Source organism: Camarhynchus parvulus, chromosome 1, assembly GCF_901933205.1.
Source record: "Camarhynchus parvulus chromosome 1, STF_HiC, whole genome shotgun sequence".
Taxonomy (NCBI): domain Eukaryota; kingdom Metazoa; phylum Chordata; class Aves; order Passeriformes; family Thraupidae; genus Camarhynchus; species Camarhynchus parvulus.
Genome location: NC_044571.1, coordinates 33,169,475 through 33,308,740, shown reverse-complemented (window position 1 = coordinate 33,308,740; position 139,266 = coordinate 33,169,475). Strand labels below are relative to the sequence as shown.

The 139,266-nt window shown below is 38.4% G+C and overlaps 1 protein-coding gene across 3 annotated transcripts; it reads left to right on the top strand.

Annotated features, from left to right (window-relative positions):
* Window positions 1-18,819: 18,819 nt before the first annotated feature.
* On the top strand, window positions 18,820-119,679 carry HERC2 (HECT and RLD domain containing E3 ubiquitin protein ligase 2). 3 transcript variants are annotated; one of them, XM_030962099.1, is made up of 93 exons: window positions 18,820-18,935; window positions 19,658-19,777; window positions 30,073-30,187; window positions 37,401-37,538; window positions 45,611-45,830; window positions 47,550-47,650; window positions 48,395-48,536; window positions 49,360-49,470; window positions 49,777-49,948; window positions 50,518-50,691; window positions 51,300-51,488; window positions 52,103-52,254; window positions 53,072-53,229; window positions 53,671-53,784; window positions 55,134-55,385; window positions 56,262-56,455; window positions 56,984-57,184; window positions 57,807-58,035; window positions 58,110-58,234; window positions 58,631-58,809; window positions 59,735-59,919; window positions 60,297-60,452; window positions 60,709-60,894; window positions 61,722-61,892; window positions 61,999-62,102; window positions 62,213-62,363; window positions 62,968-63,182; window positions 64,051-64,183; window positions 64,280-64,407; window positions 64,530-64,725; window positions 65,317-65,453; window positions 65,960-66,133; window positions 66,223-66,359; window positions 66,441-66,592; window positions 67,021-67,212; window positions 68,104-68,291; window positions 69,569-69,761; window positions 70,358-70,540; window positions 71,088-71,272; window positions 72,838-72,985; window positions 73,078-73,274; window positions 73,508-73,738; window positions 74,408-74,543; window positions 75,086-75,229; window positions 76,618-76,760; window positions 76,965-77,232; window positions 77,395-77,537; window positions 78,931-79,029; window positions 79,125-79,293; window positions 79,394-79,519; window positions 80,136-80,244; window positions 80,380-80,519; window positions 81,956-82,146; window positions 83,246-83,351; window positions 83,502-83,593; window positions 84,142-84,317; window positions 84,759-84,870; window positions 85,660-85,741; window positions 85,840-85,983; window positions 86,561-86,651; window positions 88,050-88,227; window positions 88,658-88,739; window positions 88,822-88,993; window positions 90,915-91,059; window positions 91,710-91,935; window positions 92,673-92,844; window positions 93,393-93,579; window positions 94,329-94,469; window positions 94,625-94,816; window positions 96,091-96,244; window positions 97,310-97,417; window positions 98,381-98,512; window positions 99,033-99,191; window positions 99,283-99,401; window positions 99,784-99,909; window positions 100,828-100,983; window positions 101,131-101,246; window positions 101,366-101,564; window positions 102,716-102,930; window positions 103,169-103,346; window positions 104,155-104,316; window positions 105,397-105,488; window positions 106,199-106,338; window positions 107,405-107,592; window positions 108,240-108,437; window positions 108,747-108,830; window positions 113,063-113,204; window positions 113,981-114,175; window positions 114,276-114,388; window positions 115,274-115,464; window positions 117,177-117,282; window positions 117,824-118,036; window positions 118,675-119,679. In XM_030962099.1, exons 2-93 carry the CDS (start codon window positions 19,706-19,708, stop codon window positions 118,945-118,947), a joined length of 14,505 nt encoding a protein of 4,834 aa, XP_030817959.1. In that variant the 5' UTR covers window positions 18,820-18,935; window positions 19,658-19,705; the 3' UTR covers window positions 118,948-119,679. The 3 variants fall into 3 exon arrangements, with proteins under 3 accessions (XP_030817959.1, XP_030817940.1, XP_030817950.1); XM_030962080.1 differs by having other exon boundaries at window positions 48,395-48,551; XM_030962090.1 differs by having other exon boundaries at window positions 18,868-18,935; window positions 19,661-19,777; window positions 48,395-48,551.
* The last annotated feature ends 19,587 nt before the right edge of the window (window positions 119,680-139,266 follow it).

Sequence of the window (139,266 nt, the reverse complement as noted above, 5' to 3'; positions counted from 1 at the left end):
AAGGGCTTCGGGAGGAAGAGGGATCCTCACCAGGCAAGAAGCAAGAGGGTTCTCTGCTGCTTTGGAATCCAGGCATATGTGATCTTGGCCGAGGGAACGTGCTAGCAACTTCCAGATGTTTTCTTTGGGCTGGGGAACAATCCATGGAGTGGCAGATAGAAGGCAGGCTCCAAGGATCACCAGGGTGCAAAGCAGATGTGGATGTTGGAACCTCGCAAATGGAGTGCTTGTGTCGTCTGCAACCTGAAAGGAGAACTGCAAAAAAAAGTTGTTAAAGCGGGTTCTAGTGGAAGCCCCGGATCTAGAGAGGAAAGACTAGTCACATCCACATCATTTGTCACAATCAGGTATTTGTCAAGTCCGGCAATATGAAAGTCATTGAGCTCTGGTGTGTTGAGGTCTGCTGGCGGCAGGCTGGGCTTGAGCTCCCTCCCTCTGCGTTTTGGTCTTAATTTCCCGCCTTGATTTGTATCTTGGCACAGGGGAGAACTACGCTCTGTCTCTGTTTTTTTTGTGGATGTCCTCCCATGGGACGCTTAGACTGCCGCTCCCGCTTAAAAGCGTAAAATTCTTGTCGGAGCGGGCAGTCAGGCATCCAATGATCCTCCTGTCCGCATAGATAGCAGGCGGACTGATTGCGGCGATTTGATTTTGGGGCACTGGATCCCGGTTGTGGATGGTGAGATGACAGCGTGGCTGCAGCAGGGGCGGCTTCTTCCCCCGTCTCCGTTTCTGGAAGGTCTACGGCGGCGACCCGGCATGAAGATGGTGCGTTCTTCAGATCGCCGCTCCTCTGAAGGGTTGGCACTTTGAGGGCGCAGACCTCCAGCAAGTCCCCGAGGGAGGGGCGCGGGTGCAGGGGCAGACTGAGGATGGCGGCTCGGCACGCCGCGTTGGCATTTGATATGGCAATGATCCTGACCAACTGCCCCCTAGCACTCTCATCCATCTCTTCAAATTCTGCTGCAGCAAGCAGGCGGACTACGAAATCGTCAAAGGACTCCGCAGGGCCCTGGAAGACATGAGAAACCGGGACCGCCGGCACCCCCGCCACAATTCTGAAAAACGTCTTAGCAGCTATTTGCGCACTACGATTGAGCGCTTCTATTGGAATGTGCTCAGCTTGTTTTTGTGCCCTGCTCCAATCTCCCTCCCCACAGATGTGCCCAACTGTCAATTTTTCCCCATCCGTGTCCTCCCCTATTTCAGGGTTTTCCCACAATTGAGGCAAGATGTCAGCAACGCCCTTTTTCCAACTTGCTTCCCATCTACAATACTGGGCCGTGTTTAAAAGACATCGGAAGATTTGCTTTAAATCCGCGGCTACCAGCTCCGATTCTAGAATGGAGGCATTCAAAAGTCCCCTAAAATATTCACTTTGGCTCCCAAATTCTTTTTTAGCCTTACATAATTCTTTTATTAGATGTCTGGGGACTGGAGACCATTGAATGGTTCGATTCCCTCCCCTGGTCCACCTGTAAGTCACCGGAGCCGGATTGATAACGTTGGCCAGCTCCGGGTGAGCCGCTGCGATAACATTAGCTGGCTCTGGGCTCCCTTCTTCCCCACTCCCCGCCCCGGCCCCTGACCCGTGGGAAAAAGATGGCCAGCCATGGGAACCAGAAGAAGGAGCGTGGGAACAGGAGCAGGAAGGGGCGGGGTCGGGAACATTGTGGGAACCGCAGGGGGGGTCAAAAGATGGAAAACTCTCTGCCCAGTGGAAGGAACTCTGGGGTGGAGCTTTGGGAGAGGGTGGAGCTGTGGGAGGAGTTGGAAAAGGAGGCGGCATGGGGGGAGGAGCGCAGCAAGTAGGAGGAGCTGATGGCTGAGGGGCAGAGCCCGAAGAAAGGAAGGGGTTGGGAGGCAGGAGGAAAGGGTTTGGTGGCGGGAAAAGGAAAGGATTGTGGGGAGGAGAAGGGGAATTTTCCCGCCGCAGTGCCTTGTGGCCCCTGCCATCTTGTGCTCCATAGGCGCCATCTTGGGCAGGGACCACGAGGCGAACTTTTGATGTTAACTTCAGGGATTTTACAACACGGAAAGTGGGAGCTGGGGAAGAGGGAGGCACGGGAGAGTCTGCAGCTGTCTGGGCCCTTTGATGGCCGCAGCGGGGGGATCGGCAACCCTGAGAGGAGCCAGGAAGGTGGTGCAAATCCTGCCCGGTGTTGGTAAGAGTGGGGGCTGCCCCTCTCAGGATCCCGGGTTTTTTCAGGGTAGAGGGAGAGGAACGAGGGGTAGGGACAGAAAGTAAGGAAGAACTGGGGATAGAACTAGAACTGTAACTGGGAGCTTTTGAACATTCTCTCAGTTCTTTTTTCGCTTTGTTATTTAACACAGATAGGATCTGTGCCACCCAATGCGAGTGTTTTGCCAATTTGACTCTTTTAGTTAAAGAAATCTCTCCTGACTGAGCCAAATCTGCTAATTTTCGAGAGACCTCTTCCCAAAATCGGAGGTCTCTAAACTGATCAGGAGAGGCATCAGGGAACTGAAAGGAGGTCCACTTTACTAATTTCTTGAGCTCCCTTTTATTCAATTGAACTTTTCCCCCAACTAAAATTCCCCCAACAACAAACAATGCTTCCTTCTGAGCAGTAGAAAGGCGTGCACCCATGCCTAAAGATGTTAAAGTGCTGCTCGAAGTCTCCGAACACCCGTGAAAGTAAAACGAAGGAAAAAAAGGGTTTCCCACCTTGGCCCCCACCACGAAGCAAAGCAAAAAGGAAAGGACACCCTCACAGCTCTAGAGCAAAGAATAAGGAGACAGCTAGAGGGGTCAAGGATTAAAAGGGTGGAGGGGTGAAAACAAATGAAACTCACCAAACCCAAGGGCAGGAACAAAGAAAATGCAGGCGTCCGGAGTTCCTGGTGCAGGAACTGTCCTCTGGGTGCGGAGTAGTCCTGGTCCCAACCCCCTGGAGCGCAGCTCCCAGTGACCGGGAGCCTGCTACAACAGGGGTGCTGCTGCGCCTGATGGACCTCTTCTGCTCCGGCCGGGGGTCCGATTTTGTAAATCCACAAGGACAAGGGGGCCCCACACTGGGCGCCAGCAGCTGCTGGAGTGTCAGTGCCTGAGCTCCAGCTAGCCCCCAACACACCAGCAGCCTGGCTGGGGAAGCGGCGTTGCGGCGGAGTGGCGGCTCCAGGTAGAGACAGGCTCTGGCTGGCCGCTTCCTAGGGCGACTCCCTACGGCAGAGGTAGGAGAGCTTCACCCTTGGCCTTGGAGCAGGAAGAGCTTCCAGCTAGACGCGCAGGAACGAAGAGAAGCAAGACAGTTCTCTGCAGCAGGGTAAGGATTTATTTGGGAGAGGAGGGAAGTTGCAAGGAACTGCCCTGTGGGTGGGGAAAACAGAGATTATAAAGACTCCCAGAGGGGAAGCGCAACCCACCCCCTGGCCAGTCATGTAACAGAATAAAATACTTGACAGAACACAAGAACCAATAGGGAGTTCATTGGGGAGGGATGGCAACCCCTAGCCCAATCACTCCCCGCCCGGAGTGGAAGTTTCTAGGACCGGGGTGTGGACAGAGAGTGACTGACACTGAGGTTGCCAGGGTAACAGGGGAGGGGTTGACAAAGTAACCAGGGAAACGGAAGAGGGACCAGATGATTGACTTAAGGGGGTTGGAGCAGTTACCAAGCAACAGGGAGGAATGACAGGGCACTGGCGGGAAAGGGAGCCCAGACAGAACCATTTTTAACTGAACATAGGGGGAATGGAACATACCAACTTAATACAGAACTAACATAAAATTATAGCTTGAACCTTAGCTTTTGTCGACATAACTGTAAACCGAAATGCAAAGCAACTGCACCGCAACAGTAATAATTCTGAAATTAAAGTGTACAGTTTGTATGCATGATGCAATCATAGAAGTTAGACTCATTTAAAATGTGGAAGGTAATAGTGTAACACTGTGGGAATTGATCAGAAAATATTCAGTGAAAAGGAACCCTCATATCTTGCTAGCTTTTTCTTGTTCACCTCTGCAAATGGGTAGTTCAGTAATTACAGCCACAGTCTCCATCTGGTCCTTAGTTGCCCTGAAGTGTTTTAATGATGTAGTTTTAGAATCTGCAACATTAGGCTTTTCTGCTTAGAACCTTTCTGGTTCTACGGTCTGTAGTTCATTGCCATTTTTTGGTTCATGTTGTTCCTTCCCACTCCACTGTTTTCAGTAGCTTTACTCTCATGAACTGGAGCTCCTGAGTCACTTGATCCCAGCTCCCAGTATCCTGGCCTGAAATGCTGGCAAGAGTCTCCCTTCTGCCCCTGCTGCAGAGAAGGCCACTGCCCCCCAAGCCTCTCCCACTGTGTGAATGAACACTCAGCCCCCCAGAGTGTGACTCCCAGGCTGCTTTCAGGTGACATTTATTCAGCCTGCTGGCCCTGCTCCAGGCCATTGAGTCCTTGCTCTGGACACATTCACATGCATCCTGTGACACAGTCTCTGAGCCAGGGCTTGGGCTACTCCAGCCTCCCTTAAATTGTATAAACAGGCCTTGGACAGAGAGGCAAAAATGGCCATACTTGAACTCCAGGAAATTTATGCTGTGACCATTTCTAGTAAAAAACCACAAGGTGAGCACCTCAGCTGCTCTTTTTTCATGGAGAGGTACAAGGCCTCTTGTAAAGGCAGACACTGAATTATTAACCACTTACATAGAATTCTAGTCACCATACCTCTTACCTTCTTGACACTAAGGAATATAATTCCTTGGTAATTATAGAAAGAATTTCCTTGTTTCATTCAAAGTATTCTAGAAATTAACAGGTGTTTTGCAATGTATTTTTATTCAGTGCAATTTTTTAAAAACTGATGCAGTGTAATTCCGCCTCTAAATATAATAGTAGAGTACCGGCATTAGAAATCTGTTTATCTGTAAGGCATGCAGCCAGTGCTGTGGCTCCTAAAATGTTTTTTCTCTCCAGTAGTGGTAGGGTGGGTAAAAACCACCCTCTCCTGTCCTTGATCTCTACAATGTCACCATTGTGAAGTGGATGAGTTCCAAAATATGCAAAACTGTTAAACCTAATTGTTGTACAGTTTCAAATGCAACGGCTGCATAAATATCTGGCTCTTCTCCCAGACATTGATTCTGAACTCAAATAAACCTGTTCTAGAACCAAAGAGGATGGGATTTTCAAGTTCATTGAGATAATCTGAGGTTCTTCTTGCAATGTTTTTACATGCTGAGATTATAGGCTTTGCTTAAAATTTTGGCAGTCCAGAGGTGGTCTCAACATCATTTGTGGCATTTGGTTGCTGCCACACAGAAATTTGTAGTTGTTTTCTTGCAAAGTACTCTGGAGGTCATTTACCTGCTTGTGCAGCATACTGTAAATCCTGGTGAATATTTTTAGCAAACTAAGTAATTTATGAGAAGTTCTAATCAGAAGATGCAACAATAAAAATTTTCCAGACTTATCCATGACATAGCAGTACAGTAGAACAGAAACTGTTTGCGGAGTTTGAATGATATGACTTTTGAAGGCAGAGACTATAACATCTCATCCAAGTACTTTCTCTTCTGTACAATCTCTTCTGTACTTAGCCTTGTTGGTGCTCTCTGGTAATACACTGGCTTTTGAATATATTTCAAAAATATATTTCAAAATTGGAGAACTCTGGGAATAAAATATTAGTCCAGAATTCTGCCAAATTAAAAAAATTGAACAAATATTGGTTGATATATTTTTATTGATGTCCATAACAAATTACTATACATTATAGTGATGAAAGTAGAACTTGTGTGGTCTGTTTGGCTTTCTAATAGTCTTGTGGAAAATCAGGAGTACTCAAGGGTTGCAATCTTTAGTTAGAAGATTAATTTTTTAAAGTACTAAAGATGGCTCTGCAAGATGCCTTCATTACAAAGGCACTGATCAGTGAACAAATGGATTGTTTGTTATTTTAGTTACTAGTTGGGTTGTTAATGAAGACTAACTGGACACCATTTTTCATTTCTTCTCATGTTCAGGATGGATGTGTCAAGAAAATACATGGGATGCTCCTGAGAGCTAAATTTGAATGTAATATTTGCATAACAGGCAAAAATGTCTTACAGTGCAAAATCATATTTACTCTGTATCACCAGCACAGTATTGAAGCAAGACTCTGAAAAGCTGAACAGCAAAGATGAATTAATATATGCAAAGTAATTTTCATTTACAGGGTTATTTATTTTGCACTTTTCCCATTATTATCATTCTTTACTTTGTTGCAGTAATATTTTGGATGTACTAGAATTAGTGACATGTTAATTGCTACTGTCCATTTTGATGGACATTAATGCTTTAAGGTTTAAACTCTAACTTAATTTAGCCCAGTAGCAGCTCTTTCCAGCTAAACTAAGCTAACAAGACTGCCATGTAGATTTAATAGCAGATACTATATACCAGTGAAGTCAGGGAAAGCATCACTTAGAGTCAGTCTATCAAAATTGTCTGTCTATGTGGTGATTAATCTACAAAACATGCAATGTACCAAGCAGCTGTAAAAGCACTGGGACTGGTTTAGTTTTTGAATTAGAGTAGTGAAATATTAAAGCTATATTGGATGTCCTCATTGCTACTGCAATGCCACTTGACCAGAGTCAGCAGCCAGCAAGCCTTTGTTACATGCAGAGGAGTCAGTGCTGTGTTAGCTACTGAAACGAAAGCTGTTTGCATAAATGCAAAACTTCTGTCCTTATGTAGTTTTGAGCACTCAAAGCATCACCCACAAAACCACTTATGATAGTTATGTAAAGCAGTTGGAGGTCTGTTTGTTGCTCGTCTTATAAAGAACTAAGGCATTGTTTACTTTTGCCCCTGCTGGACTCTGTCAGGGAAGATAATTTACAGCTAAGACTTTGTGAGACTCTTCCACAGAACAGCAAAAGATGCTAAAATCAGATGTAACATATGTTTTCCAAAATTTTGAAGATAATGAAAACTTACACTAATTTCTTAGTATATGGAAAATCTTCCAGAATACATACAGCCATGTATGTTTCAGCATCTCCTACATTACTCTACTTGTCGGCAGGGGATTGACATAGTGGTGAGGATGTTACCTCAGCATTGTCTCTAATACTCTGGACAATTGGTAAAAAGTGAAAAATCAGGGCATGAGTGGGTTGATGTGCAGTAATATTTGTATGTGCAGGCTCTTTTAGCTCCTCCCTTTTGTTTCCAGTTCAGTTTGCCTTCATTCTATGACAGCGGAGTGCTCACTCATCTACTCTGTGAAGGGTTCTTGTGACATAACTGGTGGAACATTAAATGGTGGAGCAACTCCCTGAACTTCTTCTGAACTGTGTTCTGAATAACTCCTGTATCTGGTACCCAAAAGGAAGGATACAAGCAATTACTATTAATTAACCAGTTAGTGAACAATGAAAATAGACAGTACAGCCTGAATTACTATTCTGAAGTAATTTTTAAAACAGAGGTATCTGGAGCTCTTCCTCAGGGCTGGAGCATTAGAGAAAAATCTCACTGTAGAAGAGTCTTCAATAAAAAGCATCTCCTAGTGAAACTCGTGTTGGCTTGCAGGTCTCAGAAAAGAGATGACATTGGGGCAGCAGAGGGGTGGGTGATGACCCCTCTCTGGTGACCAGTGACAGCACACAAGGAAATGGAATGAAGTGTTGTCAGGGGAGGTTTAGGTTGGATACCACGAAAATGTTCTTCACTAGAGGCTCACCACAGGTGGCTGTCCACTGGAATGCCCAGCTGTCCGGGGAAGTTGTGATGGCACCAAGCCTGTCTGGGTCCAAGAAGTCATATGGCAAAGTGTTACGTAATCCTGTGAGAACCAGGGAGATGGAATTTATTATCTTTATGCATCCCTCCCAACTTTAGAATAACATAAAATATCTTGATATTCTATGATTCTATAGGCTTAAAGGATATGTTTTTTGCCTTACCAAGTTCCTAAGTAGATTCAGTAACTGTTTTGTTAAATACATTGTCATTTTATATTTTGGAATTAAACTCTTTTCCTAATTATTATGTGTATGAGAAATACATTATCATAGCTTGTTATTTTTCTATTGAACAATGTAAAGTTAATATGACAAGAAGCATCGTGTTTGTAGTAATATTTTTGTTGAGGTGACTAAGGTTAATAAATTTGATTTAAATTTGGGCATCATAATTCTCTGCTAAAAAAATATTCTGATAGTGCAGAGAAGCTGCACTGTCATTACAGAGAGGCTGTAATGACAATTTTGAACTAGCATTTTCTGAACAGAGAACTTTACAGTCAACACATGCATTGCTAACCAAATCTAGTTTGTAATGTCCTGGGAGTAAGCCAGCTGTAATATAATGTAACAGGACTAACATAACTGGAGTGACTGCATTTAACTTATTATCAGAATTGATTTTAGAAATGAGATGAGAGTCCTGTGACCTCTCTTCTTAATTAAAAAAAAAAAATATTGCAATGCCTGTACTTCTCAGTGCAATTCCTCCGTCTCACTTTGGGATGGAATGAATTACATTTGAGGGGGTCTATCCCTTGTCACTGACACTAGAAGCAGTCCAAAGGACTATCTCAGAATGGATAATGCTAGCTAAAATCAATCCTACCTGTATTTTACAGTGGTGTATGTGGGAGGAGAATTGATGGTCACTGATTGTAATAAAACTATATGCTTCTGGAGTATTATATCTGATATTTTTGTATTTTATATACATAATCTTAGTGATATACCTCCAATTATATCTAGTTTATACCCCTGTAATCAGGTCTAACTGATTTACTCCAGGTCAAAGTTTGTGTCTGCAGCTGTATTTCTCAGAAAAAAAGTAAATACAACTGCATATTCCAAATGGGATTTCAGCTGTTTATCCTCAAAACTGGAAGGAAGATGGTCACAATTTGAGTAACTCATAAAAGTAAAGTGATCTTTTTACCTATGACATATTGTACATTAGTAAGATATTAACAAACATCACTAATATCAGAATCAAATACTATTTCAATATAAATGTGACAGGCTGTAAAACAAGATTTACCTTTTGGCTTTGCTTTCAAATGCAGTATGTTACCTTCAAAGCCAGTTTCGATTTTCTCAGGTTCTCTTGAGGCTATATGGTAATAAATAATAGTATCAAAGAGAAAAGTGAATTATCAAGCAACTGAAAAGAATTTAAAATGCCATCAGTAATTGAAAGGGTTGATTTTTTGTGTGAGTGATAAAGGATAAAAACTAAATATCACTCTTGTCTTTAATGGATTATGGTGAAAGATAGAGTCCCTCTGGAAAGGGGTAGGAGCAGGAATCAGACTCTTCAGATGGTGAAAGATGAGTATTTGGTGTTTTGAAATGCATGTGTATACAGAGCCAGAAGTGCACACAATTACTAGGGGTCATTTGTGTGAGTGGCAGGGAAGCTGTAGAGGAAGGGCTCTGAGATTTGTGATAAAGCAGGACTACTCCCACTACAGCATGGATATCACAGCTTTCTATCACAGAGGAGCATTCAGTCAACCTTATAGCAAAGTTTTCATAAATGTTTGTTGAAATCTTCTATACTGTCTGCAAATACTGCAGTAATTTGAAATTGATGCAGATGAGAAGACTCATAGCAGCAGTTTGCCAGGCTCTAATTTTCTTCAAAGGAATATGAATAAGGCAGAAAAGATAGTGGAAGTCTGATTTTTCAAAAATACTGGTAACTGGCATGTTGAGTCTGATTTTTCAAAAAACTGGCATGTTGAAATGATGTGTTGGAGACAAATCTGTGATCTGATTGAAAGGGCATGCAAAACTCTGAAGAAAGCATTAAATGATGGGCCTGGGTCCTGTGCAGTGTTCAGTGGTGTAAATACTTCTGTTCTGAAAGCAGAAAAGACAACAGGTGCAAATGCTGTTGGTTGCAACAGTTTATTGTGCTCATAGCCAACATAACACAAATCCATAGAAGACCTAGTGCTGGAACAAGCTGAAGCACACATTGTCCCAGTAGATTGTTTTCCTTCCTGTTTGAGCTAATTTAATTTTAGATCACTAACATTGTTGGCGTCCCAGCCCCAAACTTTATGGCGCAATTTACATTATTAACATATCTGAACTATCGTGCCATTCTCCCTTGAGGATAAAACAAGTTCCTGAAATTGTAATATGTGGGGCTGGCAAAACAGAAGAACTGCTAGAAACTCTGTTTAGGAAAGAGCATGTTGGAGAAGCCCAGCACAGATTCTCCACAACAGTTTTTACACCTCTCTGTAAACAGAGCTGTGGACAGTTGCCTAATTCATTAAGACAAGTAGCCTGATGTTATTTTAGGCTTGGATTTATTTAAAATATTAAAGGACAGACCTAACAATTTGTCTTTATTCTCTTCCCTCCTCCCCCACCCTGGCCATTATACCTGGGATTGTGTTTTGACCCACCTGCCCCTGACCTTTCTATTCCACTGCTGATGCCCCTCCCAACATCCTGCAACCAGGACAATCCATGGCAAAAGATGAACTTGTCCTAACTTTTTCTTGTTTTAAAGTAAATTTGTTCATTTTTCCTTATGAAGCATTTTGGTATGTAAGGATACCATATGGCTCTAGGTTAACAAATCCTTTATAGAAATACCACTTCCTTTCCTGCTTAAATGAGTAAAGGTTCCCTATCAACATTCACAAAGGATTTCCCTATATACTGAGCAATATATAAAAGCTAAAATAGTTTTGGCCACCTTCCAGGCATTAGGAGAAATACAATACTCACTAGCTTCTAAATGGAAAGAAGTAAAATTAGCATCCTGCTTCCTTCTCATATGTTGGGAGATTTTCCTTATGCACTGATTATTGGCTAAAGGTTACTGTTCTCATCTCTATCTAGTAAAATTTCCTTCTGCTGCAGCCACCCACCCTAACTAAAGGGCATGAGACTTTTTTATTTTTGAGATCAAATAGATGTAATGCTTTTTCTCATTTTGGCAAATCACTTTCATTTTGGTTCTAAGTTTTCTGCAATGACCTAGCTTTGCCTAATAAATTAGGAAAAAGTTGCAACATTTGTGTTTAAACTCAAAATTCAAAATGGTTTTGCTGCTGAAAGTGCCTACTGAACACCCCTCCATCAGTTTAAATGATTGTGAAGCACTTGTGTTGCATTGCCCATTGAAGGGTTAATTTGCAAATTTGAATACTGATAATGTATTTCCATGGTATTAGGACAATTCTGCCCTCAAGAGATAGGTTAGTATAGCAATGATAGATTTCAATTTCCACTGTAATACCATGTTGATTTTTACCACCCTTAGCATTTCCTTGTTGTTTGGGGGGATTTTTAAATTACATCTTGACCAGTTTGCACATCTAGTGTTTGTAGGTGAACAGTTTTATGAATATACTTTAGCACTGTAATAAATCTTTAGATGGTATTATTACCTAACCTTATACAGAATGTTCTTGTAATTGAAAAGGCCTTTTAAATCCAAGCATTTTCTTCTTGGCTCTCAGTTGAGAATTGTATTTAATTTGAAAATGATAGTCTATGGAAGTTGCTATTTTCTAGTATAAGGAGGATGCTATTTTTTAGTATATGGAATATATATATTTTTTTTCCCGTCTGAATTGCTGACATATCCATTACTGTATGTCAAATGTTTTTAATTTCACTAGGTCTGTAATGGATATCTGAATATCTGTGTGATGTATGCTTCCAAAGCCTCATGAAGATCTGTCTGATGGGCATACTCAAGCTGGCATTTCCAAAGCTACTTTGCAAGTCAGAGAACAGCATGCATCTCGAACATTTTATGGAGTGATTATTTTGAATTGATAATTTAAAGAAATAACACAAAGAGCTACAGAGAATTCATTACTGTTGATGTCTTTAGAAATGTAGGATGAAATCTGATCAGACTGGTTTGGGCTGTATAGCAAGAGACTCCCTGATAGAAACAGTGGGTCTGGCCTGGGGGAAGAAAAACAACTGTTCTTCTCTAATGGAAGACATAACCTGGAAAGCAAGCTTCTGGGTCTGTGTTTTTCTGGAAGACTAAAAACTAGCGTGGTTAGCATTGTGTGAGTGAGGCTGTATGTATGAGTAAGGTTATACCAGGCTGAATTTCTGAGCTTAATGAAGCTGATGAAAACGTTACTGCATGCTTTAACAAGGACGGGATTCACTAGAATATTAAAAATAATTAACTATGCAAAATGTAATTAACAATGAATTCTAATTAGCTACCTGTGGAAATTGGGCCTTTATTGTCACAGTTTTTCTTTTTCTTTTTTTTTTCCCACTCCTCTGCACTCTGAATTGCTTTTCCAACACCACCTCTGCAACTGAGCTGTGTCAGCTGTGCAATATACTGTGATTCACACAACAGTGTTCTCACAAAGAAAAATTGTCACAGGAGAAGAACTTGTTAAAATTTTGACTGTAAGCAATATTTGTCATTTTGAACTGGAATAATAAAAGACAGGGAGGGGTTAACCTAATTTTGTTTAATGGAGAAACAGCACAGTTTCCACACTAGAAATTACATGACTGCCTAGTAAAGGTAGGAGTGAAATCACCTTGGAAGTAATAACGCAAAGGATATAGGTTGGAAGGGAGATCCATTAGAGAAATAGAAGAGATGTAGCAGGGCTGTTAGCACTGAAAATGAGAAAGGAAGAGAAAGCCATGCACACAGATGGAAGATCTTGTTTCATTGTTCTGAGGAGTGTGAGGAAAGGCAGGATACTGATTGCAAGAGGCTTGGGTTTCTGAACATGGAAGCCGCTTCCTTTGTTTGGTTATTCTTTTCCTTATGTAAATAATATTTATTCAGTAATGAAAATGGTTAGTAGAAAGTGCTATTGCGACTGTTTAGAAATATTGGTGAATATGGGAAAGGAGGAGAATCCTCTTGTGTCCTTACTGCTCTGTTTTCCCCCAGCAGAAAGCCCTGATGTGGCATAATAATACATATTGACCAATTTGAACTGATGGCATTCTTTGCAAATAACACAGTAAAGAAATAATGGGCCTTACCATGAGATTTTAATGGTATAAAACTGAAATTTAGGCCAACTGCTCAGTTCAGAGAGTACTAAAATAATAAAGGCTAATTGTAGAAATTTTTCACTTTCTTTGGGAAAGCCTCCATCCTTCAGAAGTAAGCCAGGGAATTCTTTGAGACTTGTTTTAAGCCTGAAGTGGACTGGACTTTGTGTTTTGTGTATAATAATACACAAAGGCTTCCAAACTCAGTGGGACAGCTCAACACAAATGGCTCTTGACAAAAACAAATTACAAACAAAACAGGCACTGTCTTGCAGTGAGCAGCTAGGCACTGCTCTTACAGAGATGGTTTTGTGTCCCATTCACATGCATAACACTTCTTGATATTCACTAATGAGAGACAAAACCGCCCCACATTCCATTGCTGTTATAACTAGAATGGATTCCCTAGAGCACACACATTTAAAATAATTATTAATTAGTAAAGATTTTGTGCTGACACTGAGAACACCTGCAGGTAGGACTAGATGCTATTTTTGTGTAAACATATACTTGCTTATTTTTGTCCCTCTTCATGAAAAAAAAAGGAAAAATCGTTCTTGCCATTTGTTCATTGGCTCTTATGGTTTTGCACTTAGACACTTGAGAATGCAATTGCCTCAATTTTGAAACTGATCTTATCAATACTTATGAACTCATTTTCACAACTGAAATAGAAAGAAATATGGCACTGCTCAGATTTTATAAAGATACTTCTCTTTCTTCTGCCTGTTCCGCTTCAGATACTTGTGATAGATTTGCTTTATTCAATTAACATCCCTCCCCATCTCCTTAGGCTGGCCTGACAGTGTTACAAATTGGAGGTGAGTGTACTAACAGCATGGAGGTGAGGGTATCATTCATGCTACCAGCCCTACCTTCTTCAGCCTTCGGTGGTTTTCACAGTTGCCATGTGCACCACCAGCCGTTTTTCCTCTACATCCTGCACCTCTACAGCACCTTGCCTCCTGCAGAAGGCAGTGTGGTTCCTTTACCACATTTACAAAAGAAAGAGAGGTCTCCTGCCCACAGCCTAACATTTCTAAAGTACTCTGTATTGTTTGTAGGTGTTCTAAGAGGTAGACCAGAAAATGTGACCACTTGGTTTTAGTGTGCCTTTCATTTGGATGTCTTTGATTTTTGCTTTAATCTATAATAAGAATGAATTGATCTAGAATATGCCTAGAAATGGAGACAAGTAAATGAGCGACTGTATCTGAGCATGGAAACTAGATTTTTCCATGTCCAACAATTTCTCTAGAGGAAGTAAGAAAGATGAGGACAGACTTTGACAGACTTGTAGTGAATGCAAAGAGCTGCACCTAGCTCACTGCTCTCTGCCCTGCAGCTCCTGAGGATGTTGGTGGCTCTAAGGCAAGGCTGTCACAGAATCACAGAATGGTTTGGGCTGGAACAGATCTTAAAGGCCATCTCATTCTAAACTCCTTGCCATCAGCAGGAACACCTTCCTCAAGACCAGGTTCCTCAGAGCCCCATCCAGCCTGGTCTTGAACACTTCCAGGGATGGGGCACCCACAGCTTCTCTGGGCAACCTGTGCTAGTGCCTCATACCCTCACAGGGAAGAATTTCTTCCTAATATCTAGCTGGGGTGTGCATTTGACAATCCATCAGATCCACTTAATGATTATCTCGGGTTTAAAGCAGGTCGCCTGAGCAAGCTGCAGCACTAAGAATGACGCCTGGGGAACTGATTTGCAGGATCATATAACCCTGCTTTAAGATGGAAATATGCATCAGGAGAGTGAAACACAAGGCTTAGAGTGGTAAGATTTCAACAGTTTCTCTTGAACTTGCCTTCTGAAGTCTGTCAGATCTTCATTATGTTGGTCAGTCTAAAGTGATACAGCTCGCCATTGTTATGTAAATAACATCAGAATAACAGCTATTGGTGGACTTAATACTGCAAATGCTCTGTATAAAGTCAAACTTCAGGCTCCTGAGACTTCAAATTTTCTTATTATTTGAAAAATAAAATTGTTTTTAATATTGTTATCAAATAAATTATTCATGTAGTTGTACCAGACATACTTACTCTCTGGAAAATGTGGCGGGTGCGTATTTTTATAATTGAGAATGCCATTTGATATTGCCCCATGCTATTATAGTGCATTCCAAATGGAAAAAAATGTTCATCAGAAGTGAAATCTAAATCTGGATATACAAAATAACCCATAAATTCTTCATAAGTATCTCTGGCTTTGAATTTCCATGGTTACTGCACCCAAATATGATTTTTGTTGAAGTGAGTGTGTACCTGCTAATTGGACCAGTGATTCAAATCTAACAAGTTGGATCATTGAGCACTTCTCAAATTCTTCACATCGGGATTTCCAACAAAGGCTACTGCCATTTTTTATTTTAGAAAAGAAAACTTCTGGACATCAATGTAGACTGTCTAATGATGATAATCTTGAAAAGCCAAACCAGAACTAGCAGCGAATGTTGCATATACAAATTATGTTACTTAGATATGACTTGCAAATCATTTAAACAAGCAGTAGGCACAACCAGTGAGCACTGTGGTTTCAAGCAAGTTTTCATAATTCTTTTTGGTTGGGCTCCGTACATAAAATGTAGAATCATAAAATATCCTGACTTGGAAGGGGCCCACATGCATCATTGAGTCCAACTCCTGGCCCTGTACAGGACACTCCTAAGAGTCACAGTTTGTGCCTGAGAATGTTGCCCAAATACTTCTTGAACTCTGTCAGGCTGGTGCTGTGACCACTTTCCTGGGAAGCCTGTTCTGTTGCCCAACCACCCTCTGGGTGAAAATCACTTTCTTAATACCCAGCATAAATCTACCCTGGCAACTTCAGGCCATTTGGGTCTTGTCACTAGCCAACACAAAGCACTGTGTCTGCCCTGTCTCTTTCCCTCACGAGGAAGTTGTACACTGCAATGAGGTCTCCCTCAGTCTCCTATGCTCTGGCTCAAGAGACAAAGTCACCTCCGAGCTTATTCATATGGCTTCACCTCAAGGCCCTTCACCATCACTGTGTCCCTCCTTTGGATACTCTCTAAGAGCTTGTTATCTTTTTGATATTGCAGCACCCAAAACTGCACACAATATTCAAGGTGAGGCTGCCCCAGTGCAGAGCAGAGTGGGACAATCCTCTCCCTTGCCCAGCTGGCCTGATGCACCCCAGGACATGGTTGGCCATCCTGGCTGCCAGGGATGATTCATGTTCAACGTGCCATCAACCACGGCCCCCAAATCTCCTGCTGCTCTCCAGCACCTCGTTCCCCATTTGGGATGCCCATCCAGGGATGCCCCATCTCAGGTGTAGAATCTGGCACTTGTCCTTGTTGAAATTCATTGCCCAGCCCTCTGATTTGTCAAGATCTCTCTGCAAGGTCTCTCTGGTTTTGGGGGAGTCCACAACTCCTTCCAATTAAGTATCACTGGCAAACTTATTTAGTATCCAAAGTGATTTATGAAAATATTGAAGAGCACTGACCCTAAAATGGAGCCCTGCCAAACTCCACTAGTGCCAAGTCACCAGCCTGATGTAACCCCACTTACTATAACCCTTTGTGTCTGACCCATGAGCCAGTTGCTCAGCCATTGCATGTGTTTATCCATCTGAATGATGAGCAGGCACAGCAATGAAACTGATGGGCCTGGAGTTACCAGGGCTATCCCTCTTGCCCTGCTTGAAAATCGGGACAACACTGATGGACTCCAGCACATTCAAAAGCATTTTCACAGGGCACCATGCTAACTAGTTCCCTGAGCAGCCTGAAGTCTGCTCTCCTCATATCCAGAGGTGAAGTTTTGATGACACTTTTCCTCCTGCCAACAGAGAATTTAAACCGGGTTGCTTTGGGATTGCTGTGGCCAAGATAGCTACCAATTACCACCCCACTCATGACACCCTCTCAATTAGCAAACTAAAAAATCAAGGAGGGCACCCCACCCTTCCTAGTCAGCTGCCTTAACACCTGTATCAAGAAGTTATTGTCTGGGTGTTTTAGGAAACTTCTGGACCTCCTTGTACCAGCTGTGTTAACCCTGCTAACATCTGGCATGTTGAAATCCACTATAAGGACAAGGGTGGTTGATTTAGAGGTGTCCCTTAGTTCCTTAAATAATTCATCAGTGTTGCCATCCTGGCTGGGTGACCTATATTAAACTCCCATGATGACATCCGCTTTATTTGTCTGCCCCTTAATCCTTACATTTCAAAACAGTTTTTATCCCTATCTGGATTATGTCAATATGACCACTTTCTTACATTTTCAGTCTGCCAGGTAAGACAAGGGTAAAGTATTTCCTATCCTGGTGCACTAACATGTAGGCATTTGGGAAGGTTTTTCAAGGTGAGGGTTTGAAAGCTAATATTAAAAAAATTCTATGAGTAACTTGAGGAAATGGAGAATTTCTATATTTTTAATATAAATTTTGAGGCATTTCAGAAGTTTTATAGAGTATTTTACTTCAAATGCCTACTATATCTTGATTCAAGAGATGTCTGTGATAAATGACAGACTAACCAGTTAGGTCATGGTTGCATTTTTTACTTTGAAAATGAAGCCCGGAGAATCAAATTCCTTGTTTTATTACAATGCTTCTTACATAATAACAACAACTAAATGTTGTGTACCTTTGCCTAAATGCCAGCAAATGGTCTCAGTTCTGTTAGCATTTCATTGACATTCAGTCTGTGGCTTCATGTTGGCCAAAGCCAATAATAGTCCCATCTGCCAAGTCTTGCTCTACACTCCTAATTCCTTAGCTGCCAGGGAACAGGAGTCTAAGTAAGAGAAACTTGACTTATGGTTTATTTGAATTTCAAACTACTAATATATATCCCCAACAAACTTACGCTGAAGGATGATTATTTGCCTCAGAGCAGTTTCTCCCTTGAGCAATCAGTCATATTTGCCTCCAGACTCCTGCCATTGCCTGCCATTAGCAAGTTCACACTTTGTCCCCCAGCGTCCTTACTCCTTCATGTGTAGTGGCATCACTTTACTGTTCCCAGCCTCTGTTCCTTCCCTGGTTACAGAAGATGCAGAGGAGGCAGAGTTACTGATGTCTTCTTTGCATTGGTCTTTACTTCCATGACCAGCAATGGGCAGAAACTGATGCACAGGAAGGTCCAGCTGAATAGGAGTTTCTTTACCATGTGGATGACCTTGCACTGGAACAGATTGTGCAGAGGGGTTGTGGAGTCCCATTCATTGGAGATACCCAAGAAGCATCAGAACAACCAGAGTCACAGTATTATTAGGGTTGGCAAAGGCTTTGGAGGTCATCCAGTCCAACCCCTCTGCCAAGGCAGGATCACCCAGAGCAGGTTACACAGGAACGCAGCAAGGTGGGCCCTGGATGTCTCCAGAGACACACACCGTGCTGTGCCGCGGGCTCCAGGATAACCCTGCCTGAGCAGGGAGGCTGGGCCAGATGCCCCAGTGTGGTCCCTTCCAACCTTTCCCACTGAGAATCTCTTTGCCTCCGAGCTACTCCTTACTAACCTTTCTCGTCTGAAACACTTACAAGCTACTTTATTTTATAAATCAACAGCACAGTTTGCAGATGGCCCCTCAATGATATAAACAATCTTTTTTTAATTTATTTGTTTTTAATCTCCGCATCCCGGCTGTAAGGACGCTCGGATCCCCGTTCCTACCGGCGCGGCTCCGCCCGCCTGCCCGCGGCGCTGCCCGCCCCGCTGCGGGACAGGATGTCCCGCCTCCCGCCGCTCTCCCCATTGGCAGGGAGCTCCGCTGGCGTACGGGGGGCCGAGCTTTCCCCGTCTCCAGTAGCAGCGGAGCGAGGGAGGGATCGGTCAGCGGCTCCGCCGGCGGAGGGGTGGGGGGTGGGCGGGCGAGGGAAGGAGGGGCGAGGATTACCCGGGGCCGAGCGGGCGGCGGTGCAGCGGAGCAGGAGCTGCTGCCGTCGCTGCCGCGGCTGCTCGGTGAGTGTGGGAGCCCCGGCAGCCCCGCCGGGCTCGGGGGCGGCGGGAGGCAGGGGCGGGAGCGCCGTGAGGCGGCGGTGGGCGGCGGGCGGCGGGGGAGCGCGGCCTCCGCTCCGCATCCCGGAGCCCCGCGGGAGGGGCAGGCGGGGCAGGGCCGGCCCCCGCGGCGCCCCCTGCCCGGGCGGGGCTCTGCCTCCGCGCCCCGAGCCCCCCGGCCCGGCCCCGGGCTGGCCCCGGCGGGTGGGAGCCGTCAGGGCGGTGACAGCGGGGCGGGAGCGCGGGGGTGGGATGCTCGGGAGAGGGGGAGCCCCCGGCCTCGGGCAGGAGGGGGTGCGGGTGACCCTGATAATCGCTTTATGTTGGCCTGCGGCTTGCGTAATCTGCGATCAATTATTTATTTCATGCACCACTTACGGGGCTGAGGGGCAGCGTTGAGGCCTTTGGTGTGGCTCAGTGCAGCAGAAGGGAGGCTTCCTTCCCACGGGTGTGATAGGGAGGGGATGTGCAGGCTTTTTTCTAGGTTCAGATAGTATTCCTAATGCGTGTTCCTCTCCCCGTGCAAATTCAGGGGACGTGAACGAGCCAGGTCCTTCTTCATGATACATTTTTAAAGATCAAGTGGAAGCCATCCTAGTCTGAACAAAAATAACCTTGTGTGGTTTGCTTCATGTGCTAGATTGTCCTTTTTTAAATTTTTTTCTTTCTCTCTGCTCATTCTGTAGCAGGTTGGGTTGCTCAGCCAGCCTGGAGAGAAGGCTGAAGAAGGAAACATGTCTTCTGATTCTTTTTGTCTGTCTGCTCAAGCAAGGTTTGACTCCAAATGGTTGAAGACAGACTTGCAGGTAAGGACTTTGGTCATATTGCATTATGACCTTTCAGGTGCTTTTCAAGGATGCTTTTAGTCCAAAAAGCTGACAAGTAGAAGATTGCAGCTCTTGAGATAGTGTATAGGTTTTCCCAGGTATGCTGATTTATAAGTGGCTTTGAAGAAACACCAAGTTATTTTGATCTGCAAATACATCTGCATTTTCAGTCCAGTCCCTTCTGCTTTGAAGCAAGCTGGGCTACATATGTGTGTTATCTTTGCTGAGTGTCACAGCTCCTAGGAGAGTATGTGGCATTTCTGCTAGAACTATAAATTCTTATTTAGGCTGTTGCTAAATGTCTTGCCTGCATATGAGCTGGCAGTTTTAATGCACAGGAGAACTGAAGCGAAAGGCGATGGAAATGTAATTTATATTTTGAAGAATTCAAATTAGATTTTGCTGTAGTTGTTTGCATTATGGATAGAGGGTTCCTTTAAATTTTGTCCTTTTTGAGTTTTTTGTCAAAGGTACAAGGTTGAAATGGAAGTGGTCTTCATTGAAATATACCAGTAGTTGGTGGAAGCTTTCTTTTATCTTAGTAGATTTCTTCATTTAGCAAAGTTGTGTGATATGGGGAGGAGGAGGATATTAACGTGTTTTCTCAATTCAGGTTTTGTGAAAAAGTGGAAAATATAGAGAAATAGAGTAGTTTGGGTCAGTTATGTTTGTTGTAGATGAAATGAATAACTAGATTAAGTTATTGTCTCTTCACCTTCCTTTACCCAGATGTTGCATATAGATCTCTTACTTTGAATAACCTTTCCAAACCTTTCAACTAAATAACCTTTCAACTCAAAACTGCAAAATTCTTTTTGGGATGGGCCAACCAGTGTTATTCTTTTGTTACTGCTAATGATAGTGCTCCTGAAAAACTCTTAAAAATTCCATCTTTGTGACTTTTCCCAGATTACCTGCTGATAGTCTTCATGCTTGAGTTGTTCTTATGGTTAGACAAGGATTTTTCCTCATGCAATTGTGATTTGAAAGCAGCCTTTCTCCAGTATTTTACATCAAACAAGATAAATTGGAATCAGAAGTGACAGATATAGCCTAAGAGGTTCCATTATTTAGTAGGTCTTGAATGTAAATGCTATGAAATGACAGGGCTTGCTCTTGATTTGGTTAGATTAATTTTATTTTCATCTTTCGATCCTACCAAAGTAAAAGTTTCAGTCTAAAGTCAGATGTTTTCTCTAAAGTAGTAAATAAAGATGCTGTACAACATTTTCGAGGTAAGCATATTAAGAAATAGGGAAATATTTTTTTGTTTCCAGAAGGGTGGCTTTTAGATTACAAATGTATTGTATATAATGATTGTTGAATACAGGGAAATTTATCTGAAAAAGTGGCAACCTTTGTTTGTAACACCTGCTGATTATGCATTGCCTTTTTTTTCTTCTCTATTATATGGGGTGAAAAATGTGACTGTTCATGTGATTTATCAGATTTTTTCTTTTTTGTAGTGCCTTTTTTTCTACATCCCTTTTTTTTTCCTGTATATTTAAACTTTTTATAGGAGGTTTCAGTTGTCATCCAAAGTTTTATGGGTTATTTTCAGTTGTGTGTATAAATGCCATGATATTATTTGTGATTTATGAGACTGTAGCTTAGCTGATGTGTTACAAGACTTCCTTTTAATAATAAAAATCTTCATTTGCAGCATATTTCTATGAATAAATGCTCTTACTGACACAAGTTCTTTATGTGCAATAACAAGTTAAAGTCATAATTGCCAGAGTACTCTTTTTTTTTTCTTCCAATCAAACTGTAGTCAGAATAATGAGAATAATAAAATAAGAGAACAGTAATGATTTGTCATCTGCTAGATGCAAATATCACTTCTCTGGAATCTGAAGACAAGCCAGGCCCCTGGGTATAATATAATTTTCTTATTAGGTTACCTGTTTTTGGTATTACACAGGTCCTCATCACAGAACTCTTAATTGGATGTGTGTGTTCAGTATTTTGAAAAATTGAGCACGTGAATCTTGAGTAGCATCTTTTAATGTATTAAATGACAGATGCCTTCTGTAAAGGAGAGGGGTTTTGGGCTCTGGAGAATTTTTCTACTACCTGAATGATTACTTTAGCTGCTTGTTGGCTAGCATGACCTAGCTGCATGTGGTTATTTTTTTAATAGGTATAAATCCCGTGTCTTAATCCTTTAAGTTCTATGTGTACTGAATATGTAGATTTCTTAATGTGCTTGTTTTTACTGGCTCAGCTGTAGAAGAGCCCTATTGGTGCTCAAGAGACTGTCAGCAGGAATTGAAAAGGTAAACACAGTACTATGAGAGGTTTGAAGAGGACACACTAAATTTATGTGAAAGGGTTAAGATGACTACAAATTGTTTGGAATTGGACCCTGGAAATCTTTACTTGGTAGTTACATTTTTAACTTCTCAGTGTACAGCAGTCCAAAAATGAGTAGGTGACAGTCCTTGTAGAAACAGAATTATTTTGGGGAATTACCTTAGGAGACTTAGAGAGACTGATTAGTTTTTAAAGTAAATTCTGCTGCTACAAAATTTGGGGTGTATAGCTGAGATTGGAAGTAAAATGGTTTCATTTGGTAATCTAGTATCTCCAAAGTACTTTTTTTTTTTTTTTACTTTTTTCCTTTGTCACTGTTGCCAGAGTTTATTTTTTAGACTTGATAACTGGCAGTTATTGCAGGTTAAGCCAATGAAATCTCTCTAAAAATTATTGTATTCTTTTTTGTATTAGCTCAAGAACATGTTGCATGAATAGTGTAATACACAATATTCTAGTACTATTTGCATTAATAAGTATTATGTTGTGGTATTAATACAATAAGAAAAGAGTGACATGTGGATTGTAGCATGGCTTGTGTTTAATCACCTGTGTGCATCACTGGTGCAGCTGGTGTCCGGGCCAAATTTAAATGTTCTTACTCACTTTTGGGATGTTACTGCTGTGAGACAAAGGCAGTATGGTATAGCATGTTATTACTGCTCTTAAGTGAATATCAAAGGCACAAGTCCTTCTGTAGTAGCAGTGACCTTCTGGCCTGCACAATTACCTGAGGTGATGTGAAGTGTTAATGGAACTGTATCTTCACAATGTTTTTTGCTTACATTAATTTTTCTGAAACTGAACAATACTATTTTAGGAGGCTTAAGTGCTCCACAAAGATCCAAATGCAACCCGTAACTGCTCCATGTCTTTTTTAAAACTTTGTAATTATTTGTATGATTTATGGCTACTAGTGTAATTTTGAAGTGCTCAGAAACATTTCTTTTACTTAAACAAATCTGAATTTCCTGGTGGAGCAAAATAGGATATTCTATCTGTAAAACCAGACTTTTACAGCAGCTGAAATATCAGGGTAGTTCAGCTGAATATGAGAACATCAGTACACAATATGTAGTATGTATCAACAGGATGTGTATAACATGACCATTAATAAAATAGTCCTGTGAAGTTATAAAATAGGTGGATTTTAGTGCAGGCCACTTTTTCATGCATCATTCTTAATAGATTTGCTTGAAAAGTTGGTGTATTATTTCAATTTATAAGTTATTTATTTAGATTAGAATTAATACATTGAAAAGACCTCCCTATTGATGACTATTACTAGTAGAAGCCATCACATTTGTAGCAAACATTTTGTGTCATGGGAGATTGTGCTCCAATGACTATTCCTAAGGTAGACATTCTTTATTATAAAAAGGGAAGATTAAAATTGTTTACTTAAACCTAGGTAGGTACCCAGTTTGTGGAATCAAACTGTGCTTATAATAATTCTGATTAAATAGATGTACTGTACAACTAAATTAGAATCTTATGCAGAGACCTTTAATTAGTGATGGATGAATAACTACAAACTAGAATTGCTGTGAGCTAATGGGATGCATGTGTGTGTTCAAATGGAGTTTAATTAGGCTGCTTATTCTGGATCCTGTGGAGAACTGTTGTGCTTAATAGCAGGAGTTAGAGGGAAAAACTTTCATTTTCCTGTAGTGTTGAGAAAAACTTTAGGCAACAGTCAAGGTGTAGGAGCTGTCTGCAAGAGGAACATCAAGCATTTCCATCAGTTTTCATTGAGTTCATGGTTGGCAGACTATTTCTGTTATTATCTTTTGCCACAGAGATGAAAATAATTTTTTTGAAATTAAATAGCCACCTTTAACAGTTGCATTAGCTTGAAACCTTTTTAGCCTTCCTTTGAAGTTAGATTAATAATTTTTATTTTCTTGAAAATCCTCCCTTCCAGCATTCAGATCAGTGTCTGATCTTTACCTGTGAGAAGATTATGTAAAGAAATGATGTCTTGGCTATTAAAAGCAAGAAGTTGGTGAAAGTTGCCTTCTCTATTTTGTTGTTTCCTGTTAATCTTCTTTGCTTTGGTTTTCTGAACAAAAAAATGAAGGGCTTATTTGGAAGCTATTACAGTAAACTGCAAATGAGGACTCCTTTGTAATTTAAGGAAGTGAACTTTGATACCAATTTTTAAAAGTTATTTTAAAACTGTAGTAGTGCTGTCTCTCCTAAATAAGTGATTTCCAGATGGAGGGAAAAACACTCATGTGGTGTGATAGGTTAGAGAAAGTAGATTTAATCCGTAGGTTCAAATATTTGGGTTCAGACAGAGCTATTCTTCAGATGCATAAAGATAGGGAATTGCATATTTTTTCTTTGTGTGTGACTATTAACTGTTAATTTTTCCAGCAAGTGGAAGACCAGCACCCTGCTGTTATGGGGATGTTTCTAGTTTAACTCCAAATCTGTTGAAGTAATGTGGGGCTGCTGAACTTTTTGATTTTGCTCTCTGAGCTCTCGAGTGTTTAGGTGTAGTGATGTTGCACTGTGCTCTGCATAGGTGTGATAAGCAGCTGTGGTCTCAGGGCATGCCTCGTTCTGCAGGGGAGGAAGGAAGCTAGGACAAAATACTAAGACAACAATGAAAAAGGAAACACAAATTGAATGGATTCAAAAAAGCAAAAACAAAAGAGAGACTTAGTAAAGGACTTATTCTTCTTTGATTTTCTTCACTACTACTGGGCTGAAAGTTTTTTTCACTTAAGTATTTTTCTAGTGAGAAGTTTTTCATGTAGTCTTTAAAATACAGCCAGTGGCTAATGCAAAAAAAAGTGAATAGAAGAACAGATTCTCCACTACTCTTGGCAATTCTGAGGTGAAGATGATTTAAGTAGCTTATATTTTAAATCCATATTGATGTTCTGTGGTTATGAAGTCAGTTTCTTAAATTTCCAGTGCAGTTATATAACCAGGAATCCTACCTAAGTCAATCCTTGTCCTTTTGTGTAATTTTATTTTCATGGCTTTGTTTTTCTTGAGATCAAGTTAACTTTTATGAAGGCTTCTATGCTTTTTGCAGGGAAGTTTATGAAACCACCTTGATAACATAATCTTATGTACTACATAGAGTTTGTCTAATTAAAATAGTTGACTTCAAAGCAAAATCAGAGCTGCTGATTACTCTTAAAATAACTTACTGAAAGCAAAATTTTAGCAGTGCTTTGAGAATCCTCAGGAGCTTACCCAGTTATGGTTGCAAGATTTAATTTTCTTGAAATGGAAGGAAATGTTAATGCCAGGGTCTTATTGTCCAAAGCTGATAGGGATGGACAGGAATTTCACTGTCAGCCTGTTGGAGGTTGGTAGCAGCATATGTCAGCAACCAAGCTAGATACCCCTTGGACTTAATCAGATGTTGTACCAGACAGAATAAATTACAGTTCTACTGCAGAGATAAGATTAACTAAAGATTAGAGTGGAGGCAGCCCAGTTTACAGTAGAAGTTCACTTTAAAGTCTCCTTAGGCCCTTGGGTTTTTAGTTTGTGATAAATGAGGAGGGCTGAGCCTTAGGTCTGTGTGGGAAGTGTGGATTTGTTGAGATATATGGGTTTCAAGTGATCAAGACATGGTCTGGGGATGAGAAAGTGTGACAAATGATGGAAGAGGCTTGGGGTTTCTGAAGGTGAGATGCGTAGGAGATGGGGATTGAGAAGAGGTCAGTAGATGTCATGGGAAAGGACAAGGGAGATTTTTAGCTTGGGGAATGAGTAGGAGGATTAAGAACATGGGCCAAAGTTGCAAGGCAGTGGATAGTAATGGTAGTATAGAGCTGCTGTTGTCCTGGTCTTTGGAAGGAAGTGTGTAAGTGATGGGGCAAGCAGGGCCTTGGGGGAGATGTACAGAGGGCATGTCTCTGGTACTGTTGTCAGTTGCAAAAGTTCAGTGAAAACTTCTTAATTTATTAATTTACTGAGTTTAAATTCATCCCTTTAAACATTTACAAATGAAATTGCTAAATTATTAGAGGGAAAGATATTCATATGAATCAAGCAATCTAGTGAGAGAGACTTTGGAAAACACAAGTGGCTGCTCTTGTGTTTGGAACTGCAGTATGTCAGAAACAATGAAGACACCAAGTGTGTTTTTCTTGTCTTGCACTATAGCACCAATTGCCTTGTGAAGGTTCTTCAAATAATTTAGTGGAGGAAAGTACCTTTGTTCAGAACAAAAAAAAAAAAAAGTTTTAGATCTCTAGTTTGAACACTGAGATGTGTCGATAGACTCGTTATGATTGACTGAATGTGAGAGGTATTGGTGGGAGCAGATGAAGAAAGTCATAAAGTACTGTAGGAAGAAAAAAATGCAGGATTGTGAAGTTAAAGCAGATGCTTTTCCACTACACAGAAGAGTGTTATCTTCAGCTGCAAGTTTCACAGAGTCACAAATGTTTGCGATTGGAAAGGACCTCTGGAAGTTATCTTGTCCAACTCCCCTGTTCAAGCAGGGCCACCTAGAGTCCAGTGCCCAGGTCTGTGTTTGAATGTCTTCTGAATATCTTCAAAACTTGGGAATCTACAACCTCCCTGGGCGCCTTGTGCCAGTGTTTGGTCTCCCTCTCACAAAGAAAATGTTTGCTGTTGGTCAGAGGGAAGCTCCTGTGTTTCAGTTTTCACTCATTCCCTCTGGTCCTGTCCCTGGGTACCACTGAGCAAAGCCTGGATCCATCTTTTTTAGACCTTCCCTTCAGATTTTATACACATATACGTAGATGAGCTTTCCTCCCAAGCTCTTTCTCTCTGCCTTTCCTCATAAAAAGGGAGTTCCAGTCCCTTAATTTTCATGGCTCTTTGCTCGGCTTTCTCCTTTTTGTCCATGTCTCTCACACTGAGCCTACACTGGACCTGTACTGATGCCTGAGGATGTTCCTCCCCAGCTGTAGGACTTTGCACTTCTTCATGAGGTTAGGGTTCATGAGGTTTAGGTTCATGAGGTCAGTCCATTTCTCCAGCTTGTCAAGGGCCCTCTGGATATCAGCACCACCCTCTTTTGTATCAACCACTCCTCCCCATTTCTGTTGGCTAAAAGAAATATTTCTCTTAAGGGAGCTGTAAATTTTCTATTGTGATTATGTAATTTTGAGACCATGAAAATAAACTTGCTTAAATAATTTATCACCTAAGAACTCAGACTTTTCTTTCACTTTTGGCTAATATATATAGCAAATTCTAGATATCTGCTGAATGTTGAGTAGATTAATAGTCATTTTGTTACAGCCGAATTTAAGTTGCCCTGTTATGACAGATGAATTGGTTGTAAATACTATTTCTTAATTATCTGCTCAGTTGGTTGCTTTGATTATTGCGGTAAAGTCAGTCCAGTGTTTCTTTACTTTCAAACTTGTCTCATTTTTCCCTTCCCCCAACGCAGATACTGTTGACAAAATGTTAACTACAACCTGAGTAGCAGGCAAAATTGTTTATCTGAAGGCTGCTTGTGGTATTTGGAGAGGGAGGTGGAACTCTGTGACCGGTAGTCTTGGTGGTTCCTCTATCTTTTTGCAACATACCAAGAAAAAAATACTTTGATAAGACTGAACCAAACTCAAGGCCAAGGAAATTTTGTTTACTTTTTCAGTTTTTAGTTGCATTAAAGAGTTGAGTGAACTTTCTGCTGTGTAAAAGAATTAGAGGTTGAAGTGGAGAAAACAGTTCCTAATTCTGCTTTATATGAATGCTTTCAGATTAATAAGTAAGTTTTCTGAAATAGACCAGTGCTACATTATGAAAAATCTGGCATTCAAAGCCTGAAGACATTTAGATTCTATGGGCTGTGAGAAAGATTTTCCATACCAAGGTGATCTGAGAATGTAAAGTAAAATTTGTGAAAAAGACAGTTTATTAGAAAAAGATCTTTAATTTCTGAAAACTATATTATCTGGCCCATATGGAGGGTTGCCTCACTTACTATTTTTCAAGCTTGTATTTTACCATAGGTTAGCATTTTACAGGTGAAAGGTAACTAAAATCACTGAAACAACTGTTTTGCTTTTTTTACACAGGAAAAAAACTACGAAAAGTAAATTCCCTAGGTGTCCCACTGAAGTATATGACCACATCTAAAGAAGGAAAAAGTGAAAACCATTTATTGTTGAAATATTCATAAATATTAAAAAATTAGTTAATGGTGAATGATTTTTTTCATTGTTGAAATGCAGCTTCAGGTTATTCCAATTTTTTAAAAATGAAGCCAAATGTAAAGCTCTTAGCAAAACACAAGGCAGGTCTTTTGCAAAATCTCCTTGTGCTGTGTAACACTGAAGAACAGGGTTACTGAAGAACCTTTCAGTAAGGCATGGTCAGGGTTTGATTCTGGTGCTGTACAATTGATAAGTCACAGATAAGATGAATAATGTCTAGCTCACACTGCATGATTCTGCCCCTGATCAGGCAGTAGTAAGTGACAGACAAGTACATTGTGTCAACTCATACTTTATGCTGAAAGAAGAATTATAGAAATCATTAATATGTGTTGGAGTGGATTTCTGAATATGAAATTCTCAATATGAAGTCAAGAAATTACTATGGGCATTTAGTGTGTTACAGTGGTGTGAAAGCATGCAACTTGTCTTTTAATTCCTGTTAACTGAGATGAGCTGGATCAGCAAATCTCTGCCCTGCTGATGGATGTGTCTTCTTAAAACCTCTAATCCTTAATCATTACAATGTAATGATTTTATTTTGAGCTATTTTCTAGAGACAAGTGGACTTTTGTGTAGTGGTAAATGTTTTTATGGCAGTTGTTGTAAGCCACATCTTTGGATTACCTCTCAGTTAAAACACTTTGGATTTGAATGCTGGTTACATAACACAAAGATGTTTCTGAATGAGCCTTCAGCAAGTGGTGTATTTTCTTACTTTTAAAAATTTTTTTTGGTGGTGTTGTTTATGATTTTTTTTTTAATGTGGTCCACTGCACCACTGTGGTATGCAGAAAATATTCTGTTTTTCAGTTTTATGTCCTGCCCTCCTCCCTTACGCTCTACAGCTGTGAATTACAGCCTGGTTATTATGGAATTCACTTGGGATGTAGATACCTGTTCTGCAGTGTTTTATAAAGCAAACAACAACATCCATAGAAGAGAAGTTGTCCTGCTCATTAGGATTCTCCAAGGGAGATCCAAATTCCTAAATCATTAGGAGACTTGTGTTGCAGCCAGTGCTTTTGTGAGTGGTTCCAGCTAGCAGAGTCTATATTCTGTTGCCAGTATTTTTGCTCTTGAGCACAGAGTGTATTGGGAGCTGACCTGGGCTCAGGCAGCCCTTTGCTCTTCCTCTGAGTGTTGCTGGATTTAGGCTTGATCCATTCCATAATCTGGCTCTTGGTGGGAGAGGAGGCATTGGAGCAGTTGGAAAGAGGAGGGAGGGTGGTGAGAGATGCTTTGCACAGCAGGACCAGATTGAACCGGCTGAATTCATTTACAAATCTGTGCCTTGATGTCATCATTCTGGTTAAGATGCCCAGCTCTTCAGCTGCTGGTTGGCCAGGGGACTGTGAGCTTCTGTGTCTTGGGATTTTATGCAGCTTGACTTTGTTTGAATAGCTTTTCCTGAAGAGAAAAAGGACTCCCCACACCGTCTCCCTACCCCCCAGCTGGTGTCATCTTGAATGGGTGGATAGTTCTGGGGTGACCAAGTCCATGCCTTTAATGAAAACTTGTCACCAAAAAAAAGTTCGTTTTTCTGGACTTGAGCCTGAAATTTACCATTTTGCTCTTTTAATCTGAAAATAGCATAGCTAGACAGAGATTCTGAAGATTTTTTAAATCCTTGATATACAAACACACACACAAAATCTCATTTCCAGTGAGATGGTACGTGTTTTCTTTCTTCTGGGATGATGTATAAAATCAGATGTGTTTTGAGTGTTAGCTTGAGTCGCCTTGAGAGAAAAGTGTGTGTAACTGTATGTCATGTCTTATTTTTAACAGCTTGCTTTTACACGAGATGGATTGTGTGGCTTGTGGAATGAAATGGTAAAAGATGGAGAGATTGTATATCCTGGAACAGAATTAATACAGAGTGGTGAACTACCTCCAAGAAAAGGTATGAATTTTACATTTCTTTTAATTGTTCATTTTTTCCTTTCATTGTGATGTTGAAAATGGACTTCAGATTTCATACTGTCACAAAACTTTTGTTTATCATCACCTGTCTGTACAATTTGCAGGTGTTAGTGTTTTGAATTAAATAAAATTAAAAGTGATTATAAAAAGTATATGAAAGTATATACTTTCTAAAAAGTATATGAAAAGGTAATGTCCAAGCCTCCAAGTGAAGGTTTAAATCTGTTCTAGCCTTGTGAAATTTAACTTTATAACTAGGCATGTTACTATGAGAGAGGCTTGGCAGTGTCTTTTTGTTTGGTATGCTTGGTGTGTTTACAGCTGTAGCCTTTGTTTAAAGGAAGTGGACAAGGGATGGGATAAAGCTGATACTGCTATTTCTAATTTTGTTTACAGTCTTCAGCAAGTAACTGAAAGGTCAGCTTAAAAACTGTCCACGATCTGCCTGAGAATGTAGTGTGTGGGGGGTTTTTTTTTTTTTTTTTTTTTTTTTTTTTTTTTTTTTAAGTTTTCCTGTGTACTTGAGAGCAGTTACGACACTGCAAATACTGCAAATGGCAGAGTGGTGCTCTTTTGACTCCGTACTGAACAGAAAATTAAACTGGTCAAAAACTAAAATATTTGTTTCCTGATCTGGCTGAAATGGACTCACCAAATGGTCAGATAAGTTTTGTCAGTAATTTGTAAAATTCCCAGATAAATGAGGAGATGGATAGAAATACTGCCTTTGGTAACAGTGAACTGGTTTTTTGGCATCTGTTACTTCCTGAATTGTACTGTGGGATAGACATGATATTTCAAACCAATAATGCTCAATTACTCATGTAGACAATTTTTTCATACCTGTAGTATGCCTCCTTTAAAAATAGAAGGAATGGATGTGTTTTTGACTAGAGGAGGTAATTTTTACAGGAAGTAAGATACAGTAAATAATTTATGAAAGAAGAATGAATTATACATTTACTTATCAAGATTATGAGCTTTGTAGGTTATTAGTGGCTGCATGCTGTAGTAAAAATCAGGTTATGCTCCTAACTGTTTCAGAGTTAGAAAACTTTTGTCTTCCCTTTGCTGCTGGCCCTTTGGTATATTATTGTTGACACTGGGTGAAAATACAGCTGATCTTATCAGGAAGGCTACTACAAAGCTGCTCTGAAATGAGTGGAGGTAGAGTAATAGTTTGTTCTTTGGTTTGGCTACTTCCATGTGTAGTAACAAAAGGCACATATATACACATATGTATATATGTGTATATATTTTTTTTTCTTTTGCTTTGCAAATGAAATTGATGAATTGATCTTTTTGTGCTGGATACTTACATGTTGTTTTTAGAGTTGTACCTGTGCTAGACCTTGACAGAAAACTGTTCTTCCAATATCTTTATAGCAAAGTAGCTGCAGAGAATTGAGATTTGTAGTTAATTATGGTGCTGCAGTGCTTTTAGTAATCCTGAAAAAGTTTATAGAAAGATGTCATAGTATAATTGGTTTTAATTTTCAGAGTAATCCTTGAAATATCAGCTAGGAAAATGTAATCTGTCACTTCTGATGCAAAATACAGACAGCAGTATAAAATAAAAATCCAGAAGTGCTAAGTCAATCATCTGTGACTTCATGTTTGTCCACCCTTAGGATACTTCTTCTGAACAATGATGAGAATTTATTTTTTTAATGCGAGATGTAAGTGTGTACACCTCTCAGAAGGTTCAAAAAGTGTTGAAGACTGTAGAAAACATTTATTTAAAAGTACTGAGTTTCTGACACTTCATTGTATAAATAAGGCTTTTATGTTACTCTGAAATGTCCAAGCTCTGATGAGGCTTTTGAAAGGTTTTTCATGTGCATAGTGGGGTGGGGGTGAAAGCAGACTGCCACTTGTTTCCAGTACTGTATTGTGGTGGGTTGACCTTAGCCAGGCACTCACCCTTCCAGCTCCTTGCCTGCTGCCTCTCCTCCATGGGAGGTGGAAATAAAATATAAAAGCTTGGGAGTTGAGATAAAGCCAGGGAGATCACTTACCTGTTACTGTTGTGGGAAAAATAGACTTGGGGAAAATTAATTTAGTTTATTTTAGTGCCAATTAAGATAGACTTGTATGGCAAGTAACAAAGGTGAAAACTATAACACCACCTTCCACTTGTCTTTGCTTCTGGAGGAGTTAAGTGTTGGTATAACATAGCACAGATCACACCTGATCCCTTCCACAGCTGGAGGATGTATGTTCTTCTACATATCTCTTGAAACACTGCAGTAGTTTAGAAATTTAAATAAAAGCTTTTTCAGGCTCTTAACTCTTAGGATTAATGTATGAACTGTGTTTCAGTGAAGTTAGTCTCCATAAATGCTATTGTGTTGGCCTACAGGATTCTAAAATACAGCTATCTTGCTTACCAGGTTTGAGTTTTGAGGAAAAAAAAAAGGCTAATCAAGGCTATTTTTGGTCACTGTCAGTGAGGTTGTGTGTTTGATCATGGAACCAGAAAAATTGATGGTCTCTTTGCACCTCTGAACTTGCAGCTCAAGTTGAGTTTAATGAAATTAAAAATCTAAAGTATTTACGTCTGTTTAGTTGGTACTTACTTTTTTTCATAAATGATCTGCAAATATAATTCAAGAGGAGAGGGAAAAGTACACACAAGTAATGAGATTTATATAAAACCCAGTGATTTCATATTAAATGCAATATAGATTAATGTCCATATTCAGAGTTTGCTGCTAAATTGACTAATCTGGAGATGAACAAGAGAGATTGCTGTATGTAGTCCCTTCTATTCAGTCTTTTTTAAGAAGTTTTGATTTAAGCCCATCCACTGTAAGTCTGTTTCCTCACTAGTGCTGTAGCTCTCTGTTGATGCTGACTGGACTGTTCAGAAGAGGCACTTCATTCTGTCAGTGGATATTAGTAGTGGCAGCAGACTGGAAGAACATGCTATTGATGGCAAAAACCATTCCTTTTCCCTCTAGGAAGAATATAGAAGTAGTGCATTTTTTCTCTCCTGTTAGCAAGAATGTTTGGTTAGGAGTAAGGTCTTTGTTTTGAATTCATGTCACTTTAAGAAAAACATGTTTGATAAATGTGTTCAGCAGAATGTGTTTGTATGTTCCAAGTACCATCTGAGGACACAGCTGTGACAGTAGTGATGTCCAAATACAGGTGCACTTTTAGCATGGCATGTATTTCAAAGACAATCAGGCTGCCCTCAGGAAATTTGGGTTAGATTAATACCTTGTATACTGGAATCTGTGTTCTGAAAATAATAAAAAGTTTAAAATAATATTATTCTTACTAAATTTTCAAGTTAGAGAACTGTAAAATTTTAAGACATACCAGTCTCTAGAAGACACACAGGTCTCTTTTGTGGGTTGCTCTTTTTTATTTATTTTTGATTCCTCAGGCTTCATAGGTAGAAGATTGTGTTTCAATTAGCTGTTTTAAGTTCCAGGACAAAAATATAAAATTGTTAGCTGCATACATCTGTCCTGCCTTTGGTAAACACTGTGGGCTTCCTCTTCTGTTCCCCCTTTTCCTGAAAGTTGGATCTTTCTGTGCCTGTTGCTTCTAAATACACAAACCTCATGCACCTGCAAGCAGGTTAAATGAAGTCCAAATGCCATAAGCAATTCCAGAGAGGCTGGCAGGAACAAAATATTTATGACAAGAATAACAGCATGTGGCAATTGGTTGTGGTGGCTGCTGTGCAAACCATGTTATAAATCAAACTGTAGTAGTGTGTAGGGATGTGGGCTGGCTCCTGCTTTGAGCCTTCTTTTTTTGTGTAAGGGAGAACTTGTTAAAAGTGAGAAGTGGCACTTTTCTCTTCTGCTTCCCCTGACCCAGCTGTGGGCTGTACACAGTGACTCAAGAATTCAGTGCTCAGCTGTGGATTTTCATACTCTCTCTGCAGAGTAAGGAAGCCTGTAGTCACTCTGTTTGACAGTTTGACTTCAGAAGTGTAGAATACTCTATTGTAAATTCAAAAAATAATTTAATGCATTAAAAAATAGTATACAGGGAAGAAAAGAAACTTAAGATTCTGATCTCCACCCTAATCAGAAAGAATCATCTAACCTAGAAAGCTGTATAAATATGGTTTGCAAATGGTAAAACATATCTTTCCCTCACAAATAACTATCAATTTTGTGTATGTAGGTATATAATATTTGTGTGTGTGTAAAACATCAAGGATTTTTGACAGAAAATGTATTGCAGCTGAAATATTTCCTGGATCTGGGATTACCAAATACTGGTTTAGGGTGGTTATAAAACACAGCCCTATTCTAAAGCACACTGTGTGACTTTTTGCCCTGTCAACATCTGTAGGGGAACTGTTGCAGGCTTTCTCTTGCCATGGAGGGATTCCCAACTACATGAGTTCATTGGCATTTCAGAGAAGCACAAGACCATACTAGAACAGGTGGTGGAGGCCACTATGCAGTGTCAGGTTTTTTCCCTCATTGATTATGAAATGTAAGTTCCATTTTTAGGGCTTCCTTTTTATGCTCTCTCTATACCAGATGAGGCCATGGCTGTGCAAGATGGTGCAGACATGGTGAGCTGCTGTGCTTTGGTTTGGGAGCTCATTTCTAGCTGAGAAGGGTTACTTCAGTTGCTCGGTTCTGGCTGCTGGCTGTGCCTGCCTTGCCTCAGTGTAGAGGTATAAGGCTGTATACTAAAACACAATAAAGGGAGAGGTCTTTCAGGGAGATGTTATGTTGCTTCCCCCACCACAATATTCGCAAAATTAAGTTAAATCATGCTGACACACTGCACTGTATTTTTGCATGCATTGTTTTGAAGTGTCTTGTTACTTTGGTCTGTTCTGGCTTTGCTCAAGATATTTCTCCTCCCTGCCCCTCTTTCTGAAAAATCTTTGGGTCTTCCTGTTTAAAAATCTTTCATGAAGCACAACAGAGCTTCCATAATTATGATGTCTGTGTTGCTGCTTTCAATCTAGGCTGCTACCAGCTTTGTCTGTTATGTGGCAAGTAGTTTTTTTGCAAGTTTAGTGTATTGTCTTTGTGGAACAAGTTGACATGGTCTTTTAATGTAATTTTTAGCTAATTTCCTTCCCACTTTTTCTCTCATTTTCTCCTCTTCCTGGTTCATACAGACAATTGGAAAAAAAAATCCTCCTGTGGATTTACATGCCAGGGTTGTTTTTATTCCATGCAAAGCTTGAGTTCCCACCTGGATTGGGATCTTCTCTATTTGCAGTGAGGAGTTTGATAAAATGACTAAGTTTGTAGCCCTTGGTTGTCATCCTTTGCCAAGGATCTGTTAAAAAGCATAACAAGTTCTCCTACAGCTGCCTGTAAATTGTGTCTTGGCACAGGATCCTTCTACCTACTAACTAAAATTCCAGACCCTGCAAAGTGTGTCTCTAGACGTGTGGGTGAGTGGAGAAACAGTGAGATTTATGGTGTTACTGTGGAAATATTGTGAGCCACTGGGGCCGAGCAGGGTCCTTGGTCTATGATGGGCTCTGTACTTTTCATGTTATTTGCCTGTGCCTCTGAAAAGAAACAGCTGGATTGAATCACATTTTGGACATTGTTATCAAACTGGTGACTCACAGGCTGTTCCTCAGTGCTTGAGGGACACAGTTAGATTCTCTGTTTGTCACTTACAAGAAGTATATCCAAATTGCATTTTCCTGTTCTCAAGTGACTTTGCTGTCTTCCTTGGCCCGCAATCTCAGCTCTATCATGGATACTGCAGTTATGCCTCCTTTCCTTTTTCCCGCTCTTCAGTCTTCATCTTCCACCTCCTGAGCACCTGTCAGTTGCAGGTCAGGAAATAGTGCTTTAATTTAAAATTTGGGTAATTAAGGTGACACAATGGAACTTTATTTTGGGAGGTCTTATTGTTTCCAGTTGAAAAAAACCTTAACAAAGAGGCAATCAGAGATCCAGTTCTAGCCAGATTAAGCATAATTTTCTGTTAGGCCAGATGGAAAGAATAGTTGAATGTTCTTGCACATTGTGATAGGTGCATTTTGTACATTCTGAGGTAATGAGAGCCTTTGATCTCACTCCATGAGTGAGGCAGGCTGCAGTCAGATGTTCCACGTCTGGCTACTGATGTAAACCTCTTGCTTATTATTTTCTTCTGATACATGCTGGTACAAATGTATTATTTTGGTGTGGTGTGTGGGGTGAGAAAGGAAAGGAAAGGAAAAAAGACAAAATAGTAGCGATTATCTGTCATGTTGGGACATTTAGGGAGGGAGTCTCTGGACTAGACTGGCAGATAGGAATGAAGGATTGATCAGTTCTAGGAGCCAGGTAAAAAAGGCTGGAACTAAACTCTTCATAGGCAAGTTTCAAATGCTGGACTTGAGACATTTTGAGTGGTATGGTTTGAAAAGAAGGTCAGGGTGAGGAAAGTAACTGGCCATGTGTCCCTCAGTTGCAATCAATCTTATCCATTGAACTGACTGGAGGTATGGATATGGAAATCCATAGTCCCAATATAAATAAAGAGAAACTTCCAGCTGTCTAGTTCTACTTCATTTAGAAAATTGAGACTTTCAGGCAGCCTTTGATTACAGAGATAAGTGACTAATGTCTGTGTTCTGACTTTGTGAAAATAGTCTCAAAAGGATTGCGCGTGCTGTTTTGTTGCTTGGGCAGAAAATTGTGGTATTATTTTCAGTACTTGCCAGTAATTACTAAGATGCTAGATGTTTTACAGATATTGACATACTGCTGCATAAAAGTAGTGTAAATGCCAATGTGTAGCTCTCCTTGTTTTGAAATATAGGCTATTGCTGTCTTTTTTTATTCTTGGAAACAGAATATAAAACCAGGTTAATGCTACAGCAATACAGATAGTTTGGGAGCACAGTCTGACTTCAAGTGCCGCCTTTGCAGTACTGTGTATTGCAGATCCTTTGCAATTCTTACATGATGGTATCTATATTAAATGTTCATCATGCTGAAGAGGTTACAGAGGTGATTTCTGGATTGCAAGGTCGCTGTCTTATGAAATGTAACGTGAGACCCAGCACCTGTGACTGTTAACATGGTAAAATACTGCATCCCCACCATGTTCTCTTAATGATAGACAATATTTCTGTAAGCTTGTGGGCTGGGAATTTCACCTTTATATTTCTAATCTAGACCTGAATTCCAACCTGACTTGACGGTAGCTTAACTGGTCTTTTTTTTTCTCTTCCCTTTTATTTTCTTTAGATGATAGCACTGAATGCCAAACTGCATCAAAGAAAGAAGAGCAGAACGACAAAGAAAAGAAAGATGAAGAAGAGACTCCACTGCCCATCTACAGGGCCAAATCGATTGTTGAGAGTTGGGTGTGGGGTAAACAACCAGGTATCACAGCTGTTTTGGTCATTTTCACTGACATCATGTATTCTATATTGGTCACTACTTTTGAAGCATCAGGAAGTATTTGTATCAAATGTTCTTGCTGACATCTGCATCTGTTAGGTTAGTGAAATAAGTTGGATATGTGGTTTAACTGTGATTGAAATTAGACATTTGCTGTAATTAATTTCAAGTTTAATTAGACTCTTGACTTGTAGAGTCAATTTACCCCTTTCAGGCTGCTTGAAGGAATGATAGACCAACTTGAAATAAATGATCCAGTGAAAAGTTCCAATGTCTTCAGATTATTTCTTTTCAGTTGCAGACATTATAGAGAAATTGCTTTGTTTCTGAAGCCTGAAATTTCTGCAGGCAGTAATGGTTTAATGGGTGATTTTTCTCTTTGGTTTCACGGTCTGGTAGATAGGTTTGTGTGAATCATGGAGGAAGGTTGAAATGGTTAGTTCAGTTAACTGTTTGTCCTGACCTTTGCTGACAGTAATTGCACCTGTGGTGGCAGTGGAACAGCAGTTTGTGTGTTCACATGGTCGTGTAGGGGTCTATAAAATACTGCTTTTGAAGCCAGTTGAAGTTTGTAGCTGTTTGCTACTGTAGAGCAGCAGTTCATTGTCTAAAATTGTCCATGTTTAAAAATAGCAGATCAGAAGAAGCCTCAGTTCAGTAGTTTATTTTACAGTTCCTGGTACATGATATTGCCTGATTCAGATGTTGGCATGTACAAACTTCAGAGACATCTGTTGTGTCACTTGTCCTTTCCCCTCACCCAGAAGCACTTGAAGATCCCTGGGAAAAGTATTATCTCTTCATTGCCAGAATCTGCATCTGTGTGGCTGTGTTTGCTAGGGGAGATACTTGTTTCTGTTGAGCCACAGGTCAGCTGCCAGTCTGCTGTCCTCTGCTCTGTGCCAGCCTGCTTGCTCCCTTTCCTTGAGGACAGGAGGACAGATGGATTTGCTGTCACTCTGGTAGTAGGACAGAATCTTGCAGTATATCAGGAATGACAAGAATTGCCACTACAGTGGAAGAGGGAGTGAGAATTGAGTGTGTTGTAGAGATGTGAGCTGAAGGTCACATTACTTATGTCTTATATTCTTATTTAATGTGTGTTGATGAAAAGTAAAACAAAACTATTTTACAGAATGCTAATCTAAATGTCAAAGATCTTACCAAATTTCTTCCATCTGACCAAAGTGTTTGAGACAGCATTTGGTCTTTAAGCTCACCTTCCAATTATTTTTTAAAAAATTGGAGAAAAAGAAATAAATTTTTTCGAAAGAAAAAGGGTGTGTGTTTAGAGTTTTCAGAAAGAAACAGGTTTCTGTCTTGTAGTTCCTTTTAATGCCTAAATATAGTATGGTTGTCATGTGTATGGATTCTTGTTCTAGAAATAATGTGTGAAGACGTTATAATTTGTCAGAAATAAATTTTTATTCCTTGGACTGTTACCATTTGTGCTTGAAGTTTGTATCACCTAGCTGTGATAAAAATCCTTAAACAGTGTTAGGAACACACTTGTGGTTTATTTATACAATAAATGCATTTATTGTATAAATAAACCACAAGTGGGGCTTTTGTTCATGATTGTAGGTTACCTTGTAAATTTTTGTTTTGCATTTGTCAGAAATATAGCTAATAGCTGTCTTTTGAGCCATCCTAATTGTGGCTTGGTAATTAATTTTGAAAAAGCTACAGCATCCGTTCCATTTTGATTCTTCCTGTTAATGTTCCATAAAATGAGAACTGTTTTAAGCATTTCTTCTATTATCCTTCAAAAAATAAACTTCTAAACATTTCCTTGTCAAAACCATGAGGGAACTTTTAAAAAGGAGAGTTATTTCTTAAATATATCATTGCTAATCAAGTAAGAATTAAAGACTTGCTATGTCTTCATTTACAGTTTTATATTCCTTTACAAGTAAGGTATAATTCAGAGATTGAGATTTGAAGTTATGTTACAAAAAGAACTGAAGAGGCATTTAAAGTCAGTGTTTCAGGTCAATAGACTGAAGTGTTTCTGCTGAGTTGAATGATTTACAGCCTTACATTATGAAAATAGTAACTAGATATTGGACACTGTATGTTTGAGAAGTGCTGTAATGCAATCTTATTTTGCCAAGTGTGGAGGATCTTGTGTTGAACTTCAGCAGGCTAATCTAGGTCAGTGGGCCTTGTGACACCCCTCCCCCATGAGGGCTGAGAGATTGTGGGAGCACAGAGGAAAACCTGCTCGTTAAATGCGTTGAGGAACAGTACTTCATGTGCCCCTCTACTCCATGCTTGTTTTGTTATCCTGGCACAAGTTCAGAGAAGCAAAATGCTTTCTCTAGGTCTCATTTATGCTGGGATCACTGTGCTGTCAGAACAGGGCAAAGATATCACAGTCTTTTTCTTTTTTTACTTATTGTTTTTGTAACAGTCCTACTATTCCAAGGACTGTAAGAATACATAAGATAATAATAAATACATGTGTAAGTCATTTTTTGACTTTGAAGGTGTTTTTTTCCTTTCTCTTTTGCATCTTAGTGTTCTTTTATTTCATATGCAGCTCTTTTGTGATACCACTGTTAAACTATTCCTTTTTTAAATGAATGCTCCCTTAAAATATCTTCTGCCTGTTGTATTCATACCAGGTTGAGTACATTCATCAAGTTCCTCTGATTCTTCCTAAAAATCATTGTTTACTACTTTCTTCTTTTTTTCAGTTTTCTTTTCTGAAGATCTTTCAGGTTTTAACATCTTACAGGATCTGAGGTCCAGGTGTTCAGCCCTAGGTGTGGGGAGGGGCGGGGGGGGAAGAGGAAACTCTTTGAAGTGGTTGTTCAAAGCCTACAGAAAATAGAGCAGTATTTCATCTTCTTGGGCGTCTTTTTCTTAGTCATAATATACTTAAGGTTGGCTATATTGAAGCATACTTTTTAGAGTGTTGCACCTTATTTTTCTGATACTATTAGTACAAAATCACCAAGATTTCACCAGGAAATGCTTTATGGGCACTACTGAAGAGGCAAGGTTAAAATTAACCATGTGACTTCAGTGAGCTTGTTGAGATACTTGTCATTACCAAGTGCGCTTGTATTCCTGCATTTGTGTTGTGAGAGAGGGAGATAGGCAGGACTTCCATCCTGTAAGGGGCTTTTAGTTACACAATGAAATCTAAATTTACACTGTGTACAGAAGTAATTAAAAAGCAGTCATGACATTGAAAAAAGCCCTTCTTTTAGCCTTCTTTATTGAGATACTTTTGACTTTTATCAAATTTCTTGGTTCATACTTTGAAGTTTAGATTTACAAATGCTGAGTCAAAGGATAAAATTTGACCCCCCTCTATTTTACGTTTCTCAGAGCTCCTTTGTCCATGTATTTTCTTTTACCTTTTTGCCTTTGCATCATCATCCCATCATGTTGCCTCTACCCCAGCTTGAAACTGCTTGTCCAGCTCCAAATATCTGTTTGGTTGCTGCTTAAGCCCTTAAGGAGTGTATGTGTTAGTTTGCTTTTTGCACACAGACAGGAATTAAAATTTTTTCTATCTTGTTCTGTGCATGGGTATTAGAACATCAATTTAAGCAAGTATTGCTGTAAAACTTTGAATATTATGGAATTGTAGAATATGCTGAGTTGGAAGGGACCCATGAGGATCATCAAGTCCAACTCTTGGCCCTGCCCAGGACACCCCAATAATCACACCGTGTGCCTGAGAGCATTGTGAAACACTTGCTCTCAAACAGGCTGGTGCTGTGACCACTTCCCTGAGGAACTGCAGTGCCCAACCACCCTCTGAGTGAAAAACATTTTTCTAATATCCAACCCAAACCTCCCCTGACTCAGATTTGTGCCATGTCCTCGAGTCCTGTCATTGGTCACAAGAGTGAAGGACGGGTACTTGCCCCTCCACTTCTCCTCACAAAGATGTTGAAGATCACAATGAGGTCTCCCCTCATTCTTCTTCAGGCTGAACAAACCAAGTGTTTTCAGCTGCTTATCATATGGCTTCTTCTCCAGCCACTTCATTGTCCTGCACCCAGCCATGAAATGAGATGCATTCTGAATGCAGCTAATCAATATTTCTCCTATTGAATACTAATAAGGTGAAGTCTTGATGTTGTTCATCTTTTGCACAGGGGAGCAGAAAGCTAAAAGCTATATGCCCTTTAGGCATTATATTCTTTGTTGGTATAAAATAACATTGAAAGCCTATTTTGGTTTTGTTTCTGAAGGAAATTATGTGTATGTGATGGCATTTTTGTCCTTCCCTCTAAGTTTTGAATTTGCTCAGTCTAGAGGTTTGAAGGGTCATTAGAAACCTGTTAAGCCAAGCCAACTGCATCCTTTATCTCCTCTTTGTCCAGTGGAAATAGTGTGTAGTGGAAGGAGAAAGAGAAGACAAAATACGAAATTCTCTAGGAAATTAGAGCACATTAGTTCTGCTGGTGGCAGGAATGTGTACTCATTATAACAGTAGATTGATGCCAAATTCTGCTTGAAATGTGTTTCCAAGTCCGAAATCTCTCCACACTGTAACATCTATATTTGCTGTTACTGAAGTTTGTGAGTCAACCTGGAAACATTTCAGCCTGATATTAGCATTTTTAAGGTGCCTAATTTATCTGTCAGAAGCATGTGGTGTTCCCTAAAAGAGCTAATGAAATGAGTGTTAAAGAACCATCTAGCATGTTATTTCTTCATTCTGCTAAAACGGGAGCAAACTGCCTTTGCCCCTGCTACCTGTGTTAGGGCTAGTGTCGGAGATGATTTAAGAAGCTGCTCTCTTCAGCTGTGTGTTTTGTTCAAATATCTGAATAGCACCCCTTCTTAACTCTGTTCCGTCAGATAAGCTGGGTTGAACAATTCCAGTGTTTTTCCTTCTAATGCAGGCAACTTTGGGCATGAGGAATTAGGAAGTGAAGATGTGTAGTTGTGTTGTTTGTTGAGAGGAGGGAGAGATGTGATAAATTTTAAGAGAAGAGGGTAAAACCCTTGCCTAGCTCTACTGCAGCCAACAACATACCTGACTGTAGCTGCCAGTTAACAAGTATTCAGTTAATGGTAGTTTGAGAAATTAAACTGGTGTGGTATGAACTCTAGATCCTACAGTGCAGGTGCAGAATAGGTAAATAATGTATCTCTGCCTTTCACAGAATAACTGACAAAGCATAGCATTGCAAAAGATGGCTGGCATCAAGGGCTGGTGTAGTGACATAGGAACAGTTTTGTTTAAAGAGCTCCCTGTAACCTTCTCAGATGAAATCTGAATCGTTGCTATTAATAAGCTATTCTCTCATTAGACTGTTCAGTTCATCAGTAACAAGTGCTGCTCAGATTTGAAGGTTTATTGAAATGAGTTTCACTGCTTTGATTCCCAGATATGCTTAAATCTTTTGAAAGCTTAACTAAATTTTTTGTAAAGATAAATTTAGTTATTGTGGAATAAGAGAAGATTTAAAGTGAGGAAGTCTATAGATGTATCTCACTTAAAAATAGTGTTTCTTTTAATAAAACAAGACAGTCCTTGGTTCAGTTTTTAGATGTCTGAGTTATAAGGATACTATTACCTGTTCCAGCCTTTACTACACTTTGTATATGAACTTTGTTTTGCATTCTCAAAATACTAAAGGAACTTTTTAATAAAATATTTACGAGCAGAATGTTTTAATTTTGGTAGAAAGCCTTTCTAAAATTGTAGCAATTTTTAACTGTGAAGGCACATCCTTCTTCCCCAGCTTTCTTAACGTCCCCTTAGGTCTGAGATCATTGAAACATGTCAAACCCTAAACCTTAACAAGGCAATTCTGCTGGCAAGAAATGTATCTTTCTTAATTTATGTAACACCTGGATGTCATTGTGGTTGAGTGAAAGTGGTTAGAAAGGTATGCAGTTGCAGACTTTCGGGGAAAGTTCTTTGTGAAGTAATTGCTTGAGGATTGGAGAGTAGGTGGTCTCTGCTTGTCCTAAGTGTTTCTTTCTAGTAGTCCCCATGATGGATTTTTCATTAGTGTGTTGTTTTGAAACAAAGGGCTTTTTCACTTTAATCTTCAACTCTCAGAAGCAATTTTAGAGAGTTTTCATAATTAGGTAACTTGCCAGGCAGGAATGAAGGATGAATGCTGTAGCTCTGTATTACTTGACAGACTCCTGAATCTATCACCCAGTGCTTGTTTTCTGTAGCACCAAACATAGAGTCTTTTCCTCAAACATAACTGTTAAAGTGCCTTCTTTTTTCTTCATTGACTATTTCTTTACTTTTCCTAAAGATACGAGACCATAATTTGGGAATTGAATCTTCAGGATAATTTTATTTGTCAGAACAGTGTTAAGCAAAGTCTCTTTGTGAAGAAGAGAGCATGGTCATTTTGGACTTAGGTGTTATAGCATGGTGGTATTTTAGAGAGTGATAGGACTTCAGTGTTCAGGAAGGGAGGAAAAAAGTCCTGACTTTTATGTCTTTGAATGGTTTGCCTAGAGGGATCGTGGAAATGGGATGTCAGTATTGGCTATGTTCTGTTGTGGTACACTGTGAGATGGGTTTTTTTTGTGTGTTTTTGCTCTGTGCTACACAGTTGTTTGTGAAATTTTGTGGAGATAAAATTAAGCCTGGTGTGGCTTTTTGTCCAATTTCTTGTTGATTTTGTCATATTTCTTGTTGTTTGAGTCAGGATGTGTAATTGTTGCTGTCACTTCTATCTGAGAGGTCTAGACTGCAAGGAATATTTTTTAATCTCTTTTTTCCTGTTGAAAAAATAAGTCCCTCATAGTCAGGTGGAAAGATGTGAGTTGCCTAGGGGGAAGAATCTAACACATTATGAAATGGTGAAAGGTGAGTGGCAATGTTGAAAACAGGCTGGGATGCTGGCTGACAGCAAACCTAAGTGACTGTGCAATGTGATCCAGTATTCAGGCAGGGAGAGCTGCTTGAATTCTTTCCTGGGTACACAAAGATGGGGGACAAAACCTTGCAATACTTTTTACAGCTGCAGTTGCATGAAAAGAAGTTTTATACCTCCTTAGATTAAAACCTTTAACCATAGAGACTACCATAAAAATGTCTAAATTTCTAGTTAGGAGGCACTTGTTCCAAAAATGATGTTGATTTTGTATGGTTTTGGGGTTGGTTTTTTAGAATTATTTTGAAATGTGTCCATCTTCTCACATTGTTACATATATGCAGACATATGGGTTTTTTTCATACCCTTAGTTAGGTGTCATTTAAACAAAGATACTTCTGTGTAGCTGCCAGGCAACAAATGTGGTTGGCTTAGGGACAAGTATAGTAATGCAGAGCAGAGTGGGGTGGCTCAGTGACCAGACTGTTAATGAAGGGATAGAAAAGAACTCCTTTAGGAATGTACATTGTTGTTTGTCTTAGGAATTAAAGCTGCAGAGTATATAAAAATACAGTTTCCAAATTTTTATTTTAGAGTGGTTTTTTATTGTTGTTGTTTTTGACACTGTACTTGTTACCATCAGTTATTAGATTAATAGGACTTTGGGCTGTTGCATACTTGCTGTGGTGAAGAGAAAGAAGAATTAATATTCTAGTACATAAGTGAGATCTTTTATTTGCTGATAGCAATTGAAAGCATCTTATGTTTTTTATGATATTGTTTCAGAAGCATAGCAGGTCTTGGCAATGATCCTAGAGCTTCTGAGAGTAGTTTTATAGCTTCTGAGAAACTTTAGATAATATGTAAAATGAAAGCATATTCCTGTGGGGACTTGCAAGGGACTTGCCTGCACTTAAGAGAAGTCTGACTCTGAGGTTGGATGATGATAAGAAGTTGTTGTCTAACTTGTTTTTTTGAAAAGCATAAAACATTTCCTGATGTTTTAATTTCAGACATGAAATATGAAGGTTTAGATACGTTTAGTTTTGATGATAACTGGTGTTTAAACACCTGCTTTATTTGTGTCATACTATGTACATTAAATATAGAAATGAGGAGTTCCACTGTGTTCAGACTTCTGGTCAATTTACAATTTTCAATTTGTCTTTATTTTTCTTGATACTGTGTATAACAAAGATGAAGGTTCACAAAATGATATTTCTCTCTGATTCTCAGATGTGAATGAACTGAAGGAATGCCTCCAGGTACTAGTAAAGGAACAGCAAACTCTGGCCACACAATCTGCAACAACAGCTCTCTCAGCTATGAGGCTAAAGCAGAGGCTAGTCATCCTGGAACGATATTTCATTGCTCTGAACAGAGCAGTTCTTCAGGAGAACATCAAAGTAAAATGGAAAAGCAGTAGTGTTCCTCTGCCTGCTGTGGATAAGAAAAGGTAATAACACATGCATGAACAAATTAATCCATTAGAAAAGCCATAGAAAGGTTATCAACCTGTCTGTGAGGGCTTACTGTGATTTATTCCTTCTTGTGAAACATTAATGGTAAAGAAACTTCTTATTTCTTAAGATGGCTTTACCATACTAAGTGGTGTTCCCTGCCATCAGTCCTCTTTCTTGCCTGGTGGTTTCTTATAGTGTCTCTGTTTGTACTAGTAGGTTTTTATTGTAATACATTGCTGTAGATATTAAACTTTGAGCTATAAGTATACATTTATTGAAGTATTTCTTTTGTTCTGCTCAGCTAGGAAAATATGGAGAAGCCTGTTTCAGAAATGGTGCTAATGGAAATCACATTGTTTGAATAACAATATATTTTTGTCAATAGTTGTTCAGTTAAATAGTGGGTCAGCTCACATAAATTAAAAAATACAAAATACCTAAATACAAATACCTAAAAGCAGAGCATAGAACCTTTGCTTGGGTGAGAAATGATGTAATTGTGCATTTTACATGCAGCTATTTAATACAAATACAAAAAAAGCTGAACTTTGTTTTCCTTAGTTTGAGTGAGAAATGATAAAATTATGCATTTTATATGCAACTGTTTCAACAGAAGTAACTGAGTAAGGAATCATCTGATTACTTTTCATGTCTGGATAGCTGTCTAGACCTAAAAATAGAAAAATCTATCAGAGAAGGCATTAAATAAAGTGTTCAGTAGCTGTCTGACAGAACAAGCAATTTGTCTAGGGAAATTTTTGTTAGATTGAATCTCTAGATTCAGATATGAAAGGAGAATGTAAGTAGATATCACAACTAGTTATTATGGAATTGGAGTTCTGACAAGGATACCTTTGAATAGACTGTTCTCTTGAATGCTTTTTCAGCTCTGATTAAAAAGAGTACTGATAGGTTTAAATTATCAGATTGCTAAAGATGCAAGTATAATTTCTTGAAAAAGTCCTAAGCTGTTCACTTTTGTTGTAATCTCAAAACCAAACAAACTAGACTTGGTGGTTCAATGTTGGAAGTGGTGGGGAATCTCTTGTTGCTGACTACAAAGGAGAGTTTACTTAAATTAGTTTGATTGTCTGCATGAGAAATTAACAGAAGTGAATGTGAGTCCAGTGAATATTACCAAAAGTTGAAGCTATCTCTCTTACTTACACACACAAATACAGAAACTGCAAAGAGATTTTTTGGCATTGAGACTTGAATAGAAAGATAAGTAATGACAAAATGGGTGGAATTAATAATCAATAATTAAAGATTAATTTTAAAAAGTCTGTAAGCTTAGATTTTGCAGTCCAAACTAACTAAAAATATAGACTTCCCAAGTAAATAATTAGTACATGAAGTGCCTTATGTTTGTGTATTTTGAGTAAAGCATCATCATTTCACTTTAAGTAACTATGGGAATTTTTTTTTGTGGCAGTCCATTGTGCCAATCTGGAGCTTTTTGATATTGGACATTGAGTTGTTTCTTTGGAGTGCTTGAAGTTGAATTTTGGTTGCTGACATTTTCATATTGTTCACCTTGTTTCTCAAGGCACAGCTATGATTCTTTACAAATAAAAATTGTGTGATTGTGCATGCATTCATATGGCTAAATTATAAAATCATTGAATATATGTTATACAGAATAATAATAGCATAAATATATATTATTGTAATAAAATTTATTGAAACTATTCATGCATAATTTTATTTAGCTCAAGACCTATAGGCAAAGGTGTGGAAGGACTTGCACGTGTTGGATCCCGAGCAGCACTTTCATTTGCATTTGCTTTTCTTCGTAGAGCCTGGAGATCAGGTCCGTCTACTCTTGAACATATTGCAAATATATTTCAGTTGAAGCCATGTGACTCATTAAAGTGTATCTGTGTTAAATATTGGCATAGAACTATAAATTTAGGAATGATGGATTTGCATAATTGCACTTATGTGATTCTGTGCCCAACAATGTTGTTGCTGATCAAAGCCACCCATGCCAGTATCAATGTTGGGTTTTTCTGAGATACTTTATGCTGAGGAAGGTAAGTTGGGATTTCATGAAAAGCATGGATTTTTAATTCTAGATTTCAGAAAAGTTAGATTTATTTTTCAGACAAGGTGAAGCCACTATTATTATATGATAGTAGCAGCTTAGAAAAATCTTTGAATGTGAAGCTTGTATTTAGTTTGTGTACTTGTCAGCTATTGTCAAATTGCAGAGGTTGGCAGAATTGTCACCTGTGCCACTAAACCTGCCTGCCTCAGTCTGCACCATTTGGTCAGATGGCAGGTGTGGGCTTACTCCAGCCAACCCTAGTTCTCCTCTTTTCTCAGTGGCTGCGTAGTGAAATCAGCTGGTTTGGGTTTTTACCTTTATGATTTTTTTTTTTGGGTGAAGATTTTTTCTGAGTCTTGTAGTCAAATGTTCATATGAAAATTGAGAACTTTCTGTAGGAAGTAACTTGTATCTTATGTTGAAAAAAGGTTCCACGAAATATTGTGTACCACCATTTCTCTAACCTCTGTAAGGTGGGAATGTAACTGCTCTTGCTGTGTTCCTTAGGTGAAGATGCAGACTTGTGCAGTGAATTGTTACAGGAATCACTTGATGCACTGCGAGCTCTACCAGAGGCATCCCTTTTTGATGAAGGGACTGTGTCTTCTGTGTGGCTGGAAGTGGTAGAAAGAGCTACTAAATTCCTAAGGTCTGTTGTGACTGGGTAAGTTTCTTTTTTTTTTGAGCTGTTAAGTGGCAAGCTTGCATCTCTCAGAAGCTGGGGGTATAAACATAGTGATTTATAGAAAATTCGAGAGATTTCCTTCCTTTTACAATGTTGTTATACAAGCAAGCAAAAAATTAATGAACTATTGAAATGCTGCTCTTTAAACATGATTTAATGATTTTAGCTGCTTAAGAAAAATCTGAATTGGAATATTTTGAATCACTGCATGAAAACTTAGCAAAACGATTGTGTTTTACTAATGTAAATATATCTGCATAAGAATGCTTTGGTAATGCTATGTATGTGCAGTCTTAATTGTGCCCTTCAAGTATAGTAAAATAATACAGATTTTTGTGCATGAGGGAAAATACACTCATGTTGGACTTGGAACAGTCCTCTGCTTTTCCCCGTTATTTAAATAGGCTTCAAGTTATTACCTTTTTACAGTAGTTACTAGAAGTTACTAGTAGTTACTAGAAATGTCTTTTCAATACTGGAACTATGTCTTAAGGTGAATATCATAAAACATATTTGAATTTCACCTGTGAAAAATGTTTTTCATGTTCTTAACATGTTTAATAGAACTGTAGATAGATAGTGAAGCTTGGGGTGTTTTTAAAGCCTAGCTGTCCCTTTAAAATTTGATCTAGGTTGGAATCTGTGGGCTTTTCTTCTCAGCTGCTTTCATCAGCCCTTTGATATTTTTCTGTAAGTTTAGTAGTTCTTGGGGTGCTGTAGATGTTTTTGGTAAGCAATTGTGTATTATTTCCTCTTAGTAAATGTATACTGTTTGACTTTTAAATAGAGATGTGCATGGAGCTCCCAGTACCAAGGGGCCAGGAAACATTCCTTTGCAAGACCAGCACTTGGCACTTGCCATATTGCTTGAACTGGCAGTGCAGAGGGGTACACTAAGGTGAGAAGCATGAGCACTCTGATTTTTAGCCATCACTGTTGGAAAGGGCTGCAGGCTTCAGTTTTCATGAATTTGAGTTTAATGTCATAATTGTAGTTCATATGCACTTTTTCACTAAGGCAGTGGTGATTAAGACCTAATACTATCTCAACTGCAAATCCATTTTTTATATTTTGATAATCTGTTTAAAAGCCCTGGCATCTGATTTTGCTTAACTTCAAAATGTAGATGTTGGATTGTATGGATAGACTAACCCAATGTTTTTAGGAATGCTTATTAATAGAAAATGTTGATTCCCTCTTTCAGCCAAATGTTGTCTGCAGTTATGTTGCTGCTTCAACTTTGGGATAATGGAACGAGGGAAACGGATAATGAGCGATCTGCACAGGGAACAAGTGCACCCCTTCTACCTTTGCTACAAAGGTTTCAGAGTATAATATGTAATAAAGACATGCCCAATACTGAGGAAGAGATTCAGGTACTTATTCTTGGTTTATTTAAAAGGGGCATTATGGTTGAATCAAATTTCATTTGCCTACCTAAAATTATAATCATAAAGTTATCCAAACAAAGTTGGTGGTAGTGTTTTCCATGTAAGGTGTATATATACCATGGTCATTTGGTTTTCATGTGAACATTTGAGTTTCTTGAGGTAGGGGGAGAATGTCACAGCATGATTAGATGTATGTATTGTATTTTGTAGTTAATGCTGATGTGATAATGAACTTAGATGTGGCTAACTTTTCTGCATATTTGGATTGGTTTTATTTTGTGTTTAAAATTAATTGAACTGTGACTCTTTGTCATGGTTACTAACTGAGGTTGATAAAAATCAATTTTATTATGCTTGTAACTTTCTATTATATTCACAATCTGACTATTTTGTCAACATTCATGTTTCAAATTTTTCTCTAATGTGAAAAAAGGATGTGCAGAATTAATTCCTTTCCTCTTACACTTACGCAGATAGTCATCTTGTCTAAACTTTATTGTGTAGTCTCAGATATACCTTGAATGTTTTTCTGACTGCTCTTTTCTATTTTCTAGCTCCTGACTTACCCTCTAAGTCCAAATGAAAGTTTTTTGAGATATCTGACTTTGCCACAGGACAATGAGCTGGCCATTGATCTGAGACAAACAGCTGTGGTGATCATGGCCCATTTGGACCGCCTTGCCACCCCATGTATGCCTCCACAGTGTAGCTCTCCTACATCTCATAAGGTAATTCTTGCAATATCAAATCCAGTAAGATGTTTTCCCCAAAAGCATAACTGAATATCAGAATGCAAGGAAAACAGCTCCTAAGATCCTTCAAATTCCTTTCTGATTTTCACAACATAACCTTGAGTTCTGAAATTTGTCTGTCTTGGGTAACTTTTATTGCATCAGCCCTTTTTGAGGGAGCCTTGGAGTGCAATTTTATGGTTTATGAACCATTCTTTCTTACCACACCATGGCTAATTCTGCCGTATTTTGAGCTGTTGTGTTTCTCAGAGTAAATTATCAAGACCAGACTTTATAAATGTTGGGGGTCTGACTTACTAGAAAAACAAAGAAAAAGGTAAATGCCAAACTTTCGAACCTGAAAATTCTCAGAATCTCTTACCGTAGACACTTACTGCTCATTTAGACTGAACTGAATATGATGCATGCAAGTCTTTATTTTTGGTATCTTATAATTAGGTAGGTTTTACTGACTATTGGAAAGAAGGACAGTCTCAGATTTAAACACATTTGGTATATAAAGTTTTAAAAAATAATTTGCTCTGTGGATTTTATTAAGCTGTTTGTTTGAAAATTTAGTACTTACAGAATTTCTCATTTCCTAGGGATCACTGCAAGAGGTCATTGCTTGGGGATTAATAGGTTGGAAGTACTATGCTAATGTGAGTGGTCCAATTCAGTGTGAAGGACTGGCCAACCTTGGTGTTGTACAGGTTGCTTGTGCAGAGAAACGTTTTCTGATACTATCTAGAAATGGAAGAGTTTATACACAAGCATATAACAGCGACACTCTGGTGAGAGTTTTTTACGTGTTTTTAAAAATTTGTTCTGTATTACTTCATAAGTTTCCTCTGCTAAATATTTACAATTTCTTAGGAGATGGAGGCAGGCTGATTTTTTGTGAGCTTTCTGTACTGTTGTATTTGAACTTTCAGAAATAGTGGGGTTTGTCTCCTGGGTTGATTTGATGAAAAACATATGGATTCTGTAATTTTGATCATGCTAGAGGTTATGGATACTAGGATAATTGCTTTTATTGGTATACTGGCCTTGGTAACTTCAGAAATTGGGAGATATGAAATAGATTTTACTTTATTGATATAACTGTGTCCAAACTGTGTAGTTTCTCAAACAAAAATGCACTGTAAATAGAAGGCTTTGTCACTAAGATAGCCTGTAATGTTAAGATAAACACTGTTTTCATATGTACTGAAGACCTATAAGAGTGGGAACAAATAGCTTCAAAGCATTGCTTTTGTCATGGTTGACCATTTTTTTCTACATGCCTTCACCTCATTAATTTGAGAGAAAAGTTTTGATAAAACTGGAAATAGGAAAACTGTACCTAGTTATGTGATGGAAAACATCAGCACATTTTGTAAGCATATTGCATTTGCTTGGTTTACAGGGACCACAGCTGGTGCAGAGTCTAGCTTCCAGAAATATTGTGAAGATAGCAGCACATTCAGATGGGCATCACTATCTGGCTTTGTCAGCAAGTGGTGAAGTTTTCTCTTGGGGTTGTGGAGATGGTGGAAGACTAGGTCATGGGGATACAGTGTATGTATTAAAAATAATCATAACATTTATTTGCAAGTATTCTGAATTCTTAGTAAAAATTATTTTGTTGTGTATATAAGCAATGCTCAGCATTTAACATTTGACTCTGTTACTGAACAAAAGTTGCATTTTTCCTGCTTGTTTTCTCTGTCTGGAATATTCCTAGTTGTCTATTGATGTTACTTTCTGAAGTTCTTACAGGTGGAAGATGTAGTGGTGAGCACTGTTATCAGGCCTTTTATCAATGGTTTTATGAATCCAGAGCACATTTTCTCTGAAATGTTGACTCACATGTTGGAGCAGGGTCATTATTTTTTATGCAATCATGTTGTACATTATTCCATTTTTCAGGGACATTACTGTCCTGCTTTTGTGTAGAAGCAGTCTTCTACAATGGTATTGTATAGGGGGTGTGCATCAATAGATTTTAGAGATTTTGTGTCTTCCCCCCGTGCAGAATTCCCTCTGAGACAAGAGAGACTTCACAAAGGTTATCAGTGTCATGAAATTAATTGGTCAGATACAGTAATTAAAGGTAGTATTTTTAACAGTAGACAAATATTTTTTAAAAACATTGCATGAACTCAGTTGAAAACAGAAGTTGCAGTTGTTAGACATTCCTTCAGTGGTTGGTATAGTATTGTTGTACAATTTGAACTTAATTTTGGCTTGTAGTTCTATTTGTATTTTGTTACTTCTGTCTAATAATAAGGCTTGCAGGTAAAATTGCAGCAATTCTAACAAGTATGTCTAGCACCTTTTATCACCTACTCATCAAATCACCTTTTGTGAAATATGTCACCTTCTCTTTAAATAGCCCTCTGGAGGAACCTAAGATGATATCTGCTTTATCTGGGAAGCAAGCTGGAAAACATGTTGTTCATATTGCATGTGGAAGCACCTACAGTGCAGCCATTACTGCTGAGGGAGAGCTCTATACATGGGGACGAGGAAACTATGGCAGACTTGGTCATGGTGAGTTAGTTGATAGCTTCAAATAAGTTGTTGAAGAATTTAGTGCCTGTTGCAAATGATCTTGCATCCCACCTAAAGCTGATTTGTGAACATTATGTGGTTTCTTGTGAATTGAAATAATTATGGGAGGGATTGTCTCAAATCCGTTAAATTCCTTGAGTTATCTGGAAATAAGCAACTGGATGGAGAAGAAAAATCTGCAATGTTCTCTGTTCCTTTCCTCATGAAGCTAAGACTATTTCATGGATTAAATCCTTGTTGGGTGTCTCAAAAACCATGGAGGAGCTTAGTCATGACACTCAAATCTGAAATCAAAACTAAACAATGCTACCCTGCACCCTCACAATAAAACATCCAAAAGCAAAGAAGCAAAAAAACCAAACAAAAGAACTTGTAAGGCTTTCTGGGTTTTGCTTCTCACAGAACTACTTTGTTTTGAAGGTTCCAGTGAAGATCAGACCATCCCAATGCTGGTCACGGGGCTGAAAGGACTCAAAGTTATTGATGTGTCGTGTGGGAGTGGAGATGCTCAGACTCTTGCAGTTACTGAAAATGGTTAGTAGCAAAATAAAAGTTAAAATTGTAAGTAAGGTTACCTGTCTTTCCTTTTACTCTGAAGATATTTGTACTGAAGATATGCTTATTTCTAGCAGCTTGAATTCTATAAGAATTTGAAGCTGAAATTCCTTCTGGGGAAAAAAATATATACATTTATACATTTTGTAGATAATGTTGCAGAAGTATTTCCATGCATAGATATGCAGTATGTTCCTTATGAATATGTAAATATATTGAGTAATGGTGTATGTATATTTAATGTAAATGTATAATGGACCCACAAAATAATACATATATGTGCAAGTATCTAAGTGTTACTTGTTACTATATAAGTGCAAATATCTCATGTTGTTACAAAAGTCAGAATTCACAGTAGGAGAGCTGTCTCTCTTAACCCTTTGGAAGTGCAAAAGAGAAGCTGCATGGAAGTTTATCTTTCCAACATCCCTGACCAAGGTGCCTAGGGTGAGACAGATTAAAAACCTGCATTTCATTGTGAGGTCAAACCCCAAAGTCGTCTCTTAGAAAGCAGATAGTTCTTGGTTCCTTTGAAATACAGCTGGTTAATATGATGTGCATTATTTAAAAACCGAAATGTTTGCTCAAACAGGAAATGGAAACCCAGATTTTATCAAATTTTTTCCTCTCTCTGGTCTCTGCCTTGCATGCTTCCACTGCTTATCAGAGTACCTTAGGGACTCTGCTGTTGCGGGTAGGGAACAAAAATGCATCAGAACATAAAACAAGACTTTCTGTTTGGGCATGCATGGGTTACCATTCTTGAAACATTATTTTATTTACTGCAGATGCAGAATGACTTGACTGTTTCTAAGTTTCTACATCAGGACTTAGATTTAGTAGTGTATTTCAAAAGAACATGGTAAACGTGACGATTTCATTTCATTTTGAGAAATGCTTGAATGATATAAACTGAAAATCAGTATAGGTTTAACAGAAAATTTGGCTATTGGATGTAGAAAACATTTTGTAAGTTCGTATAAATAATTAAAGAAAGCAGTTTTTAACTTGCTTGATTTACAGTAAATTCTATGCTTCATTTATTTTTAGAAGGACTTTCCATACACTGATAGATTTTCAATGAATGTTATATATTGCACTTTTTTATGTTTAGTTTTGTCAGCATGACTATTTTTCAAATATTGTTCTTTACTATTGTCACAAATAATTAGAAATTATTTTGGAACTGCTTTCCTTAAAATACAGTTTAAAATTAGTGCTTGTTGTAGAATCTCAGATTATGAAGAATTTATTTGTTTAAATGGATGACTTAGTTACATGCAAAAAGCAGTTCAATTATTTTTTGTTTTCTTTCTTCTGATTTAAAGGCCAGGTGTGGTCTTGGGGTGATGGAGACTATGGAAAACTGGGAAGAGGAGGCAGTGATGGTTGCAAAACTCCCAAGTTGATAGAAAAGCTTCAAGATCTGGACATTGTGAAAGTACGCTGTGGGAGTCAGTTCTCTATTGCTTTAACCAAAGATGGCCAGGTCTACACCTGGGGGAAAGGTGACAATCAGAGACTTGGGCATGGGACAGAAGAGCATGTTCGATATCCCAAACTGCTGGAAGGCTTGAAAGGTAATTATCAGAGTTGGAAATATTCCAGAGCTCTTTGTGTTGTTGGAGCCTTTTACCCGACACAAATGAACTCTGCTTTGAGTGATGGTACCATGTACTCTGTCATATGTTATACTGGTTGCATTGAAAAAGGTAATAATATGCATTTCCCATCACTTCTGTATTTCTGTATTTACACCCAAGAGATTTTAGCAGACTTAAAGACTGTATTATGACTACTTTAAGTGCTGAATGTCTCGTGTTCTCTGTATTCTTACTGCTTTTCTTTTATTAGGTTCACAGAAATGCTTCGTTAAAGCAAGTATGTTTGCATTGTCATGCAAATAAATATATATAATATATGCTTAGATTAAGGCAGGTGAATAGAATAAATGAAAATAATAGACAATAAAAAATGTCACTAAAGTTGTGTTTGACTTTTGACTAGTTTGCAATTGAGAGAAAATTACTTCCTTCATTTGGGAGAAGACCTGTGGTTCTGTCGGGGAAGATGAGGAAGAAACTTCTTTTGTTGCTCTGTCTTTCCTTTAAATTGTTACTCATATATGTTGAATGATCTAAATGAGAATAATTTTATAGTCTCTCATCGTAGATGGGGAGATTTTTAAATAACTCTTTCCCAAAAAAGTTTCTAAGTTGAAGGGACACAAAGTAGAATATTTTTTTTAAATTTGTAAACTTCTGTACTTATCTGTCTCTTGGTTTATGCTTTGCTGTACTCTTCCAATCCACTACTGAGGTAGAAATGAGATTCATGACATCCATAACATGTTCATAGTTAAGCCTAGTTGTAATTAGTTTTCCTTACGTCTGCTATTTTTCTGTCAATGATTGTTGTATCTAAGTTATATTTTCCATATCTAACTTTTTTATCAGGAAAGAAAGTGATAGATGTGGCAGCTGGATCTACCCATTGTTTAGCACTGACTGAAGACAGTGAAGTGCACAGCTGGGGAAGCAATGATCAATGTCAGCATTTTGATACTTTGCGTATCACTAAACCAGAGCCCGCAGCTCTACCAGGATTAGACACAAAGCACATAGTTGGAATTGCTTGTGGACCTGCTCAGGTAGGTTTTAATTTTGAATTCTTTGGTTTTACTTCCCACTGAGGTTATTGTTCTGTATTATAATCCTAGTCCTTCTTTCTGTGCTTGCATGACTTTCTGTATTCTTCCTTATTCTGGGTAAGTGTAGGCTTTGGAAAAAACAAATCTTGCACAGTTGTTCTGCCAAAAAGGGGTGATCAGCTTTCCCTCTGTTGGGTGTTCTGAGAAGCAGCTATTTAGCTGTTCTGTTTTGTGTGATACAGCAGTTGAGGACTTGTCAGCAGGTTTCCTGTGGCAGAAGTAGTGAGATATCTGGATTGGGTTTGACAACACATTAGAAAATGTGATAGAGAGTTCTGGATCTGTATGGATTTATGTATGTTTACAAGGATGCAAGTCAAGCATTCTCTTTGACAGTTGTGCTGGTATTGTTTCCACATCATCTATTACTGTTTGAGGGCAGATTTAGCTTTACACTCCTGACTGTAGTCAGTGTCATATTTAGAAAATAACTAACTGTGGAACTTTGTGTATTGCTTCCATTTATAGAGTTTTGCTTGGTCATCGTGTTCAGAATGGTCAATAGGCTTGCGGGTACCTTTTGTGGTGGATGTTTGCCCCATGACATTTGAGCAGCTGGATCTGTTACTGAGACAAGTGACTGAGGGAATGGATGGATCCTCTGACTGGCCTCCTCCTCAGGAAAAGGAGTGTATGGCTGTGGCAACATTAAATCTTCTAAGGCTTCAGGTACCTTCAATTTCTTACACTTTGAGCAGTCATTCAGCTGAATGTTTTCACTAAGTTGCTTGGATGGAAACCATGACCTTTAATGTGCCTTAAAACACTTCTATTGATTTTAAAAAGTGAAATAACTACACTATCATTTTATACTCTTTGAAATTTGGCATCTAGTGGTTGTTTTTTGTTCTTCTTGACAGCTTCTGAGTTTCATTAAGAATGATCTATGAAAACAATATCTAAATGGATTAAACCTTGTATAGTCAGAGATTCTGAGCATTTTTATGAATTTTAAATAGCATATTTAAAAGTGAATGACCTCTTTACTTGTAATCTGCCAGTCACTGAAAATGTGCTGTTTTTTCTAGCATAGTGTAGTGATGCAGAAAGAATTTAAGTTATTTAGTTTACTTCAGATCTTTGGGGCTTATGGCTACCATTTGTAATCTTTGAGGATTGGTTTAAATTCAGGATGTAGGCAAGCCAGCATTTCCCTTTAATTTTACAGATTTGCTGGTGAAAGTTTGTATCTTGGTCAGTGAACTTACTCACTTGCTCCAGGAGTGACTTCCTGCCAACCTTATCAAGTTCATATCACTTATTAAAAAATTTGCCTTTTTTTATTTTTCAGCTTCATGCTGCCATTAGTCATCAGGTGGATCCCGAATGCCTTGGCTTAGGTTTGGGCAGCATCCTGCTCAACAGCCTGAAGCAGACAGTGGTAACATTGGCCAGCAACGCTGGGGTTCTGAACACGGTGCAGTCGGCAGCGCAGGCGGTGCTGCAGAGCGGCTGGTCTGTGCTGCTGCCCACGGCCGAGGAGCGCGCCAGGGCGCTCTCAGCGCTCCTGCCCAGTGCAGGTCAGTCCCCACACTGAAGCCTCCTTGTTTGGGCCTTATGTTTTGACTCCATTCATGGCTTCTTCCATTCTTAGTTTCAGGGAATGAAATGAATGTCAGCCCGGGACGTAGATTTATGATTGACCTCTTGGTGGGCAGCTTGATGGCTGATGGAGGCTTAGAATCTGCACTGAACGCCGCTATTACTGCAGAAATTCAGGTATGGTTCATCAGCTTTGCAGTTCAGGTTCTTCTGCAGGGGACTGGATTTGTTACTTGTATAAATACAAGAGTAAATGTGCCTTCAGTTGTGAACTGTGCAGCAGCTACTGGCATGTGTCCACCCTGGTTTTGTGGAGTTCCCCTACTCTTTTTTACCTTCGCCACCTTCATCCCTCACTTCACCTTTCTTTTTACCTTATGATTATCTTTTTTAAAAGTGTGCCTATATGGTTGTTGCAGAATATACAATACTCATTTTGTTTGGTAGGAATTGTTTCATTTTTGCTGTAGGTGAAAGTAACTTAATGTTATTACCATGAATGCCTGTTAGCAAAATGTTTCATAATCATAGTGGAAGTCCGTGTGTTTTCTTTAACTTGATTTACCTTTTTAGGATATTGAAGCAAAAAAAGAAGCACAGAAAGAAAAAGAAATTGATGAACAAGAAGCAAATGCATCAACACTTCACAGGAGCAGAACTCCATTGGACAAAGACCTTATTAACACTGGAATCTATGAATCTGCAGGAAAACAAAGTTTACCATTAGTTCAGTTAATTCAGCAATTACTAAGGTAATTGTTTTGAATTTGTCTTTTACTTTTGTACAGAATATGTATTTAGAAGTTCTATAAACTAGTCAGCTAAACAATGGTTAGTTTTGCTTAGTAAATAAAGTCTCTTGCTAGCATTTTTAGCTCTTCAGAATTCAAAATATTAAACATTCTTGTAGCTTGTCTGTAGTTCTGCTCTGTTTGCTAAGGAGCAATGTTCTATACTAAATTACCCAATTTTAGAAAGATTGCCTTGGTTTTATGGACTTTGATACTTCTTCTCTGAAAGAAGTGTCTGAAAGTTTTTGTACCAGATACAGGACAAATGTTTTAAAGACTGTCCTTACAAAGTGTGAGAATCACAACAAATTTGTTTAGAACTGAGTATTTTGTGCTATTTATTTAGAACTGCCTCAAGGAGACAGACAGTGGGGAAGAAACCTCCATTTTAAATTCCTGACTGAGACTTGTGAGTGCATGACCAATTAGGGTGCTGAAAACAAAGCTGCTTTATATCAGCCAGAGTAGCTAAAGGAGTACTTAACATAGAGAATGTATAACAAGAAATAATTATGAGTTTACTAAGAAATTTATTGTACTTTTTCACTTAGTTGTGATGGCAACTGTGTAATTGAATCAATACTGAGACTCTTTTGAGCTACATAGTGTCATGGCTTTCACTGCAGGCTCTCAGTGAAGATTGTCAAATTGTGTTTTGTAGTGAGGTGATGCCAAAAACCACAAATTTGAGGTATTTTACAAATCCTCCTAACCAAAATGTATCCACCATTGTCTTTTTGAGCACTACAATGCAAACGAGTGAAAGTTCTGCATAGAAACTTTGCAGAGGTTTCTTACATGTGTATGCAAAGTTGTAGCAAAAGCTTACACGGACTGTCTTCACTCTGTCTTCACTCCCCTTAAGTGATACTTTTGTACCACTTAGGAACATCGCTTCCCAGACCATAGCCAAACTAAAAGATGTTGCTCGTCGCATTTCTTCCTGCATGGACCAAGAGCTTTATAGCAAGGAGAGATCTGCTTCTCTGGACCTGTTGCTCCGTTTTCAGCGTCTGCTTGTTAGCAAACTTTACCCAGCAGATTGTGTTGGCCAGGTCCCTAATACATACAGTAAGTTGTGGTTTTGAAATTGAAAGCAAATAACCTCTGACCCCTCCCCAAGTATTTCTGTAATAGCTTTTACAGGATAGCAGTTTCTTATTTTAGTTTATCCTCTTGTCTCATTTATCAGCCTAGTTGCTGTCTGAACAGTGTTTGAAAGTAGTTTATTTACATTGTTTTTTGTAAATGAATTTTTTTTGTTAGGTAATAGGATCTAGATAATAAACTTTTTATAAATTTTTATTAATTTTTAAAAATATGTGATTGCCTAAATTAGTGCTAATATCCAGTGGCATAATTTCAGAAGAGTTTGTCAGCTTTTGAAGTCTGTTTCTTAAATATGACTATGTGATGGTTTTCTCTGCTCTTCCTTCATTTTTACACAGGTCCTGACCTCTTAGGTGTTGGTTCTTTACTGAAGAAATACACTGCTCTTCTGTGCACACACATTAGTGATATACTTCCTGTGGCAACCAGCATTGCTTGTACGAGTCATCGGCATTTTGCAGAAGTATCTTGTGTTGTGGATGGAGATTTAACAGGTAGGGTTTTACTTTCTCTTTTCTTCCCCTTCCACAGAATTTTAAGACTTTCTTGAAAGTTCTAAATGACTAAGAAGGAGTCAGTTTAACTTTTTTGGTTAATGGGAGAGAAGGAGGGAAAATTCAATGAGGAAGGCAAGAGCTTTGTACTCAACACTAGTCAAAGGCAGAATATATTAATGGTGATTTACTTCTGCAATGCAATGAATGTAGAACTTGAACTAAGTGTGTCTTCTGTGTTTGTTTTTTGTTTTAGGCATTCTTCTTCCAGAACTGGTGGTTTCTATAGTGCTACTCCTCAGTAAAAATGCTGGATTAATGCAGGAAGCTGGTGCTATCCCTCTGTTGGCTGGCTTGCTGGAACATCTAGACAGATTTAACCACTTAGCCCCTGGAAAGGAAAGGGATGACAATGAGGATTTAGCATGGCCAGGAATAATGGGTATGAACTTAGCAGCATCTTGACTTCTTTCATAAAGTAGCTGTATAAATGTGGTGACTGTTCATGAGCTACTCTCAGGAGGGGAATCCTACTTAACAGTAAGAAGTTTTATTAACCAAATGATATGGCAGTCATAAGGCAGTATTTATTTCTGTCAGTACATTCTTAAGGAAGTTACCTATAGAGGTAGCATTAAGGAGAGTACAGCTGCTCCTTTTTCAAGAAGTAGTTCACATCATTTTGCATTTTGAGTATGAAAACTTGCAGTGAAAACTTGAGTAGTACATCTAGGCATTTTGCTATTAAATTGGCTGTAATACAAAGGATGAGTAATGTGAAAGCTTTGAAATAAAGAATTCTTATTTTCTCAGGTCACTTTGTAATATGAGTTATGTCTGTGACAAAAGAGAGGCTTCTTTTATATTAAAAAAATCTGTATTTAAGTTGAAATCAAATATACAGCAAATTCCTTGCAGGCAAGTGAGTAATAAAACCAGAGTAATTTGGAGGAAGAAGGATTAGAGCAGTGATTTACCAGCAAACTGATTGTCTGCACCCTCCACACAAAACAGCCATACAGCTGGGCAATGCTAGGTGACATTAAAGATTAGTGCATTAGAACACAGTATTCAGACAGTTTAATTGCACAATACATAGACAAGAGCATACTAATACCCACTTTTACTTTCGAGCATATAAAAAAATAAACAACTTTTGAACAGATGTGAAAAATTGGATTAGGCAGCTATTAAAATAATGTTCATGAAAACCCCCTTACTTTCTGATTTTTCTGTTGAAAAATTCTCTTTTCTGTTTTATATGGGTAGGTTCATTTTTTACTGGCCAGAGTTGCAGAAATAATGAGGAGGTGACACTTATACGTAAGGCTGATCTAGAGAACCACAACAAAGATGGAGGATTTTGGACAGTGATCGATGGCAAAGTGTATGATATAAAGGACTTCCAAACCCAGTCTTTAACTGGCAGTAGCATACTTGGTGAGAATTTTCATTTGACTTACAGACACAAATTACTTTTGTTTCAAAGCCAGGTGGAATTAACAGATTTTTAGATACTGTATTGACTACCTCATTGTTTTATTAGCTCAGTTTGCTGGTGAGGACCCAGTTGTTGCTTTGGAAGCTGCTTTGCAGTTTGAGGACACACGAGAATCAATGCACGCCTTCTGTGTGGGCCAATATATAGAGGTAAAAATGTTACTAATGGATAAATGCTTACTAAAGTCAAGCATTGATTTACTGTCAGATTTCTTGTTGGAGCTCAATTCTAACTTACAGTTGCTATTTCTTTTGTGCAGCCTGACCAGGAAGTGATTACAACACCAGATCTCAGCACGTTGTCATCGCCACTGATAGACACAGAACGGAATTTGGGTCTTCTCCTCGGCCTGCATGCTTCCTACCTGGCAATGAGCACACCACTTTCTCCTCTGGAAATTGAATGTGCCAGTAAGCAGGATCTCATTTTGAGCTTTATTAAGTGATAAATACTTGTCAAAGCATGCGAGGAAAAGACAAAGGACAAATAAGTTAACCAAAAATTTAGCACTTCTCTAGTTTTGATCTCTTCCGTAGGAGTTCTTTATTCTTAGCATTAGCTCCCACACCTATTAAGATTCCAATAATTTAACAAGATTTAAATGAAGATTTGATAATTTTGAGCACTTTAATTTAGAATTTCGTAGTATGTAACATAAAATAGCAAATGATGCTGTACAGTCTCCTGTCTCACCAATTTGTTGTCAGTTAAGCGTCGACCATGTGGTATTGGATGTTTTCCTATTGGGTGTCTTGGTTTCGTGAATCGAAGGTGTAATTCAGTATTAATAGGAGAAAAATTGCTAAGGCCCTCTATCTTTAAATATATGATGGCTGCCCTGTTAGTTAATTGTTTCCTGGTTGCAGAACCTTTTTTTTTTCCTGTGAAAAAGCTTCAGCAAATGAGAAAGTTGCTAAATGTTGTTGAAGCCTGTGAATGCATTTTACTAGAGGAAATTGAGTCTTGATAGCTTATCTTTGATCAGAATATTCACTTATGTTTCCTTTATTTTAGAATGGTTGAAGTCATCGATCTTTTCTGGAGGCTTGCAAACTAGTCAGATTCATTACAGTTACAATGAGGAAAAAGATGAAGACCATTGCAGTTCACCTGGTAACACTACCCCAAATAAATCAAAACTATATACACATCGATTAACTTTGAGTGACCATTCACAACCCTTTCTCCAAGCTATTGCAGATAATAATATTCAGGATCACACTGTGAAGGTAAGCCCTCAGTAGTTCTGTGCACAAATACTGCTTCTGAAGGGTAATAGTGATGAGGAAAATTCTCCAAAAGTTATAGCAAAACAATTGAAAAAGTTATTTCAGAATTACTTTTTGTGAAAGGAATGGTTGAGTACTACTAATGAATAAGATGTGCATATGTCACTTAATAGCATAACAGTATGTTATTTCTTCAGAATCTTTGAGTGGGAGAACTAAAAAATTTGAATATTCTTACAAAAAAATGGTAATGCATTACTTCTCATGTCAAGTTTCAGTAGCATTGAGAGATCCTGCTTACCTTCAGTTGAACTAAGATGGAGTTTTTTTGTCAAGATGCAAGTGTATTTTATGTTTCAGATTCACGTATGCCTTTGTCTTAAAATCCCTTTGGGCCTTGAGGTTCAGGTTTCACAAGGCTGGAATCGTGAATATTATGAAAAACACTGTGATTTACATGGATCACTATCTTTTGTAATACATTCAGATTTTCTAACCCTCTGAGTTCAGCTCCTTTATTAAAAACACCCCAAATTAGTCTTTGGGTATAGTGATAATGGTCAATCATGACTTACTAGAAGACAATTGAAAATTTTGTTAGGTGACCTGACTATCTCATGAAGAGATCAAAGCAGTAGAAGCTTTATTCCTTGAGTCATGTTTCTCTTGAGAAAGGATGTAGGGTATTTATAGAATTGGTTTGTAGTTGCTGTGTGTTAAATTGCGCATACTGCGTATTGTATCTCAGGAACGTTGGTTCAGATTGTGGAGTTTATTCCTTGTTACTTAAATGCTTCCTATGGTGTTTTGAGTGCTTACATTGTATTTTAAAATGAAGTTAAACAGAGGCTGTTGTGTGTTTTCTTAGGACTTCTTGTGTCAAATAGAGAGATACTGTAAACAGTGTCACTTAACAACACCAATCACATTCCCTCCTGAGCATCCTGTGGAAGAAGTGGGACGTCTGTTACTGTGCTGTCTTCTGAAGCATGAAGATTTGGGTAGGTAGGCTTGTGGTGTGATTGTTTTGACCAGTTTAAACTCTGCTACAGATGGCTTTGGAAATGCATAGTCAAACATTGTCTTTTCCCATTAAGGTCATGTAGCACTGTCTCTTGTTCATCCTGGTACCCTTGGAGTTGACCAGGTAAAGCACAAAACCTTACCAAAATCTGTAGTGGATGTGTGTCGTGTTGTCTACCAAGCAAAATGCTCACTGATTAAGGTAAGCCTCTTAGCTGCTGATGTTAAGATTAATTTTGATTTTAAGTGTTTTAATAAAAAATTACATATTTTTTGTTTTAATGTGTATTATACAATAATTTAATCTTTCAATGTCTTTTGTAGACGCATCAGGAACAAGGGCGTTCTTACAAGGAAGTTTGTGCTCCTGTCATTGAGCGTTTGAGATTCTTATTCAATGAGCTGCGTCCTGCAGTTTGCAATGATCTCTCTATAATGTCCAAATTTAAACTTCTTAGTTCCTTGCCCCGATGGAGAAGGGTAGCTCAGAAAATCATTAGAGAAAAAAGGAAAAAAAGAGGTAAGGCAGAATTGGTGTTGTATTCTCTTTGAAACAATGGAAATCCATCTTATTTCAAGGTTTGCTGCTATATGAGACTCTCCTTAAATAAAGCATGAAAGCCATTTGCTTTCTGCTGCTTTTTCATGAAGTTTTCTAAACCAGTGGTTGCTTGTCAGATCCTACAGCAAGAACTGGCAAACTAAAGTGTCAGGTTTAGTTGAGACGTGTTTCTTCCAGTGTATTAAAAATGATCCTTCAATATCAGACCCTCTGCACTGGTTTTCGTAACATTCCACTGGAAGTGACATCTTTTTAGAAATCGGGTTTTATTAAGGTGTAGCCAAACAATTTATTTCCAGTTATATCACTGATGTGGTGAACAGACACCAAAGGGCTTTTCAAGTTTGTCTTTAAAAGTAAAAGCATACTGCAGGTAATACCAGAGTTAACTTGGTAATAGTTGGACATAGACTTCACCAAGAATACATTTCCATTTTATTACAGACAGATCTTGAGCACTGTGTGTGCTTAGATTATTATGCAAACCTAAAATGTGACCCTGTAAAATCCAACTGTACTGTATGAAAAAATAATACTTTTTTTTTATAGTGCCAAAAAAATCTGAATCTGCTGATGTAGAAGAATCCAAAATAGGAAATGAAGAGAGTGATTTAGAAGAATCTTGTGTGGTACCTCACAGTCCTGTACCTATAGATAAAAAGCCCATACCAATCAAATCACCCAAGGTAGGATATTACATTCTGAATCAACCTTGTCAATAAAAATAACAAGAGACAAAAGAATGCGCTAAAGCATGATTGCTATAACTTGACATTTAATGTTCTGATAATGGTGTTTGGTATGTATAATTAAGTGTGACATGTTGTTTCAGTGAAGCCTGGAATGATTTTTAAAGATAAGGTTGTACTATGTATTTAGCATATGTAAATATACCTTCTCTAATTTTTAAATTATTGATAATCTTAGATAAAGCTTAATTTCAAAATAAAATGTGGTGAGTTACTTCCTCTTTTTTTAACATTAAAGCATTTGAAATTTTATGTAGCAATAGCCAAAATGATAATGATTAAAATAATACTAAGTTCTTTCCTGACTTTTAAGAAGTTTTCATTTTCCCCCTGGGTCCCCCCAGTATTTTAAATTTGGAAATTGTTTTGCATGAAATAACTTATATTTTCAGTAATTTAAAGTTGTTTAAAAATTTTTAACATACTACCTTCTTGTTTTGCAGGATAAGTGGCAGCCAATTTTGAGTACAGTTACAGGTGTCCACAAATACAAATGGCTGAAGCAAAATGTTCAAGGCTTGTATCCACAGTCTGCCCTCCTTAACACCATTGTTGAATTTGCACTTAAAGAAGAGCCAGTGGATGTAGAAAAAATGAGAAAATGTTTATTAAAACAGGTGACCTGAACAAAAATGTGCCACTTACATAATTATGACAGTTATTAGCAATTTACATAAGTATGACAATTTTTTTTTCCCTTTGACAGTTGGAAAGAGCAGAAGTTCGTCTGGAGGGAATAGACACTATTCTGAAATTGTCAGCTAAAAATTTTTTGCTCCCATCTGTGCAGTATGCCATGTTCTGTGGATGGCAGAGGCTTATCCCAGAAGGAGCCAATATAGGGTAAAACTTCTTGCTGCTTTTGCTTCCACAATTCTTTAATAAGAGAACAATACTCATTTTTGTTGTTGTTTTCCTTTGAAGGGAGCCTCTTACGGACTGCCTGAAGGATGTCGATCTGATCCCGCCATTTAACAGAATGCTGCTGGAAGTAACTTTTGGGAAGTTGTACGCCTGGGCTATTCAGAATGTCCGGAACATCCTGCTGGATGCTAATGCAAAGTTTAAAGAACTAGGTGAATCTCATCTCCTTGCTGTTTTCTGTGGAGAAAACTGTTTTACATTAATATTATTATTGCATTTTTTTAAGTTCCCAATAATTGGGATGTTGAAATCAGTTCCCTTGATTTGTGTTGAGAATTACTTTGCATTTGCTTCTGTGTGTTGTTCCAACCTTCCCACCTTGACCCCTGTTAACTCACTTTTCAAAGTTTGAGTATATTGCTGATTTCCCAGCAACAGGTGATTGATTACTCATTAGTAACATTTTAGCATTATAATACAAATTAGTCAATTTCTTGGAACTTCTGCTTTTAAGCTCTCAAAGCCAAGCAGGGAATAAAAAATAATTTAAATCATCAATCAAACAAATAAATCTATAACTTATTTTATTGTAGCTCCCAAATGTCAGCTGACTTTGTTGTTTATATTATGTTTGAACTAGGTCTGCAGCCTGTTCCTCTTCAAACAATTACTAATGAGAATCCAGCAGGACCAAGTCTTGGAACCATTCCCCAAGCACGTTTTCTGCTGGTCATGCTGAACATGTTGACCCTGCAGCATGGTGCAAATACCCTGAGCCTGCTCCTCAATTCTGGCATGCTGGCCTTGACACAAACCGCACTGCGGCTGATAGGTACAGTTCTTCTTTCTTACTTGGAAGAAAGTGTTTGATTTACAAATGGCTGATAGGTACAGTTCTTGTTTCTTACTTGGAAGAAAGTGTTTGCTTTACAAATCCCCTGTATTTTCTACCTGTTGATGTACCCAAATTACAGAATCACTTTGCTGCTTGAAGATAGTGCTTAATGCTATTTACCTTTACCCTGATACAAAAGCCACATCTGCAAGCATGATTGAGAAGGAGGTTAATTTCATTGCGGTCTTTATTAAATCTTTTTTTTTTAATTGTTTGCTTTGGCCATCCTTTTTAAAAATTTCAGTTAATGTGTAGTTTTGGTGGAGCTGTTGCAAATAAATTAAAAATGGAAAATTTTAATTTTAAAGTAGTAAATACTACCTACTCTTTACTCTCTATTTCATTTGTTCTACATATGAAGAATGTTCCCAGTCTGCATATTTAAGCTTGAAGCTTTTGTTGTTCTGTTATAGAAGTTCTCTGGTGTGTTTTGCTATGATTCAAATTGCTGTGGTTTTTCTCTGTTTTCTTATATAGTAGCAAACATTTGTTCCTGTAACTTGTGTTTAACTGAAGTGTGCACCAAAAGTTTTTCAAAAAAATTCTGTTTGTAGAACCATTGAGCTAATTGAGTCATCATTATTAATGTCTTTTACTTGTCACTTGTTTTTTCATTCAAAATGAAGTATTTCAATTTCTGTGCATTCAGAACCATTACACCTCAGTTTTCTAAAAGGTCATTTGACTTATCACCTGCTAGTCAGCTTTCCTGTTTGTTGCTGCTTTTATATTACAAAGTTTATGTGCCTGTAAGTTTTCATGTGATATACATACATATATGCACATGTAGCTGGATATAAAACCTCTTTTGTGTTTTTTTTTTGTTAGGACCCAGTTCTGATAATATTGAAGAGGATATGATTGCCTCTTCTCATGGGGCTTCAGCCACAGTCCTAGAGGAGTCAAGAAAGGAAACTACACCTGTTCAGCTCCCTGTTTCTGGACCAGAGCTGGCAGCCATGATGAAAATTGGTACCAGAGTGGTCAGAGGGGTAGACTGGAAATGGGGTGATCAGGTATAACTTCTTTCATACAGGTTTTGGGTGTGCTATTATCTAAATCTCTGTTCAGTGGACTGTCTGTGAAGTTTCTGGTCCATCAAACTTAAGGGCATTTTACATTCCAAAAATGTTGAATTAAGCATATGGGAATTCAACAGAAAATAAACCTTGCATTCCAGCTGGGTCCTTAGAGATCAGAGGAGCTGGTTGCAGCTGGACTTGAATTCTGATTGTAGCCCAGTCTAGCATTGTAAGTCTGAGTTTGGAGGAGAACTTGCATGAGCACAGAAGCACAAATAGTGCAGTCAACCAGTGCAGTTCTGTAGGTCTGATGGATTCAGTAAGGACTTGCATCATCCCAACTTACAAGTAGTATGGTTAATTGAAGCACCAGGAAAGCAGGCTCACGATTGTTAATTGCACTAACTACAGAGTGTTAGCATGTGTTGTGATGCAAAGTATAGCAAGAGATCTAATAGCACTATATATATATATACACACATACACACACACACACACACGCATATATATATATATATCTGTGTGTATGTAAATTATTATGCTCCAATGCTGTTAGAGATGCAAAGCTCACATAAAGGCTTCTCTTTAGGAAAAGAAGAGAGACGTAGTCTGTCAACAGATCTTGAGCAGGCAGAGTTTTCCCCCTCCAGCCCTTTCTGTCCCTGAAGCCACTCTTTTTTATACTGTAAATTTTGGCCTGTCCCAGTGGGATGGAACAATCATGTTGTAGGTGGGGTTTGGTGACTTTGGCCATATGTGCATTATTACATATCCCATGTTTCCCTTCATTCTGAGGGGTGCCTGAGTCAATAATAGGCCTCAATGAGGGTCTCATTTACCTTCTGTCAGAATTTATAGTTGACAGAAGAGGTAGAATAAACACTTTAGTCCTCCTCCATGTACTGAGGCAGCAGTAGGGGCTCTCTGACCTTCCTCAGAGGGCGTTGTGTGCATCCTTATCTCCTGAAGGAACTGAATTTAAAGCTATGCTCTAATAGTATCCATTTCCAAGTATTTAGGACGTAACTTCTACTTATGTAAGACATAGTAAAAGAGATCCAATGAGTGTCCAAATATGCAGCTTACTGGGGTGATTATTTTGAAAATTGTGAAATGCTTTCTAAGTTTGTGTTTGGTTTTTGAAACCCCATTGAATGTTTACTGCCTAATCATTGGGTTAGCAGCAAAAAGGAGCAATTGCATTATTTTTTATGAGCTTTTGGTATGAATTAGCATTGTTGATTGAGTAACTTGAACCTCTCTTCTCTCAGGATGGACCCACACCAGGTTTGGGTCGTGTGATTGGAGAATTGGGAGAAGATGGCTGGATTAGAGTGCAGTGGGATACTGGAAGTACAAATTCTTACAGAATGGGGAAGGAGGGAAAATACGATCTCAAACTAGCTGAGCCACCACCTGCAACGCAGCCCACAACAGAGGATTCAGACACTGAGGATGATTCTGGTAAAAAAACAAATTATAAAAGCAGAGGCACAGTTGTAGTTGAATTTTAAAATTGGTATCTTGCAATATAAAATATTTTTTTCACAGGAGCAAATGCTTCATCAAGGAAGATTTATTTAGTAGGTGTACACTTCTGACCAGAATCTTCTTAATGTAACTTTACTGAGAGAAAGGAAGGTAGACAAGATGATGTCCTATTGTTGCATATTCATAGGTCAGAGGATGTAATATTATTTGATTGAAATAGTTACAGATACCTGGAGGTATACATTTTAACATATGTTGATAACATTCTGAAGGGGGGTTTATATATGGTCTAATTATACATTTAGTCAGAGTGCTTCCCTATTTTGGCAATACTTTGGAATTCCTTTCAGCAGGGTACTGCTAGAAAAAAACTTGAAAATATATGTGTAAAATACCTGGTTTATATTTTGCACTACTTGGGGGTTGGCAGTAAGGAATATTCTTCATGTCAGATCATCTCAGAGAAACTATTTATGACAAATCATTCACAAAATGTTTGTTTGAGAACCTTTGTGAAATAAAGTAAGTCAGTATTAATGTATTCCTTTGCCTTTTGTATCCCCCTTCAGAAGGAGAACAAGTTGAAAGGAATCTCCACCCTACTTCCATGATGCTGACAAGTACTGTGAACCTGTTGCAGACACTGTGTCTCTCTGCTGGTGTCCATGCTGAAGTCATGCAGAGTGATGCTACTCGGACTTTGTGTGGGCTACTCCGTATGCTTGTGGAGAGTGGAACAATAGATAAATCAGGTATATTACATAGCAGCACTCTGACTGAGCTGTGTGCTTGTCTTGTGCTTTGTTGTCTTGTAAGTTTGTAAATATTTTCTTACTAGTTTTTAATCCTTTTAAGGATACATTTTCAGAGCTTTTAAAGTCTTAATTTTTAAAGGTAATATAAGTGATCCTGTGCATTCTTTGAATATAAACAGTAAAAGCAGGAGAAATGCATGAGATGTGAATTGTTGACTTAGACAATTTATTAGCAACCTTTTTGTGTTTGGCAACAACAGTACAAGTAGGTGTATCATAATCCTTTTTGTAGCTTTCGTGTAATTTCAGAAGCAATGCTGTTAACTACATTGAAATGAGAAAATAGTGTAATGATGAGAATTGTTTTAAAGGTTTATTTTATAAAATCAATTACAGGCTCTAAAATTGAAATTAACAGTTCACATAAAGACAGTGAAATGGCTTGGTGTTCTGATTTGTCCAAAAAAGCCCCATGTAGCATGTAGAGAACTACATAGCTGGTGAAAAAGTCAACTGTTATATGTATATATCTTTTTGTTTTTAGCTTCCTTGCCAAATAAATTAGTTTATAAAGAACAGCATAGGAGTTGGTGCACGTTGGGATTCATTCGAAGCATAGCACTCATGCCTCAGATGTGCAGCACTCTGAGTACCTCTCAGTGGATAACTTTGCTGATGAAAATTGTTGAGGGGCATGAATCTTTCACTGCTGCTTCACTACAGAGACAGGTAATGTGTGCATTTCCAAATTACTTCAATAGGCAATAAAATTAGTAGACTTTAGTTGTCTTAAAAAGAAAGGTATATTTTACAAAACAGCTGGGAGGTGCCCATAAATCAGTTTTTAGTTAGTTGGGAAAAAGATAACATTTTCTATTTAAAGAAAGGTCAAAATAATGTTCCAGAATTGTGCTTCGGAAACTCCTATATAATATTTCCTACAAGGTGAATAAATCAAAGAATAACAAGTATATGGTTAGGAAAATGTTACATTTAATTTAAAGTTACCAAATTATGTATTGTCTACTGCCCCTATTTCCACCAGAAACTGTTAATATTATTTAAATTACAGTCTCTCTTAAGAAGCTACATCTTTGCATCTTATTTTGGTATTGTATTTCCCTTGTCATCTTTCCCCTTTTCTCATTTATTCTTTTCTTTAATTTTTTTATCTTTCTTTTTCCTCTTCTGCTGTTCCTTAGCATCTTGTTAGTGCCTTTTACATGAGACTGAAAAGAAATTTTTTTTATGGAATAACTCTGCCAAATTTTAAGACCTGGGGATCAAAAGATCATCTTACTCTTTTCCTTGATAAGCCATCAGCATTTGTTAACTAAAACTTTGTGTCATAAAGGCCTGTTCATTTTTGTGTGATTTTCCAGTAAATTCTTGCCAGTATTTTTAGTATGGTGGGATTTCTGTTATCATCCAGGACTTAGTGCAGTAGAGTCATCTGTGCTGTCCAGGGAGTACTCAAGAGAAATGACCATTCCTCATGTACTTCATGTACCAACTGAAGAACGACAAAAATATGAGACCTTGAAGTTCTATAAAGGCATGTTATTGACAGAAGTTTGCAAGAGGAGAGTTATCTTTGCTGTTAGTCACTTGTATTGGTCTTCTGGGTAGAAGATGAGGAAGCTCAAAACCTGAAGTGCTCCTACTCAAAATATGCAACCCCTCTGTTCTTTGATACTGTAGTGATGGACCTTCCCCTGTTCCTTGTCAGTCCTGCACTGGGTGTCTGGGTTCAGAGCTGCCAGCCTCTTCCTTCAGTACTGTGTTGGAGGCCCTGCTTTCACAGTGGCTACTTCTGAGTGTCGCTGTGGCTGCTGTTGCCTGCCTTCCACCATTCAGCTTTTTATCTCATGAATTTTAACTATTACAGCTTCTTTGCAGAACACTTGGAAACTTTCATTCTGAAATACATCTTAGTACTAATTTCTGAGTCTGCAGTCTGAACACTTTCCCATTCTGTACTCCTATTTTTCCTATTTATTTTTGTTTCTCAGTGTGCATGTCTCATGTCCTAATAGATTGGTTCACTAATATAATGTGCCAGTAATGTTGTTACTGGCTCTGAACTGTATCCACTTATTTTAAAATATCCCTTAGCAAATTCAAAATCAGTAGCTCTGTAATTTTCACAGCACAAAAGAAATCAGCATTATAAAAACAACTGCAAAGGAAAGCAAACTTTAAAAACGTCATTCTTCTGTACCAAATATGTTTGAGAGTTTCTTTAGTATTTGGTGACATAGACTAGAATAACACTAATTTTTTACTCTTTTTAGATCCTTGCTGTACATTTATTGAAAGCAGTACTTCCATCCTGGGATAAAAATGAAAGGTCAAGAGACATGAAGTTTCTTGTGGAAAAACTGTTTGGATTTTTAGGGAGCCTGCTTAGTACTTGTTCTTCGGATATCCCACTACTCAGAGGTAGAGGAATTTTTCCTCGGTGGCTTGTTTTTCTGTATGGGAAGTGTGTGCATTAAACTCATGGCTGTTCTGCCGCTGCTTTGTCTTTCCAGAATCTACTCTGAGGAGGAGAAAGGCCAGGCCCCAAGCATCTCTAACTGCCACTCATAGTAGTACTTTAGCAGAAGAGATAGTGGCACTGCTGAGGACGCTGCATTCGCTCAGCCAGTGGAATGGACTCATAAACAAGTACATCAACTCTCAGCTAACCTCCATCACCCACATCTTTGCAGGAAAACAGTCAGAAGGGGTAGTTTCCACGTTTTAAAATAAGCTCATTTTTATAGCAATATTTTTTTTTGAAATTATAAATACTAAATCTTTGTAAACAATATTAAGCTTAATATTGAAACCATTTTTCTACTTTTATATATATTTGTGTTGTAATTTTTAAGTTGAAATATGTGTGATTAACTTTGTATTTTAAAGCAGATAGAAGGGTGTGTTTTCTCCCTACAGTTAAATTTTATTGTTCTTTGTTAGGCTGTGTTGGATGACTACTTCCCTGACACTGAGAATCCAGAGGTGGGAGCTCTGATGGCAGTCTTGGCTGTGATTGGTGGCATAGACAGTCGCTTGAGACTGGGTGGACAAGTAGTTCATGATGAATTTGGAGAAGGCACGGTGACACGCATCACCCCGAAAGGGAAGATCACTGTGCAGTTCTACGACATGCGGACGTGCAGAGTGTGCCCTCTGAATCAACTGAAACCAGTGAGTTTGTTTTATTAAGGCTTCAACACTGGGAAGGTGTAAAACTCTAATATGGACCAGAGAAAACATTAGTTCTTGATTGGCTAAATACGCTGACATTCAACACATACAATGCTCTGGATGTACATCTAAGATGCTCCTCATGCAAACCTCTGTAGGACCTTTAAATCCCATCCTCATTTGCTGGGGAGGTGGAAGGAAGAGGAGTTTAAGCTGGACTGTTTGATTTGAGGTGAAGTCCCAAGTTGTTGTAATGTGTTTTATAGTTCTTAGATGAGAGGAGCTTTCTATTTAACTTGATTTGCTAATTAATCTTAGAAAGTCTTGGCTATTTGTAATTAGATCTTAATTTGGTTGATATGACTTCAGTGAAAGCACAGACCAAGTGCTTGATCTGCTTCAGAGTCTGGAGTTCTTTCTTGTTCTGACTCTGTTCTGCTTTTTGACCAAGAAGGCCTGCAATTGTGTGGTACAAATACAGGCTTAGGAGCTGTGCAGGGAATAGAAATCCCCTCTAGTTTTTTCCTGGTAAAGAGCAGTAAGACAATGCTACTTTTCCTCTTCCACAGTTAATAACAGTTGAAACTTTTTAGTGACTCTGAGATTTTAGGAAAATGCTTACCTGGTTTTTTTGTTGGTTATTTGTCTGATTATTTTCCCACTGTCTAGCTTCCAGTTGTGGCTTTTAATGTGAACAACTTGCCTTTCACTGAACCTATGCTCTCCATTTGGGCTCAGCTAGTAAATTTGGCTGGAAGTAAAATAGAAAAACAAAGAATGAAGTCTCCAAATCAAGGTCTTTCAGGTACAGTTGGGGGCTTTTTGCTGTTTGTTTTCTTTGGAAGTAGATGAATATGCTCTGAGAAAAATACTAGTATCAGCAAACACAGATAAGGAAAAGGGTGTTCTGGAACCTTACCTGTTTCCTTATTCAGCACTGGCTGATAGGTGCTTAAGAGACAAATTTAGCTAGATGGTGAATTGTTCTGCACTATAAATGAAATATCTTTGATGGGAAAATGTAAATAAGGTTTGGGGCTGATCTTAGTCTACTGAGTTGTTTAAAATACCAGATCCAAGTAACATCTCTGTCTCCACTTACTGTGTTATAAATCAGCTGTATGATTGTCCAGGTTGTGAAAAGTAGGAAGGCAGTATTTTTAACACCATGAGTCATACAATGTGTGCAAACTTTTGATCCATGTGCTGTTTAAACTGACTCATGTGAGCAGTACACACTGAGTTAAGATGTAAACTGATGTTTGGGCTGAGGTTGTATGAATGATAGTATTTCTTCCCTAATACAAGAGATTTCTAGCACTAATGGCTGCTTAATATTTCTGCTAGGTCAAGTTGATCTGGATCTGCTGCGGTGCCAGCAGTTGAAGCTGTACATACTAAAAGCTGGACGAGCTCTGCTTTCTCACCAGGATACACTCAGGCAGATCTTATCTCAGCCAGCTGTTCAGGAGTGTGCATCAAATCCTGCAGGTATTCTGGAGTGCTACCTGACTGTGCTGATCTTTGTTTAGATGGTAGATAGAGTAGGTGACCATAACCCTTGCTAGTGGCAGTTGGATGGTAGAAATTCAGTTTGCTCTGTAAAGATTAAAAATTAAAATTCTTGCATGTTTTAATCCTCTATGTTAAAAAGATTTTGACTTTTTACCTCAAGTTTTGAAAACCAAGAACATCAAGTGTTTGAAGCTCTAAATACTGGAGTTAGTGAAATTTGTAGGTCTTATAGTTAATAAGCTTTGTAAATAATTTTAAAGTTCTTAATACTTTTTGCAGTGGTTTTATTTTTCTGCTTCAAAAGTTAAAACTGGCTATTGATTTTACTTCAAATGTCTTGCAGCTTCCAGTGAAACAAGTATAGAAATATAATTTCTTAATCAAAATATTAAAGGAGTTGAAAGAGCTGTAGTTCTAATAATTTGAATTATTTCTTCTACCTGCATTCTACATATAAAAATAAATACAATAACTGTGTCAGCTTTTGAGGTAGTTATCAGTGCCTTTGGAGTATGTATTAATTCCTTGGGTATTTGTGAATATGCAATATCTTTAAGTATAATAATATATTTGTCTTATATGGATATTTTTTGTGGGATTTTTTGTCACTTGCCAGATTTTAACTCAACAGAATCTACAGGGTTTTTTTAGGAATGGAGTAGGGTTTCACTCTTACTGTCATTTTTAAAGGGGGAAAAAAAGAGTAACACTTTTTTTAACCTGAACAACATATGTTGAGGACTATTAACTGTTTTACTATTGCTTAATGAAGAGAGAACATTTTCATGTGGTAGTCACTGTAAAGATTTAGGAAACATGAATGTTTATGCCAAGAGGAATACAAAATTAAATATGAAAGGTGCAGAATTGTGAGAAAGTTGATTGAATAAAATTATCCTATTTTGAAGGGACAATGAATACCTAAAGGGAGCTCTTCCCAAGAGGTATATTACAGGGAAAATAACTCCTATAATTAATGCATTATATTTTGAAGGAAATCCAGACAGCATGCTTTTGGGATCACTACAGTTCTTGGTTGTCTGTATCAAGTGATGTATCCTGGAAGTATCTCTAGCTAATAGTCTTATTGCAAAAAAAGGCATCAAAAGACACAAGGTGTGAATTCACTGTCCACTGAATAGTTTCTGTTAGACATGTCTTAGGTGTATTTTAATAAATATATTGTTAATCTATAAATTTTGTACTTGCTTTTTTTGTACAGATTGTGGTACAAACGGCTTAATCTTAAACGCATTGTATCTTTAGAGAAGAAATATGTGAGAAATAACAATAAGCCCTAGAATAAGTCTTTTGATTGACCATGTTATTACGTGGTTTTGGTTAAAATAATGTTTTCCTTTAAGAGGATGGAGCAGCTGCCTCTCCAGACATAGGAGATATGTCTCCTGAAGGACCTCAGCCTCCCATGATCCTTTTGCAGCAGCTTTTGTCAGCTGCTACGCAGCCATCACCCGTGAAAGCCATATTTGACAAACAGGAGCTTGAGGTAAAGTCTGTCTTTTCTGCTAAGTAACCTGAGAAATAACTTTGTGTAATCTGCATTCCAGTTGAAGTTTATTAAACTATAGGTTTAAAAAAGAAGTGACTCTGAACCTTTGGGGTAAATAATGTTTAAGGCATGCATGTTCACACACACAAACGTACTAAATATTCTTGTTTTTCTTGGACTGACTGATTTGTTCTCCTCTAGGCTGCTGCTTTGGCAGTGTGCCAGTATCTGGCTGTAGAATCTACACATCCTTCCACTCCACTGTTTGAAGACTGCAGCTCTAGTGAAGCTACAACACCCATCACAGTGCAACATATCCGACCCACAAAAGTGAAGAAACGCAAGCAGTCTCCAATTCCACCCCTTCCCATTGTAGTTCAACTTATGGAAATGGGATTTCCTAGGAAAAACATAGAATTTGCACTAAAATCTCTGTCGGGAACCTCTGGAAGTGCTTCTGGATTACCAGGTATTTTGTTTAGTAAAATTTATAATATTAGAAGGAGAAGAAGAGTTGTAAACTGATTAAAACAGTACTTACGAGGGAGAAGTTGTTATCTTCTTTTTGGATACAATTTTAACAATGTCAGAGAATCCCTTGGAGACAAGCTGAGTTTGTTTTCTGTGTTAGGAGTGGAAGCCTTAGTTGGCTGGTTGTTGGATCACCCTGATGTTCAAATCACGGATCTTTCTGATGCTGATACTATCTCAGATGAATATTCAGATGAGGAAATAGCAGAAGAAGTGGAAGAAGCTGAAGCTGCTTGTCCTGTTGTGAGTATTAACTTAGTAAACCCAAGTTATGCTAGCTAGCTGCAAATTTTGTAATTCTTCCCTTTTTGGGAAAATGGCAAGAGTACAAGGACAACCTGCTGTCCCAAGCTTTCAGAACAGTAACAAGGATCATGCTTGCCCTGTGTTTCTAAGACATGACATAAAACAACTGAGAATAATCCATAAGTAGTTTGTGAGTTAGCACAGGGGAGAGTAGAATGCAGGTAGGTGTTTCACGATGCAGGTGGTAGTTCCAAGTATCCCTGGTAGATGCTCTTAGTTTCTACAAAAATAGTTGATGTTATAGTGTAATATTGGTGAAGGAGTTCTCCCTTCTCCTTTCCCTTGGTCTGGAAAACAAACATATGTTACCTACAAGGAAGGACTTAAGAACTAGTGAATAAACGGCAAAAAAGTCTATTAAATAACTTACCCTTTTCCTTATAAAAACTTTTTCCACTTACTGATGATAAAATTACCATTACAGTGCCCATTGAGTGTGATACCTTCAATGTGAATTTTTGTTAGTCTTCTGTTGACTTTCAAGAACTGTTTCAAAGAAGGATTTCTCAATAAAATTAAATGGGTTTCGTATTTCTGTTTATCCTTGAAGGACTTATGTTGAGTTTTCATTTACATGTGGGATTTTGTAATTTAAATTAATGCATTATATTTTGAAGGAAATTAACTTGACAGCTTTTGCTATCTTTATCGGGATTGCAGTGAAAAACTGCTATATATTGCCTTTAATGAAAAAAAAAACATTTAATACTCAGAACAGAAAAAGTTTTCTGAAAATTGTCCTTACAGGTGGAATGCAGAAGTTCTCTTAAAAAAAATTAAGGTAATCAAATCTGGAAAGGAATAATTTTTAATAAATACAATTTAATTTTTTAGCTTGTTTTTCTAAAGGAGTACTTTGAATCTTATTGTACTATCTAAAGAAAAGTTAGTAAACTTTAGGTTAGAGATTACCATTTACCACTTTTTTTTTCCCCCTCTCCCAACAAATGTCCTAAGAAGTGGAATGTGAATGTGTATCTTCACGGCTAATTAGAGTAATGACAAATCCTCTCTGTTCTGATTTTCCTTGGCAATCAGGTTTCATAAAAGCAACTTGCAGCTTCCTTCAAACATTTTGAAAATTTGCATCTGTGTTCCTTGATAAGTAATTTTGGAAAGCAAATTTTAATTTAAAATCAAGTAGATTGTAAATGTTATCCTTACAGTGAGTTGAACCTGTTGAAATTTTTTTCCCATTTTGGCATGGAGCTGGGATATTGTATGGGCTTATTTTTGTTGGGTTATCTTCAGTCTTTGCCAACAATTTTATTTATCTGAATTGAAAACAAATTGTGTAATTGTTTGATATTTATTTTGGACTTTTTTCCAGTCAAGTGGTGCTGTTGTAACAGAGAGCCAGACCTATAAGAAACGAGCTGATTTCTTAAGCAATGATGACTACGCTGTCTATGTTAGGGAGAATATTCAGGTAAGTATGATGATCAAAAGCAACATAGAAACTGCTTTCCTCTCGGTACTAAAGCCTTTACAGATCTATTGCATTCTGTTGTCCTTTCTCCCTAGGTGGGGATGATGGTTAGGTGCTGCAGAACCTATGAGGAGGTTTGTGAAGGAGATGTAGGCAAAGTTATTAAATTGGATCGAGATGGATTGCATGACCTGAACGTGCAGTGTGATTGGCAACAAAAGGGTGGTACTTACTGGGTCAGATACATCCATGTTGAGCTTTTAGGTGAGTTCACTTCTGACTGCTTTTTAACTGAAAAAGTGAATGGTAAACTAAGGGAGATGTAGTTTTGGACTCGCTATCCATTTATTCTTGCATCTGCTAGGATTCCCACCCCAGAGTTCTGCCTCGCATATCAAGATAGGTGACAAAGTGCGTGTGAAAAGCTCTGTCACCACACCCAAATACAAGTGGGGATCAGTCACTCACCGAAGTGTGGGCATCGTCAAAGGTAATGTGTATTCAATGTGTATTCAGCATGGGGCATGGGGAGGTAAGAAGCTCAAGACCATGCAGGCTGTCTTCTAGACACATTTAAAAATCACACTGTTTTGTGGAGTATTGTATGATGTTAGAGATTATAGAATGCATTTGAAGTCTGTGGTGAATTCATAGAAATATGCTCTGTGGCAGCTTATTTTGTTGCCCTGTCCGTCTGCTTTTCAGCCACTTCATTTGCACACAGTAAAAGTCTTTAAGCATCTGTGCAGCTTCCTGTTGTAGTTCTCATTTACAATTTGGATGAACCCCAAATGATTTTCCTTTAAGAAGTAATTGTAGCTTGAAAGCTTCATAAGGAAGCAAGGAGAAAGTGGGATGCACTCGTGTCAGGCTCTAAGGGATGTAATTGAAGTAATCTGTGGAACACAGGTTCTTTGAGGAGGTACAGATTTTGGTCATACTGTATCCGTGCTTAGAAGTACGTGCTTGCTTGGGAACTTCTTCTAAAAAAATATTAAGACAAAATCAAAGTAGAAAAATTGAAATGGAATACTGCTCTAAGGACTTTTGGGTTCATTTTATAGAGATTTGCAACACCTTGTATTTTCTCCATGTTTTTGTCACAGCCTTTAGTGCCAATGGAAAAGATGTTATTGTAGACTTTCCTCAGCAGTCACACTGGACTGGCTTGTTGTCAGAAATGGAATTGGTTCCCAGCATTCACCCTGGAGTCACGTAAGTGATGATTTACTTTTATCTTAGTGTATAGGGGTTATCCTATATCTTATTGTCTTGATTCTGTTATCTTGTCTCATTAACAAGTAACTTGTACCATATATATATAGACTTGTTCTTCTCTTGTCAAATCAGGTGTGATGGGTGTCAGATGTTTCCTATCAATGGGCCTAGATTCAAATGCAGGAACTGTGATGATTTTGACTTCTGTGAAACATGTTTTAAAACCAGGAAGCATAACACCCGACATACTTTTGGCAGAATAAATGAACCAGGTAAGCTTTGCACTGTGTCTCTTAGATTAATTTAAAATGCATTTTAGTTGTTTTGGAAAAAACAGTTTTAAATTTCAGCTCTTTTAGATGATGAACTTAGTGTTCAGATTGACCCTCTGGACAATAAAACGTTTATAGCATTGCTACAATTGCATGCGATGGACTACAACAAAGCATTAACCCCTAAACCTTTTTTTGTAGCGTTAAAAAGTTTAAAAAATGTCTATGTGACAGTAACTCTACATGTCAGAATGGCATTTTTACTTACACCAAGAATAAAATGTGTAATTTTCTAATCCTCCTGCCTTTTGCTGTCAGCCTAGATGTAGATGAATAGAATCCTTATGGTGCCAGGGGCAGCTGGAAATACCTAAGATGCCTTCTTATGCCTCAGTTTCAGTTGCTCTTCAGCTATTTTGCCTGTAGGTGTGTGAAGACTGTTACCTCATTTTCTCTGTGATGTAGAGGCTCCAGAGGAGTGTAGTGGGAATGGGAAGCCTTTTGAAAGACTCATAATCATACTTTTTTCTCTAGGGCAAGAACAGGTACAGCCATTTTAGCTCCAAAAATTTGGGGCTTTCCATTGTTATGCAAAACTTACCTGATGTTTTGTTTTCTTCTTTTCCATCCACCTCTCTAACAATTAATCTTATCCCTGGTATTTGCAGGATGATGCTGACTTCTGGGCTAAATTTCTTTGTATTTACACATTACCAGTGTAATTGTTTTGGAAAGTAAACAAACCTGATTCCCCCCTAGAGATTGTGAACGTGGGTTATGTGGACAAGAAAGACATTCATTTAATAAATCAGTTGATATAGCTGTACAGCTAGAATGGTGTGAGTCTGTAATCCTTCCCCGTGTCCGGTGTTGTAGGGCAGAGAAGTTAAAATATTCTTTTCGTCAAGATTTCTAAATGCTACAAGATCAGTGAAGGGTAGTGGAAGTAAGGTTTTTGCAGGGAGGCAATCCACATCTCACTAAACCACCTTCTGGAACTTTGAGTTTTCCAGTGTTCCAGCTTTTCTATTCTTTGATAGGGGATTTTTGTTGAGGTTTAGTTGTGTGTTTTTCATATGCTGTAGTGGTGTAAAAAATTAGTGTGCTGTGGCCTGTATTTTGAATTGCATATCATCATAAGTTTTGATCTGATTTGTTTTAAAGGGAAAGACCTTTTCAAGTAGCTGTCTAGTCAAGAACTTGGAAAAATTGAAACTCCTGTAAAAAAAGGAGCTACACCATTTAAGCATGTGTTGTGTACTTAGTGTCACCAGGCCGATGTGACATGTGCCTGTGTCCTGAATGTAGCCTACATACCCAAAATGGGTACACCTACATCTCCAAAATTTTTATATTTCCTTTCACCCTGCTTATGGGTTTCAAAGGAGCAATTTTCTTTGAGAGGTGCATGCTAAATGTGTCACTTAACCCTGCAGGTCAGTCTCCCGTGTTCAGTGGGCGTTCTGGAAAGCAGCTGAAGAGACGGCACAGTAGCCAGCGGGGAATGTTACTGGATGATTGGTCAAGGATAGTCAAGAATTTGAATGTCTCATCCTCTGTGAATCAGGCTTCCCGTCTCATTGATGGTAGTGAGCAGTGCTGGCAGTCTTCTGGTTCACAAGGAAAGGTAAATTTAAACCCTAAATGCTTTATTCTGGTATACTTCATGCTTAAAAGGATCTCCCCAGTACCTTCCCTTCTCCAGGCTGAACAGCCCCTACTCTCTCAGCCTTTCTTTGTAGGAGAGGTGGTCCATCTCTGTGATTGCTTTTGTGACCCTCTTCTGATCCACTCTGTCAGGTCCATAAGGGTTTTTTGTGCTGAGGACCCCAGAGCTGGTTGCAGCACTCCAGGTGCAGTCTCACAGGAGCAGAGTAGAGAGGGAGAATCCCCTCCTTTGACCTGCTGGTCACTGCTCTTTGGATTCAGCCCAGGATTCAGTTGGCTTTCTGTGAGTGCACACTGGTGGCCTGTGTGCAGCTGCTCATCCACAAGAACCCCCAGCTGTCTTTCAGTGGGGCCACTCTCCAGCCTCATCTCCCAGAGTGTTAGTATAAGCAGGATTACCCCATCCCAGATGGAGAATGCCGCAATTGCCCTGGTTAAATTTCATACAATTGGTGATTACTCAGTCTATCAAGGCCTCTCTGCCTTGGAGAGAGTCAACAGCTTCTCCTGGTTTAGTGTCATTGGCAAAGTTACTTAATGTACATTTGACTCCTGCAGCCAGATAACTTATAAAATGTGGTGTTCCTTAGTTTATGGTTTATCAGTTTCATTGGCCTGCAGCAGTGCTTTGTGACCAGCCTAGGCACCAGGATGTGCAGCTGGGCATCTCTGCAGTGTGTTTTGATGCTCTGTTGATGACCATGCTGAGAGTATGCCCAAGTACCCTTACTCAAGGTTTTCTACAAACTGTAACCTAGTAGTTACATTATGTCCCATTACTTAACCTCCATTGGTACTGTGCTTTCTGTGTTCTCAGTGGTGTTGGTCTTGCCTGAAATAAATTGTTTGCTACAACTGTTTCTCTTGTAATTGGACATAGGACAAGCAAGAAGTTCACAAGGTCATTTCTCTTTGGCCAGTTGCCATATATTGCAGCTGTTGTGTACCATTCAGAGATGTTTCCCATTCTTTCTTCAGAAACATCGCATATATTTTCTTGTTAATTATATGGTGGTCATAACAATACTATCTAAAATTAAATTCTGTGTTCCCACTAGCACTGGATTCGCTTGGAGATTTTTCCAGATGTTCTTGTTCACAGACTAAAGATGATAGTGGACCCTGCAGACAGCAGCTACATGCCCTCCTTAGTTGTAGTTTCAGGTATGTGTATGCTCTCTAAGAAGTCAAAAATTTTTTTTTTGCACCCAACAGCAGGTATTTATCTGATTTTTGTTAACATAGTCATCTGTTTAACATGCACAGCAAACACCATATCCTAAAATGTTTTTAATTCTGTGTTTTGTTTTCTAGGGGGTAATTCCTTAAATAACCTTATTGAGCTAAAGACAATCAATATAAATCCTACAGACACCACAGTGCCTCTTCTCAGTGATTGTACTGAAGTAAGTGAAGTTTGTGTGAGAATTACTCTTGTGTGTAACAGAAAAATATTGTGCTGCAAGAGATGGATGAAAAGTATTGTTGTGATCATTAAAGCCTGGTATTTTATTTTTCCTCTTAACTTAGCAGTATTTCTGGCAAGTTAGTCAAGTTCATTATTCTAAAAACTTTTACCATAATCACAAAGTAATGCTATAATAGACTTAGATATTTTAGGGGGTTTTATGTAAATTGATATACTTGTGAACCAGTAAGACATTCCAATAAACTTAAATTTTGGGGATAATTTTGGATAGCAGTTCTGATCTTTTCTAGCAACAAGGAGAAATGCATAATGAATTCTATGAGATTGGGAGTGAAATTTCTCATATGAATGAGGCCATATGCTAATGATAAGGCATAAATTATTTAGAGCTGAAATGACAAACATTTAAAGTGACAGATTCATTTTCTTAAAGTGACATGGTCAAGCAAAAGTTCTAATTCTTGCTTATATTTTATGAAATTATGTAGACCCCAAAAGATGTCAACAGAGTATTTTTCTTCTTAGTACCACAGATATATTGAGATTGCAATCAAGCAGTGCAGAAGCTCTGGCATTGATTGCAAAATACATGGCCTCAGCATACTGGGACGTATACGTGCTGAGGATGAAGATTTGGCTGCAGTCCCTTTCCTGGCTTCTGATAATGAGGAAGAGGATGATGATAAAGCTAACACTGGGAGGTAGGTAACTGCAGTGGTGAAGGCAGGGGAAATGGAAAACAACCTTAGTGTCTATATATTCCTATAATTCTGGAGATGATTGGAGGAAGAACGCATTAATTAGGTTGAATGATAGTAAAGAGAAATCAGTATCTTAGTTTATTGGAGTTGTTAGTCGATCCTTTCTCAATAAATAGGTTCCCTGAGATGAACACACTGGTGAGGTGTAACATTTTGTATGACTCATTCCCTTTTGCTGTATACTTGGGGTTGGAAACTGAACTAAAAACTTGATGTGCTTATATTTGATACTTTGTTTTCTTTTTCTTCCCCCCCAACTGTGGTAGTGCAGTTTGAGTCTTGAAACTGTTCCCAACTGTAAAAACCAATAAATACTATAAAAAGGTGCCTATGCTACAGCATGCTGTTTGCTAAACTGTTTTCTTTTCTCAATGTGTTCAGTCTTGTTAGAAAGAAGGCAGCTGGGCTTGAATCGGCGGCTACAATAAGAACCAAAGTTTTTGTTTGGGGACTGAATGACAAAGACCAGTTGGGAGGGCTGAAAGGTTCCAAGGTAGGTTGTTTTCACATTTAAGTATAAAAGAGAAACAGTGAAAAATAAAATGTACAAGTTACACAACTTAAAATTAGCTACAAAGATTAGGTTTTGGTGGCTTTTTAGTGTTAAGACATGTAGATGTCTGCTGTAGGGTGAAAAATTAGAGAAAATTTGCATTTTGGTTGGTACTCTGAAATCTGGCTTGATTTTTAGCAGCCACTCAGTCATTTGTTTTACATGATAATGAACTAATGGTTTAAGAAATGTAACACTTGACATATTCTGTTCCTGCTGAGTTTGCATGCCTAAAATAAAACTTTTGGTGAACTTTATGTATTACTTGTACTTGGCAATTGTACAATAGGAATTTCAGCCCAGTGTGCAGCCATTTACAGGTCATTTTAATATAACACAAGATGAGATAGATCCCAAATGCTTATCAATTTAAAATGTCATTCATTCATTCATTTGAAAATTATGTTGAAAGCATTTCTTCTGTTGATGTTGTGAAAGTATAGTATTGTATCCATAGAGTACCTTGAAGTTAACTTTTCATGAATTCTTCAGTTTTCTCAAGAAAACCTTACTAAAAGAAAGTCCTTGTTTATATGACCTTTCATTTTTTATCAGGTTTTATATTTATCATAGTTTCAGTATTAAATTTTTTAATTGATTTTTGTCCTTTGCCTGGTGTAATATTAATTGGCATGGGTGAAGCATCTGAAAGTACCTGTTAGACACTTCTTTTTACAGTGTAAAATGTTGAGGTGAATTGTAATGGTTTCTATTTCCTGCCTGCTCTAGATAAAAGTCCCTTCCTTTTCTGAAACCCTGTCTGCTTTGAATGTTGTGCAAGTAGCTGGAGGATCCAAAAGCCTTTTTGCAGGTAACATAAGTTTAAAATAAATGTTATTATTTAAGGGCAGAAGCAGATTCTGAATTGGCAAATGCTAATGGTGTTTGAAACTTTTTTCTTTCTTTTAGTGACTGTAGAGGGTAAAGTGTATGCCTGTGGAGAAGCCACAAATGGAAGGTTGGGTTTAGGAATATCCAGTGGAACTGTGCCTATTCCCCGCCAGATTACAGCTCTCAGCAACTATGTAGTGAAGAAGGTGGCTGTTCACTCAGGTACTGACTATTTCTGTCCTTATATACATAAATGTAACATATTAAACCTGAAAGTAGTTCTCTGCAGTTTTCTTGGGTGCTGTGATGCCCTAGCATATCAGATTTTTTTTTAAATAAATACAGGTTATTGAATTCTGTCTGTTGTATACTATGTCAGAATAAATGTAATGGTTCTGTTATTAAATTCTGTGAATTTAGACCGTACAAGTTTCCTTATTTGCTGGAAGGTAACTTTGGTGTTTCCATTTGGTTGAAAAGAAGGTATTTTCATTTTTAATATTTCCAGATGGTGGGTTTGTTTTTGTCATTATTTTTTCTTGCAGCTCTGAAAATAATAAATTGAGTGATTATTGGTTTGGTGGTTTTTTTTGTTTTTAAATGTACCAGGAGACCTACTGTCACAAAAATTTTTTATTTTAAATTAAATCACATAAAAGCTCCAGAGAAAATAAGTAATGTGTAAGGAGCTGAAAGGCTGGTACAGTTGCATTGTAGAAGAACAGCAGTGTTAAATTGTTGCTAAGACCTGCTGCCTGCTTGAAAGCTCAAAAATGTAAATATATGTTCACAATTTCAGGTGGCCGGCATGCTATGGCATTGACTGTTGATGGAAAGGTGTTTTCGTGGGGTGAAGGAGATGATGGAAAACTTGGTCACTTCAGTCGAATGTGAGGACACCAAATTTGTCTGTATTTCAGTAGAAGATTTGTGTTGAATGTTACAGCACAGCTGTCCACCACTATTGACAAAAACAGTGTTTTTAATACAGTAGAAATAAAAAAATGTTTTATAAGAAGGCTTTTTTCCCCACAGTATATTCCAGTTTGTGGTGCAGCATTTGTAGCAGGCTTCAGCCATTTAGAAAGGAGACATTCAATTTAGATAATTCTTAGAAAGATGGATAAGATCTTGACTAGTATTTTCAAATTTCACTGATGAAATTCCATACTTTTGGACATGCAGTTTTTGTTTACTTTTATAAAGTATGGTTTTCAGAAGTGTCTTGAGCAGTGAAACCATAGCAATTTTGTATTCCTGAGCTGTAACAGCTGTAACAGTTCATAACTTGTCATTTTATAACCCTTTCTTTAGACTTCAATTCACAGACTTGTTGGCCAGAAATAAACTTCTTCCACTTTTTAGTAATAGTAGTTTAATCTTCCACAGGACAGCATTAAGAGAAAATTGAATTTTTTAAGATTTTACTTTGTATGTACCCACAGAACAGTATTTTGAAAGGAAAAACCCTGATAAACAAAGCCCATTGGTAAATACTTCTGTCATTCTGATATATTTTGAGGACCTGCCCATAATACATACAAAATTAAATCAATGGTTAATATGTTACAGCAAATAAATTTTTAAAAGGCTGGGTCAGACTGATGGAAAAGGAAGTCCAGAGGAGAGTAGTATTACTATTTATTGCTCAACTGATTCATGTTTTATGTAATTTTACTGAAAGTGAGATTTGGAACTCCTGGGCATTTCATAGTAGAAATATGTCCAGAGGCCATTCATAATTTTGTAGCATCTTATTAGTGGTTCTGGTACACCAATATTAGGAAATCTTGAGTTGAATCCTTTTTTGGAATTAAGAGAACACTGTAACCACATGAAGAGTAAATGTTAGCAGTACTCACATAGAAGTCTAACAGCAAATTCTAGTTTTCATTTCTCTGTTGTGAAGAGCAAAGTTGGGATGGTAATGTCATCTCTTAATCTTACTGTGTGTCCACTGCTAATAACTCACTCAGCTTTGGGCAGTGACAGGAAATTAGTTTTCAGTTTCTATTATGTACTGCTTAATTGATTGATTTTGAATTTCTCGCCTAAGTTTGGCTGCATGTACATAAAATATTCTTTAAATAAACTTTGAAGTACATTAAAATAGTGTAAACCTTGGATTTATGGTACTGCTAAAAAGTACATCTTGGAATCAGAGTATTGCATATTACTTTATCTTGAGGTTACTGTTAGTTATTGCACAATGTGTATTGCAAGAGTTGGAGTATATTGTGTGGCTATTTTTTGACTAACACAATGGGTTTGTTGTTCATTTTCTCCAGGAACTGTGATAAACCCAGGCTGATCGAAGCGTTAAAAACCAAACGCATCCGTGATATTGCCTGCGGCAGCTCTCACAGTGCTGCTATTACCTCCAGTGGGGAACTGTATACCTGGGGTCTTGGAGAGTATGGAAGACTAGGACATGGAGATAATACCACACAGCTGAAGCCTAAGATGGTAAAATTAATGTTTCCTGTTTCTGATGAAATGCAAATGTGTTTAATAAATTACAGCAGCATGAGGCTAAAGTAGCAAAAAACATGAAGGGAGTATGAAGGCATTGTTTTGGAGTGATCTAAATTAGATTTTGATACCTGTACCTCTAGTGAAAGTAAAGCTGTTTCAGAAAAGCCAAAAAGATCCAGTCTCTTTCTTGGGAAGTGATGTAAAATGGCAACTGCTGCATTCAGCATTCATGTCCTGCATCTACTTTGATGCATAGCTGGAAGCTGCCATGTAGCAGTGTTAGATTCTGGACATGGCTGGGTAGTTCTTTGCTCAGGCTGGGCACAATGACCGAGATGAGTCATAAGACCTTGGACATATTTATAAGGTTTTAAAACACAATTTATTTGAAAACTTCTTTCTTACTCCTTCTGTTTTGTAGGTTAAAGTGCTCCTTGGCCACCGAGTCATTCAGGTTGCATGTGGAAGCAGAGATGCTCAGACTCTTGCTTTGACAGATGAAGGTAGGAATATCTTGTTCCAGAAGCTTTCTAGCGCACGAAAGTACTGTGATCATTGTTTGACTTGCAATTTGATGTTTGTTAGGCTTGGTGTTTTCTTGGGGTGATGGTGATTTTGGAAAACTGGGCCGAGGAGGAAGTGAAGGATGCAACATTCCTCAGAACATCGAAAGGCTGAACGGCCAAGGCGTTTGTCAAATCGAATGTGGTGCACAGTTCTCGTTGGCACTGACCAAGTCAGGAGTGGTATGGACATGGTATGTTACATTTGCCAGGAAGTATCTACCAAACAGTTGCTCTCTGTTGTATTTAATGCTTTTTTGACTCCATTTGTGCCTTACCTGTGTGCTTTTTCTTTTACACTGGCAGCTCTTCCAGGCAAGCTGCATCCATTTAATCACTCTTAACACTGTAGCGTGCTTTCCTGTTTGCTCTACTCTGTTAGAATGCCTGGCTCCTATTGAATTAGAGGCAGAAAGGGAAGATCATTTTTTCTCTTGGCCACCATAAGACAGGTAAAGGAATGTTAAGAGTGGAGAAGAAAAATGAAAACTTGAGAGCCATAGCTTGGACTATGAAGCCTACAGCTAAAGCAGGGACTTGAGAGAGTAAGGACGCAGGAGAGTAAGGAAGTAAGCTGAAATTCAGAGCAGATGGAAAGAACTTCCTTGGGAACACAGGAGCACAACAACAGCTTGTTGCTGCTCAGAAGGCCCATGAGTTGTCAGTAACTATGCCTTCGAGCAAGAATTGGTATGAGATGATCACTGAGAGCTACTCAGATATGGTTTTATTTTTCTCCTCTTTGCCTGCTTGCTTCTGCTTTGTTTTGAACACAAATCTCACTTTTTGAATTTTTAAACCTTTTTGTGAAATCTGAGAGCTTACTGCATGGCAGGTCAACTTTAGGGCACTAATCAGATCAAGGTCTTACCCCATTCTTGTGTAATAAGACTGTGACCTATTTGATGTATATTAAAACTAAGTAGACTTAAACCAATCATTTTTGTTTTGTTGTCAGCAGTTGCTGAATAACATAAAGAGAAATCCTCAAACTTTCATTTTTATAAGTTGCTACTACTGTTAAAAGGAGGAGAAGTTTTTAACAGACGTGCTGTTTTCAGAGTGGCCACTGGAAATTGTATTTTTTTCTTTGCTCTCGTCTAATTTTTTTTTGTAGTGACAGAAGTAGCAAGAGGAAAGATAATTTGACAGTCTTTTTTTTAAAGAACTCATGCCAAAACTCTTGTTTGTTTCTTCTTTGCCCTTGTTTTTCTCAACACTGCTACGTCTAGTCAAAAATCTACAGCTATTTCATGACATTACAAGTCTACAAGGAGATTTTTGGGTCTGTTTCAGCTGAGGATGGCTGGCTGAATTGCTTTTAAACTTTTATTCTTTTTAAATTTTTTAACGGTTTGAGGAAAAAAATCATGACTTCTGGGTAAAAAAATCATGACTTTAGGCAGGTAACAGTACTCTGTATCATGTTTCTCTCCAGCATAATATAACCTTTCTTCAGAAAAATTGGTGGTGAGCAAAAGAAACCAAGTGAGTGGTTATTAAAATATAGTGGAAGAAATAATCAGGGTTTTTTTGTTCTTTACTGACATTCTTGGTGGAAGCATTTTAAGGTGTTTACTTCTGTGTATGCTATGTTTTTTAGTGCCACTTGTGTATAACAATTTTGGATGAATTTAAATTATGGAGACCTGAGAATCTATATTGAGGCTTCCAACAATGGGAAAAAACCCTCAATTCTGAAAACATTTTAGTTCCCTGTGTATTTTTTCCATGGGAGCAGACTTAGGTTAAAGGTGATGTTGTTGTTTGGTTATCCTCCGTAGTTAAATATGCCCAAGTTTTATCAAACCACGTGAATTTTGGCCGTGTTTATAATTGCAGTAGAAGAAATTAAATGTAATACGAGTTGCTTTGCATACAAAAAATAGTCATAATTGTGCTCTTCTGTATTGAGGTGAGAAGCTACAGTGTAATAGAACTGAAGTTATCCTCATTCTTATACCTTTGGGATTCAGTTTTGAAGCATTTGCTAGTTGGGGTGTGTGTGTGTTTCAGGCAGTGATAAATGAAGTGTATTCAGTTGGGAACCTGCATTGAAGAGGAGTGTGTAAACAGTCCAGTTGTTCTGAGTGTTACATTTACTGTCTGTTGCAGGGGTAAGGGTGATTACTTCAGGCTAGGCCATGGCACAGATGTGCATGTGCGAAAGCCGCAGGTCGTGGAAGGACTGAGGGGCAAAAAGATTGTGCACGTGGCTGTGGGAGCACTCCACTGTCTGGCAGTGACTGACACTGGACAGGTATGTTGTATGTCACCCTCCTTTCCCCCATGCAGAAAGGAATAAACTGTTTAGGAAGGGAAATATAACAGTATTGGTGCTGATTAAATGAAATAAAAATCCCAAATTTTATTTCTTTGCTTTTAAAAGTCCATCATAAATATAAACACAATTATAATTTAAAAAGTATTGGTATTTAAAATACTAGTATTGGAGTTAAAATACTTTTGTTATAGTAGCTTTTGTAGCGTTTTCCTTGTATTATCTCATGATCAGTTTTCTTCTTCTTACTCTGGAAATGCAGCAGCAGTCATAGTATTCTGGACAGATTTTTCAGCTTTATCATAATATTGTTTCAGATCTCCAATGTAATTACTAGGCAATTCTTCTAACTTACTGTGAACATTGAGTCATTTAGGAATCAACTGGTCAATTATAATTTGGTGATAATTTATGAATTCTCTGATAAAGTGCTGCTTTGACTGTTTTTTTCTTTTTCTGTATGATAATGCCTGCATTATCTAATGGAGGGGGGAAATGTCACAATAGATTGTCTAAAGTGTCCTAGATTACTAGCAGAAATCACAGAATTCTTTTTAGGAATTTTTAAGACGGCGCTTAATTGAGATAAGCAGTGAAGCCAAGTAATACATGGAAATTTTTCCTGGCAGGTTTATGCTTGGGGTGACAATGACCATGGGCAGCAAGGCAATGGAACTACCACAGTCAATAGAAAACCCACTCTTGTCCAGGGCTTGGAAGGCCAGAAGATCACTCGGGTTGCCTGTGGGTCTTCCCACAGTGTAGCATGGACAACAGTGGATGTAGCTACACCATCTGTTCATGAGCCAGTGCTTTTCCAGACAGCAAGGGACCCTTTAGGTGCTTCTTATCTTGGTTGGTATTTCTTGCCTTATTTTGTTTTTCCTTTACTGCCATTGGTGTGTTTGTTTTGTGTGTGGTTTAGTAGGTGATAGAAGAGTGCAAAAGAAAATGGTTTAGAAAAAAAAATCACAAAACAACAAAATACATCTCTGGTAAAAAAAAAAGCCCAACCAAAACTCTTCATGGAAGTGGAACTTTGAGGAAGCATGTTGCATTTTAATTTAAAACACCCTAAGGAGTTTCTCTTTATGGAGGTAATGATAGATGAATGTTACACTAGTATTAATCTTACGCATTGCCTCTTGTTTCTAAGATAAGTGGGTTAAGAATTAGGGAATCAAAACAGCAGTCTTTTGCGTTGAATATGAAAGCATCAAACATCTTGCAAATTAAGCTTTTTCATGACCAAAGCAATTTGTACCTAATATATTATTCTTGTTATTTCAGAATGTTTGTGTAAGTAAAACTTGTTTTAGGTGCTGATCACTAAAATTTTTATGTCTGTTATTGCCTTAATCCTCATAAGTAGTAACAAGATCAAATACTGTATTATGAAAGCCCTTGTTGGAAAGCCACAGTATTAATTTTCAATAATAATTGTAACTGTAGGCACTGCAGTTTAAGAATCTTCTGTAGAGTTAGTTTTAGTCATCTCTTCTGATTTAACAAGAGGTCAGATAAACCATGTCCTTTTATGTATTATACCATTAAAAAGTGCTTACCTTCTCTTTCCCCCTGCCTCTTTTTAGGTGTTCCTTCAGATGCAGATTCTTCTGCTGCCAGTAACAAAATCAGTGGGGCCAACAGTTCCAAGCCGAATCGCCCTTCACTTGCTAAGATTCTCCTGTCACTTGATGGGAACGTTGCCAAACAGCAGGCATTATCTCACATACTCATAGCATTACAGATCATGTATGCCAGGTAGGCATGGAAACATTCTTTCTGTTGCAGAGCAAAAGATGATATAACTTGCCATCTATTAGGGACTCTTGAGTCAGGGATAAATTGTTTTAACTCCTCAGGATGGGCCTAAGCTTCATCTAAATTTTCTTTTGATGTTGATGTTAGCTTTGATGTTTATGTTAGTTTTGTTATGTTTAAAGAAATTTCTGTTGCCTGGGGAAGAAATCGTTCATTCAGAAATGCTCAAGTAAATAATGTAGAAGCTGTGTAAGAAAATCATGATGGATGGATGATATGGAGGAAGCAGTAGAGGGCAGAGTGGAAATAACAATAAAACTTTGCAGTGCTGTCATTGTTAGTAGAGAACAGAGTATTTGTGCTAAAATTTATAAAGAGAAACTCATGTTAAACATTTAAGCATCAGGCCCAAGGGGGAATAACAATGAACTACCCTCTAGATTCTACAGCTTGGAAAACTTATTTTCTTAAGACAAGCTAATAAAATTTTTTAAGTTCAACAAGGAAGTGTAATTAGATTTACTTTAATCCATCCTAAATGATTTCAGGGACGCAGTTGTTGGAGCATTGATGCCTGCAAGTATGATTGCACCAGTAGAATGTCCCACTTCATCACCAGCCCCCCCATCAGATGCCACTTCTGCAGGAAGCCCTGCAAATGGAGATGAATGTGTGCTTGTGGGAGATATTGAAGAGAGGCTGAGCCCAAACCCGTGGCAGGACAGGAGAGGAGAGGTAAAGTGTCGCATTATTTTTTTTTCATTAGTTTTTAACTGTAAAGCTGACAAATATTTCAATTAGTCTGATTGTAGCAGAGATTAAAAAATGCCTTCATGCTCTAATTTCAGGACTAGGTTCTCTGCACATGTCAGATTTGAAAAAAGTAAACTTTTAGTGTAAGATCAGTTTTGACCTTTCAGAAAGCTTTGTGTCATTTAAATGCAATCGTGATGATTTCTAACATTATTGTAGAGATATTGAATTCATTTCACAGGAGTGATATAAAAAAAAGTCAAGAATACCAGAATATTTGACCATTATTTAATGAAATTTAGTTGTAAACTTGGGTAACTGATGTAGACATGAAGCCTAGAATAAAATTCTACTATGTTGATTTCTAACTGCTAACAGAAGCAGAGAAAAGAAGAGGCTTGCTGCTGAAAAGGTCTTTTGCATTTATAAACTGTGAACTTGCTATGTATTTTCAGGGCTTCCTTTCTGCTTCATGGACTTTTCTGCAGGCACTGATGTTTTTTGTATGTTTTTGTAGCAGGTGGCACTGAGGGGAGTGTTTGCTGTTTTATGCACACTAGGAAAAAAATAGAAGTTAAAATACAGGCAGTGAATCTGTTGGTTTTGAACTTATGGCTGTTTTTAAATTGCTGCTGTCTTTGAGCACTAGACCTTATAATAAACACTTAAACTCTTAAAGGTTTTACAGTGTCTTGTTGAAGATTTCATGAGTTATTATTTGTTCTGGCTAGGTTGTTCCTTCAGAAGATGCTGTGACACCATCTGCTGTGACTCCCTCAGCTGCTGCTGCCTCTTCCCGTCCTTTCATTCCAGTCACAGATGATCCTGGAGCTGCCAGTATTATTGCAGAAACCATGACAAAAACCAAAGAGGTAATGTTGTCAATACTCTTCTCAAAACTGAAGTCCTTACCATGCTTTTATCAAGCAGTTTTTCTGGTTTTTGCACTTGAAAAGTTACTCTGTAAATGACTGCATTTTTAAAAATCTGTGCAAAGACAGAGGGATGTTTGCTGTTTGTTTTGTAGGATGTGGAAAGCCAGAGTAAGGTGTCTGGCCCAGAACCACAGTACTTGGATGAGTTTACAAGTCTCCTGGTACCAGATGACACGCGTGTCATGGTTGACCTGCTGAAGCTTGCGGTGTCCAACCGAGCAGGGGAGAAGGGAAGAGATGTTCTCTCAGCTGTGCTGTCTGGCATGGGCACAGCTTACCCACAGGTCAGCTTTTGCTTCTGTTGCATTTTAACTGTGCCCTTTTTATACTAGTTTGCTGAAGTATTTTCTTGAAATGGAAATGCAGTTTGGCATCCTGAGAAATTTGCTACACATGAAAATTTGAGCTAAGCTTAAATGCATGTGAGCTTTAACTGTTTTAATGAAAATACTATGTGAATATATGCATGTGCTGCAGATGTCAGTAACAGACTAATTTGTCCATTTTTCATGCTGCAATTAGACATTAAGATAAAATGTATTTGTGTACTGACCAAGTGTCAGTGGGTATTGGAATGAAGTTGAGTTAACCAAGTTCTATTCACTCGATCTGTAGAATGTTAGTTAAAAAACTTCCATGATGGGAGTTTTTTTGCATCTGAGTTTATTTTTCAAATTGATGCAGTCATTATTAATAGCTAAAAATGCTGTTAGTATATTGTATTGTTAATGATAAAGTGAATCTTCTGAATTGTTAAGATGTACATTTCATGCATTGCAGCTTCTGATTTTTTACGAAGTATCTATGGTTGTGAGGTTTTTTTTGACATAGCTGCAGAATGTAACAAATCATAAATTATTTATAGAATATGTGTGTACAGTGATGAGCTGAAAGCTGTTTAATAGTTCTGTTAGCTTTACCTTTCAACTAGTAATTTTCCTAATGAGTAACAATACATTTTTTTTAAGATTTCTAAAACTGTTACTCCCCCTGCCCAATTTGTGGTGATTAGCTATGCATATTTATGTTGGGTTTGAGTTTTCCCAGTCAAATTACGTACACACTGTATATGCACTTTTACATAAATTCTGGCTTTCTTTATTATCAATAGTGAGTAACTGAACAGCTTTGTGTTTGTGTGGGATTTTTGTGTTTTGGAGACAGAATTTTTATTCAAAACTCTTTTAATATTAGTACCTTTGGCATTTCCTCCCTAAACAGGTTTTGCAATATTTCATACTAGGTAAATATTTATAACTTTCCATGCTGGTGTATGCCCTATAGTTTAGATTTAATAGTTTTCTTTTTCTGTAAGGGAAAACAGTTATTTGTGTTGTCATTTACTTACTGAAAACTGAAGTTTTTTGGCCTTTAGTTTTAGGAGTTTTTCTAGCTCCAACACTACCAAAAAGAGTATTTTTGAGTTAATATGATGGTTTTGAAACAGATTTCCAAAACCAAGTTATTTATTTTAAATTTGGGAAGAATGGTAATTTGCTTAGATTTCTTGGGTTAATCAAACATACAGTTTATAAAATGTGTATTTTTCTTTTCCTAGGTTGCTGATATGTTGTTGGAGCTTTGTGTCACAGAACTAGAAGATGTAGCAACTGATTCACAAAGTGGTCGCCTCTCTTCACAACCAGTTGTGGTAGAGAGCAGCCATCCATATACTGATGATACATCTTCTAGTGGCACAGTTAAAATACCAGGTACAGAATTCTTAGAGTTATGTTGCTAAGATTTAATTATTTTTAAGCCTGCCTGCATTAAGTTGCTCCTCAGCTTACAAAGTTATGTATTGAACTTCTAAAGCCATGTTGTGTGTCCTGTTGCTATAAAAAAGTATTTCTTGAAGCTGATTTCTTACATGCTGATGAAAATCTCAGTTCTGCACAATATGTATTCCTGGGTTCACTGGGTGTGATTCCAGTTGCAAATCATTGCTGTTCTCCATTTAGTTATGAAGCTGAGAAGGACTGAGTCTTTTTCAGGTTTAGTAATTGAAAACTCATCTCCTGGTCTTGAGCAAGGGAAATAGTTCTTTATTTTAATGCTGTCTTTTCATTTAGTGCTTCCTTCAGTAATATACCTAGTGTGGGATTCATATTCTCTGAACCTGAGAGAAGCAGAGAAAATAATGATCAAAACAATTCTTATCTCATTTGCTGCTCCTGTGTTGTGCCAAAGTAGAATGAAATATGGAGATTGTTTACCCAGAATTATGGTGTTTTGTTTCCTTGGTCTATCAGGGCCAAGCACGTGTGCAGATTGTCGGTCAGCAGTCACGAGATTCTGTGCAGTTGAGTGCTTGTGCAGATTCAGTTTAGATGTAGTTTAATAAAGTATAGAACAGTATAATATAATAAAGTAATTAATTAGCCTTCTGATATCAATGGAGTCAGATGCATCATTCCTCCTGGACGTCAGGCAAAAATATCACCGATAACCTAGTACTTAGCAAAAGTTAGGGACAACAGAGAGCTATCTGCCTTAACTGTAAATAGGCATTTTTTTGTCTTTTGCAACTTTAGTCTTGGATGTTCTGATGTGGTCTTTTGTTAGCTAGCCCCATTCACATGAGTTTGCTGTGATTTAAGCCCTGCAATGAGAAGAAATTGCGGGCAAATAATGTCATTAAATCAAAAAAAGTTATTTTTATTAATCGGCACTATGGCTTCCAAACAACTGTTTGATTTCATGTGGGTTTCTGAACTACTGCATTTGTCTGTGCTGTTGATTGCTGTAGAAGTGTGTGATCTCTTTGTTCTGTTCAGGTGCTGAGGGGCTGAGGGTGGAGTTTGACCGGCAGTGTTCCACTGAGCGGCGCCATGATCCCCTCACCATAATGGACGGCGTCAACAGGATCGTGTCTGTCCGATCAGGTATGGATGGAGAGAGGGGGCTTCCCAAAAGTGTCCTGTGGGATTCACTCCCAAATGCTGAATGAAATGTGCCACTGCTTCTGACTGACTTCTTGTTAGGGATAGGCCAGTCAAAGAGATTGATAGTGTCTTTTAAACTAAAAAGTTCAGCATCCCTGCCAACATGTGTGAATTTCTGTATAATCAAAGTATATTTTAACAAATTGGAAAAGGATACTTATTTTGCTAGCTTTTTCCTGTTCAGGTAGTACATAGAGAAATTTCAGCTTTCATACAGTCAAGACAAATACTCTTCTGCTGTCAAATGCCCAAAATAATAGCTTGGTGCTCTTTTTTTCTGTTTCCTGCTCTGGCCTTTGTATGTGACACTACATGAATTCTTCACATCTTTAATCTTGATACCTCTGATTTATTTTTTAGTCACTATTAATTTCTAGTAGGTTTTGGAGGAATATTTTTAATCTCATCAAATTTTGTGTTGAACCTGCCCATACACTACATTATGTGCAAGGGTCTCAGTAGCTACTGCCTGTGTAGTCATAATGTAGGCTTTTCATGTTGACCCATTTTTCCTCAAAGGTGTTTCATTACTGAGATATTTTTGGTTGGTTCCTGGTTGGAAGCTGTAAAGCTTTGTTTAATGTACAGATTATTATATATTTTTGTAATATGAAAGATAATTTGAAAATAGGATGAGGAATTTTAGTAAGCTCTTGTAGTTGCCTCCTGCTTGTGGCATTAGGCTATCTGCTAGCAGTGCTAACTGAACTTTTTAAGACTTGGTTTTGAACTTTTTAAGACTTAATGTAACATCTTTACATTTATGCTCATGTACATTACATAACTGATTTTCTTGAATGCCTTTGTGTGATGTTTATACTTTTTAACCAATTGCTATTGATGAGTGGCTCTGTATTGCTCAGACAGTGTAGCTGAGTATGTTTGTCTTGCCTGCTCTAACAGGTCGTGAGTGGTCAGATTGGTCTAGTGAACTGCGAATTCCTGGGGATGAGTTGAAGTGGAAGTTCATCAGTGATGGGTCTGTGAATGGATGGGGATGGCGATTCACAGTTTATCCTATCATGCCAGCTGCAGGTAACGTATCACATACAGCATTTACAGGAGGCCAAGAGTAGATTTTACTACTACTACTTTGTTAGCTTTTTACACTGCACTTACTGCATGGTATTTGCATGCCAAAGTTCAATATTCATTTATATTTATACCAACGAAACACTTTCATTCATACTTTGGAAGCATTTTCAGCTGAGTCCTGAGAGGTGCACTTGTACACAGAGAAGAAAGAAAAATATTTTGTAGCCACTCTAGTTTGCCTCTTCATCAGTGAAGAGAGGATACTTCTGGGACACAAGTCATCTGAAATGCCCTTATTTTTTAAAATCCATCTGTTTTAAAATTATGTAAATTAAGTCATGAAAGTGCATTTTTCTTCCTGTCTCTTCAAAGGGAAGTAGAATAGATAACTCATGCAAACAAGCCCTCTAGAGTGCTGTGTTTGGTCAAATAAGTCCTGCTTATGTTCTGTTCTTATTTCAGTCTGAGGACAAGCCTTCCCCAGCTTTTTTTTTCTGTTATTCCTTTTTGTTTCTTGCAGGCCCTAAAGACCTTCTCTCAGATCGTTGCATCCTTTCATGTCCCTCAATGGATTTGGTTACGTGTTTGTTGGACTTCCGCCTAAATTTTGCTTCCAACAGGAGCATAGTTCCTCGCTTGGCAGCTTCCCTTGCAGCTTGTGCTCAGCTGAGTGCCTTAGGTGAGTATAGTCTTAAAATTAGGTCTGTTTTTTTGAAGTTATAGTGATTGTTATAAGTAATTATGTTCTTTGTGTGCCTATTTTCCCTTAGCTGCTGGCCACAGAATGTGGGCCTTGCAGAGGCTTAGGAAGCTGCTCACCACAGAGTTTGGCCAGTCCATTAACATCAACCGGATCCTGGGGGACAACGAGGGAGAAACACGAGCTTTGGTGAGAAGGCACTGGTGCTCTCCTCTTCACATTTTTCACATTAAGATTAAAGTGCTAGCCCTGATGTACAAGATATTTTGTGTTCATGGCAAAATAGGAAATGGGCGAAATAATACTCTTCTTGCACAGGTCTGCAAGTCTGTAAAAAGTATTCCAGTTCAGAAAGGAAAAAATGACTGATTCCAAGACTTAACAGGTGTGCTTTTTGAATTGCCAAAAAGGCATAGAAATAAAATATTTTTTAACAAGTGAATGGAAATTGTATTTCACACAGCTAGTTTTAGGTTGGGAAGTTATTTCTGTTTTGTCACAGTCATGTAAATAATGTACTTCCTGTAATGCATGCACTATGACTAACTTTCTAGTTGTGTGGTGTCTCTAGAGTTTCACAGGGAGTGCTTTAGCTGCTTTGGTTAAAGGTCTTCCAGAAGCTTTGCAGCGACAGTTTGACTATGAAGACCCCATTGTGAGAGGTGGCAAACAATTGCTCCACAGCCCTTTCTTTAAGGTAACGCAGGACAATCAGTAAAGAACACATTAAAATAGTTGTGGATTTTTTTGAGATGTGCTAAGCTCACTTAGTTCTATATCAGTCATGTTTACTGACAAAATCAGAATCCTGTTTCTAAAAGGAGAATCAAATACACAGAACCAGAATCCTGCTTCTAAAAGGAGAATCAAGTACACAAATGAAAAATAAAGAGTACTTAGCTAGGTCGAGAAACTCAGGAAAACATCTTGTAAGCACACTTTTTGATTAGTGATTTTGAGTTTTCCTAATAGGAGTGTTGTATATTTCTATTCAGTTAGTTTAGTACTCTGAAGGTTTTTTACATCAAGTTGGAAAAAATGAAAATGTCTTAAAATGAACAAGTTGAAGAATTGTAGAGAAGAGCAAGAAGAATAAAAGGTGAAAAAGCCTCCTTTGTAATGTAGAAGTGAAACGAAGAGGTTTTACTGATCTTAGCAGAAAGAAGATCTTAAAAGTTCATAGAAGGAGAAAGTAATATGTTGTTCACAATATTAATCTGAAACATTGATTTTAAATTGAGTCAAGCTGAAGATCAATTGGAAATCCATTGAATTAGTTTAGAAATGGAAGGTAAATGTTAAGCACATGGGATTTGATGTGGAAAAGGTAATTAATCTGGGAATGTTTTTCACAGGGAGGTTTCAATTCAAAATTTTTGGATTGAAAGAGGAAATTAGATACCTAACCATGTGAGATAGTGGAGCTACACTTGATGGTATCCCATCCATGAGTGTAATGAAGATGGCTCTTAGTGACTTTAAGACTATCAAAGTCTTTGAGACTGTTCAGACCCTACTGGCCTATGAGCTGTTTATCTCTATCAAATGCTTACTGATTTTTATTGCATATTTTTGATACCTCTCTAAAATGGTTTTTTTTTTTGGTTGTCTGAAGGTGCTTGTGGCTCTTGCTTGTGATCTGGAGTTAGACACGCTCCCTTGCTGTGCAGAGACACACAAATGGGCCTGGTTCAGGAGATACTGCATGGCATCCAGGGTTGCTGTGGCCCTTGATAAAAGGACACCCTTACCTCGCCTGTTCCTTGATGAGGTACTGCAGGAATACTTCCAATGGTTAATGGAACATGTGGAAGTGTCTCATGTAAAAAGATATAATGAGTATGAGTTACTTTCTGCCAACTGTGATAGGAGTAATTGCTAACATGAATAGTGTTGTTTAATGCAAAATATTTCACAGGTGGCAAAGAAAATCCGAGAATTAATGGCAGATAATGAAAATATGGATGTTCTTCATGAGTGCCATGATGTCTTTAAGAGAGAACAGGATGAGCAGCTTGTCCAGTGGATGAATAGGTAATTTCTTTCAACTGTTGCTGGTTTGGTATTGTGATACTTTGTTGTCCAATGATAAACTGCCATTTTTGTGACTTTTAAAAAGCTTGTTTAAGAGTTTTGTTTTGCATTTCCTGCAGACGACCTGATGATTGGACACTTTCAGCTGGAGGCAGTGGAACCATTTATGGTTGGGGTCATAATCACAGAGGACAGCTTGGTGGAATTGAAGGAGCAAAGGTCAAAGTCCCAACTCCTTGTGAAGCTCTTGCCACCCTGAGACCAGTGCAATTAATTGGTGGTGAACAGACTCTGTTTGCAGTGACTGCTGATGGCAAAGTAAGGATATAACAAATGATTGATTCTTTGACTATCTTGAAATATTTCACCCTCATTCAGAATGGGTTTGGCTAAACAAAAAATAGTGTACACAGTACAGGGTTCATTATTACTGATAGCAGTAACTTGGTTTTTTGGTTTTTTTTGAAGAATCTGAACTGTACCAACCCTACCAGTATTTTCTAGGATTACAGTTACTATTGCATTAAACGGCTGAAACAAGAAATGTATTTGAGTTCTCAATTGAAAAATGTGATCAGATTTTGTCAAAGAAAGTTGGGTACAAGCAACATGCTCATGGAGTTCCCTAAAACAGGGGTGATTATTTCTCTCTAACAGGGGAGAGGTGTAATGTGAGATTGTTCAAGATCTAATTTCCTGGTGCTGAAATCCTGGGTGAAAAGGAATCTCAGTGCAGAAGTTTAGTATAAGGTGTAGGAGAATAAAAATCAGTGCATGAATTTGAAAAGTTTTTATTTTTATACAGATGGCAGCTGTTAAGGATGTGATAGAGAGTTTTAGCTATAGCTTTGTGTAACAGTTACATTCATCTAGTGAGGTACTGTAATGATTCCTTGGGTTCAGTATCATCCTTGTTAATAATTCACAGAAGGGTAAAGAGCAGATTAGTGGCATTTCTTGACATCATTCTGTTGAAAGAAATTATTTTCAGAGAGACACAAAGAGTGAAAAACAGTAATTAAAACTATTTATGAGATGGAAGGAAAAGAAGCAACTGTGTTTAGGTGTGCATATTCTACAGAAGAAAGAAAGAAAACTAGAATAGTGCTGCTTGGAAGGAGAGCTACAGGCAGTAGATGATTTTGTAATGCTATCAAGCAAAGCTAGGGTCCCTTGATAGTTTTACAAAATAAGCTTTAGTATTTCACACTAAATCCATTAAGTCAGTGAGATTTCTTAATGACTTGAATGTAACCACATTTTCCCAAATATTTTTTGTGAAATATTTCAAAATATCTCCTTATTTTCCAAAAGAGAAAATGAGACGCCTGTAAGAAACTGGGGTTTTTTTAGACTTTCCTTGAACTGCATTCTGACATCTATACATTAAGAATTCTTCTCTAGAATTCATTTCTAGGGAATGTTCTGCATGAGGCAAACAAAACTAAATTTTATTCTTTACTTTAAAGCTGTATGCCACTGGATATGGAGCAGGTGGTAGGCTTGGAATTGGAGGAACAGAATCAGTTTCTACTCCAACTTTACTGGAATCCATTCAGCACGTGTTCATAAAGAAAGTTGCAGTCAACTCAGGAGGAAAGCACTGTTTGGCATTGTCCTTTGAAGGAGAAGTTTATTCCTGGGGTGAGGCAGAGGATGGCAAACTTGGTCATGGAAACCGAAGGCAAGTAACACTTGAAAATTTACTTTAAAAAAGTGATTAATGGATACTTATCATAGTTGCTGTATATTAATGAATTTTTCTAGTCAAAAATAAATCCTTAGGATATGAAATTGGAGCAAAGCAGATACTCAGCGATTTTAGTGTCCTCATTCGCATTTTAAGAGAGGACTCTCTACACACTGGTGAATGTGAATAGCCTATCCCAGAAGTTTTGTCCAGACAGATGTTTTCTTTTCAGCCCTTGTGATCGCCCTCGTGTGATTGAGTCCCTGAGAGGCATAGAAGTGGTTGACATTGCTGCTGGGGGAGCACACAGCGCTTGCATTACAGCTGCAGGAGATCTTTTCACGTGGGGAAAGGGACGGTATGGACGCCTTGGCCATGGAGATAGTGAGGACCAACTAAAACCTAAACTGGTAAGAAACCTTTGGGGCACTCAGCAGTCTCAGTCCAGTTAATATCTTCTGATTATAATTTCTTGTATTTCTGTGTACAAAGAATGAAAGGGCAGAACAGTGGCATGTGTTTGTAAGAAATGAACAAGCTGCTGTGATTGTAAGGATAAAATGAAAGAGGAGTTGCAAAACTTTGCTTGTGGCCACCAAACAGCTTACAAGGAATTAATTTTAGAGTTTTAAAGAAAATTCAAAGAAATATGTGAAGTTTCGTGCTCCTTTGAATGTTGGATTTTGCCACCTTTCAGTAGTAGCAAGGATGTGATGTATGTGGGTCACCAACCCTTTACTTTGTGATTCCAGATCCCATACTTCATCACTAGGTGGCATCATTTCAAAAGATGCCGACTAAATTCAGATTATGATGCAAGTGCCCAAAAATTGTAAACAAGTAAAAGATTACTTGAAAATAAGATTTTTTTTCACATACTGTATTCAGTACAAGCCCAGAGTGCCTGAAACTATTTCAACAGAATATAGTCTTTGATAACCTTAGGTGTTTTGTATTGCTCTCCCTGACATTGAGGTAAAAAAAATTTCAACTAGTTTGCCAATTAAAAGACAATAAATCCTGTGTTTAAAATATGTAGTTATTTTTCATTTTGCTGTTTGAAAAGAGCAAAGCTGTTAGAGTTGCCTTTATTCCTTGTTCCTGTGCTGTTTCAGACTTGTAGTTCCAGTCATGACCTCTCTAAGCTGTTTGTAATCTTTTGTGAAACTAAATAACTGAGTATTTTAAGGCAAACAAAACTGGGTGATTTCATTCCAGGTGGAAGCTCTCCAGGGTTACCGTGTGATTGATATAGCCTGTGGCAGTGGAGATGCACAGACACTGTGCCTCACTGATGATGATACAGTCTGGTCCTGGGGTGATGGAGATTATGGAAAACTTGGGAGAGGAGGCAGTGATGGCTGTAAAGTACCAATGAAGGTATTTCTGTGTAATTTTTTCATTGCTTTAGAAACTGTGATGTTGGTGGAGAATGCTGAAGACAGATTTGTCAATATGTGCAAACTTTCATCCATCCCGGAACATCAGGATTCTTCTGGTGGTTGTTAAGAGTGAACTTTATAGGCTACAGTAGCAGGACTTTAAGCTTTGTGCTGACTGTTAAAGATGCACTTGAAGGTTTTTCTTTGGAAAGCATTGCTGGTGTAAATAATACTGCTAATTTTAATTTGGTTCCAGTCAAAACATTAGGTTTTACCAAGAAATCTTCGTTTCCTTGTGTTAATAAATTTACAATAGTCATAAGGTCAATCTAGAAAGGGGTATCATTTAATTGAAAAGTAATCCTACTTTATATTAAACCTTTCTGTGAATGCATGGTTGACTTGGAACTTCTTCACATGTTATGGATGAAATCCCCATAGCCATTAAATTTGAGTTCCAGCATTTGTTATGAAGGTGAATGTTGCTTGTGTTTGAGAAATGTGTCTGTCACTGTGTATACCTATGCACAGTGGATTTTTTATCCTAAATCCAGAATCACACTTAATTACTTGAATACAGGTATCCAATATCATTCTGTTTCCAGCATGGTGTAACATAAAGTAAAAATAGGTTGTTTGTGTTTCATCAGTCAGTCCCATAGGACCGATGGTAAAGCAGCATAAGGTCCTATGCAGAATAAATAGGAAGGGTCTGCTAGAGATAGAAATATTTTTATGTCAGCAGACTCACACCCATGTCTTATAAGCAAAGGATGATTGAATGTTAATAGACAAAGCCTTATCATTTCTGCTGTAGGTAATAGCAGAGTAACTATGGGTAAAACATTCTAGAGGTGATCTTCAACAGTTTGTGAAATTTGAGCTTCTTTTTAGTATTTAAGGAGTAAATGGTAGAAAGATGAAAGAAGTGGAATTCTTCTAAATCATCTACATAAACATTTTTATTTTTAAGTGTACATATAGACATACAGTAGCTTGTTATATTTTACTTAAGGCAGTTGACTCTACAGTCTCCTTAATAAACTCATTTAATTTTCATTTGATATTATTTTTCTAGATTGATTCCCTTACAGGTCTTGGAGTGGTTAAAGTAGAGTGTGGATCACAATTTTCTGTGGCCCTTACCAAATCTGGAGCTGTGTATACATGGTGAGTGTTCTGTATTTGTTACTTCAACAGTGTTAGATGTCACCTTGTCTGTAACAGATATCTGTGTTATACTTCCTTCACTGTTTTGATCTTCTCTTTCAAAAATTTTTTGAGTTCCTGAGTCTTGATTAGTAATAAATTCTCCCTCTCTGGGGAACATTTTCTAGTGCCATGAATGAAAAATCCAAGTATTTTTTCTTGGAAACCTAAGCACAGGGTTGTCATTCCAGACACTGACCACTGCAAGATGCAGAATTTCCAAGGAGGTCAGTAGGATAAGCATGAAGTGTCATGCAGGGCACAAAGTGATAACATAAATAACATTCTCATGTATTATCAAAACTGTCTAGCTTGTGGCTGTAGCCTGAAAATTTGATGTTAGAAATCATTGTTTTAATCTTCCTTACACCATTCAAAATTTTGTAGTTCAAATTGCTAGACTGAAGTGTTTAAAAAGATTTAGCAAAATATCTTCCCAACTTCCCTCAGCTACCTTGTTTGTATGACATTTAGGTATCCTTAAAGTGGATGAAGTTCCAGTCTCTGAGATCAGTAAATATACTGTTTTTGCAGATAAATGCTTCTAATACTTGACTCCTCTAAGAGTTAAAGACCACCCTCTGGAAAAGTGGTAAAAGGAACTGTAGCCTGTCATTACATGTTTTTCCACAGTTAAAACTCAGTTTTTAAATGTTTACTTCTCTGTGCAGGGGCAAGGGAGATTACCATCGCTTAGGCCATGGATCTGATGACCATGTTAGAAGACCACGACAAGTGCAGGGACTGCAAGGAAAGAAAGTCATTGCAATTGCTACGGGGTCTTTGCACTGTGTTTGCTGCACTGAAGATGGTATAAAAATGAAATCATTTACTTAGTTCTTAGCACTGAATTTGAAAAAATTGAAACTTTATCTTTAGTCAACTGTTGGTAGGTTGTCCTCGCTAAAAATGCTGGTTCTCTGTGTGCATGGACATATTTTGTATTTGCAGATGTTGCATATTTCTTGAGCAGCAAGCATGACAATAAAGTGATCACATAAAACTAAATTAATAAAACTAAATTAATTTATGTGATTAAGTGATGACCTAAAACTGAATTAATGAAATTAAAGAATTGAAGTTGCATAAGCACTGATCAAAGAAAAATATAGAGTTCTAAAGGTGATTATGAATGGCCAAGCTGTAGCATTGAAAGGACTTTTTTTTTTTTTTTCAGGGTCTTGTGAGTTTGAGTTTTTTGAAGTGTTTAACTTACCAAATGAAGCACTGCACAAACAATATTGCTTCTTGCAATATTGCAGGTTGAGATAGTGATTGTTCTTTGTAGCAGATTCACTCCCACAGTTAACAAGTCTGCACAATAACTGAGTATTTTACAGGTGCTAGTGAAATATACAAGCCAAAAATGAATGTGATTAATGAATATAGCTGCAGAAAATAAATGCTCAGGAATGAGGTTGTTACTTTTAAAGTGTGTCCCAATTATCTCGCAAGCACCTATTTTAAGTATCTTGTCTAGTAATGGAGCTTATTATAGGATTTTTGTCTTACACAAAATATTAAGCCTTTTAATTTTATTTTTTTCATATTGGCTTTGCTTTTGCTATGAAACTGTCAAATACAGGCTGTTCCTGATGTTCTGTTCCAGAGTATGGTGCTCTACCATCTCCTCCTATTCTGGAGCAGAACCTTTCAGTTATGCAAACTATGAGGAAAGAAATGCATCTTATGCAGCTGCTCTGTAGAGACTGTGGACCTGACTGTGTCAATCAAGATTTATCTGCACTAGATAGTGGATTTCAGGATTGCCATCAGTCACAGAAATCTTGTTTACAGCCCAAGACCTTATCTGGTTATGTAATTGATAAAAGGTTGTGTATTAGCCTCTGGATAATAAATTATTTTTATTGGTTTAGGGGAAGTGTATACATGGGGAGATAATGATGAAGGGCAGCTTGGAGATGGAACAACTAATGCCATCCAAAGACCACGCCTGGTTGCAGCACTTCAGGGTAAAAAGATCAACAGAGTAGCCTGTGGCTCAGCACATACTTTGGCTTGGTCAACCAGTAAACCTGCTAATGCTGGCAAGCTGCCTACACAGGTAATGTTTTTGGCTTATTGAATTCATATTTTAAACATACTTAGTGTGCTTATTGCTGACCTTTCAGTAGATGTATTTCCTTTCGAAATCCTTGTATAAGCTCAGTGTGCTTTAGTTTGACTTCAAGTTTGAGCCTGTTACTTTGTTTTACTTCCAAAGGATTCCATTTTTCTGAGCTGAAAAAGCCTCTTCATTCACTTTTTAATCTAAATGTGGAACAGTAACTCAGTTTGAGAATTGGCAGGAATTTAGTTCTGCCTTGCAGCTATGAAAGTGTTATGCCTTCCAAGGGAGTTCTTCGTTGCTTGCTTTATATTGAGAAGACTTGTTTTTTGAATATTCTGTGTTTCAGCTATGCCTGGAAGTACTGATGACAGGATGTAAAATGTATTTGCTTATGGCTAACTTGTGAGATATGGAACAGCATTTGTATTCTAGCCATCATATAATACTTGGTTTAGATGGATACTGTTAGTATCTTTTATAAACAACTGCACTCCATGTATGAAGTTTTGACAGTGTGAATAAGCAAATATCTGAATTTCTAATACAAGTTTACCTACAAATCTAAAGATTGTTGTTCTATTGAATATAATAAAGTGTATAATAATTATAATTTACATTTGGATATCATTGCTCTATCATAGGTTCCTATGGAGTACAATCATCTGCAGGAAATTCCCATAATTTCATTAAGAAACAGGCTTCTGCTCCTGCATCACATTTCAGAACTCTTCTGTCCTTGCATTCCAATGTTTGATCTTGAAGGAAGACTTGAGGAGACCGGTCAAGGACCCTCAGTTGGGTTTGACACATTACGGGGAATACTGATATCACAGGGAAAGGTATTGTATCAAACTCTTTCTAAGAGAGAGGTTTGTAACTATAACAGAGAAGTGCTGTTATTTGGGTGCGGTGCAACCTTTCAATCCATGGTTTAAAGTGATACAGATGGGATTTCTTTACTTTTTTAGCATCTCTACTGTTTTAGACATGAAACAGATTAGCACAAATAACATGATCATTGACTTGCATCTTCATATTCTCGTGCTTTTTTTATTTCCTCGGTTGAACTATGTGTTATTCTGCAAAATATATGCAGGGTTCTTACTTGATTTCAGTTTTACCATTTTCTGGTTGGTTTTTTTTTTTAGGAGGCAGCTTTCAGAAAAGTTGTGCAAGCTACTATGGTGAGAGACCGTCAGCATGGGCCAGTCGTGGAGCTCAACAGGATACAGGTATCTTCAGCTGAAGTTCTGATTCACTCTCTGTGTGTTTAACCCACAGTGCTGTGTTGGTCAAAGCCCTTTCTCTGTTTCAGCTGTTTGGTATCTGAATGCTAAAGAGTTGAATTTTTATCAGAGAATCAAGCAATAAAGAAGTGACTGCTGTTTTAGGGCTGCTTATATTCTTTTCAGTGTGTTTTTATCCATATTGCAGTTGTCTGGGGAGAGGGTGACACTTGTTGAAATGTTAAGTGAATGATTTAGACTCTTAAGGATCATAGTATGTCCTGCTTGATAAAGGACTGCCTTTTCAGAGCTCACTACATTACATAGTTTAGGAGAGTAGTGATTCTGATTTTTTTTTACCTTTCCAAATGCTCATCTGAATGAAGGGTAAAAAAAGAGAAAAAAATGAAGGGTAAGGGAAAAAAAGGCAAGGAAAGAAAGCTATTGAATATAATTAAAATTCGGGATTATAAACTCTTGTCCTTTGGTGGTCATCACATGTAGTCATATTGATTGCAGAAGTATTTGATACAAAATGGCTTTTTTCTTTATCATTGATGTTAGAAAATGTAATGTTGTGCCTTAGGCCAGATATGCCTTTTTCCATAGGTACTTCTGTAACACAGAATAATAAAACATTGTTTTCATTTAAATGGACTGCAGCCTGATCTTAGAGTCTGCATGCATTTCTTTCCTGTTGTGATGGGTTCTTTTTTCTTTTTTTTTTTTCCCTTAATATGCAAAACCATTCCCATTTGTGAGGTTAGAGTGGAGAAAGTGTGAAAATTTAAACTTGTTATTTTCTATTAGTGAACAGAAATACATCCTGTTTTGGCTGGACCCTGTTTCTACTTCTTTACAATTTTCTGTGGACATCTTAAATTTCTTGTGCTAATGTTCTGTGACTGTGTTGTTCTAGTCTGTTAGAATCATAGGATTGCTAGGTTTTTACTTACTGAGTCCAACTGTATTATTTGGGAAGCTGAAGAGAGTAGCAGAGATTTTTCAATTACTTTATAAGTGTGTGAATTCAGAAAGTCCAATAAATATTGCTGGTATTTTAAGCAGGAAACTAGTGATGAGTAGGTTTTGGTATAGTTTCCTAGTGTCCTCCTTCATTAATTGAGATAGGCTTTGCCTTGTATTTCAGTTTAATATTTAAATCTGTCTTGAACCCTAGAAAAGCATTGACAGTTTCCCTTCTTCATAGCTTCTAGGGGAAATAAAATATTGCTCTAAGTAACTCTGCCAGTTTAGCCAAGTGAAGACTAGAGAAGGTCATGTTCATAATGTGCCCTGATTACACAGTACAAAATATGGTTTACAATTTCTTGAGTTAGCTTTTGCTTAGAATGAAAATGGGGATTCTGAAACTGTTTGATCCTTTAATTGAAGGTTCAAGGCTGCTTTATGTAGTCTCAAAAAAGGCTAAATGTCAGTGTTAAATCTTCCTTGCAGTTGTAAGTTAAAGTGCAGCTGGGGTTTAAGACCCTTTGGCTTTCAGAAGATTCTTCTTGCAGTTTATAGATTATGTGGTTCAGTCAGCTCACTTCATCTTCCTTGATGTAAAAAAATACAGATGAGTTTTTAATTTAAACTTGTTTTCCAGGTATTGACTTGTCTTTTATAATACTTCCCCAGCATCCCTTGCTATTAGTGGTTTCTTTGGAAGTAGCAGAACTGAACATAGCAGCAGTGTAAACCCAAGCAAAGCAACACTGCTTTCTCCTGGGGTCCAGTGTTAAAGTTACCAGATTCCTGCAGGGTAGATCACATCCACCTTACATCTTGTCCCTGGGTCTTTTCTGTTGGGAGCCCTTGTAATGACGGGACGTGAGGTTTTCTGTAGTTTTTTTGCTCAGGATATGTGAGAAACAGTGTGGTGGCTATACTGTAACTCAACTGTGTGCCACCCTGGTGTTTCTATAGCATAAAATGGAGTGTAGATATTTTATGCTTTGAGCTGTAGCATGAAGGCAAGCTTGGATGCACAGAAGCACTATGGGATGCTGTTGGAGGACTGCAAAGGGCAGAAGAAACCAAATTTCACGCAGGTTTATCCATACTATATTTTGGGAGTAGTCATTAAGTAAAATGTTTCAAAACAGCACCTGGGCCCTGTTCTGGAAAGGTGTAATATGAATGGTCAAAAACTAAGCCCGAAATGAACTAACAGTTAAATGACTAGACAGGGCTGCAGTGCTCAGGTTTACTTACTGACCCTCTTACTTGCAGATCAGATTTTCCTAGTGTTTAAGTTGTGGTGTAGTTCATGCAGTGTCAAATAGACAGTGTGTTTTGGCCTCTGAGCAGATACTTTCATAATGCTGTGTTAAAACACATCTTTGCACAGCAGTGGAAAGGAATTCCTTCCTTCTCAAAAGGATGCAGATTTCAGTTATTAAGGAGAATATCTACTTGCATGAATGTAATATGGCAAAGAATCTCCTGGTTTAATGTTCTTTACTCTGAAGGGAGGAATGTGATATGTGTGGATATATGAAGTACCACTTTTAGTTTCTTCCTCCTTACAAGGACTTCTTATGCAATGTGGGTTATAGGAATCTCACTAACATGATAAATAAAAATGGTCTGATCTTAAAGTAGGCACAGCATATGAATGAATTAATGATTTGCTCTTTTTGAGTGTCATTTCAAATTAAATAACATTCCTCCGTCCTGGTTATTGTCTCCTCCCTTACCAAATGTACTTTTAAAGAGCATCCATTTCATGACAGCCTTCATTTTCCTACACTGATCAGACTAAGGTTTTTTTGTCTGCTTGTGTAGAATAGTCTTTTCTCTACTCTTCATGTTTTTATACTCCTATTTATTCTGTGGCATTTAAGTTTAAGCATAGAAAACTGAAACTCAGGATACAAGTGAGAACGGTGTACTTTTAAAATTATTACAGTGATACTTCTGTACCTCTTCTGGTGATTTTGTGACATCTTTGAATTGTGTTTCCTTCATAGGTCTGTCTTAACATATATTCCCCTTTCTTAACTGATTCCATCTCAGGAGCTGTCATCTTTTTGTAAACATTTTGTTAGTGTCTGAGTGCATGGCTTTGTGTACTAGATCTCTCCCAGCTTTTGGGAGAGAATTCTTCTGGGTTGAAGAGAGTCTCATAGGATGGCCAGTATTTTTCAAGCTGCTTAAGACATAATAAAAAGTTTCTCAATTTAAAACTTCTTGGGCATACAAATTTCACAGAAATCCATTGGATTAAAACCAGCTTGTGTTGTTAGAGAGCATCTTACACATGAGGAGGATCTGGGTGTATCAGCCTTGCACTAAAACCTGAAAGAAATCTGGTGGTTGTTTCATCCAGAGCCATCAGAAATGCACAGCATGAGAACAACTGGATTTTGAGACGCACTGCAGCTTGTAGTGTGACTAAATATAGTGGGATAAGTTTCAGCTATTTGTGAATGAGTGGTCTCACAGATACTGATGATCTGTGTGCATGTAGGAGTCCATTTGCAGTCAGGACAGGCTGAGAAGATAAACTGCAGAACACCAAGTGGTGAAAAAAAAGCCTTGTGTTTCTTCAGCTCTCTGTTCACTTTCCATTTCTTTCCTCTCCATACTTGTGAAATACTTTTTGTATTCTTACCCTCTTTGTGTGCATTTCCTGCAGCAAAATCCATGGGAATTTACTTTCATGCCAATCTTAGGGATCTCCATCAAATATTAAAATACACTTTTTCTGTAAGAAAACATTATTTGTGTATCTACATACAGATGTATTTTAGTAGTATTTACTCTCTTTTAGAGGCTCCTAGTAAGTATCATAGATGCATATATAGCTGTTGCTATTAATGAATATAAGAATAACACATTCAGTTTTCTGGCCAACAACCTAGTCTCTAACCTGTCTCATGAGCGAAAAACTTACCCAGATTTGTCAGTTGAATCTATGAGTAGAGATAGGATGAATTAACTAAATGGACTGAAATCAGAAAAACTTAATTAGCCAAGTCATGAGCTGTTTGTTTAGAAACAAGAGATGTCTTTATCATCAGACTTCATCTTTGCTATCCCTCTGTCATTTTCCATTTTCCATTAAAGCTGAACAGATACAGTGCTGATTAGTGACAGATGAACAAAGAACGCGTGGAAATTAAAGATAAGGTTTTGGTGGCCGGGGGAACTGAAAATTCCTTATTTATCTGCACAGTCATGGCAGTTGAAATATGTCTTACAGTGGCTTTTATAATGTGCTTACTCAATAGGTAAAACGTTCCAGGAGTAAAGGAGGACTGGCTGGACCTGATGGTACAAAGTCAGTCTTTGGACAGATGTGTGCTAAAATGAGCTCCTTTAGCCCTGATAGCCTTCTGCTTCCTCATCGTGTTTGGAAAGTCAAGTTTGTTGGTAAGAAAATTCTCAACACTCCACTCCTTCCTACTTTGCACTTAACTTTACAGTTTTCTTGGGATTTACTCTTTTGGAGAACCCGATGGAAGGAAGAAAGAGATCCAGAAAAACAGTGTATGTGTGTGGGCAGAGGATGGTGCTTAAAATGCTGGGAAGTAAAAAACCTTTCAAAATAATTTTATAAAACCCCTCAAGATTAATGGAAGTGTGTCTGTAATTCTCTTCAGGTTCTTGGGCAGCTCTTCTGCTTACAACAAACATTCTGCAAAACATAAACCTAATCTTTCAGCTGTCTGAATTGGCAAATAATCCTGGCTAGCTAGTTTTACTGGTAGGGTAGTTTTTACAATTCACCTACCACTCTGAGCTTTTGAATAAAAAATACTTTAGATTGAAGAGCCATTCTATCTATTGTGTATGGGCTAAATAAAACATACCTACTTTAAAATACTAGTCATGAAAAAGCAATACTATTCCTTTTCTATTTCTGTTGTATTTTATTGTGATTAACATATGGCACAAAATATTTTCTACATTCTGTTAAAACAGTATTTTTGGCATTGTGATATGTCATATAATCCAAATGATACGTTTTGCAGTGAACTGGAAACATCCAAATACAGAGCCAGACTTCTGGGTTTTCATATGAAAGGATACAACAGTGTAGCTTTTAGTGAACTTTAGTTTACACAATTATCCCCAGAGAGGAAATAGAGTTTGTTTCTGTTATTTTTGAAAGAATATTTAATTTTTAGTCTTTTTTCCTCTCCAAGGTGAATCTGTGGATGATTGTGGTGGAGGTTATAGTGAATCAATAGCAGAAATGTGTGAAGAACTTCAGAATGGGCTGACCCCTCTGTTAATTGTGACGCCAAATGGAAGAGATGAATCTGGAGCAAACAGAGATTGTTTCCTATTAAATCCTGCTGCCAAGTCACTCCTGCATGTGAACATGTTTCGCTTTCTTGGTAATTTCTTAGCAACTTTGTGGCATTCTGTGTGCTTTATGTGTAGTTGGAATATTGGGAATCTAACAAAAAAAGCAATGGACTGTGTTTAAACTTACAGGTGTTCTTCTGGGCATTGCTATCCGGACTGGCAGCCCTCTGAGCCTCAACCTGGCTGAGCCAGTGTGGAAACAGCTTGCAGGAATGAACCTAACCATTGCTGATCTCAGTGAGGTGAGAAGGAAGTTCCTGGGTAGGATATAACTTAGAGAAGACAAGCAGACTCTGGCATGAGTTTCTCAAGTGATTCGTTTCTATGGTTTTTATGTCCTTGTATTTTGACGGGCCTTTTTTATTTTGAGCCACTATACAGGGAGGATTTGTATTGACTATTAAAACTGTAAATTTAAGTTGTTCAAGAGTAGTTAAATAATCTATTTGAATTCTAGAGCATTCTCAAATCTTCCTATGGGTTTGACTAGACACTCTTTGTGGTTCAATTCCTTCTTCCCAGTAGACTTTTCTGTAGCTGTTACTGTCTGTTGTACCCAGATGCAATAACTGATTTGAGGGCACATGCCTGCACTGTTTTGCAGTAAAAGAAAGTGAGTTCAATCTGTTACTAGTTTGTGCTCACATGCTGAATTTCACAAGCTTTCAATTTTTGTTTACTGAGCTCAGTAAATGTGGAATCAGACTTAGGTCTTCATTATGAAGAAAAGTTCCTTCTCAAATACTGTCATGTAGAAATGTACTTCCTATAAAAGCATTGAGTCATTTACTTGTCATTGAGGGGATTCCTTTTGTACCAAATCCAGTGCTGGTAGGGATGATTATGCTTTTAAGCTTTAAATCCATTTTCTTATATGATACAGTTTCTTGGCAAATGCCCTCCAAAAAGATTGATATCTAGAATATGTGCACTTTCCCACATCCAACATAATGAAGCTTTTGGAAAGTACTAGGCTATTTTATGGCTTTGAATTCAAGTTAAATGAATTTTGGTCAGACATTGGTCAAAGCTTTTGGTGACACATGATGCCCTGCTTTTGGTATGCAAGAGATGCTGTTATATAGTGCTAGTAAACTGGCTTTAATTCGCGTTTCTTACTTTCAAAGGTTGATAAAGATTTTATTCCTGGGCTTATGTACATTCGAGACAATGAAGCTACTTCAGAAGAATTTGAAGCTATGAGCCTCCCATTCACTGTGCCTAATGCAAGTGGTCAGGATATTCAGTTGAGTTCCAAGTACACCCATATTACACTGGATAACAGAGCAGAATATGTGAGGCTGGCAATAAACTACAGGTTTGTTGAATAAATCTTTAACATTACTGATATGAATATGTATTTTATTTTAAAAATATATATCAGCTTTTAAACAATGCTACTTTAGCCTGTTGTATGCAAGTATATTAATATTTTCATGTGATTACAGTGTTGATTTTCTGATTTCATTTATTGCATCCAAGGAGAAGAATCTTAAACTTAATTTTTTGGAAGCAAAATAAATGAGCAGGTGTGCCTCTAGATTTGTCCGAACTAAGCAGTTTTGGCAGCCAGTTTTAATGGTGAAGTAATGTCCCAGGTATCTAATTCTTCCAGTGGGCTAAAGTAATAGACTTGATCAGTAAGCTCTTTGTGAAGAGAGCTTAGATCTAGTACTGCTGCATTCATACCTTTGCATATCATCAATGGCAGTCAGGGGCAGTATCAGCTGAATTCTTACTCCAAGTTGGAATGTACAAAGGAAAATGTTCATTCTTTGGCTAGGACACTGATGCACACCCCTGGGTGCCACAAGCTGAGCACCCCACAGAGATCAGTGGGGTGCTCAGTGTTTGAGAAGACTGGCCTTTGGTTGGTTATGTGGCCAGGTAGCTAATCTAGATGAGTGCATCTCAGAAACAATCATAAACATCTTGTCTCTGAAGCAGTGGGCCTAATGCCTACTGAAATATGTAAGTTTAGGTAATTTGGATAAGAAATTGGTTCAGGCTTGTTTTATTCAATCCACCATATTCCTCTTCTTCACAATCTTATATACTTGCTTATTAGTTCATAGTTACAGTGCTTGCCAGCAATTATGAATTGCAGCCTTAGTTTTTCTTTTTTTTTCCCACTGTAAGTAGTTATGAACCAATACTTAGACCAGTTTCTGACAAAAAAGAGAGAGGTTTCATTTGGAGCTGATATTCCTTTGAAGAAATGTCTTTGCGCTCTTGCCAGTTCTGGCTGTCCTCAGAGGACCCGAGCATTTCTAAAGCATTTTACAGTTAAAAGGCCTTGTGGAGAAACATTTAAAGGTTAAGGATCGAGTTTTTTAACTATATGAAGCCCTTGAGAGGGAAAACTAGCACCTGAATAGAATCCCTGTTGAAAAGTGGCTGCAAAAGACCAAACTTTTCCCGACAGCTTTGTTTATTTTGATGATGACTAGCCTGAGGACAGCACTTGTAAGAGATGTGTCTGCTCTGGAGGGCTCTGTAAAACATCTCAGAAATTATTTGACAGGGGAAAAAAAAAAGCCAAACACAAAACTTGTGTGGCATCAGAAGTAGCAAAATGTTACTTATTACTGTGCCTGTCTTGAAATAAAAAAACCTACTGTCCACTCAGACATCCTATTTTAGTTCGGACCCTTTTTTGTTTTTGTACTATAAGGTCTGTCTAGTGCTGAGAATGTTTGAAGTTAGAATTTCAAGATACAGCCACTCTTTTTCCAAGAGCATATTGTTCCAAATGGGATATTGTTTTGTTTTTGCCAAGCATAGCACATGAATAATGCTGGAAATAAAATATCTGAAACATTGGGAGATATCTCCTCCATATTGAGCTTGCTGTGCAATAGGAATTGGTATAGTAAATCAAGTATCTTGTAAAAAATGTTAATGTCTTTGGTGCATAGATGGACATTTGAGGAGAATGGTTTAAGTTGCTTTGATAAGACAGTAAAGTAATTGCTATAAATAATTGCTAGAAATGACATTCACAGAAACTCTGAAAATGTTTCTTTGCAGGCTTCATGAGTTTGATGAGCAAGTTGCAGCAGTTCGTGAGGGGATGGCCCGTGTTGTTCCAGTTCCTCTACTTTCACTCTTTACAGGATATGAGCTGGAAACTATGGTATCAATTTCTGCTTTGTTACTTCTGACAGATTAACTTGGAGCGAGATTATTCATTCATTTGCTTTACTAATAAAAAACCCACATTACATGCTGTTTACAATGATTGCTGTGTGGTTGAAAATATCAGTTCAAGGGAAGACCAGAAAATGTTTAATTGCCCTCTTGGTGCTAGTAAAATTATTTTGACATAGCTGAGCAGTGATGTAATAATTAATTATAATTATTTTGGGAAGAAACAAACAAGCAAAACAAAAAAAACCTCACATGCCAGTGATCTCATTCCAGTGATCTAGCAAGTAAATTGGAGATACTTGTCCTAAATTCAGGAGTATGAAAAAAAGTTCATTACTGTCGCCTGATGGGAAGATGTATATTTAGTATTTTTGTACTAGGAGACTATGCATGGCATCTCAAAGATCTGAATGCTCAGTTTGTCAGTGTAAAAGCTGATTAAATATTTTAAAGGAAGGGAGGGAACAAATCAGCTGTAATTGATTTGATCAGACTTGTGTAGCCTATCACTGTATTTTATTTTTCAGGTGTGTGGAAGCCCAGATATCCCACTTCATCTCCTGAAATCTGTAGCAACTTACAAAGGCATTGAACCAACTGCTTCCTTGATACAGTGGTTCTGGGAAGTGATGGAGTCCTTCTCCAACACGGAGCGATCGCTCTTCCTGCGTTTTGTGTGGGGCAGAACAAGGCTGCCCAGGACTATTGCAGACTTTAGGGGGAGGGACTTTGTTATTCAGGTAATTCGGGTATTGTTGTTGTCTGGGATAGGGAAGTTAAAAAGCTGGTAGTGGAGAAGTAGCAGTGTGACATAACAAAGGCCTGATTTAATTAAAGTGTTCTGCAGCTTTACACTGTAGATTCAACAGTGCAACACTTGAATAATGTCTGTGACAGTTATATAATGTATAGAACTATTTCTTCTCTCTTGACTTGGACAAGTGGATAGCTCTTGAATTTCCCAGCCATTTGTTTCTGTGAATTTTGATAGTTTTCCACTGTTAGGCAACTGTTTTTGTGGCATTTATTTAGCATTTCATTCAGTTCAGTTAATAATTTCAGCTAAATTAAAGCCACACAATCTTCAAATCATTTTTTGATACTGTCTGAAGTAATAAGGTCTTTTTCAGACTGCTCCCAACCACATATTCATAATCAAAACAGCTCATAAATGTCTGGTTTTATTTATTGATTTAGTGGAGGGAAAATGGATTTGGCCTCTTCATGGTTCTTTTAAGAAACTTCAGCATCAGAATCAAAAATACAACAAGGTGCTAAAAAAAAAAAATCACAGTTATTATTTTGATACTTATTTGTGTTTTGGACAAAAATCAAAAATACAATGCTTTTTTTTTTTTTTTTTTTTTTTTGTTACCAGGTATTGGATAAGTACAATCCTCCAGACCACTTCCTTCCTGAGTCATACACGTGCTTCTTTCTCCTGAAGCTGCCCAGGTATTCCTGTAAGCAGGTTCTGGAGGAGAAGCTGAAGTATGCCATCCACTTCTGCAAGTCCATAGACACGGATGACTACGCCCGCATAGCGCTGACGGGGGAGCCGGCGGCCGACGACAGCAGTGACGACTCTGATAATGAAGATGCAGATTCTTTTGCTTCAGATTCTACACAGGACTACTTAACAGGCCACTGAAAAGTAATATAAGGAATAGTTGTTAAAAGCACTGAGGCAAAATGCCAAAATGACAATGAAGCCAAGGACAGTTTAGTTTTCAGAATAGAGACTATATAGTCAGAGGGATGGTAATCTTCTGAATGTGGGGAAAGTGTGTTTGCTACTCACAGTAGGACTTCAGGATTACAGCTTAATCCATCAGCTTAAAATAAATGGCACAGTATATGGGCATTTAACATTTATTTTAAGAGCTGAAAATGGCCCCCCATAATGCTGCACTACATTTAGAACCTTTGTGTTTACTGAAGTGTTGTAAATGTTTATATAAATATGGTAGTGCAGCATCCAAAAGGCAGTGAAACCTTTAAATTGTGGGTGCAATAGGTTTTTTCATATTAAGTGTTGTGTTCTGTGCATCTTCTTGATTGTATATTGGAAATACTGTGCAACAACGGAATAGTATTATAAATATTTCAATTAACTTTACTAGAAGTTTGTTAAAAGTTTTTGAACATGGAATAAACATTATTCCTTGAAATTCTTCTATAGATAATTAAAAATGGCCAATAGTTTCACCTCCACCCCCTGGTTTGTATATTTTAGCTTATGCATTATTTATCTCAAATTTGATACCTTTCTGTGAACAGCATCATAATTCTTATCATGGAAAGTGTACTGTATATAATTGGTGCCATGTAAATGCAAAAGGTATAATTTCCCTCTAAATAAAAGTTCTGCCACATTAAGAACCAGGATGTGTTTTTTCGTGGTAATGCAGCTCGGACATGGGATGGATGAACATTGAAGCAGCTCTGCTAAGAAATGTTTCTGCAATGTACAGCTTTTGACCAAACTGCTCCATGTCAATAGCTTGGACACTTGGGGAAAAAAGTTTGAGGAAGTGTAAGGGAGAGGTGTCATGAAGTAGCTGAACATGAGGAGAAGAGTCTGATGATACTCGTGTAACATCGTATCACTGAGAAAATTTAGTTACCTTACAAGGCCTGGTCATGACACCTTGGCACAGGACACAGAGGTCATGACCCATTCCTGATCACACAGTTTATGCACTAGTTTTTCAAAATAGAATAAGATTAATTATGCCAAAGCACTAATATTTTACTTCAGAATCTATTAGTAGGTGATGTCATACCATTGCTTCTGTAATTATTAGGATGGGTATATATGAGTATTCAACATGTTACAATTTAACATTTTATAATTATGAGTGGATTCATTATTTTTTAGTGTGTGCATTTGACTTCTGTTCCAACTAGATTAAATGTTAACTGTGATCATGAACTAAGTTTTCATGAGACAGACTTGATATTTCAGTATAGTGGTAAAACTACTGGTAGTCAGATGCCAGTGGTTTGAAATACGTTATCTTTAGAGTCCTCTGTTTAGTGCTAAAGATCTCTTGCAATAAATGCCTCTTTCCTGATCTTCTGTCTCATCAGAGGTTCCAGAACTCAGGCCTGTGCTTGGTCCTCCAAATTTTCTCTCTTTGCTGCTGAAAAATGCTTTGTCTTTTTGTCTCTAAGATGCGAAACTCAAAAATCTTAAATCTCTGTTATCTTAGCTGCTGAATTTAATTTCTTCTGAGGGTAAGGAGTGAAGAAGTAGTACAGAAGTGCTCATGTGGTTGTCTGCTGCCCCTCATCAGGCTGAAACCAGAGCCCTGTAGGCATCCAGCCCCATCAAAGAGATTCTGTAGTCTGCTTTTCAGGAGAGGGGATGAATGAGTCATGCCCAAATCTCAGTACAAGGTCTTTGACCAAGTTCAATTGCCATTCTTGAATTTCAAGCCCCATTTCAGAAGCATATGGGCTACTGTAACATGGAGTTTATAACTTGCTTGTAGGAAAGAAAAACAATGTCAGGGTTTTCTGTCCAAGAAAAGCAAAAAGGAAGCATGCTTAAGGTAAGGAATCTGTGTGCATTGTTGCATTAAATGTTTGCATACAGTTGCATTGAACTGTAGAAGAAGTTTCTTAGGCCTTCTTTGCTTTCCCATCCTAACAGAAGAGTGGCAGGCAACTTTTACAGTGTGATGCTTGTGACCTGTGGCCTGACTTACAGCATTTCATAGATTATCAGGTTGGAAGGGGCTTCAAGAGTCATCTGTTCCAACCTTTATTGGCAAAAGCACAATTTAAACAGTTCAGCATTCTGTCCAACTGAATCTTAAAAGTGTCCATGCTGAGGAAATCTGCCACCTCCCTGGTGAGATTATTCTGTGAAAATTTTTTCTCTTCTGTCTAATAATAATCCCCTCAAGAATAATTTGTACCATTACCCCTTTTCTTTTCCATGTCACTCCTTGTGAAAAAGGAGTCTCTATCTTTATAAGCACCCTTTATGTACTGAAACATGTTGATAAGGTCTCAAGGCTGAACAAACCCAGTTCTTACAGCCTTTCCTCACATGACAGGCCTTCCAATCCCCTGGCCCTCTTTGTGGTCCTTGTCTGGATGCTCTGCAGCCTGTCCACATATTTTTGCACAGTAGGGACCAAAACAGCACAGTATTCAGGTGTGGCCTCACAAGTGCCAAGTGGGATAAAGAGTATTTTTATCAGAGCTGGTCATTCCATCTTGATGTAACCCAGTATCTGGTTGGGTTTCTTTGCTGCAGCAGCACACTATTCATTAATATTGAGTAGGCAATGTCCACCACTTGCCACACACCAACCAAGCCCGTGAACGTGTTGTAAAAGGTGAGCAGGTTTGTCAAGCATGATTTATCCTTCATGAATCCCTGCTTGCTTTTCCCAGTCATGGGCTTCATCTGACTTGTGATAGCCCCCCAGGAGGATTTGTTCCATCATTTTTCCAGGAACTTAAGTAAGACTGATGGGCCTGTAACTTCCTGGATCACCCTTTAAGACCTTCTTTTAGATGGGAGTCACATTAGGCTTCTTTCTGCCTTCTGGGATATCCCCTGATCTCCACAGTTCTCAAAGGTTGTGGAAAGTCAAAAATTATGTCAGCCAGCTCTCTTAAATACTCTCAGGTGGACAATGTCAGGGCCCATCAATTTGTAGGGGTTGAGCTCCTGCAGCAGTTCACACACCAACTCCTTCTTCACTGATGGTGAGCCTATGTTTGGATCAACCTGGATTTTTGTTCCAAAGACCAGAGGCCCAACAGCACTGGTAAAGACCAAGGTGAAGAAAGTGTTAAGAACTTCTGCCTTTTAAGCATTGCTGGTGACTAATTCACCTTTCCTGTTGCACAGCAAGTCCATGTTTTCCGTCTGTTTTTACTGGTTATTTACGTACCTGAAGAAATCTTTTTTGTGTTTTTTTTTTTTTTTTTTGCATCTCTGGCCAATTTCAATTCAAGCTGACCTTTTGTTTTTCTAACTGCATCTTTGCAAACCCTGGCAATGCCCTTGTAGTTCTCAGTGGGTATTTATCCCCTTTTCCTCTAGCCTATACCCATCCAGTGTTATCCTACAGCCATGTGAGTTGTCATACCAGGTTTCCCTTCCTGTGACATCATAAATTTCTGACTGGGTGCAGAGCCCCAGTTCCTTGTGTTTGTTCCCCAGGCTGCTTGCATTGATATACACACACTTGAGGTGGTTAGTCCTGAGGAACATTTGTATCTGCTGAAGCCTGGAGCTAGATGATTTTTAACATCCCTTCCAACCCAAAACCATTCTATAAGCCAGCAAAGTTAAATGAAAGATTCACCTTTCCAGAGAATGTGGGAAAAAGCAACCCCTCCAGGCAGGGGTGTAGCAAGGAAAAGGAGAAGAAAACTCTGGCAGCCAACCCCATGCCTTTTGTTTTCAGGATGACGCTAAGACAGAGCTAGTGGTTCATTCTATCCTTAGTGATATTAAGCAAACCTACCCTGCACTCTGCTGCTGTTGGAGGTCTCTGAGTGTTTCATCTCATTCTAAGATTGTAATTGCACACTGCTCAGGCCAGCACCAAGCGTGCCAAGTGTGTGGGATGGCCACAGGGAAGGCAAAGCATCCGCGAACTGTTGATCTTTGCTCACAGTGAGCCGCTGGTAAGGACACAGACGCACATCCCAGCTCTGTTGACTGTGCCTGGATGTGATCTGAAAGGCTCCATGCAGCAGGTCATGGGATGTGGTCAGGAAGGAATGCAGATAACAAGAGTACTCTTTCAGCTCTGGGCTCTGAAAGATGGCATTCAGTGCCTGCCTGACTCTCCTCCTGCTCCTGGCCATAGCCTCTGCCCATGCAGCTGCTCCACAGGCCAAATGCTGCCCATCTTCACAGGCCAGGGAGCTGCTGGACATTTATACCTTGCTTCTGGGGCAGAAGGGCAGGACAGCAGTGTCCAGGTGATGCAGGAAGGTCTACCTTCCTGTAGTACTGTAGTGGAAGGACCACTACATTACTCTCTGTATAAGATACAAGAGCAAACGCCCTTTTGTGCATGAGCACATACGTCAAAAGAAGCATGAGACAGTACTTACTTTACAAGGGGAGCTTCATGTCCAGAAGTCATCCCTTGTTCTTAGGATTAATCATAAATCAGCTGAGGCAATTACAAAGATAAACCTTTATCTGTGTGTATCTCTTATTTACAGAGAGAAAAAAGTCCTGAATGGCTTCAAATTCTGCATCTCACTGCACCTATGCTGGTCTCCACATCTATTCCAGAATAACCACAGACACCCCCTCTCCACTTTCCCACTCTGCACTGGTGTGGAATAGGGCAAGATAAATAACTACTCCAGGACTGTTACACTGGTGTCCATGCAGAGGCAAATCTTAGTCTTGAATGTGGTTATGGAGCCTTTATTTCTCTGTGTGAGGCAGAGCAGAGAATAATGTTTCTAGCAGAGGTGAAACTAATTTGTTAAAACTGGAAAGTTTTCTGAATTTTCCATAAAAGGAGTTACTTGACTGCCAAGATTTTTCAGTAAAGTTTAATAGTGGTTAGCAAGGCTTTTCCCTCCCTTCAAAGTTACATATTCCTCTACCATTTTTTTCAAAATATGTGTATAATTAATAGCAATGCATTATAATAATTATTGATTCATACCTATTTTATATATGATTCTGCTAGGAAAGTCATAGCATTATTAAATATTACTTAACATGTCCCAGTCTGTTTTACAAAATCCATTGTGTCAGTTCTGTGGAGCAGAAACATCTCTACCTCAGCATTTGCCAAACTGGTGAGAAGAATTTTCTTCTGAGATTCTTTAAAGCAGAGGTGGCTCCCATAAGCTCACCAGTAAGAACATCTCACCATAAATCCTTTTCTCCACACTGGACTTGGAGGAGAGGTATATTTCACAAGACACTCACTTTCACCTCACTTGACAGTTTTTTGTTTCTGACCTTTACTTTCCACTGATGTAAATCCATCAGTCCAAAAAGCCATACTGAAAGGAAAACAGCTCTGCAGCATCACCAGGGATTGACCTCCAGGGACCTTGGCCAACTTTGCATTTCTGAGCTGCACACACACGTTTGTCTCTGAAGGGTGGATCTGATCACACAGGGTGCTGAGGACTGCTCAATGCTGGCAATGTAAAGTCCATCTCAGAGGCAGGAAAGCATCATGTCACTTCACAACATGGATGAGAGACCCCTGTCATGGCAAAATCGCACCCCTACACAGTATAGCCCCTTCACAGAGCAGACTGTCATTCCCAAGCTGGCTTTTCAGGCTAGTGGATGCTTAACCCAGAGCAGATACTTTGCAAACCTTCCCAACCCAGCAGTACCATGATTTTGTTATTAGGAAATGCTGTCTTCATCAGGCAACAGACAAGTTTCTGAAAACTCCTGAAATTGCCACAAGACCAGCCATGTCAGTAAATGACTGCTCAGTAGTTTCAATTCACCTCCTCCCAAAAGCAGCAGAAGTGAATCCAGGCTCTGATGGGTGGAGGGGGCACTGACTATTCCTGAAAATGCTACTGTCTCAAAGTTGTTTTGAGACCATAAAATAACTGAACCTCCCAGAAGTGCCACAGAACAGTTGTTTTACCATCTCCTGTGAGGCCTTAGCAGCAACTGTTAGCACTCCATAAGGGATGAGAAGGTGATACTGCCTGGCAAGAATGAAGCCTTGGCTGAGTCAAAGAATTGTGTGTACAGATAATTTTCATCAATACAGCCTATGTGATGAAACAGCTTTTCTGTATAAGACAGGAACTTTTGATCTCCTGACTCCTGGTCCTGTGCCTTAACCACATAGGAAGCTTGAAAATCTCCCACGAGCTTTTCCTCCCCTATACACGAGTATTTTATCCACACTGCAAACTGCCTGAGACCAAGCCAGACCATCACGGAAACAACCACCAACCCAGTACTGACATCCTGCAGCACACAAAGCAGTAGTTTTTTGTGGAATCCAGACTGAGAGGCAAAACCAGGACTGAAGCTAAAAGTCATTTCCCTGCAGTTTGTCCTGTCTTCTTACATCTTCTTCTTAAATCTTTGAGTAACTCTCCCTCTGCCATGACTGCACTCTCTATCCCATGTGTACACTCAGTCACAAGGACTGAATGCCAGCCACTAGTGAGATCTGTGTGGGAAAGGTGGTACTAGCTGCTGGCACAAGCAGAGCCTTGGCATCAGCTGCTGGAACAGTTGAGGGTGTTCAACTCGTTTGTTCCAAACTGAAAAATTTCTGAGGTGGTGCCCTACATGGGTAACTCTGGTCATAAGTACCACAGACTGAAGCCTGGTCTGTGTCTCTGCCAGGAGGCAGCAATCCCAGGATCATGGGAGGGAAGCTCATGGAGTTCATGAGCTTTTGAACTCCAAAGCTCATTTCTTTGCTGGTTCTGTCCAGCCAGTTTTTGCCCAGGCATCCCTGTCCCCTGCAAGACCACAGAGCAAGAGCAACTCACCCAAGGCAGCCCAAATCTCACTACATATACCCACACAGGTATTAAATGCATTTCATTTCTTCCTCCTGCTATGTACAGCACTTCATAACCTACTGAGTACTGCATTGCTCAGGTCAGACAGTGCTTCTCCTATCAACTTAATTTTGGGCATCAACCCTGTTCTCCAGGATGTTGCTGGGTCAATATGATGAAACCAATGAAAAATATGAAAAGCAGCAGAACCGGAAGGACATATACAGGAGTTTTGCTCAGAAAGTCTTTCCAGTTTAGGAGAAACCTTCACATTTTACCTGTAGTTTTACCTGTAAAATTTTAATGTTACACTTTCTTGATTTTATTCTCCTATGTGTTGCTGCCAAACAGCATAACAAAGCTCAGCTGACCATCAAACCACATTGGCAATTTTTGTCCCCACACACTGATGAAGTTTTCACAGATAAACAAGAAGGTTTATACTCCTAGCTTAGATTTTATTTTCTAGAAGTGGTGTACCACATCCTTATTATGGCTAATTGGCAGTAATAAGTGCATGCAAGTGCCCAGTAAAACTAAAGTTTCTTTTCTTTTGACATTGACCATTTCCAGAAGAGAATCCTAGACTATTTTACATTATACACATGTTCTCCAAACAAATTTCTCAAAATGCTTCTGCTGAAAACTTTCTCACGTATGATGCTAGTGCACCACATGTGAACTCAGTGGAGAGAGCTGATCAAAGATGAGCAGAGTCAGGAAACATCTGAAACAATTCTACTCTGTCTTTTTGAGTAATCTTTGCCCAATCGTAGTCACTGACCATCAGATGACTAAATGCAAAGAAGAGTGGTGCCTGCACATATACCATTAGCATTCACATTTGAGAGGGATACTCAGATCAGCAGAATGTTTTCCAAGTATCAGGAACATCAATTCACAAGTAGTTTCTGTGTCACACTCACAGTTGTGTTGCTTTGCTGCAGTTTTCACTTAAGACAAGGACACAATAACATGACAGAATATTTTTCCACCAATTCCACGCCTTTCAACTCCAGTTGAGTAAAAGAATTGTGTTGGCATGCATTAGTTAACAGCACATTTTAAATAAAAATGTTTGCTGGGAGATTAGCCTTGAAAGGCAACATCTGCAAGAAAGTGTACAACTACACATTTTCTTTGATTTAAAAAGGGAAAATGTTTTATCAACAAGATCTTTGGAATCCACTGCTTCTGCTTTTCCTAGAAGAGTACTGCGTGATTTACTTTTCCACATATGCCGATTTAGGTGCTTGCATGTGAAGCAAGTATATACTGGCCTGAAGATTTCTTTCACTAACATGTTAAGGAAGATATACTATGATTATAAATGAGTCGCATCCCCTAAATTCCCTGATGGGACACAATGACCTTCTGTCTTTATTCAAAGATTGTTGAGCAGCCTTTAAATATCAATTTGAAGGGTTGATTCCTTTTCCTTTTCAGACTAGGAATGTGCACCTAAAAGCCCATTAAGAGCAAATCCCATTTTTTTGACCATTTGAAACATTTTTTTCAAGAAAAACGGCTGGCTACTCAGAAATACTACAGCCTGTTAGGAGTGGTGGTATCCACCTGTCTAGGAAAGGCGAATGAATCTCTGGCAGCAGGCTGGGCAGCTTGGTGAAGCAGGCTTTAGGCTGAAGGACTCAGGTGGTACAGTCCAAAGTGGCAACACTCCCACCATCACAACCCACAGGGGAATAAGCCAGGTGTCTAAGCTGAAGGTCACCATCTGTGAACCCTATCCTCCACATTTCGGGAGTGGAGGCTTATTTAATAGAGCTGATGCAGCCTGTAAAGTTTTTAATCTCATCCTGCAGTGGTGACCACAGCTGGCCATGGTCAGGGTGTCTCTTCTTAAGCTGCTGATCCTTCTGACCAGCAGTTCTGGGCTGTACTGATCCTTCATCTCCAGCGACTCCAACTGGAAGTTTAGACCTGCGACTTTCGCGTAGCCAGGCAAAGCTCGCCAGAAGGCAGCCCTCCTCCCTACGGCAGGCTGGCATAATCTGTGAGTGTGAGGCGTCTGTGTGGCAAGGAGAGCGGCGCGGCTGCTCCCGCCCCAGGTGTCGCGGAGCAGGGGCACAGCCGGGAGCGATGGCACAGCGGCCGGAGGAGCCGCCGCTGCCGGGCTGCCCTGCAGCCCCTCCGGCCCCGCCTCGGGCGGGGCGGGCAGAGCTCCCGCCTGGAAAGTCCAGCAGGAATGCGAAAGCCCCTCTGTGTTGGTCTGAGCTCTGTAGTTTCACACAACAACCGTCCTATTTTCAGGAACTTATTCCTACTGAGAAATGAGCCCGTCCTTCACCTCTAGCAGGGACTTGTTTAGAATGCACAGGCTATAGTCTTCTATCTATCTATCTATCTATCTATCTATCTATCTATCTATCTATCTATCTATCTATCTATCTATCTATCTATCTATCTATCTATCTATCTATCTATCTATCTATCTACCTGGGTATCTATCTCAACTTCAAACCCAGAATTTTCTCCCTAAAAGCCTTGATGCAGGTTTGGAACTCCCATTTTTGCTCCGAAAAGACAAACAACCAGAACCAACCCTGGTTTGCCACGCAGCTCTGGCTAGTTCTGTGGGAACCAAGACGTGTAAGAACTTGTATATTACAAAAGTGATCTGTTTGTTACCCCAGTTAGCCATTCTTCCACTCTACAGATGTATAGACTTAAAATCTTAAATCAAAGGAGCAGCATCACTGCTTTCTCTTACTAGTCTTTTCTAGATGTGATTTTATAATTAACTAGTATTTTTTGCATCTTTTTGTTCCCTTTGCAGATTCTTCTGCAAATGCAAGACTTGACGTTCCTTCCATTTGGGACATCAGCAGCAAGCACAACTTTGTCTAGTATGAATATAAAATGCTTCTTTGCTTTTTTTCCTTAAATTTAATACTAGAATTAGGGAAGACAAAAGCTTTTTCCTACCAATATAAGGGCATCTAACAACACTGTGTCCCCAGCTTTCACAATTCCAGTGTATTCCTGGAATAAATGAGAATATCACAAATGTTTACTATGAGTGAAATAAACACCACAGTATTCCACATGCCAATAACCTGCCAGTAAACTGGAATGTTTCTGCCAGCTCCATCATGCATCCTCTAACTAACTCTGGATTTCTGCCTGGCCTTCCACCATTATCATGGCTAACTCGGTGATGTAGCATAAGTCTTAATGGAAATGTAGGTTAAATGGGGTGATGTCTGTTTGGTGAACTCTCACAGCACACAGAACAGTCTGTATCCTTTTGATGAGTGTCCTCTGGAAACCCTACAATTACTATACAAATCAGGGATGTCCTACTTGCTCCTCACTGTGCTGTCTTCTGCATTTTACATGATCTGTAAAGAGGGACACTTCACCTTTTTCTATGTTTTTACAGCATCTGCAGCTCTGTGGTCTTCATCCATGGCTGAAGCACCCAAGCAATGGAGACACAAATAAATTGTTACAAAGTTGAAAGTGAATAATTTATCTTAATAAAGGGACTTTTTTATTTTTGTATCAGAATAATCATTGAAAGAAGAAGTTGTTTTACTTGTCTGCATAAAATTGGCTGGGAGGACACCTCTACATTAATGTTTTAATGGAAATTATATTTACTGTGATTAAAGAGATGTTTCTTATTCTGACAGACCTATTGCCCCACTACTGCAGTCAGGGGTAGTTGAACTGTGATAATGGGGATGGGTATAAATAGATTCACCTTCACAAAACATGAACAGTACTTCTTGAGTTACAGGAATATAAATAAATTCCTGTATCTTAAGCTATTGTCACCTTGGTGTTTGTAGACAACCAGATTTAACGGGAACTTGTGTTGCATCTGTTGCATGTGCTCTACAGCCTATGGGAAAAATAAAAAAGAAGGAAAAAAAGCTTTGAAAAGCACACTTTTAATGATTAACTACCCCTAGCACAAATGGAACACTAATAGAAATTGCACAACGGTCCATCTCATTGCATTCTCTCACCAGACTCCTGTAATAAGCTGCTCTCCCCAGAAGCCAGGGAGACAGGCCACGGATGTACATCCGTGATGCTCATCAAATGAGAACACTGAAGATAACTATTGATGACCTTTTGGATTATCTTGAGGGAGCTGGGAGTGTTCATCTCATATTTAAATATTAGAAGGTCAAAAATGGTTACTCATCTTTCAGTAACAATTGCTTCTTTAGGAAGGCTCAGCTAGAAGAAACCATCATTGCTATTTAATAACATGCAGCTATTCAAGGCAAAATGTCAATAGCATCATTCTCTTTATGAAGAATAAATGTTCCATTATTTTCCTTTGCTCTATTCTGCTTGTAGCCATGAAATTAACGTAGCATCTGTTTCTCCAGTTGGTATATACTATATGTAGAGTGCAGATTATATTATCTTTTACCAGCTTTTGTCTGATACAGACAAAAAGATTTTGCCTCATGTAGTGCTTAATTATTATCCCACTGAGTACTGCAGTGGCATTTGTAAGCCTTTGAAATTCCGGTAAAAAGAACAAGAATGACTGTTTGTCAGGATAATCTTGTTAGTAATTTCTGATGGCTGAAAAGGTGAATTTCCCCCCCACCCCCACCTTTAAATCTCACCCCACTACCCCACCCCTCGCCAATATGCCCAGTTTTTCCTAGTAAAAGTTGCTAAATTTGTTCTTTTTTAACTTCTGTGGCAGTCTAACAATGGTACTTCAGCTCTGTTCTCCTCCTGCTTCCTGCCTAAAGTGTCTCAGTGTCTGCTCAGTCAGGCTAATCCTGATTTGTGTGCTCTTTCTCTTTTTGCCACTTGTTACAGCCATCGGAGGCTTTGGAAGAGCTGTGTTTGGGCAGAGAGTAACGGGTGCTGGGAGAAAGTCGAGTGCTAGTTCCTCACTGAAATCACATGATGGCAAATCTGGGAATTCCTGCTTCATTTATGAGTGTGCAGAGAATGCAATGTCACTCTCTCCCCACCCAGAGATGCTTACTACAAAGAACTGAGCTGGATTCCACAGCAACAAAGTTATTTACCTAAATAAATTCTCTCTTCAGAAAGCAAGGGGCATCTCTGCTCCTGCAGCTGAACCAAGCCTTTTGACATCCGTGCATCTTTTTTTTTCTTTTAAATTGTTTTAGGTTTTTCTTTCCAAACAAAAGAACCTCTTCAAGAATTCTGCAAAAGAGCAGGTAAAATGCAATTTTTCTACAAGAAATGTTTCCTAGAATAGTTTCATGCTGTTCTGTTATTTTGTGAGGATAACTTTTAATATGTGCAATAAAATATTTCATATTAAAAGTTGATCAAACTTTGCAATTAGTGAAAGGTCTCTGGAAAGCATTTATGTGTACCTGAGTGTTCAGCGTTTTAAAACATCAGTGAGACACATGGAGACATGTTATAATATTCAATTTTTTTAGTTGTATTCCTATTTACCATTACATTGTCTCAAAAATTAATCTTTCTTAGGATATTTATATTTAAAAGATTGTTTTAACTTATTTTAGATTGTAGATTCTTCAAGGACTCACACTTCTTGCAATTGTTAGTATAGTTTATTGTTGCCCTTCTTACTCCATTTATGTGTAAGGGATGAAGTTCAGGCTTACTTTTTGGAGTAGATGTTCTGTAAAACAGGAAGCTTTGTGCATAAACAATGTATTTTTTGCATAAACTCATGTTAAAAAAGTTTATTTAGATCTGTGTTTGGAGATGACACATTGATGTGGACTGAATATATCTCTCAGGTAAAATGATTTAGTGAAAATTGAATCGCTTTTTTTAAGCATTCCTTTTCATGGATTTTACTCATGTTGGCTGTATTTGTAACAAGCTGTTGTGATTTTTCCAGTCACCTTGCTGGAGTAGTTTGCCAGCAAGGAAGCAGTCTGCAGACCAACAATGGGCTGGTCTGTTCTGCTCAGCCCTGCTTTTGCTGAAAGAGTAAAAGTGCAAAGCTTCCCCACTTCCCAAGATCTTGAGGTTTTATAAATTAGATGCTTGGTTTTCAATTGAACTTGAGGTGAGAAGTCAGGGGATCAGTCACTTAAATGTAGTTATAACCTTTTTTAAGGGCAATTTTTAGATGTATATATTTTTTTAAAATAAAATCTGTAACTCATGTGAAATAGACGTTGAAGAGCTGCAGCTTTTGAGAGTTGTTCAGCTAGCATGTAGGAAACTTTCTGAATTTCTTAATACAGTCATAGATGGAACACAGACACTTGTTTTCTCAACTCTCACAAAAATAGCTGGTCATCAGAATTCCTAGTATTTCCATGAGGGCAACTGCCATTAAGCTGCCAAAACTCGGCTTTCAATGCAGAATTTGGTCTAATGGTGGGGGGCTGGTTTGGACCTCCTCAGTTTTCTCTTGAGGCACCCTTATGTTGTCTTCTGTGTTAAGCAGGACACTATGAGTTAGTCTGAAACAAAACTGGAACAAAGAAGAGAAACCATGGATGGCAGAACTGCTGACATTTAGAGCTGAACAGATCCTAGTGAGTACAATCCAGAAAAATTGTCTGTGTTATGGGCTCTTCCTAGGCTAAAGCTAGGAGGAAAAATGGTTCCTCACTGCAAACATTTTGGTTGCTGCTTGAGTAGAAACAAGAAAAATTCAGATTTGTGGCCTGATGTCAAAGGAGAAAAAGGGAAGAAGAGAGCATTATTCTAAGGGATTTGTTTATGATTTTTCATTCAGACAGTACGTTAAATAAAGCTACATATATTTAAATATATATATATATATATACTAGGAGAATGGAAAAGTTAAACTTTTGCCCGCTTTTTCACTGGTAGAGGAAAGTACAAGAGGGATAAAATATATCACAGAAGAAGAAGAGCCTTGTTAGACTGAGACAATACAGGAATTATTTCTATAATGTTTCTCAATAACAATAGCTACAAAAATACTGAGAAAAAAATCCCACAGTTTGTACGTTGATTTTTTTTCTTTTTTTTCCTTCATTCTGTGACTGAGTGCTTTTGCCAGATCACATTTTCTCCTGTGGATTAACTTTGAACTGCCAATTAAAAGTTATTGCTAAATCCTGTTACAGCAGAAAGCCTTCAGGCTCTTACTGTTAAGATTTGGCCATTGCTCTTTCACATAATAGATTAAACTGCTGGGATTTTGGTAAATTGTTTTTGTACATTTTGTAGGATAGCCACAAAGCCAGTATATTTTTTAGGGAAAAGGTAGGAACTGTCTTAATTAATACTAATTTCATTGAATGAAAAACAAAGGGGAAAAATTGGAACTGGGACAAGAGCAAATATTGTTCTTAACACATTGTGTTAATAGTGCAATGAAGTTTGCCTATCAGTTCAGCGATGACCTGGTTTCTTCTGCAAGAGCTTTACAAGACCCTGTCAGCCTGTCCTACTTAGAAAACAAATTTGCTGAAATCTGTGTGGCAAAGTTTAGATGACCTTTCCTACAATTTTTGGGCAAAGGAGATAGAATACTGCAATAACTGCTGTTTCTGACAGGCACACTCTGTGTATCATTGCTCTGAGCAGGGACAAATTGAACGTTATCTCAGAAGCCCCAGAAACCTTGTTGGTAATGGTTGGCAGATGTTTTGTTTTTTTTAATGTGGTCATTGTAGGATCATCAGTTGCTTTAAAGTCTGTGTGTTCAGCTAGGAACAGATCAAACAGGAAAGAGAAGTGAACCCACTGATATTTTAATTTTCCTGAGAGAAAGAAAACCATTCTGTGGCCATTAAAAAAGCTACATAATTCTTGCCAAAACCATCCATTCAGTCTAATATATGATTACCATAAAAATGGTAATCAGCCATAAATCAACGTTTGGGTTTTCATGTTTTCCATGCTTTAACCCTGATTCTCTCATCTTGCTGAAAAGATTGAATGTCTTGATTTCTACAGAAACGTGACTGCACCCATCATTCTCCTATCAAAAAAGAGCAGAAAAAGGGGTGTCTTTTTTGATGAATAAAGATAGCCTGGAATAAAATAAAAGCTGTGTTCCTGTTCAGCAAATGAATGGATGCTTCTATGCAGGGTACAGTATCTTCTGGTTGATGAATGACTTTTTCTTGCATGCATCAGCTTGTTTTGAAGCCATCTTCATGGCACCAGTCAAAATAAGGTGTAGGCTGGCAAAGATCCTTCTGCAGCATTCAGTTGGTTTGGGTACCAGGTCTGTGGTATTTCAGGAGCCTATAAAAAAGACTAAAACAAGCATTGAAGAGGAGTCCTTGGTAACTGGTAGCAACAGCCACAGTGAGGCTTCCCGGGGCTTTGGACATCTCTGTCAGAGAAGATGGCTTTTAAAACAGAGCATCTGAAAGTGCAAAATGACAAGGGTGTATTGAGGTTTCTCTTTAGGTACATGGCACAGGACCAAGGAGGGCATGGAGACATCTGTCCTCCATAGGTTTTTTCAGTATGCTTGCCATTCCCCAGCCATCTCTACCATCCCTCTCTCCCTCCATCCCTTGGCAGCAGATGTCCTTATCTTCTTTCATGGTGATATGTCACTTCAGAGCCTCACAGCATAAGTTGGCTCAGCGCTGTAGAGGTCTCATTTGATGCTCATTGCCTTTGCTAATTTGCATAAACTCATGCAAATTTTTACTCTTTTGTTGGAGGGAGGTAATTGCTGCTTTTATTTGATCTATAGCGCTGCCAGCACACCCTGTGGATGCCATGCTTGAAGTCTTCTCTAACCATTTCTCTCCTCTGACATCAAGTGCTTGTAGCAGAAAACTTCACCTCTTTTGCACGTATCATTACAATTATTGGCTTATGGTAACACAGACAATGCATCTGCTACATTCCTTTTTGAATTAAATAAAGAATCTTGGCATGATGAGTCTTACAACTTGCAGCTTCTAAATTGACAACAGCATTGATTATTCTTTTTTAATAAACTGTTCTATGGTCTTTCTGGTTGCTTCACACTAAGGGACAGTAGGGTTGTTTTCTTTCTTGTTTCATTTTTTTGGGAATTGTGTTTTGTTTTGTTTTTCCCCACTAGTTTCCATATATTGAATTCTGCTCAGCCCCAATAAAACTGCTTTCTGTTAATATTGCTGTGGTGTTGCAGACTGCAGCTCAGCCACCAGAGGTTTGGATCTGGAAACCGAGGTAGAGCCTTATTCAGCGAATGCCACAGCTGGGCTGCAGTTCTCAGCAGCCTAACAGAGGTGGCCTACAGGGCACTCTTTCTCAGCAGGGTTAGAAGTGGTGCCATTGCTTTTCCCTGACGGATATAATGACTCCTGAGAAATGTTTAGTCAAGTACAAATGAGAGGAGCTCTCTTATGCTGGGATGGTCACAGGTTGGCCCAAAAACCAGAGGCTTGCTCTGCCCTCAGGCTTTGCATCTAATTGTGTAACACTTTCTTTTCTATTGTTCATGGGATAATTTGTTAAAAATCTCTTTTTTTTTTTACCTGTTATGAGACCAGGAGGGCTTGAAATGTATGTTTTCATCCCAGTCCAGTGTCAGTAGGCCAATACAGTTGTATGACTTTTTGATTTCTGTATTTGTGATTATCACAGATTTGTTAATTACTGCACAGGGAAGCAGCTATCCCATAGGGTGTGATGCACAGCTGGGATGTATTTGGTGTGATGCACAGCTGGGATGTATTTTGTGCTCTGCAAGGAGGAGCAGCACAGTGAGGACACTGAAGTGCAGCTCCAGCTGCACCATGTGAGAGCTGCTTTAGTGGGAGTGCTGGGAAGTTTACTGGTTTGTTTGAAACTAAATCAAAGCACAAATATAAGTGTGACATTTGGTGCCAGACCCTTTTTCTTGAACACCATCAAAGGGCTTTTATGGGTGATTTTTCGTCCAAAAGTGGTTCTCTTTCAGAGAGGTAAGGAAATACAGCATTTTGTATTCGTTTGTCCTAGAAATGCATTTTTGTTATGACTATAAGTTTTATAAGTTTGCTACTTGCTTTTTAATCAGAACAGCTGGATTGGTTAAACTGTTTTGTGAAAACCGTATTTAATTCATAGCACAAGCATAACAAATATTTGAGATATTTCCATTTTCTTGGAAACAGTGTAGGGACAAGGTGAAAAATAGCAAAAGATACATTATGTATAAATTGGAGAGGTGACACAACTGTTCAGGATCAAGCTGACAAGCTGCTACTGCTCTTGAACTACATCCTCTCTTAAGTCAGACATTAATCACAGTCTATAGGCATAAGCATAATTGAGGCAATATTTCTTCATCTGTAGAGACATCATCCAATAATTGTATGATTATGAAAGAGCCATTTTAATGTTTGCATGCCTGTCTCTACTGCTTTATCTTTACAAACTGTGTCTGTTAATTTGGGCCTCTAGTTTTAATTCCTACTACAATTCATGTTATAAAAGCTGCCATAAATTCCACAAAACTGTGGAGATGTCATGATAAATGAATAATTTGGAAATTTGCATTAATGAGTCTAATCAGAGTTCTGGAGGCAGAAATATTTGATAAAATAGTATCACTTATGATCAGTAAGGTTCATCATTAGTAATGTTGAGTCAAAGCACTTTTGAATGTTTGTCATTTGTATTTAGGAATGCATACAGGAGAATTTGTGGTTAAGGGGCTGTTTGGAGCAAAAAATAGTTTCTACTTGTTTGGTATCTCCAGCAATACACTTTCTTTTACCTTTTCAAGGAAAAAGTGTATCTTTGTAAATTGCTGTTAATTGTCTTCTAATTTCATTATTAGGTAATTAATCTTGCTCTGTCTCACCAGTAGCAGGAAGAATTTTACCTGGCAGTTGTGAATGACCAGGGGCTAGTTACACAGCTTTGAATAAAATATCACTACAATTGGAAAGTGATATTTCACTTATTTTGTGAAATTAAGCCTTGGGATATACATGGACAGACAGCTGAGTGCCTCAAAGCTAAAGCTTCTGAAAATTGGCAAGGCAGGGACAGGCAGAGACACTTCAGTACTGCCTCTGTAAAAAATGAGGTAGCTGAACACACTTAATAATAGGCACAAGAAAATTTATGGGGAGAGCCCTAAATATCTCAAACATCGCTCAAGTTTCAGTCAAAGACCTGACTTTTTCAAAAATAGGCTCAGTCTCTTACAATCTGTTGAAAGAAAGAAAAAAGAGCCCCTTAGATTTTGATTTTTTTTTTGTGCTGGTGTTTTAAACTTGCTTTTAAAACTGCTAATACATTTTTAAAAAATTTTTTTTCCAAAATTGGCAGTCTTGTGCATGTATGCCCTTACTTCATTTACTTTAACATTTTGTAGTATGCTGACTGGGGCTAATTTAATATAGAAACCTGTGTCTCACACAGCAGGTATCATTTCTCATCGAAATTCTTTTTCTTGGAGTATTACACTAAGAAGCTCAGAAGCACAGGAGAAAAAGTGCTCAACTATAGCCAGTAGTGGACAGTTATCTTTTATCTGAGCTGGACAAACCCACTGCCCACAAATGGCTCCTCATGCAGCAGCCTGAGGGAGGCTCTGGCAGAGCAGGGAACCAGGGGGGCTTTCAGGAAGCATGTGGGGAAATAGGAATCTGTTTGTAGATCCCCACCTCCTCCCACAGCGAGTATTGCATCCAGCTGCTCCTCAGACCATTGGAGTGTGACCAGGAATGCCTCACTGCTCTCTGAGGAATTTTACATAATGGTCTGGCTGGTCAGCTGAGAGGTGAGTGTCAGTCAGCCAAGTGCTCTGGCTGCTCTCCTGTGTGATGGGGTCTGGCCCCCCTTGCCATGCCTGTGGTATAGTTTCAGGTGGTGGCTTGCAGAGATGGCATGAAGAATAATTTTTCATGAGTCACTTGATAAAATAAGGACCTATATTAGCTTTGAAAACAGACCTTATGAATTGATAAGGAGACCTAAACCCTTTGAGAGAGGGGATTAAGTTCCTGGTCCTTAGATGCTGTGACACTTCAGAATCATTTGCCATTGGTGTCAAGATGAAATAAAGAATTCAGAAATAGGAGCCATCATGAAAATTCTCTAAGTGACACTCTCATGATTGAGCTGAACTTAACCTCAAGATCTTTGTCTCCCAGGTGACATAAACCTACTGGCTACTGGGAGCCCATTCCCTTCTCCTGGATTCACATGCTGAGGAAGTGCCTGGCCCAAACATTGAGCTGTTTTGGGTACTCCAGCTGATAGTACTGTGATCTTTCATATGCCTTGGCTAACTTTGAAACCAGCGCTGGTTTCAGCAGGGACTGGACTAGGCAATCTGCAAAGGTCCTTCTGGCCTGGACTGTTCTTGATTCTGTTTCCTCCTCCACAGTGGGGCTTCAAATGGCTTCTGATCTTCCAGGGAAGGAAGAAACTTCAAGCTTCATTTTACCCACAGGAAATTAGTGTGTGGGTAATTTAGTGACCACAGGCTGACAAGCGCCCTTTTCCCTGACAGAAGAAATACACAGAAACTGGTACGGTCAACAAGTCTGCAGAAACTGCTGTAGTTCCAACAGCTTGTTGTGGTACATATTAGCAGGAGACCATCCAACATCAAGTCAAATGCTGGTCTGGTGGGACATTCAAATGCAAATCTAGTTTTGGACCAGATATTTTAGCCCAGCTTCCCTCTATTTCCAAATAGAAATGATCTCCCAAAGAAGTCTCAAGAGGGGCTTTAGAGTCCCTCTTTTGGTTTGTTTTTAAACAGAAAGCTTGCAGTTGTCTAGGAAAAAACTTATTCTAATAAAATACCACTTGCAAAGAGGTGTCATGGGTCAGGAGCTCCTTGGAGCAGGAAGTTGTAGATAGTTGGTGTTTTCATGGATCCACCAGATGTCTGGGTGTGTTTGTGCCCTGTAAGTCCAAATGGGCTATGGAGAACAGAGCTATCTGCTGAGGAGCTGCAAGTCTCTGTAGGCTGGGGAAGTCAGGATGTGGGATTTAGGGCAGAGGGGATGTAGCTTTGAGCTATTTCGGGATGGACAGTCTCCAAGCATGGCATTGGATGCCTATGAGCAGATTTGCCGAGTAGTGCCTTAACTTTAATCTCGCTGCATTTTGGCAGCAGTGCTGTGGTTTTTCCTACACATATTGCATCCTCACATGATCATGTATCCCAACAACTCTCTTACAATCTAATGTACATGTTTTGGAGTAGAAATATTTTTGCAAATATTTCAATAGAGGAAAGGAAAGAAAGGAGAGCTTCTTGTGTCATTGTGTATTTGTTGTTTTGTTCAGCTGCCGGCTTTTAAGTTCATATGCAAGTTTGGGCAGCAGCTAGTGCATCATGCTTGTGCCTGCCTCCAAGCAATTTTCCTAGCTGAGTAAAAACAAAAAACAGGAAATGAATGGAGTTCAAAACAAGTAAATGTGAATTTAGACTCAGAGAAGCATCTTTGAAAAAAGAGATATAACAATCACACAACTACTTATAGTTTGAACTCTCATTTAAGAATCTAAGGGCTGTCACTCTATGTCTGTAACCTTGGTGACCTTTGATGTGTTAGCATTTCATGTC

Coding starts and splice junctions, on each gene's coding strand:
- HERC2 (XM_030962080.1), top strand. CDS start 19,706: ATGTCTTCTGATTCTTTTTGTCTGTCTGCTCAAGCAAGGTTTGACTCC. Junction 64,726..65,316: donor AGAAAAAAGGAAAAAAAGAG/GTAAGGCAGAAT, acceptor TTTTTTTTATAG/TGCCAAAAAAATCTGAATCT. Junction 108,831..113,062: donor TGGAGCTCAACAGGATACAG/GTATCTTCAGCT, acceptor CTTACTCAATAG/GTAAAACGTTCCAGGAGTAA.